At 39.4% G+C, this 141,906-nt stretch overlaps 8 protein-coding genes and 1 long non-coding RNA gene across 22 annotated transcripts; 3 read left to right on the top strand and 6 right to left on the bottom strand.

Annotated features, from left to right (window-relative positions):
- Positions 1 to 7,826: 7,826 nt before the first annotated feature.
- Positions 7,827 to 9,657, bottom strand: LOC111947321 (uncharacterized). Its single transcript, XR_002873125.2, has 2 exons — positions 8,698 to 9,657; positions 7,827 to 8,547 (listed from the first exon to the last, which is right to left on the bottom strand). It is a non-coding gene; the product is annotated as an uncharacterized LOC111947321 (long non-coding RNA).
- A 20,283-nt stretch (positions 9,658 to 29,940) lies between these two features.
- Positions 29,941 to 36,605, bottom strand: diras1a (DIRAS family, GTP-binding RAS-like 1a). Of its 2 annotated transcripts, none has more exons than XM_004068137.5 (4): positions 36,419 to 36,605; positions 31,609 to 31,784; positions 31,357 to 31,527; positions 29,941 to 30,413 (listed from the first exon to the last, which is right to left on the bottom strand). In XM_004068137.5, the coding sequence occupies exons 2-4, from the start codon at positions 31,744 to 31,746 to the stop codon at positions 30,123 to 30,125; spliced, it is 600 nt and encodes a 199-aa protein (XP_004068185.1). In that variant the 5' UTR covers positions 31,747 to 31,784; positions 36,419 to 36,605; the 3' UTR covers positions 29,941 to 30,122. The 2 variants fall into 2 exon arrangements, with proteins under 2 accessions (XP_004068185.1, XP_004068186.1); XM_004068138.5 differs by lacking the exon at positions 36,419 to 36,605 and adding an exon at positions 33,419 to 33,612.
- Positions 36,606 to 41,606: 5,001 nt separating this feature from the next.
- apc2 (APC regulator of WNT signaling pathway 2) lies at positions 41,607 to 85,150 on the top strand. Of its 2 annotated transcripts, none has more exons than XM_023954406.2 (14): positions 41,607 to 41,865; positions 56,562 to 56,723; positions 58,305 to 58,395; positions 59,457 to 59,817; positions 59,918 to 60,026; positions 60,872 to 60,985; positions 61,088 to 61,162; positions 69,535 to 69,633; positions 70,535 to 70,934; positions 71,923 to 72,021; positions 72,139 to 72,278; positions 73,082 to 73,276; positions 73,443 to 73,657; positions 74,518 to 85,150. In XM_023954406.2, the coding sequence occupies exons 2-14, from the start codon at positions 56,583 to 56,585 to the stop codon at positions 80,048 to 80,050; spliced, it is 7,572 nt and encodes a 2,523-aa protein (XP_023810174.1). In that variant the 5' UTR covers positions 41,607 to 41,865; positions 56,562 to 56,582; the 3' UTR covers positions 80,051 to 85,150. The 2 variants fall into 2 exon arrangements, with proteins under 2 accessions (XP_023810174.1, XP_011472584.1); XM_011474282.4 differs by lacking the exon at positions 41,607 to 41,865 and adding an exon at positions 48,960 to 49,199.
- Positions 61,248 to 67,808, bottom strand: LOC105353977 (uncharacterized). Of its 5 annotated transcripts, none has more exons than XM_078946160.1 (6): positions 67,667 to 67,808; positions 65,418 to 67,396; positions 64,607 to 65,292; positions 63,488 to 63,596; positions 63,320 to 63,375; positions 61,248 to 62,045 (listed from the first exon to the last, which is right to left on the bottom strand). In XM_078946160.1, the coding sequence occupies exons 3-6, from the start codon at positions 65,232 to 65,234 to the stop codon at positions 61,486 to 61,488; spliced, it is 1,353 nt and encodes a 450-aa protein (XP_078802286.1). In that variant the 5' UTR covers positions 65,235 to 65,292; positions 65,418 to 67,396; positions 67,667 to 67,808; the 3' UTR covers positions 61,248 to 61,485. The 5 variants fall into 5 exon arrangements, with proteins under 5 accessions (XP_078802286.1, XP_078802287.1, XP_078802289.1 ...); XM_078946161.1 differs by having other exon boundaries at positions 64,607 to 65,289; positions 67,113 to 67,396; XM_078946163.1 differs by lacking the exon at positions 65,418 to 67,396 and having other exon boundaries at positions 64,607 to 65,289; positions 67,667 to 67,794.
- Positions 84,348 to 87,062, bottom strand: c4h19orf25 (chromosome 4 C19orf25 homolog). Its single transcript, XM_004068136.5, has 3 exons — positions 86,908 to 87,062; positions 86,079 to 86,243; positions 84,348 to 85,967 (listed from the first exon to the last, which is right to left on the bottom strand). Exons 2-3 carry the CDS (start codon positions 86,218 to 86,220, stop codon positions 85,786 to 85,788), a joined length of 324 nt encoding a protein of 107 aa, XP_004068184.1. The 5' UTR covers positions 86,221 to 86,243; positions 86,908 to 87,062; the 3' UTR covers positions 84,348 to 85,785.
- A 1,119-nt stretch (positions 87,063 to 88,181) lies between these two features.
- On the bottom strand, positions 88,182 to 98,887 carry reep6 (receptor accessory protein 6). Of its 4 annotated transcripts, XM_011474278.4 has the most exons (7): positions 98,671 to 98,887; positions 94,324 to 94,417; positions 93,110 to 93,248; positions 90,969 to 91,137; positions 90,741 to 90,886; positions 89,568 to 89,590; positions 88,341 to 88,539 (listed from the first exon to the last, which is right to left on the bottom strand). In XM_011474278.4, the coding sequence occupies exons 1-6, from the start codon at positions 98,801 to 98,803 to the stop codon at positions 89,576 to 89,578; spliced, it is 696 nt and encodes a 231-aa protein (XP_011472580.1). In that variant the 5' UTR covers positions 98,804 to 98,887; the 3' UTR covers positions 88,341 to 88,539; positions 89,568 to 89,575. The 4 variants fall into 4 exon arrangements, with proteins under 4 accessions (XP_004068183.1, XP_011472580.1, XP_078802290.1 ...); XM_004068135.5 differs by lacking the exon at positions 89,568 to 89,590 and having other exon boundaries at positions 88,182 to 88,539; XM_078946164.1 differs by lacking the exons at positions 88,341 to 88,539; positions 89,568 to 89,590 and having other exon boundaries at positions 90,519 to 90,886.
- A 5,172-nt stretch (positions 98,888 to 104,059) lies between these two features.
- On the top strand, positions 104,060 to 105,892 carry LOC101169437 (antiviral innate immune response effector IFIT1). Its single transcript, XM_004068233.4, has 3 exons — positions 104,060 to 104,090; positions 104,201 to 104,234; positions 104,384 to 105,892. Exon 3 carries the CDS (start codon positions 104,404 to 104,406, stop codon positions 105,655 to 105,657), a length of 1,254 nt encoding a protein of 417 aa, XP_004068281.1. The 5' UTR covers positions 104,060 to 104,090; positions 104,201 to 104,234; positions 104,384 to 104,403; the 3' UTR covers positions 105,658 to 105,892.
- A 2,888-nt stretch (positions 105,893 to 108,780) lies between these two features.
- On the bottom strand, positions 108,781 to 112,955 carry gpx7 (glutathione peroxidase 7). The gene is made up of 4 exons (XM_020702558.3): positions 112,841 to 112,955; positions 112,497 to 112,669; positions 110,241 to 110,502; positions 108,781 to 109,189 (listed from the first exon to the last, which is right to left on the bottom strand). Exons 2-4 carry the CDS (start codon positions 112,626 to 112,628, stop codon positions 109,026 to 109,028), a joined length of 558 nt encoding a protein of 185 aa, XP_020558217.1. The 5' UTR covers positions 112,629 to 112,669; positions 112,841 to 112,955; the 3' UTR covers positions 108,781 to 109,025.
- A 599-nt stretch (positions 112,956 to 113,554) lies between these two features.
- Positions 113,555 to 141,583, top strand: tut4 (terminal uridylyl transferase 4). 5 transcript variants are annotated; one of them, XR_002290003.3, is made up of 30 exons: positions 113,555 to 113,736; positions 115,165 to 115,480; positions 116,483 to 116,619; positions 117,535 to 117,651; positions 117,733 to 117,910; positions 118,005 to 118,093; positions 118,170 to 118,221; positions 118,367 to 118,436; positions 119,700 to 119,826; positions 119,957 to 120,076; positions 121,083 to 121,277; positions 121,363 to 121,537; positions 121,618 to 122,051; positions 122,319 to 122,469; positions 123,344 to 123,430; positions 124,642 to 124,745; positions 124,838 to 124,895; positions 124,974 to 125,077; positions 125,158 to 125,247; positions 126,849 to 126,962; positions 133,922 to 133,999; positions 134,676 to 134,853; positions 135,066 to 135,113; positions 136,104 to 136,186; positions 136,276 to 136,391; positions 136,536 to 136,690; positions 136,987 to 137,084; positions 138,410 to 138,547; positions 140,822 to 140,992; positions 141,093 to 141,583. XR_002290003.3 is itself a non-coding variant. In XM_020702556.3 (30 exons), exons 2-30 carry the CDS (start codon positions 115,222 to 115,224, stop codon positions 141,179 to 141,181), a joined length of 4,206 nt encoding a protein of 1,401 aa, XP_020558215.1. In that variant the 5' UTR covers positions 113,555 to 113,736; positions 115,165 to 115,221; the 3' UTR covers positions 141,182 to 141,583. The 5 variants fall into 5 exon arrangements, 2 of the variants coding, with proteins under 2 accessions (XP_020558215.1, XP_020558216.1); XM_020702556.3 differs by having other exon boundaries at positions 138,410 to 138,938; XM_020702557.3 differs by having other exon boundaries at positions 113,614 to 114,157; positions 138,410 to 138,938.
- Positions 141,584 to 141,906: the final 323 nt, after the last annotated feature.

Raw genomic sequence — 141,906 nt, 5'->3', positions numbered from 1 at the left:
AATTTTATTATGGCAAAAATTCATAGTTTTTTATAACAATTTTTGACATTAACATTGAATTAACATTTTCATTGAAATAGATCAATGACAAACTCTTTTTACAACCAGCAAGACAGAAATTTTTATGTACTTACATTTGGGGCTGTTGAGAATAAAGAAAAGGGAAAACCCCTTGTCCTTAGTACTTGACGTAACTTCAACTATAAGTTAGTTGTTTTAGTTTCATGTTGGCAACAATAGCCCTGCAGAAACAGACCTATTAACCATTTAGAACTGCATCAGAAGGACAACATTATTTTTGTTTCCCATATAGGATTAAAATTAACATTTTTGTCTCAAGACACAAACACCCACACTAAAATCGTGTTTATTTCTCTGGATTTGTGAAAAGAAAGCAATGTTTGTGTGCTTGGCAAGGATTGATTGGAACAGAAAAGCTCTGGCAGATCTTTAATAGATTCAGAATGGTTTAGTTTAAATCAGCTTAAACACGTCTTTCACAGTTGTCTTTGAGTGTAGCAAGAGGTTCCTATCTGGTAACTATTCAATCAGACTTATGGAGCGACTCAGGAAAAGCAAGTTAACTACACACCAAAAAAAAAAAAAACATGTTGTTGCTGATCCAATTTTTTGCAATTATATTTTTTCTGTAGTGCAAGTTTTTGAAGTTAGTAGTTGGCAAATCAGATGCCTTAATAAAAGTATGTGGTTCCTGTTGGCCCCTACGTCCAATGCTCGGAACGTTGGATCAACAAATTTTGGACCATTCACTGATTACTGAAGTGGTCTGTCTCCAACATGGCGGTGTTTATATTGCGGCATAATGGTGACTAAATTGACTTTATTTCATTGGAGCAGGGTGTAAGTCATTTTCTATGGATGACATGACACTCGCCCGTCCAGTTCTCGTATACAATCAATGAATTTAAACGCTCAGAAACTTCTTCCTTGTTCTGCAGTCTTTTGGCTTGATTTAGGAATCAAGCAAAGACGGCAAATGTGGCCAAGATGGCAGCAACCACCATGATGAATAACTAACTATAAGTTAGCCCAACACAAGCCGTTGGCTGACATTATCTGTCCCCACATTTAAACAATCTTTGATCAAACTGCTAATTCAGAGAATAAGCGCAACAGGAGCAACAATACGACACCTTAAACTGTGAGAACCTCTCTCCTCTCCGGGGTGACACTCTAAGGTCAGAGGTCGGCCTTAACTACCTGTAAAGTAAACTTTGACACTCAGAGAGACGTCAGCTGTCCGTCAGCAGGGGACACAACTGAACACAGAGTTCCAGTGCTCCAACCAACCTCAGCCGTGTTTTTATTATCCACATTCCTGAGCTGCTCGAGCTGAACTCTGGTTTCAGATATGTTCTGTTTCTCTGGGATCCAGTTCAGCTGACTGTCTTTTTCGCTGGCTGCGGGACGGAAACCCAACAGTTAAAAAAATAATCAAAGATGTGGGAAAAATTGAGAGAGTGTTTGGAACATGCACCTGTTATAGCTGTGGAAAAGTTTTCTGTTTGAATCTGGACACAAATACAGGAACAAGAACGGACATTTCAACCTAAAAGACAAACAAAGTAGATAACAATTTTACAGTGATGCTACCGGAACACGAGAATGAATGGTCGTTTAGATTCATGAAATATGGGAGGAATCTGATAAATTAGTGCAACATGTGAACATTTATTGAGAGAATCGTAGCATGAAGAACATGATAACAAATCAGTTGAATTCTTCATCCTTTGAGCCGCTTTGGAACAATTTCGTCGAGGCCATTGTAAACTTTTGTCCACACCCAGCATTAGATGTTCTTGAACGCCCGTTTAGCCCAGGTTGGTCACATTGGACAAGGAGGGAGCATATTCTTCTTTTTTCCTTTATCTACTGTTTAAAAGTACATGTCCAGTGGCACTTGCTATTTAAAAAAATAATAATTATATAGTTGCACTTGATTAAGTTGCAATTCAGTCAAACACTGCAAGAAAATAACAAAACGTATAGTACTCCAAAAAAAGTTTTTGGTCTGATTTAAAGAAAATCTTTCGTATTTTACTAATTATTACTGTCAAATATAAAAATCTTTCAAAAATAGGAGAACCAGTAATACACATTTCATAAGGAGTCGGGAGAAAGTTCCCATCTGACTGTCTAGGAGTCGTTCGAGACGGGAAAAGGGAATGTCGGATGATTTTTTTCCCTTCTCTTCAGGCCGTACACATTAGCGGTGAGCTGGTGGCAGAGTGGAGCGCTGGGGCAGGCTTCCCAGAAGAGCTGCCCGCTCCACTCACGATCAGGGATCAGGAGCGGGAAAACGGAGCAGAGGGTTCCTTCTGACAGTAATTAAAGCAGCTCTGAAGTTTTGAAAACTGAAAGGACTGCAGGACAGGAGAAAACCGCTGCAGCCTGCAGCAGCAGCCAGGCACAGAGCTGCCCACAAAGACGGAACCTCTGTTCTGCCTGTAATGATGTACAGGGTCAGACTGTATAGGACGAATATTCCTGTAAAACAGGCTCCTAGAAATTACCTAGAATATTTTCAGGGTGCTGACAACATGTCTGATGTCATACTTGCGTGGATCGTGTTAAGATTTATTATAATCCATATTATATGCAGGAAATGCATCAGATTTTGATGTTGGTCAGAGTGACGAAGAAGAAAAGTCACAGATTTATTTATTTTTCTCCTGCTAGGTCATATTTGTTTAGAGTTCAATAAATATTTAGAGGAGACCAAATCGGTTTCTTTTAGATGTCTGAAAAATAGAGCCACAAAGTCTAAATTGTGGATTTGACCTTAGATGCAGAAAAAGGGGTGGTGAGGTTTTATCAGGTGTCTAGAAAGTTTGCAGCTCATTAACAAGAAATTAGGGAGTTCTTTAGCTAATTAAGTTAAATTAAGCTTTGACTCATAGGTGAGTAAACTGGCCATAAACTCTGCTGAAATCCAGTCTGATGATTATTTTACATTTTCAGAGATTATTAAGAAATTGCTTTCAAAGTTCAAAAGAATAAATAAAGTAATTATAATTGATTCTCTTTTAAATATTGTATGGTACTTTGTAGTTTGATTTTTTTTTTTAAATTAAGAACAGACTGCCTTCAGCTCACACTAACATCACTAAAGTAAACACAACCCTCATTCCACCATGTTTTTTTTGACTTCTTATCATTTTTAACATATTGTGAAAAATTTATTTCAGAACGTTTGTCTTTATAATTACTTCAAAACTAGGTTGGTAGAATAAAAGCTGGTCTCCTCAGTCCTTTCAAACCCTTCAGAACTCTCATTCTCAATGAAAAGTCTGTAAATGCTTTTTGAGCTTTTGTGTTAAAACTCTCGCATTCATGCCTAGTTACGCAGTTTTTAAGACCATTTTTAACGCGTTTCTGTTAAACGTGCATTGAAAGTTAAACTAGGTGGAAATTTGACCAATCAGGGATTTGGATTTATTATGGGTAGCTTCGTCATTTCTTTTTGCAGAAGTGTCAACCGTTCGAAAATTGATCATGAAGGAATTCCATGACACCAAGTATTTATATCGGAATGTAGCTGTAAAAGAAAAAGCCTGGAACACGATTTGTGAAATTTGCACCACTTTGACATTTTGCACCAAGCCTCTTCCAACTGTAGGTACATGTGCTTGTATCATATATATGACAGTCCAGTGTGAACACTATATGCTTTAAGGATCTGAAAATATTTCATGTAGATTTTACTTTAATTATCCTACATTAGTGTATTTTTTGCTTTTATGGTATATTTTGTTTGCATTTTTACCCTTTGGCTAATTGAGCTTAATGAAACAAACCACAGCATTTTCTTCCATTTTAATGATAGTCTTTTGATTCTTGTTGCTTTTAGTCTTTTGTGTTTTATGATTTGTTTATTTTTTTAACTAATGTGTACATATGTCTTTAGATAACACGTCTACATGTTGATGAAAGGTGCTCTACTATTCCCATTGAATGATTCAACATGTCCTGTAATGAATGCATAAGTACAAATATGTGTATTAATGGTTAGAACAGAGCGATTATAATAACATCATTTACATGTGTATGTGGTTGTACATATATGGAAATGTATCTTCTTTTACTGTTGAATTCTAAAGTTTTCCAATCAAGTCATGACTAATCATCCTAATTTCGATATATCCAAGTTTACATATACATTTTCCGTTTGTTTGTTTTTTTAGTATATTTATTTTTACATTTGGTTGAAAAAAATACATTAATTCCAAATAAATGGGGTAGAATTATTTTTGTTTAAAAAAAAAAAATTAATGTTTACATGTTATTAATGGTACTTTACCCAATTCGTTTTGAGCATACCAGAATAAACATAACCCAATGTTTTACATTTTTATAATTTCTAAAAGGGTATTTAATGATTCTGAACAAAGTTGATCAGATCTGTTTCTATGTTTAGTGCAGACGTAGAATTCTTGCTTTTGTTTGTTTTGCTCCTCAGTGGAGGTGAAGTCATCTCATCTCTGATTGGTGGAGGCTGACACATTTTCACACTTGACCAGCTGAGAGCAAAACTGAGAAACTCATTCAAAACTTCTTGATTTTTTTTTTTTTTTTATTTTTATTTTGTTTGTTTTTGCTGCAAAGTTTGAGATCAAATTCCTGAATTTGTTTTTGCTTTTTTTGTGTGAAATGAGCAAAGTTACATTTGTGCACAAAGCGCTGCTTGTGCTCGGTAAGTCACTCTGATGAACCCAGCAGGGAACTGGTTCTGGTTCTGGTCTCAGAGCTCTAACCACTGTCGAGCTGATCTTTCATTCCACAAACTTTCCGTACATCCCTCTGCTGCAGAGGGAAAGTTTTAGGCATGGACAAAGAGAAGAGGAATCTTTTTTATTGTGAGGGCCGCTCAGCGTGAGAAGACTTTCGCCGAGTGTTGATTCAAACACCTGAGGTGTGACTGAAGCAGTTCAAAACAGGTCAGCGTGTGTTTGTGTGATTAGACAGGCAAGGAATGAAAACGAGGTGGCGTGACTTCTGACCTCCCTGCTGATGAGGAACAGGACGGGTGCAAAGTTCTCACACTGTCCTTCTGTGGCTTCAAACCCCCAGCCACCCACCCACATATACACACTTGTGACTGTGGTCCCAGGAAGGGAAAAGCCTTGGAAGTTGGATCATTCCAACCCTGCATCCCGTTCATGGATGGTTAAAAATTAAAGTTAGTTGTAGTTCACCAAATAACCACTAGGAGGCTTATTACATAAGTCTGATCCAAAAAACACAGTGGTCTCCAATCTTTTTCTGTCAGTAACTGGGGGTTTAGGACCCAAAGCGCAGGAGAACGGATTGGTAACAGAAACTTAAACATTTAATACAAGAACTGAAACATGACAAAACCCTGGGAGCAACAAAAATGGTGACAAAGCAGAGCAGATGACCTGAAAACCAGAAACTTAAATAGAGTGTTGGAAATGAACTAAAATAAAGACAGCTGTGGCTCATGATTAACCTGAAATTGGTGTGACTGACAGGCCAGCTAAAAACAGGACCAAAACATGACCAAGCTAAACCAAAGAACCTCTCACATCTTCTGGCTACGAACCAGTTTAACCCTAGAACCCTTTCAATGTAAAAAGTTACACCATCACTTTTGCCGGGTAATTTTTACCCAATATAATATACCCAACAATAAGTACTTGTCATAAAAATAGATCAAAACATGACAACACTTTATAAATTAAAATTTTACCTTTTTTTTTCTCAACATAGGAAGTTCCTAAAAAAATACTGAAAAATTAGGAATTTAAGACAAAAAATTCTTTAAAAAAAATTAATGATAAGAAAAACTTGGTCTTTGCTCAAGAAATACAGAGAAAAACAAGGGGTGAACACTGTTTTATGTTATGATTGGCAAACCTTTCTTTTCCCTTTAAGCATCCTCCATGTCGAAAATCCGTCTCGCTTTCATGCAAATACTTTTCCTAGAGACATGTGCACCGTTCTGTCTTTGCTCAATAATCCATGCAACACCAGTTCTTCCAAATTATTGCTAACCCATCTGCTTTGGCCATTCTTGGCATCTGGCAGAGACCGGCCACTATGGGAAGACATAAGGTATGTTATGTTATATTATATTATATTATATTATATTATATTATATTATATTATATTATATTATATTATATTATATTATATTATATTATATTATATTATATTATATTATATTATATTATATTATATTATATTATATTATACTATATTATATTATATTATATTATATTATATTATTTTACATTACATTACATTACATTATATTATATTATATTATATTATATTATATTATATTATATTATTGATAACTAAGTGGTTCTAAGTTTTTTCTTGAACTCCACTTAAGTGAGTTTAATCACCAGCAAAATAAAAAAAATGAAATTAGTCTAATGACTCTGTTTGACTCACATTCTTGTGAATGGGACGTTTTGATTTTTACTTTTTGGCTCTTGTTGATGTTAAATAGTCTTCAATGTATTTTAACCCACCAATGAGATGTGACCACTGGCACATTTTAATGACAAACGAACCGATAATTCAAGCTAAAAGCAAAGTCCTTCCTAGAAAAATGTAAAGTCAAGTTCCATACTACACTCACCTGTGCAGCAGAGGTCATGTCAGCATGCATTTCCTCCCTCCTGAACCTGTAAGGGCGAACAGGTCAGCTTCATCAGCCTGATGGGCCCCCACAGCCCCTCCTCTGAGCTCATTACAGCTTCATCAGAGCTGAACTTCAAGTGGATCTTGACATAATGTCACATTGAGCTGAGAGCACAGTCATTCAGAAAAAGTGACACAAGCAGGTTTTGGGAGGGAATGGTGGAGGAACATGGAACAGTAGCAGCACTGCGGTCCTGCAGGACCGCCATGAAGCAGCAGGCGGCTGAAGGAACACTCTCACACATAAAAACAGGTGTCAAATCCAACAGCTGCAATCAGCGCCTGCACACCCCTACACCAAAAAGCAGTCACCTCTGTTAGCCCCCTACTTGTTTGGGCCTGTTTTCTAATTATCACTTATTTGCTTGAATTTTATAGAAGCATTTGTGTCTCATAATTAAAAATAAAACTCAATATCGTAAATGCTTTTCATTTTCAGAACAAAGGTGCGTTTGTTGACTTAAATGCAATCCCGTCTTTGCATTATCGCTTTAATTACGTCACAGAATGAGCGGTGTTGAAGTAGAAAATGAAAAAGCATTTTGGAGGATTGATTTTTAATTTTGTTTTTGAGTCAATTGATGCAGTTACATTGTGAAAATGAAAAAGCCTTTCTGGTATTGATTTCCATTTTTAATTATGAGGCACAAATGCTTCCTTAGATTTCTGCATCCTTAGAATAAGGTTGCTTTCTCAGTAGGAGAGTCCTATGGACCCAGTTTGAGTCCATCCATCTATTTTCTGTTCCTCTTTGTCCTATGGAACAGGGGTTGCTGGAGCGTTTCCCATCTACTTCAGGATGAAGGCAGGGTACATCCTGAAGCAGGGGTCTGCAACCTTTAACACTAAGAGTCAACTGGAACTGTTTCTCAGACCAAAACCTATTAAGAGTCTATGAAAATGTGTTACTGCTTTGCACTTATTTAATTGTTGCTTTTAAAATATATATGTAAAAATATATTATATAATAATAATGTATAAATAATATTATCCTAAGTTTGATACGTTATTGTATAAATGTATAACTGATGATTGAAAAGTTTTTTGTGTATTATTCTTATTTGATAGCTTGAAATAAACCATTTCAAATCAAATCAAATGTTTCTTTTTTGCCATGAATAAAAACAGAAATATACAGTGAAGAGCATTTTCTTTTAATGTGAATTTAAACTTTTGGACAGAAGTTCAAATGACTTCCTTTCAAAATAAAAGACATGTTTCATAGGATCATCCCACTAAAGGCTATGTGCTCCAATGAAAAGTTATAAACAACATAAGTCAAAAACTTAAGTTTTCCTTTTCCGTACTTACTACTAACCTGAATAAAACAAGACTTTATTGGTTTATGGGTTTATCAAAAAATGTGACAGGGGCAGGTAAATACCTTTTCTTCTTTCTGTTACCCTTTAATTTCCCCTGTATTGGAAATTGTTCAAGATCTTTTGTTTTTGTTTAATTGTGGAAATGAAAAGAAAAATAAAGAAATTATATTATTTTCTGTATCAGAGTGGAACCTCTGTGTTTTTGGTGGATCTTTGTGTGTCTGTCTGTCTCTGATCGTTTTCAGGTGCGGTGCAGGAAAGCTGTGGCTCCCATTGGACCAGAGCTGATGGAGGCAGCCTTTAATAGCACTGGAGGACCTCCAGACCTCCAGAAGGGAGCTCTGCTGCAGCCTGTCTTCAGTTCAGAGCTTCTCCAGTTGACTTTTTTTTTTTTTTTTTTACCTGTGTTGTACAGATTAGAGTGAACTTCGTTTGTAGTGTTCTGTGGGTTGTCTCTCTGAACCGTCTTTGGAGATGGTCTCGGCTTGCTTCCGATCGGGCTGGGCTTTGGTTGGCTCTGAGTTTCCTCAATCTGAATAAATGCCATAACACTACAACAATGAGACACAGCAACTCACTGAAATGTGGTCAGATGAATGCAGGTTCTTAAAAAACATTTATAACATGAAAATGATGCTTCTCACTGTTTTCCCAACAATCTATGTCATAAACACCAGCATACCTTCATACTCGACGTCTCCTCAATCACTGCAGTTGCTAGCATCCTCTGAGTTAAATCACACACCCCCTTATCAGTAAGCACCTTGCAGCATGGCTCCAACGTTCCAAAGTAACAAGTAAAAAGGGTTGTTCCCGACGTTCAAAACTGGAAATCGACATATAAAGTTTTAATAAGTTAGCTGTCCCGATAAGAATTGTAAAGCGCAGCACGTCCGTCTTTCTCTCATTATTTTGACCCACCCTCGTACTTCCTGACCAATGACTGAAGAGATCTTTAGTCACATTGTTTTGTTTACAAGCTTTGGTCCGTAACAGAAAAGTCTGTTTGGTCCCAGTCTGAATACAGACTAACCACAATGTTCGCGACTCGATCTGTAACAAAGGATTAAGTGAAGCAAGTTCAGACCATTTTAATTGAGACTGGAAAAAGTTCCAGTTACAGTCTGAACACGGGGAACTTACAGGTGCAAAACGTCGCTAGAGCGCAAGGCATAGTGACTGGTGGTCCTTTGTAGAAGCGATCAGAGATGTGAGCGGAGCAAACCAAGAAGTGTCTTACAGACTAAAATGATCCATCTTTGCATGCTCAGAGAGGGCCACTCAGCTCTGGCATACAGTTAAGAATGATAAGTGAGACGAGTAGAACCAGTCACTAACCTCATTGCACAGTGATTGATAGTATTCAATGACTGAAGACCAAGTTCAATAATGTCATATTTTATGTCTAATTTAGTTTCCTTCAGTTGAGCTGAGATGAGCATCTCAGCAGATGCGATGAGAATAAAACTTCCAAACTTTGAATTCATTTCTCTTATTTAATCCATTTTTCCTCCTTTTGTTAAGTAACTTTTCTGTCCTCATAGTTTAGTGCAAACATCGTGGTGACCTCGTCCTCCTGATGCTGACGTTGGAGGGATGAACAGGCAGGGAGGAGGGGGACAGCATGAAGTATGGGGGGTCATCGAGGAGGGTGGAGTGTTGGAGTCTAGTGGGGCGCGGAAAGCTGCCCAACTGTTAGGAAATGATTTCAGCTTAAAAACCTCTAAGGGGAAATTTGTTTTGCAGGTTTTTCCTTCCCTCAGTTTTTCAGTTGAGATATTTGAAAGGTTGGTGCATCTTTCAGTTTTCCACTGTTTGGATTGTTTTTCTCCTGAGACAACAAAGTCAGGATCTCCCAGAAACTGAAAAATAAAATATTTCTGAGGTTGGTCACTAGTTTTCTGCAGGTTGTTGGGACTAAAACAGAGCTAGTTTTTAGGATGTTTGGACACATTTTTTGATTGTTTCAGAAATAAAAGCACAAGTATTATATATTCACAAATGTGTGTTTAAATGAAACCAAAACTTGAAATCACTGGCAAACATCTAATTATAAATGACAGTTTTGACTAACAAAATGTGTATTTTACCTAATTGGTAACACTTTATGATAAGGACCCATTTATCAGTGTTAATTAAACGCTTCTTATCACTTGTATGCATTACTAATTGAGATATCAGTAAAGATGTCAGTAAAATTACTTTTTACTCATTTTACACACATGAAGCAACAGAAAAGAAGCCTTTTTGCTCCAGTCAAAAAATCCACATTGTTCCAAATACTGCACTGGTGCACTGAAACCATCATGTGCAAGTGTTGGATTTGAAGCTCAGATGGAGCTGGGAGCAGTAGTGTAGCATTCTTACTCAGTACATTTACATGTACTTTATGTCCCTAACATAAAGTAGTCTAGGTGAACATCAAGTATACTTAGTAAATATTAAAAGTGATCGTATATATTTTTTTTCTTTTTATATACTATATATGGTAAACTTGTTCGAATATAGTCTACAAAAGTATTCAGTTAGTATACTTCATACACTTTGCATACAGTAGATGACCTATGCAGAGGTGGGTAACCCTGGTCCTCAAAAGCCTCAACCCTGTCTGTTTTCCAGCTCTCCTTGGACTGCTTGATGCTGATAACCTAAATCAGGTGTGTTCAGTCAATCAGGATGTGAAATCACTTAAGTCAGCTAATCAACAGCAAGCTGGTGAGGGAGAGCTGGAAAACAGGCAGGGTTGAGGCTCTTCAGGACCAGGTAAATTTACGAGATTTTAAGTCATAAATTTGTGAGAAAAAAACTCGTAAATTTACGAGATTAAAGTCGAAGTGAGCATGTAACAGAGCAGCAGCAAGTGAACGCCGCACAGCAGTAGAGCAGACCGACTAAACTTAGTTGATCAGGTGAGCTGAATGTTTATTGATAACGTTCCAAATGTTTGAAAACTCATTAGTTTGATATACAATTTATTAATGTTTTATTTATTGATGGGTGGTTTCCAGGATCTCTGCAGCCCAATGAAGCCATCGGTATCCCTGCAGCTGTTTACTTGAATCTTGGTCTTTGCTCAAGAAATACAGAGAAAAACAAGGGATGAACACTGTATTATGTTATGATTGGCAAACCTTTCTTTTCCCTTTAAGCAGCGACCTCCATGTCGAAAATCCATCTCGCTTTCATGCAAATACCTTTCCTCCAAAGACTAGATCTCCACGTCTTTGTGATGCTTCCGTCTGAGGAGGAGCACTTTTTGGCATTTTCAATGTTGTAATGCTAATATAACAGACTATTTTCATTCCTCTTTATTGTTTTATGTTGAAACGGGATGTTTCCTCTGGAGGAGGAGATGAATATAACACTGTTTACTTCCGCATTGGTGTTCGGATGACAGGTTCATGACGTAAGGTGACAAACGAACTTCAGGGTGTTTGAATGAAAAGGAGAATAAAGGCTGCAGCGGTCCTCTACACCCAAAGGTGTCTCTGAGCTCCTTATTTCACATGTGAAACTCTGCTTTACCGACACTGAACCCCGGAAAGCCGGCTCCGCTGACAATAATATGATTTTGAGTCGCCAAAAGGTTCAGAATATCTGTTTTTTAAACCTACCCTGAAATAAAGCTTCACAAAAGGCTCCACATATTTCATCTTCTAGTTAAGCTCCGATGAACGGAAAACTTTGGTGTTTCCTCTTTGATCTATGAATTTTCTTGTAAATTTACGAGATTTTAAGTTGTAATTAAAACATTTTTTTTGTAAACTGGCCCTAACACTCTGTCGGAACAGAGTATTAGGGCCACCATAAAGATAAAATAAATACATTTTCAAGAATAAAGTTGAAAAATTATGAGAAAAAGTTGTAATTATACGAGAATAAACCCGTAAAATTGTGAGAATAAAGTTGTACTTTTAAAAACAAAGTCTTTATTTCGACAATTTAGGCTATTTGGTTATGAGCCCCCATCCGCATTGTGTGTCTAAATCCATCATTGCAGCTGTTAATGGTGATCCCATAAAAACAAAAAGACTAAAATTACAATCCTCCCTAAAAAAAGGTAAGCTTTTGGAAAACATTCATGCATTTTTGGTTTGGTTTGAACTAGGATTTAATTTTTTTTTTACAAAAAACAATTAAAGATGGATTTCTACCAAAGGAATCTCAAACTTTTACACAGAAACTGCTGAGTCATCAGAGGAGGGGGCGGAGTTTGATGTTGTCTCAGCCAAGTTAGTCACATGACAGCAATTATATGATGTTCTTGGTAGTTTTTCAAGCTGGTGAAATGAATTATTGTTTCTTTCTGCATTAATGCTCTACTTTAAGTCACCGTTTTTGTGAACATTTGTGGAAAGGGGAGGGGGCAAAATTCCATTCATATGAATGAGTAAAAAACTTTGCAAATTCTTTACATTTCTGCAAAATGCTTCACTTTGCACAAAATCTGACGACTCTTCTTGTTTTTGAATCTTCCTGCATCCGGCTGCATGATCAGCAGGTCTGTTTCTTTGTTTAAGCCGGTTTCCCGTAATTGAATTAGGCCACTGAACTTTCTGTTTCAAGTTGTAGAAATCACAGTTATATGCAAAACTTTAAAGCACTCACATTCCAGAGATCCTTTTAGTCATTTGTCTCGTGGAAGTTGCCTACAGCGAATCCATCTCCAAAAAAACAACACGTACGCACAGGCAGCCAGGGAAAACAACAAGGTGCTACCGAGGCAAACACGTCCTGCATGCCTTGAAATTTTGCTAAATTGAAAATACATTCCTCTGTTGCATATTTTAAGACTTGCAGGAAGTGCTGCATCTTTGCTTTTGGTAAGTCTCCCTACATGAATCATCGCTTTTGGAATTTGACGTTTTAGTTCCACAAAAAATTACTTTTCTGGCCGTTTGATACCTCTCTGATTGATCATCCCAGAATCTTTAACTTTGTGCCAAATAAAGAGAAGCAAAACTTGCACAAATTCTAAATGCAATGTACCTGGGATTTACAAGCTTCACACGTTCTGTCTCCTCCATGCATGCCAGTGAAAGCATCCCCTGACCTCCTGTCAGCAAGTCCTAAAAGCACGTCAGTGTGCAGTAAGCAGCGATCGCAATGTTCACTGATGGAATGAGAAGCATGCATGCACAGAACAGCATGCCCTCCCACCACAGAATTCAAACAATACAGAACACATCCGTTATGAGTCACACGGCTCTCTGCAGCTTTGTGTCCTTACATGGGGACACAACTTCCCATCTGGATCATCTGACAAGAGCAACCTTGTAAAAGGAAGCCACCGGCATACTTGTCCAACCCTTTTGTTGAGTGCTTAAACTTAACAATGCACTTATGTCATCCCACAGAGTCCAGTCTGCACAGTTTCCATTTGCTTATGGTGAGGAATTTTTCCTTGCCATGGCTTCAGCTAGGAAGTCACTCTGAATTATTTTCGGTTTCTCTTCCAATGACACCGTTCCTTTTTAGGGAGCAGCAAAAAGGTATAAACCCTGCATAACTTACTACATACAAGAAGAAAAATGTGGGCCGAGTTGCTCATAATATAATGAAACCAAATATGAATGCCTGCAATGCCACAACATCCAAAGCTCACATGTAATGTTTGATGCCATTTGAACCTGGATCCTCTCAAATTTAGCGCTGTTCTTCATTTCTGGTTAATGTAAATGTTCTTATCCAGGAACGGTATATGCAGTAGATCACAAATATAGCAAATATCCAAGCATTTTGATAGTAAAGCCATAGTTTATCTGTTTACCTTTTGTTTTGTTTTTTTGTAACATAACAAAAACATAACAATAACTCAATTTTTTCAAATTTAATTGCGTTAAAATGCAGTCTATTTTATTAAATAAGGGAGGACTGCAAAAGAGATTTGAAGTCAACAGAAAATCTGCTATTGAATTCCCATGATACTGACTTGTCATGAGCTATTTGGGAATCATATTTACGTGACATGGGAGGTGACCCAGAGAAAAGTAAGTCAAAGGAAGACCCAGTAACTCATACCTTTAAGGGTTTAACCTTCTAAAAGTTCACTCATGATGAATACAATGAAGTTGCTGCTCCTTCATTTTTTAAAGTATTTTTAAAACACCTTGACGGTAAGTGCGTCACAAATAAATGTGTTGATGCATAGAAGTAAATAAATGATTACCTTAACCAAAGTCGTTGGTTCATTTTCATGTCAGTGGAAATTTTGTGATCGTACTGGTCAACCAATGAATACACTTGATTCGGCCACATCATCAGCATCAGTTCAATTTTGTTTATCTTGGAAAATACATTGATACAATGCAGTGTCATACTGATTAGAGATGATAATGCATTTTGAACTCACCTTTAAAAATACACAAAATTCATCCGGGCTGTGGTTTGCGCTCTTGCCTCACACCACGCCTGCGTGGGTTTTCTTCAGGCACTCTGGCCTCCTCCCAACATGCTTCCAAGGTTAACTGATTACTCACAGGTGTGAATGTGTGTGTGTACAGGTGTTTGATTGTGGCCCTATGACTGGCGACCTGCCCAGGGTGCACACAGCCTTCGCCTAACAGTGCTCTGGTTAGGCTCTCGCAGCCCTGTTACCCCGGGAGGGATAAATAAAACAGGTTGAGAAAATGGATGGATTGCCTTACATCTATGTTTGGCATAGAGGGGTTTAGTGAAGGTTTTATCTGTAGGTGGCGCTCTTCTCAGATATCAGAGGTCAAGTCCACACTATTGACTTTATATGAGAACTGGACCGAGTGAGTGTGATGTCACCCATAGAAAATGACACTTCCAACTCCAACCATATGAAGTCAATTCAATTGCTATTTTTTATTGCGATACGGATGTCGCCAAGTTTGAGCCAGACAATGTAAAAAGCATTGATTGGTTCAAGTTGGTCTGAGTTGCCATTTCTATGGCAACCACTCTCAGCAATTAGAAGTGAGCTTGTTGAAAGTCCACACCCGTAGAACATGACACCACCTTCTTTTGATGAGGCATCTGATTGGCCAGTTTATAACTTGAATAACTTAAAGTACAGACAAAATATGAAAAAAATTTAGGATTAGCAAGAACATGTTAAAATAAAGAGGCATTCAAGCAAGAATGGTTATTCTGATAAATATTATCACTGAAACTTAGCTGTTTATTTCTCTATAGAAGTCTATGGGATTTTGGCTTCTTGGACCCAATGGGTACTTCTTGTTTTTTCAAATGTGAGGGGGAGGAGTCACTCAGTCCAGTTGTCACATACCATAAATGGTGCACACTTATTTGAAAAGTATTAATTTTCATCAAAACATAAAGTTTTTTTCTATTTCCCAAACTGTTTTCATCCAAGCACTTGTCAAAATCGGCATAGATGAGACATGAATTGAATTTATTTCCATCCATTCTCAATGTAAATGCAAAAAATCATGCTAACTCTTCATTTATTTCCCTTTTTTCCCTATCTAGAAAATAAATATTTCATTGTACTTGTTGCAATGACAATAAAGGAAATTCCTTTACTAAATAGAAGAATGCAGGCAAAAGTTAGAAAGGAATGAAAATGGAGCCCTGAGTCACGTTGGCTGAGTAATAACTAACACATGCTGGCTAAACCATAGTTGAATAGAAAACCGTCGTCATTGTTTAGTCTCATTATTAACTAGCCAGTTGTCATGGATGCATATTTTCTTTAATCTCCATTATGCCACGGAGGCCACAGTAAGCGACCTGCAAATGTTGACTCCATGCAGGTTGGTCCAGTTCAGACATTTGGCAAACAGGAAGCAGCGAGCTGGAAACAGTGACAGTTTGTTGTGGGCATGGCCTTCATTCCTTAAATTCCTGTTTACTTCACGCTCCCTGATGTTGAACCATCTGATGTCTGTTTGCACAGAGCCTGCTCCCTTGATGACTTCTCCAGGAGAGGTCAACACGTGAAGTCTGTCATATAGACAACATAATCTGCAGAAATTTGAAGCGGCTCAGTAACAAAGACCACTAATACCTGTGATTAAGGAGAGTGATTTAAAGATTATGCAGATGACTAAACTCCTGGTATTGGCTTTGCCCTTTCTTTTTGGTCCAGGCCATGGGGATGAGTAGCTCTGATCTCATCTCATGCACAGACCAGCGTGTCGACTAAACTGCAGTAATCTGAGCTGATAAGTGCTCCTGCACAAAATTAGATTCTCAATAAAATGACCATCAAACTCCATCAGTGGACTTTAGGAGGTTTTTAATCAATTTACAGCATTATGCATAAAACAGGCTGCAGAAACCAGTGATAAACCTAATGATCACTAATGCTTTAGAACCTTATCTGAGTCCAGGGTACAGTTTTTGTGGTGAATGTCTCATTTCAAATGCAAAATGATGAGGATTTTGTGCTGCAGTGACCCAGTGCAGAATCTGCAATGTCATGCTATAGCTTCATCCAAATATTAAGGTTTTTTGCTTGTAAAGAGTGAAATTGGTCTCCATCCACATCAGCTATTCAGTCATAGACTCTGTTTAGGCCTTCACCACTTTTACTAAACTGTGTAACCAGTTTATTCTGCACAATATGTGCATCATGCATCAAATCACCAAAAGATTTGTTTATTTAATTTTGTTGCATGGAAATTTTAAATCTCAAACAGTTAGTGCAAAACAAGCTTTCAAGCTAAGTACATACCGCATGTGTGGGACGTTGAAGAACATGACCAACACAGGTTTTTGAACACGCTTATGGCATGTGGTGATCAAACAGGTCTGTCGCTACCGGATGCTAGTGCATGCACTCACAGTTGAAGATGGTGCAAAATGTAGAAGTGGAGCAAATCTAGTGAATCTTGCCCCTGGCTTGTCTTTCACATGTCTATTCTGAAATATGAAAGACTTGGTGTCCCTTAATTCCGACCAGGAAACCGAAATGATTCATTTTCCCTCCATGATCAATTTTCAAATGGTTAGCATTTTTGTGAATTGAAAATAATGCTACCTATATGTCAATACCAAATCTGAGTAAAAGTATGTATTAAGTCCAAATATTTTAACTTTCAGTTTGCCTTCAATTCCAAAGGTTGCAGTTCCACCAAAGCCCGCAGGCGGCAGAAAGGAGCAATTTTCCACTCACTCACATGTAGAAAAATGTAATTACATACCTATAATAAACATTCACAATAAGCATTCTGGTTTCTGAACCTTTTTTATGCTTATAGCCTCATATATTTAGCTCTTCGGTGGTGTAGTGGTAAACACTCAGGTCTCACAATAGAAAGCCCTGGTTTGAATCCCAGCTGAGTCCATTCTGTGTGAAGTTTGCATGTTCTTTGCATGCATGTGTGGGTTTTCTCCGTCAATCCAAAAACCTACATTAACAGTTAATGATAATTCTAAAAATGTCACTTAAGTGTGAATGTGAGTGTGTGCAGCGCTGAAATGGACAGTCAAACGGTTCAGGGATTACCTAACCAACCAATAGTAGCTGGATAGGCTTTAGAATTCATGTGACCCTAAACCCCTAAAATATTATCGAAAACTGATAAGTGGTTTTATGTATTATTCATGACAACTTCTGGGAGAAAGGTTTTTTCTTTCTTTTTATTGACTTTTATTGTTTATTAGAGATGAAAATTGAACCTATTTAAGGGTGTGGCTTTTGTATTGTATGGACCGTGGACTCTAAAGCTTTAAACAACCAAACTTTTGTTTTTGGAGCAGAGACTGTTGGTCTAGACTAGAGTATGTGTGTCCACAGTCCAAAATACCAATGGCATGACTGGTAGTGAAAGCTTGAACAGCCTAAGTCTTTCATGGCATGGAATTTTGGCAGACTCAATCAGATTGGATGTGGATTGCTGACAAATGTCAGGACTTTGCTTAATTTGGTCAGCTTTTTCAATTGGCACTCTCGTGAGTAAACTAAAGGCTTGTGAGGACCAAACAAGCTGGAAACCTCAAATAGTTATAACAGCTGCTTATTGACCAAAACAAACTGACCAGTAAGTGAAAAAAAAAACAACGAGAGTAAAAAACCTTAAGAATCGTCTCTGTTTTCTATCATCGCAAAATGATCATTTTTGATCCAGCACGGTACCAACAGTCCACGGCCTGGGGGTTGGGGACCCCTACCCTGGAGAAAGACCACAGCTTTGCTTGATAAGTGCCAGCGAGTAGGTTGAAGCAGGTGTATGATGGCGTCTTCAGGCTTTTTTCTAATTTTGCTCGACTCTCATGAATCTCTCCAAATTACCCTGAGATCCTGTGGAGGTTTTTATGGTAACGGAACAAGGTTGGATGTTTGCCAATGGCACCAGAACCATTTTTCTGGGTCAGAATCCTACATAGCCATTTTGCACACACTTCTCAGACTCTGGGGCAAACACCATCTGGACATGGAGCCTCTGTTAAGTTTCTGCAGGTGCCGCTTCATCTGACAGATACAGACTGGCTGGAAGAAGAGGGGAAGGACAACCCAACGTCATTGTGAATGTTGGATCTTATTTATCAATCCTGCTGCATCATTGTTGTATTCATCCCTTTCTTCTCAGCTGATCCGTTATCTAATGTTGATGACTCAGTCCGCTGTCACCATGAAAAGGTCACAGCTGCGCTCTGTGGAAGCATGTGTGAGGGTGTTTGTGCTACGGTTTTAACACTGAACATTAATACAGACTCGGAGGGAGGAATGCGTGGGAATCGCATTGCACAGGAGGAGGAGGATCTGAGCATGACCCACATGTGGGTTGATGTTTTCTCCTCCTGCTATACATATGGACAGAATGAGACACGAAACAGTGTTTATTCTGGTCATCCTGACTTCTTGTACGTGTGGCTGCTGCTTGATGTTGTAAAAATATCTACATTCTGTCCAGTGATGTACTGCAACATTTGAAATTAATTACCTTTAAACTATAGTATAAAGCATTCCCAAAGGCAGTCATTTCTCATTTAACAGTGACCTTAGACTAAAACTACTGGTAAGGCTTGTGGTAAAGACAAAGAATTAACCTAACTTCAGAGCACATGACTCCTGTCATTGCTGCAGCTTTTTTGAATCACATGACATGCTTTTTTTTTCCCACAGCGTCTATGGCGCTGGGCGGTGAACATGCACTGCAGGGCCGGGCGGGTTTTCCCTCAGTGCCATTGTGTGATCCTGCTGCTGCTGAGGTGTTTGCGGTTTTCATGCTGCAACCACAACTCACAATTTCAAAAGTAAAACAAAGACTCCAGAGTTCTCACCTTGCCATTTCTCACACTGCCATTGTCACAAGAAGCACTATCTTTCATGGAGTTATTCTGTTGGCTCTTTAAAGTGTGGCTGATTGTTTAGGTGTAGATGAGCTGCAACCAAATGCTTTAACAGATTTTTTTATTTAAAAAGGATTTTTGAATTTTGAAGGATCTTTTTTTCATAGGGAGAGGGCTGCCACAAAACCATTGACTGTATAATGCTACTGTCACACCGTGCATGTGGCACATGGTCAAGATCGCACTAAACATTTAAGTGTAAGGGTTAATGGCCGACGAAGTATGCATTATCACTTTTTAGCGCACGCCGTGGAGCCTGAACCGTCCGACGCGAGTGCGTTAAAAAGTGACCGGAACTTATTTTTTCACCGTACGGTTATCCTGTGGTATCTCACTTTTTAATGCACACCCAGCAGCCAATCAGAATCGAGTATTCACCCGGACCATGGTAGCGCATGTACCTACGGTAGAAAGACGCTGGATGGGACATGTGAAAACTGTGCATATCTGGTGAATCTTGCTCCAGGCTTTTTCTTTCACAGCTCTATTCCGATGCATAAAATATTTAGTGTCATAGAATTCTGTCTGGGCACAAACTGCAATTGTTAATTTATCCTTGTCAATTTTTGAACAGTTTGCACTTCCGTTAACTAATGGGGAGCCATCCATTGGTCACTACCAGATCTGAGTTTCTGATTGGTCAAAGTGGAACTGGTTTAACTTTCATCGCGCATTCAATCGATGCACTATTGGTGCATAGAGACAACAAACAGTTGTAGAAACCTTGGTAGTAATGCATGAACGTGAGAGTTTTGAATCCGGAAGCCTAAACCGCACATATACTGTAAACACATACTTGTGTTAACATAGATTTTTCATTGGACGCAGTTGCTTGAAGACGCATTGCCAAGGGCCATGTGAATGTAGCTGGGGAGAAGACTGACTGAGTGTGACCTCTCAATAAAAAATTTCTTACTTCTGCTCCAACCAAACTAAGTCACTCGGTTGTTGTTTTTTTCCTATATGGACACCGCCATGTTGGAGCCAGACAACGTCAGTTAGCAGCGATTGATCCAAAAATATCATGAAAAAAATAGAAGAACATGTTGAAAACGGTATCAAAGCAAGAAAGAATACTCTGACCAATATAACAAAGAGTACAGCTGTTTATTTCTTTATACTGTAAAAGTCTACAGGATTTTGGCTTCTTGGAGCCAGCAGGTACTTCCTGTTTGGAATGCGAGATGGGATTGGTCACATATAAAGGCAATGAACAAGACCAGCTGCAAAAAAAAAGTTTTTGTTCATAAGGTTTTATATATTTTATATTTTCTACCCTTTTTCAAGCATTGCTGAGCTTGAGAATTGGACAACATAATAATAGAAAACAGAAGCCTTTACTGAGTCCCACACACTCTCAGTCAATATTGTTAATGAAATCTGCAAAGGAGTAATGATTTCATATAGAAAATGAGAAGTACAGTAGAGTGGAACAGAATAAAAGAATTTGACCAAATTATTCAAAGTTTTACTAAAACATTATAGCAGCATGACAGCTACTTTCTGCTAAGGTAACTGAAGCTGGATCATTTGTCTACATGTCTGGACTTCCTAGAAGTGTTTTTATATGTCTTTGAAGAAAACCCTGACCCCTTTTCTCACTCCTGTGCCAGTATTTGAATCTTAAATCCAACCGTTGCTCAGTCAGTCAGCAGTCAGCTGAGATTCACGGAACTAAATCAGGTTAATAATTTGCCTTATTTTATGTGCTTGTGATTTCTGCACTTTCCTTTTCATTTCACCTCTGGCCTCCTCCCCTCATTCCTCCCTCCTCCCTCAAGAATGTGTGGCAGTCTCAAGGTGATATCTGGTTTAAAAAAAAATATATATATATATATATAACCGAATAAAAATCAGCTTAATAGGAATAAATAGCAGTTCTGCTTCTGGAATGGCATGCTTATGCAGGTGACAGTTACACATTCTGAGGAAAATAGGGCAACAGCATTGTTTATCAGCTGGTGAAGTAAGAGCTGCTTTACAGGAAATCTTAGCAGAGCAGAGGCGAAGGACATGTATGCGTGACAGGGAAATAATAGCTGTTGTGGCAGTTATGTCCGGAAAAGACAAGGAATGACATCAAATCTTTATTTGTTTCTGATGCACAGTGATTCCAACTCAGACATCAATCAAAAAAAAAAAACATGTATACATCACTTGTTATTCTTCCTTATTATTTGAAACGTTTTTATTTTTCCTGCTAAAGTCATTTCCTTTGCAGAAGTTTACTGTTTAGCAAAAAAACTGTTTCTTTTTTCTTGCATTTGAAAAAATCCATCTCTTGTTCTAGCACCTGCAGAAAAGGACAAATTAGACTCTTCATAATCCTCCTGAGCAGCATAAGGACATGATTTTGAAATTACTCTCATGAGTCACTTCTGTTAAAAAGAGCTAATCAGACGAATCAGACTGGAGTCACCATCCTGTTTTGCTGCTAACAGGGCATGAAATGCACAGATGGTCATATACTAATCCTCTAAAATACAGCTGAAAAAGATGCTGAGATGCAGGGTGGCCAAAAAAAATAAAAAAAGAAACAGTAACATGGAGAAGCTTGAGTGTGAGCAGAGACTGCAATGAAGGCCAGGACGTGATTCCCGTAAGGAGAGAAGCAGGACAACAACATGACTCAGCAAACTCAGCTGCACCACAGACAGCCTTACACACACAGTAGACTAGCAAGAGAAAAACAATCCGAATGAACTGGATGTATCAAGCACAAACAACACTGGTGCAAAGTCCAAAAGCGAACAACAACTTGCAACCACTCCAATAAATGTGCAACTTCAAACATAATTTTGATGTATAAGAAATCTTGGCAATACTCTATTAACCCTAAATGACCATTTTTATCATACTTGAAACAAATTTCTGAGGTTATTCTCTCATTTGCATTATACAATATTTCCTTTAAAAAAAACATTTTATACATAAGTTTGTTTTCTGCCCTGTAGTTCATGATTATTCCACTAGGGGCAGTAAAAAGGCTTTTGATGCTCATTTCATAATAGGTCCATTAAATCTCAAAAACACTTTTGGCAGGAAATGTTTGCTAATTTTCAAAATGTTATGGTGACAAAAACTCATCTATTGCTACTTATTCTATTAAATGACTACTTGCTGTATTGAAAGAATGCATAACTTGACAATAATTAATTACTTATAATTAATTTTTTCCTCAACATTCATGTCAATAGTTTTGCATCTTTTGAGCTTGCATCATTGTGAGCAAAAACATACAAAATCACCTAACAGATCTCAATTGATATTATCAATATCTCATAAAAAAAATATTGCAAAATATTTTTGGGGGATTTCATGAAAGATGTTTTCTTTTTTAACATTTAATTCCAAAGATTCTGATTTTTTTGTTCTTTGTCCATTTTTTGATGTAGTGGGTTACAGTTCTGATAAATATTTATGTATATTCAGTAAAATCTCTCTCCGAGTAGTATCTGCAGAAGTACTAAATATACATTCTGTGAGTAAATGTTGAGTCACAGTTCAGAGGACCAGACATGCTTTCATGTTGTTTTAGGAGCAGTGATCTTCACGCTGAGTTGTTAAGACGAAAGGGACCGAGTCGCAGGTTTGCAGACAGTGAGCTGGTCAGTAAAGCAGAGGCATGAGTCAGGACGGTCTGTGTGTGACTCATCATTGTTTTTCACAACAGATTATGTCTGTGAAAGCAGCTCAGTTTGAGGGAAACAGCAGCTCCTGCTGTTTCTCAATGTGAGACCAAGTTGATCTGCTGCTGCCATCTGCTGATCATCTCCTTCAAAAAAACATTTTTACAAAGCTACTGTTTATCCTCTATAGATGCATTGTCCAATTGAAATAATTATTTGTATTTATTTATTTTAGAAATCTTATATTCCTGACAGTTCAAATTACCTTCTTGTCTGCATCTTTGTGGCAAGGACATCCATGAGGACCTGGCTGCAGAATTCAGCTATGTCCAAATTTCCTCCCTACTTCCTACTGAAAAACTATAGTGCAGGACTTCCTAGTGCCCTGGATTTTACAATCAATTTGCACACAATGCTTGCTTTTTTTGTAAACATCAAAAATTATGTTACAGATTTCCTGAAGTAAACCTAGTAAATAAAATAATTTTATGAAGACTAATTATAAATCTTCTGTCCTCTTATGATGAAAACTTTTTAACTTAAAAAACTACATTTTTTATGAAAAATTGTTTAAACGCAATGCATTGTGGTCTATATTTGCCAATCTAGCATTGATGGTTATTTGTAGACTTCTGGGGAATTTCTAGGGCACCTCTCTGAGATGTTTTTAAATGTGTTTGAGGTCTGGTTTTTCCATTTTTTCTTTCTTCACTATGTGTTTTTCCTTGTATTTTTTCTATTTATGTTGTCTTGTTCATCTTTAATGTTTTTTATCACTATTCCTGGTTTGCTCTGCTAAAATGGTTTCTGATGGGAAGTTAAAATTATTCAGCAGATGCGAGGAAAAACAAATGAGTCGTGATCCTGCAGGGAAACTCTAGCTCTCACTTCCCGGAAACAGTGAGGAGGAGGAGATGCTCGTCTTCACCCGGCTCTTCCCGGTAGTCAGACCCCTCACGAGATGCTGCGCACCACTGCTGCGGAGTGAGCTGATTGGCTGTTGCAAAGCCCATATCAGGGTCTAATCCGAACGCAGCTCTGAGGTGTGCGGTAAGGAAACAGAGATGCAGAGGAGGAAGGATTCCCGTAAAAGATGTCAGAGAGGAGGACAGAAAGACTGAATGTTTCTGGACCGTCAGTATGGGTGATGAAAACAGTTTGTTTGTCCTGATAACTGCAGTGTCACTGATCTGCTTGTACTGGCAGATGAATGCATGCTTATGCAAACTGTTGGTCTTTGCTACAAAAGGAAGAAAGTCCTAACAATGTCCACAAACACTACCCGTGTGGATAAAAACTCACTTTTCAACTCTGCAGCTGATAGTGCAGCTTTGGTACATGGCCAGAAATGGGCATGGGCAAGGAGGGGGCAATGGCCCCTAAATGCCACAACACCCACCAACCCCCAAATGTGTTGGCCTGAAAAAATCCACAACTACCTAAAGAAAAAAAAAATTAAATAACTAAAGAGAAAAAAATAAATAAAGCCAGGGTTCAATTACCAGGGTTCACAACAAAGACCCCCACCCAGTGTGGGTCTTTGGGCAGCCCCCCTACGCCACTGCTTGACTATGTAGCTGCAAGTCTGGGTCTCCCTGCGCCGGTCCCCAGCCCAGATAAAATACAAGGTTGTGTCAGCATCTGGCATAAAGATCTCTGCCTGAAGGGATATGCTGAAAGATGAACAGCAACATTGACAGACAGACAGATTTACAAATGGACAGACAGACAGAAAAAGAAAAGACAGAAAAAATAAAAAGCCTCCCAGTTGCTGAGAGCTCCCTGTCTGCATGCTCTCCTGCTAGCTAAAGAAAAAAAATGAAAGTAAAACATAAAAGTAAAAAAAAGAAGTGTTAATAGTGCAGAATCCAGTGACCTGCTTTTGCCTGTCCAGAGTCTGGTAAATGAAGAGGGTAGTGTCAGGAAGAGTTTATCAGGTTTGACATGTGAAATTTAGGAATTATTGATGTTATATAGATCAAATAGTTATTTCCTGTGTTCAGCACTTTGGGTCAACTGCTGTTGTATGAAAGTGCGATATAAATAAAGTTAAGTTGAGGAGGAAAAAAGTTGTTTGTGCAGAACATAGCTTAGTGTCATACTCAAATGTTTGCACCCCGTGTGAATCTGGTCCATGTTTCATTGTGCAATATTGGCATTATTTAGTCACTAAGTACTCACTGCAAAGCTGTGCTTTCCTACCTGAATTCATGCTTGTTTATAGAGAATTTCCGCACTGGAGGCAGCAAAGTTGCATTAAAGCTCCACTCTGATAATTTTTTGATCTATTATTAAAGCATTCCCAAGGGGCATTTAATTATGAATATGCTGTTATTGCCAAAATATAGGAGAAAAAAAATAGTTTTCTAGGACATAGTTTCTGCAGAGTTTTGTAGGCGGGACCGTTGCTGCATAGTAAGCTCCCCCCCACTTTCTTTTTACACTCTCTCCCACTAGTTTACAGCCCCTTACACCCCCAACCTGGAAGTATCGGTCCAACAAAAATGGTGAGCGATGTTGGAGCTTTCCGGCTGTACAGTTTTAGCCAGATGCCAACTCGGGTGAGGAAAACAAAGACGTGCATGGATCTGTTTGTCTGCAAGTGGAGGCATCAGAAAGGAGCAGCATGGGGAGTTTGTGGTGTGCACAGTGTAATTTCTATGTCCCCATTAACCCTTTTCTAATGACATTTTTTTATCTGCTCCCCCTGATTTACAACGATTTGATTAAAGAAATGGTCAGTAAGATAATTTTGAGATTAATTTACTTAACATCCTGATTTACAACACTTTTTCTGTACGGTTTTGACAGGTTCTTCCTATAAAGTCTGTCATTTTTTTCTATTCAAACATTTTCTGAGTTACTCAAAACACAAGGATCCATTAGAAAAAAGAATCAAAGCATGTGAATATCTTTTTTTTTCAAAACACATCGACAAGCCTCATAATATCTTAGTTTGTTTTTCAAAAACAGAGAAACCAAGGCCACTCCCCGGACATGACGGTAATACATGTATGTCAGTTTAAGAGCTTGGGTCACGATTAATAAAATGAAGCATAGGCAATCAAACCTTCAGAAATGGAAGGTGGAGGTTTTATTAGTTTATTTCTTTTTCATTCATTATCTTAGCTGAAAATTAAATGTTTTGAAAAGTTAAATATTTTTTCTCTTTATTTTCTCTTGTTACATTTTTTACAAGGTGTTCAGTCCCAATGTTTAGACTAATATTTGAAAGACCTACAAGACCTACTCAACAAGCTGATTGTGCCTAATCTTCCCCCATATTTGGAGCTTCCTGTGACCTCGGGCTGCGTAGATTGTTCAGGTTTGAACTCAGACATCCTGTCCTCTGCAGTGACTCAATCTGCTGACTTTTCAAACAAACGTACTGTTTTTTTCTGGATATGTTTGAGTTTGGTACTTGGTAACGACAAACAAGAATCAAAGCAAGCAGTTTCCTTTCTGCAGCCAGTGTCAACACAACAGTGACCCCCCGTGAGGAAATGTTTCCCCTGAAGAGTTATGAGATGTAGTTTGGTTTTCTTTACATATTATAAATGCTGCTTTTTTTCTGCCCCCTTTTTATTTTTTAATCTTTTTTGCTGAGTAACAGCAGTTCTCTGGCAGCAATGTGAGCTTTTATCCAGCAGATGGCAGCAAATACATTCCTATTTTAGCAGAGATCAGATTATGGGGATCCAAATTTTCAGTGTAATTGTGTGTGGTCGTGCAACAGCTTGATGACCTGTTCAGGGTGTATCCCCCCCCCCCCCCCCCTCACCCAACACTTAATCGGTTATAGGCTCCAGCAACCCTGTGACGCCAGAAAGGATTCCTAGGGTTTGGAAAATGAATGGATGGATTGTACATTGTTAATAATGTTGGTGGCTATATCCTTAAATCAAATATGACTTTTCTTTAAAATAAAGACATGATGTCATTTGTTAAAAAAAAAAAGTCCAATCATTTAAATTGTAGGGTCATCATTTAAATTGTGGCTTTTTTGGAGGCCAGGGTTTAGTAATATATTTTTGTACTATTAAAATTCCAAAAAAACAGATTTGTCAGGCAAACCCAGCTAAACTAAAATTTCCAGTTAGGTGGAACTGAATTTGCTGGTATGACATAAAATTGGCAGCTGAAATGAAATCCATGCATCTGTTTGGAATAGGAAGAATCTGAAAAACTGTTCAGAGATTCTTTGGTTTAATTCTGTATAATTCAGAAGTAACTAAACCTTTCCTTTTTTTTAAAAAAAAATAGGCCTTTAATTGAAGTACCCCAAATGGGTTTAAATGTTGAAAAGCAAATTATACCTTTTTTAATTATTTTTTATAATCACCATCATCAAAAAATTGTTTTCTACAATCCAAATTAAACTTGAATTTGGAGCCTTCGACTTGACATTCAAAAGAAAAAAAAGAATCCCTAAAATCATTCACCTGTGGTAACATTTAAGTATTTTATGGCCATTAATTAGCATCTTATAAGTCATTTGTGTTCCAACTTAGCGTTTTAGGCATAAATTCGCATTCTGTGGCCACAAAGTAGCATTTTACGTGGAAGAATTAGGATTTTGTCTGAACAATATATTTTGTGGCCACAAATTAGTAGTAGGAAAATAAGATACTAAAATACTAATGTGCGTGCACAAAATGGCACAGAGCAGAGCAGGTCAGAACAGAAGCGGAGCACTTGTTTTCTGTAGACGACCCTGGCTCTCCCTTTGCAAAGGTTTGAAACTTCGTGCAGACTCTTTCTTTTCCCACTGCACATTAGTTTTCTGGTGTCTTTAATAACTGTGCAATGCGCATATGCAATGCGCAAAAGTCTGCAAAATTTGCAATAAATGGTTCCCTTAAATGTGCTAAAACAGTCATATGGCAGCTTGAAGTACTTAACGAATAAAATAAATCCCTTTATGCATTCGATCAATCCGGATGGACTCCTTTATATCATTGAACAATTGAGTGAACCCCTTTTATGTTAATTGTTCGGCTCCTATGTAGTAGAGGGTCATTTGGAGTGCAATTTAAGTTATGTTGACTCTTCTTTAAATTAAGCTGTTGCAGTGAAATGGAAATGATGCATCTATTTGTTTTGCTTTTAGTTCATCTTTCGCAAGTTATATAGTCATTGCCAAATTGATCACTGATATTGCAAATTGCTACTTTCCTCTTATCATGCAAGGGAAGGCTTTACGCGCCCGCAACATGCGCGATTTCAACACTCTCACATTTGGGTGTAACTACAGTTTGCAAGGTTTTAGGTCAGCTTTAGGGTTCGACAAACAAAACACGTGGTCATTGAACGGAAATTGAAATTTGAACTAATGGGTCCCTAACTCGGGACTCGGATTTGGTAGGGATGTGCGGGTGCTGTCCTTTTTAATTCATGGAAGTGCCAACTGTGAATCTATTGATCACGAGGGAGAAATTAATAATTGTAGTTTTTGCCCAGCCAGAACTATATGACACAAAGTCCTTAATTTTGTCAGAATAGAGCTGTGATAGAAGAAGCCTGGAGCACTATTTGCACCGCTTCAACATTTTGCATCAAGCCTCTTCCAAATGTTGGCACACGCGCTGGTGTCTGGTAGCAACAGTCCATTGTTAAAATCTTATGCTATAACCAAGTTTAAGAACCCGCATTAAGCGCAATCTTGAACATGTGACACACACGCCCGGTGTGAACGTAGATTTACGTAGACGTAAATTAGAAAATTTGACTACCACGGTAGTTTGTGTGGGCATCCTACAGTGCATGCGGCATCTGAGTGGTCAGTAAGGAGCCAGTACTCGCACCTCACTAATAACTAGAGTGGTGTAAAAAGCATCAAATGACAACACCACCCATACATCGTAAGTACGTGTAACTTAATATTATCGTTACAAATACTTCACGATACACTTACCACACGTACGAAAATTGGGATGAGCCAAGGGATGAGCCTCTAAGGAAATGCAAGACACACCTGTACTCCACTTACAATATGGCCGCTACTATCAATGACCTTCCACCCGCCCTGATAACCCAAAAACCTATATAGGTCAACTCTGTCTACGGGTGCATGTGACTAAGGTTTAATATAAGCTGAAATTTAAGCTAAAATGGACAACAGTTTTAGAAAACTTTCAGACTAAATTAGATAAAAACAGATGTGATGCTAACATTAATCGCAAATTACTAGTTTTATGGTTCACAGTTTTGACTGTCATTGGTTATCTAGTGATGCTTTAGGTAAAGACTAATTGGGCTAAAAACAGACTGATATGAGGGATATTATCCTACTTTTGAACCTGCTTCCTACAAAAGTCAAACCACGTCTCAAACCAGCCGTTCTGGTTGGGTTTGTCCCTTCAAGTTCCACAAGTAGTGGCTGGATATCAAGTATGAACCAATCATTCCAGACTGTGAAAACACAATGACTTATTCACCTATTTCTAGACAAAAGACAACAAAACTCTGATCAGTGCATTGCATTTAAAGCAACAAGTTGCCATTCAAGTTCTTTACTGGAGCCCTTCTCAGCCCCTGTAGTCTCTAGTGACATCACAGAGCATGAAAGCAAAAAAATGTTGCTTCGATGCGTTTCAGCCCCCAGGTTTGCCAGATGTAAGAAGCTGATGCCAAGGAAAAACCATGTAGCAAGCAAATAAGGCAGGGGTGTCAAAGGCCAACCTCCTGCTGGTTTTTCAGAAATCCTGCCTCATCTGCTGTTGATTACTTGGATCAGGTGTGTTTGGCAAATAAGGAGCTTCAATGGCAGATTGGTTAGAAAATATGCAGGACACTGGCCCTTGAGGCCTGGAGTTTGACACCTGTGCAATAAGGTAACAGTGGTTGAAAATGATTAAGCATAATAATCAAGGCAGATATTATGGAAATATTACACAGAGGATTTTTGGTAAAGCCAAAATGCATGGAATATTTTAGAACAAATTAAACACGCTTCCGTGTTTTTTTTTTAGTTCAGAATGAAGACAAATATAACTAAAACAAACCAGTGGTTTAAGGTGAAGAAGTTATAAACATAGTTTCTTTATTTTTTTGGACCACAAAATGTTCAGGACATGAAGTGAAAACGTTTCCGGTGTTAGTTGAGTTTGTTTATCTGGGCTCCAAAGTTCATTCTTAGTGGAAGTCTCCACTAAATCAGTGCTGCCTCCTCTTCAGTCCAGTGCAGCTCCTTCTACATGACGCTGCACTTCCCCTTCAGCTTGTCTGTTCGTTTCTGCTTCCCCCAGCGTTTGCCGTCAATGCTCAGGCTCATGTCCCTCTTCTTCTCGAGTGCCAGTAGCTCCTGGAACAGTTCCTTCACGTTGAAGTTTGTCTTAGCCGAAGTCTCCATAAAGGCACACTTCCAGGCTGTGGCCTGAGCTTCGCCTTCCTTGCTCTCCACCTCACGCTGGGCTGTTTCGTCACTCTTGTTGCCAACCAGCATGATGGGAATGGACTCTACACTGCCTTTGATGGCCAGAATCTACAGAGATAAAAAAAAGGAAAATTATTGAGTGTGCATGTTAGTATGTCTCCAGAACATCTACAATGCAAGAGTCCCCAAACTACAGTTTTATTTTGGTTTGAATCAGGTGTTGGTTAATTTGCAGCCCTAGCTGAAGCCAGATTAGCAAAACCTCAAAATTTCAACCATCAGTTGGCAGTTTTAGAGGATCGGTGGAGGTGGACCCAAAATTCTGGATACCAGAGTTGGGACGTGAACTAGATGCACATAAACTTAACAGAAGCAACTAAACTTAAACATGTAAATTGAACTTGTAAACTGTAAAATTGTAAATGGAACTTGTAAACTGTAAAATTGTAAATTGAACAATATAAAATCTTGGCAGTGTTTTTTTCCATAACAACCCAATTAGGGGAAACCATTGAACCACAGTGCCTTCTTGGACCAAAGCAGCTCAAAAACCTTCTGTGCGTTATTGTGTAATTGGTCGCAATTACATGGTAGCAATATAGAAAACAGAACCCCACCCACTCTAGACTCCTTATTTTCCATCAATGTTATGTGACTGACTAATCACAGACACACAAAAATGCAATATCCATTGACAAATGGCCGCAGCCATGGAATGAACAGTACAATCTTTCTCTCTGGAAGAGCAGGTGTGTCTTTTTAACCCTTTAACACCAGATATATCTATGGCGACAACTAAATAATACACAGTCTTTGACGTAATGTAACTCGCTGATTCTGAGACAGAGAAAAGCAGATTCTTATGTTGGAATAGCACTGATATGCAACTCATTACTAATATAAAGTGTTGCTTATTGATACAAAGCCAATATGCATCCTTTTCTCCACGACAGAACCAACGGTAATTGCGTCAATGGTTAAAGAGTAGGTCAAAGAATGTCAAACTGAAGCTAAAGCTCTGGTGTTACGGAAACAGCAGGTTAAGACTGACCTGTTGGTAGATGGGTTTGAGCTCCTCTATTGACTGTCGACTGGTGATGGAGTACACCAAGATAAAGGCGTGGCCTTTGGAGATGGACAGACGCTGCATGGCAGGAAACTGGTGGCTTCCTGTTGTGTCTGTGATCTGCAGCGTGCACACGCTCTTATCACAGCTTATCACCTGCAGAGACAACAATTGTGTGATACCGGTCTCCTGCATGCTCCTGACACCAAACAAAGTCGTGCATCAACTGACTCCCACCTGCGTGTAAGTGTCTTCCACCGTGGGGATGTAGGTGTCTCTGAAGGTGCCTTTAACAAACCGGAGAACCAAGGAACTCTTCCCCACCCCACCTGCTCCAAACACCACCACCCTGTAGTCATTACTCTGCTCGGGCATTCTGGGACTTGGAGTCCACCTGGCTCAGTCACTTGAAGCTGTAGATGGAGCAGCAAGAGGACAGACAGGTTATTCACTACCCCCTTTACATGCACACAAAATATTAAGGCATCATTGGATTTCTAGAGTTGTCGGATTCTTTAAGTGACCATGTAAACACAATAGGTTAATGTTTTTAAAGACCAACTCCAATACAAATGGGGTTTTAACAAGTTCTTGTAGCATCTTTTCTCATGATGGAGGACATATCTAAAGAAAATTAAGCATAGAACTGCTTTTCTGAGTATTTCTTTACTCAAAGCGTTGAGAATCAGGAGCAGACAAAAATGCAGTTTAAAAAAGAGTGTATATGTAATGTAGAAAGTACAACACAAGCTCCCTGATCTAAGCTCTGAGCAACGGTGGGACGAAAGGGGGCAGAGTTGCTCCGCTCCAATATTGCAGCCCAAAACTGAGAGGCAAATTTCCAATGAATGTCTGCTACTCTACAGAAACTATGACCTAGAAAACGACATCATGTTTTTGATTAGGGCTAAAAACAGCACAATCATAATTAAAAGACCACTGGGAACACTTTTAGAATAGATTAATAGATGACTAAAACAAAGAACTTTATTGGATATCTAATAATAAGTACCGGTAATCAGATTACCAAGTGTATATTTCTCCCAGAAAAAAACTAAATTTCCCTGCACATCTCCCCCTTATTCGAGTTATTTAATAGTTTTACATTTGGGTATATAAAATGCAGGAAACGGATATCACACGATCAGGATGTGAGACCCAGTGTAGCAGGGTGTATCTAAGGCAACCGCCATGCCTTCCTTGCTAAGTATAAATGGCGAACTGCCGCAGTGTGGTAGTTTTTATGAGGTATTATGGTAATTCAAACATTAACAAAGATAATTCTACAACAATCTCTTTACCACGAACAGAAAGTAACCAGAAGTTTGACACTTGGGTCATTACTAATTACGAATGAGAACAATTTCATTATATTTTTTTAAACTATTGTGTACTACAGCCCATTGTTTTGCTATCGTTTAAGATATTTCACAATTAAAAAAAAAAAAAAAAAAAAAAGCACTAACTTAAACCAAACTGTGGGACTTTATATATAAAGCAAAGAAATGAAGAAGAGGATTCCAGATGTGATTACCAAGAAACTTATTTTTCTCCAGCTTATCCAGCTCTTAATAACATTGGTAGGAACTTCTGAAAACTACTTAGGGTTTTTCCTTTTCATATTTTATGCTGGTTTACTTACTTTTTGCATGTAAGAAAATTGAAGAGGAGGTCTAAAGAGTTCAAAACTATTCAGAAAGAGGTTTTTTTTAAAGTCCTACCTACTCCAATCACCTCTTGTAAAAGTGTTTCCAGTATTCTTTTATCAATGATTATGCCATTGTTAGCCAAAAATATGTAATTCTTGGACATAGTTTGAGCAGAGATGCAGGAGTTCATAAGAAATTTGAGTTTGAGTTGTGGATGGAGCAAGGCCGCCTCCACTTCCCATTACCCATCTGATTACACACTCCCCCGCTAACTTACAGCCTCTCGCACCCCCAACCTAACATTACAGGTGCAACGACAATGGTGAGCAATATTGGAGCTACCCAGCGTATAGTTATGAGCCAGGTGCCAGCTCAGACAAGCAAAATCAAAGACGTACCTGGATCTAGTTCTCTGCTCCTGAATCCCAACAATCTAAATAAGGAAATCCTCAGAAATGCAATTTTAAGCCTATTTTTCTTCATTTGTGTCCTCCATCATGGGAAAAATGCCACAAGAACATGCTAAAAATGCCACGAACATTATTTTCCTCAGTCTTCTCAGCCTTGCGGGTAAAACTGGTCTCTCTTGTTTGTAGTGGAGCTGCGGGTGTCTCTAGTCATACTAACTTCTTCAACTGACGTCATCACCTCCTTATCTGCACCACACACTCACGTCAACAAATCAGTCCCTCGTTAAGCTTTCTCTACAATAAGCACACACCTGCCTCCTGACAGTCCCCACCCCCCCGTGTGTTTGCTGAATAACCACAGCAGTGATACAATGCGATGTCTTTGTGCGTCTGTGTGTGAGCTGTGGGGTCAAATGCGAGGAGGAGCAACGGTGACAGACGGACTGCAGATATTTGTGTACTGAGAGAGTAGCACAAACGACTCATCACCGACAAGGCCGGTTGCCATGGTTACCCCGCCTGCCCACGTCTTCTGGTGTCACTTCCTGTGCGGAGGCAGGCAGCAAGGAAAACACCAGAAACTGAGCGGTCTGCAGAGCTGGACGCACAGATCTAAAATGTTTAAGACCTACTGTTACTACAAACACACACTTAGCTTAGTGTTCAGACACATTTGAACAGCTAGAACTATTTTTGCTTCCACTTCTAGTGATATTCTTGCAAATTGATGACTGAACTGTGATCAGACATGTTTTAAGTCAAAATTGCTTTAATTTCGTTTATTAAACCACCCTTTCACCTAACTTCTCTTGATTTAATTTCAAATGCAGTAATTTATACAGTTTCTAATTTCATTTCTCATAATATTGCTATTAGTGTTATATTTATATTGCTATGCTGTTCAAGTGTGCTTTAAATTATCCCTGAAAACTGTCTTTTTTTAAATGAAATGTAAAAAAAAAATGAAACACAATATGGTAAAGAAAGTTACCATGGGACATCACTGAATCACTTCGTGTCAAATAACTTTTGGTTGAAGTGATGAAGCGGTGTCCCATAGAACATATTTTTTCCAGTTTCAGTAAAAAAAGCAACATTTCAGAAAGCAAAACTAATTTAGAGAAAAACAACATGAAAATTAAAAAAAAGAAACACAATAAGAAAACTGGACTTTAGTTATATTTTCTGTATGAGAATATAACTTCTAGTAACTTTATGCTTAAAACAAAAATAAAGAAAAGGGTTAAACCAGGCTGGAGTTCCCATGAAACCGAATTCTTATTAAAAGCACGAGAAGCATCAAAGGAATGGATTCTCGCTGGGAAACCAAGGCATGGTTCGGATTATAAGGTGTATTGTTGTTGCTTTTTTTAACTAAGACTTTTAATTGTACCCTATAGTGTGGAAAATATGAAGGTCATTCCCAGCTCAAATGATAACACTGTAAAATTGCAGCCACGTGACTGCAGGTTTTAAGAATAAAACATGGGAGTCAGTAAACCATGGAGCTTCATTTACGTCAGGAAAACAAAGACACTAACAGATGTGTTGTACCAGCATTGATCAACCAGACTTGGTTTTGGTTCCCGGCTTTGCCCTGAATGCCAGTGCAATTATTGACAGGATCACTTTTGTTTCAGTCAAAAGCCTCCAATAGACAGACACAAACCCTTTTATTTATTTAACTACGCCCACAACGGTAACACTATTTGTAAATCTGACAATCGCTGCAAAAGCATAAAACTGATCATCCAGATTTTCTCATCTCTGACAGTTACAGGAAACATTGTCGTTATTTATGTCATCTATGTCATCTATGTCCTCACAGCAGGAGTTGGAGCCCAGAATCTTGTTGAATCACTGCTTTGATGGTATCCTTATTATGGTAAAGAGGTACTTAAGTACCTCTTTACCATAATAATGAGGCTTTTGTGTCATGAAAGCATTTATACTACAAAATGAACAGAATAATGGAAAATGTACTTTTTATTAAAGGTGGTCACTTGAAGGAGCATTGCTAAGGGTGGTGTGGACATGGCTTTAGCTACGTAGCTCGAACTAATTATAATATTTTGGGAGATTTGTTACGTTTTTGCTCACAACAATGTTAGTAAAAGAAAAATATTGATGTGAGTATTCAAGAAAAAAAAGCAACTTATTTACCCGCCGTTACAAATTTGATCCACACATTTTTAACATGCTTTCAAAAAGGAATTATCAATACATTCTCCATTCTTTGAATACATCAAGAAGTCATTTATTAAAATGATTAACAACAGAGGAGTTATTCTCAACTTAAAGTTTGGAAAATTAGCTAAACTTTTCTTGCCAAAAGTGTTCTTAAGATTTTAAGGAAGCAGACATTTTGAAAGCCCTTCTACTGCCCCTAGTGGAATGATAATGAACTGCAGGGCAGGAAACACGGACAAAGTATTATATAATGGCTATTTAAGTAAGGTTTTGATCGTCCTAATGAGATACTGGGAATGCATATCAAACATGATATGAAAGAATGGTTGCAACAGCTGGGTCCAGTCTAGTTTTGAATGCGGGACCTTGGGACTGACTGATGGGAGTGAGAGGTGGGACACTTGGCTGACTGCATGAACTAAGGGATGACTACAGCAGAAATATCAGACAGAAGCAGGAATATCGGTGTTGAAATGCTGATATTTCAAACCGCAGTGGCCACGCGCCCGCACGCACGTGCTCACTCATCAGCTGCTTTTTTCTCAATTTCTATCAGCCGAGGCTCCTCTCTCATTACCTCCTCACATTGCGTTAATCTGTGTGACTTGCGCTCAATAGTAAGAGGGATCTCTGGAGCGCGCACAGCTGGGCACGTGCGCGTCTTTCGTCATGTCATAAACGCGCACGAACACTAGTGGCAGCACACCGAAGCAGCGGAGGAACACCCCACTGTCCGGCTGCATATGCGGGTTGGTCTGTGCGTGTCGGCCACCGTGGGTGAGACGTCTGCGGACTCACCTGACTTTGTCTCCGCGGATCCGCTCGGTTCTCCCTGCGCGCGGGCTTTGGTCTGTTCCGGCGGGGCTGTGAGCATCTCAAGTCCTCCACTCTCTGACTCACACCATCCGCATCGTCATCATCATCATCACCATTGTCAGACCTGCTGCTGGTCGGCACAATGCAGCGCTTTTCCTCCTCCTCCTCCTCCTCCTTGCTCCATCACCTCCACGGCTTCGGTGGCAAAAACAAAACTTCCGCTTGGATTTCTTCGTTGGATTTTCACAATAAAAGTTTCTTCTAAATTGCATTTGTACCTCATTGACTTGATATTGTAATTGATCACCTCACACTATTGCTGTCCTGAGATCGCAATATACGTTATAGTGCTGCAGTGTTACGTAACCTTGAAAGTAGAACCAATTCAACTCCAGATCAAGCCAATCAATCCCAATGGAACCATGCAATAATACATCTTCACCTATTACGTCAAAGTGCCAGCAACTCCATGACCTTAAACTTAATTTTAGCTTTAAAATAAATGTTTTGCGTGGTTAGTGCATTACTAAACATAAACTGGGTTAAATACCCACAAAATTGACACATAACATGCTACTGCAACCTGATCCACAATTAACACCTAAACAAAACCAAAACAAGTGAAATTAGAACCGCAAAACAGTTTTAACTTAGACCGTCAAGAAATACATGATGAACAAATAAAATGTTTTGGCTTTTAATTTGAAGAACTCCTCCTGCGGCCAACAGGAATTTACATCCAAAGCAAAGAAAAATATCATTTTTCTTTCACACCTTCACCTCCGTCATTAAGAAACGTCACAAGGAGAAAATAGTACAGGACAAAAATAATCAAGCAGCTTTCAATGCAGCTCACATGACAGAGATGCTTTGGTGTTTGTTATTTTAGTCCAGTTTACCTGCATTTCACATTTGATCATTCACAAATTTGTTACAACACCGACTTGTGTTTTATTTTTAACGAACACACTCCAGGGAAAATCTCTGATTTCATTGCAAGAGTATAGGATTCAAAAAAGAAAAAGAAAAAACAAAAAAAACAAATTAAATAAAAAATGCGTATTGCTTTTGTTGATATTTATTAATTGGGTCTTTTTAGGAATACACTGTCATATTTAAATGGACTTATTAAAACAAACTACCACACATTTGTTTATGTCAGTGTTGTCCCTTTGTCCTGTCTTGCATGTTGCAAGTTTGGAAAGCAATTTGTGTAGACAATATCGCACCCTGGTGGTGACCAAGAAACACTGCAGTTCTTTCTGAGTCATGTTTATTACACAATTGCCGGTATGAAGCCCATTGAGATGATTATTGTTGTAAATACTGGGCTATACAAATAAAATTAAATTGAACTGAATTGAATTGAACTACAGTAGAACACAACAAAAAACAGAAATTAATTAAAAAAGACATCTAAAAAAACGAACAGTATGGAGCTCTGGACATAACATTAATGAAACAATCCTTCAAATTAAGCATTTGTGGCCACAAATAAGTATTTTGCGCGCTCAAACTACAATCTGGTCTTTGATGGTCAAAAATGAGCATTTTATTAGTCATTTTTGCTCCTAAATTTGGCATTTTGTGCACAAAAATAAGAGAAAAATGTGGAAGTTGGACAAGAAAGCGTTACCATAAATATATATATATATATATATATATATATATATATATATATATATATATATATATATATATATATATATATATATATATATATATATATATATATATATATATATATATATATAATTAGTTTTTCAAACAGAACATTTTTGGAGTTTTTGTTTCCAAACTTTGAGATTTGTTCTCGTTTTGGTGCCGATGGGTTGATATCCCTCCGGGAAGACTCAAACTTAACCCTTGTGCTATCCTATGCGGTCAAGATGATCATTGACGTGTTCTCCCTACCATGACAAAGGTGGATAAAGGTGGAGAGGAGTTCATGTAATCCATGGACACCAGTGAAGATCATAAATCATTGAAGAAAAAAGGTTCAGCGCATTGTCTAGTGGGTCTAGATGACCCCACTAGACAAGGGTTGAAGAAATTATGTGTTCTTGCGCTTTGGAATGATCCAAAAACACACATGAGCATCAGAATAGCAACAATTCTTCCAATGCTAAAGTAACTTTGCACATAAACAAAGGTCAATGTTTCTGTAGAGCACCATCTATGGGGAGGCATCTGAAATGCAGGGAAAATGTAACATTACTAAAGATTATATTATTCATTCCAGGTTGGTGGACCGGGTTACATAGTTTAACAGGCCGTATATGACCCCAGGCCGTAGTTTGCTATTGGACAGATAATTTTGATTTCTTCTGAAATGTCAAAGAAATTCAAATTCAACTTTATTTACATTTGCACCTTTCTTGCCAAAAAGCACCTCGAAGTGCTTTGCATATAAAATCTATAACAGTAAAAAATTGTACGTGCTGAAATTGGTCTTATTAGCTCAAAGCGGCCGTGGTGCAGCGGTAGGGCGGTCGACCCATGATCATAAGATTGCAGGTTCGATTCCCGCCTTGCACACCCATGTGTCGAAGTGTCCTTGGGCAAGACACTGAACCCCACCTTGCCTCTGGTGGGAGGTTGGCGCCAGTGTTTGGCAGCGGAGCCGTGTGTGAATGTGTGTGTGCATGGGTGAATGGAACTGTGGCTGTAAAGCGCTTTGGGCCTTCGTAAGAAGGTAGAAAGTATGGCAGGCCATTTTAACATTAAAAGGCTAGACTGGATGTGTGTTGCAGATATCTTTATTTGAGTTTTGCCTAGTCAAAAAGAACATTTCAGATATCCGCAACTACATTCTTCCTATCCGTAATCGTAATTTTAGATATCCTCAAAGATATTATTCCTAGGACAAATGACATCACTTTCACCATTCATTTTTATGGGGTTTACAATTACAGATATCTACAATTCAGTTGCAGATATCCACTTCATGAATTACGGATATCTGTAACTGAATTGTAGATATCTGTAATTCAAGTTTCAGATATCTACAATTTCATTCTTACTAGTCAAAACTCAAGTTAAAGATATCTTTAATTCAAGTCAATTTAAGATATCTACATGTTCCTTTTCAGATATCTTAAATTAAGTTTTGACTAGGCGAAATGACGTTGTAGATATCTGTAACTGGAATTGTGACTAGTCAAAATGACGTTGTAGATATCTCAAACTGGAGTTAGGGATAGTCATAATTTAATTGTAGATATCTATAATCAAGTTACAGATATCTTGAAATGAAATTTGAATAGAGATATCTGAAACTTGAGATATCTGTAATGTTCATTCAGGATAGTCAAAATGTAATTACAGATATCTTGAATTAGAGTTTCGAGTAGGCGAAATGACGTTGCAGATATCTGTATGCAAATTAGGTCCGCATCGCAGAGGAGCAGAGCGTGTTGTTGTAATCATTTAAATTGCACCTGCTAACTTGTAATTAGCACCTATTAGCACCATGTTGCAGCAGTACGACGGGGTTTTAGGACTAGTTTACAAAAAACGTTTTGTTTTCTTTAATTACAACTTTTATCTCGTAAATTTAGGAGATAAAAGTGTTGTGGAGTGTGTGTGTGTGTGTGTGTGTGTGTGTGTGTGCGCGCGCGCATGCGTGCGTGTGTGTGTGCTGAGATGGGGGTGAGTACGGAGCGGAGGTGTGTGCGTTGATACTGTGTGTTCGGAGGACGGAGCACCGTAATAAAGAGAAGGTGTTTCCCCCCCCCCCCCCCAGAATAACTTTTTTGGAGTCGTTCTTAATCCGCACTGGAGGTTTAGGGTTCCGATCAGGAAAGTGAACCCCGAGGAAGAATCGCCTTCGGCGGAGGAAATCTCCCCTGCGCTTCTGACCGCGATCGGAAAGAGAGAAAAGAAAAGAGAAAAACACCAAAGTTTTCCGTTTATCGGAGCCTAGCTTTATTTCCGGATAGCTTTAACCGAAGTGATTCTGAACCTTTTGGCGACTCAAAATCAGATTATTAGTGGAGCCGGCTTTCCGGGGTTCGGTGTCGGTAAAGCGGAGTTTTATCTGTTTAATAAGGAGCTCAGAGACACGTGTGGGTGCAGAGAACCGCTGCAGCCTTTATTCTCATTTTCATTCACATATCCTGAAGTTCATCTGTCACCTTATGTCATGAACCTGTCATCCGAACACCAATGCAGAAGTAAACAGTGTTACATACACCTCTCCTCCAGATGAAACGTCCCGATCCAACATAAAACAATAAAGAGGAATGAAAATAGTCTGTTATGTTAGCATTACAACGTTGAAAATGCCAAAAAGTGCTCCTCCACAGACGGAAGCGTCACAGAAACGTAGAGATCTTGTCTTTAATGGAGAAAGAAAGGATTCAGGTGGACATCTGCAGGGACACTGACGGCTTCGGGCTGCAGAGATCCTGCAAACCACCCATCAATGAATAAAACATGAATAAATCATAAATCAAACTAACGAATTTCCAAACATTTAGAACGTTATCAATAAACATTCAGCTCACCTCTTCAACAAAGTTTAGTCGGTCTGCTGCTGCTGTGTGGCGTTCACCTGCTGCTCTGCATGCTCACTTCCACTTAATATCGTAAATTTAATTTAGGACTTAAAATCTTTTGATTTTACTGTTTTTGGTGGCCCTAAATCTCCGTCGTAGAGCAGCCAGCGGGCGAAACGATTTTTAATCGTCTTTTTAATGCTGCAGCCCGTGCAAGACAGGAGGAGCTAGTGATGACGTTTGAGATATCTTTAACTGTCATTCTGCCTAGGCAAAACTGAATTACAGATATCTACAATTGTCATTTAAGATGTGTGACGAGTTGAATGTCGTTTTCAATGACGTCATTGCAGATATCTGTAATTCAGTTTTGACTAGGCAAAACTGAATTATAGATATCTCTATCGGTCGTTTCGACTAGTCACAATTACGTTACAGATATCTTGAATTACAATTCCAACTATCCAAAATGTAATTACGACTAGTCAGAAATACGTTGCTGATATCTACAATGTTCATTCCGGATAGTCAAACTTAGCCTTTTGATGTTAAAATGGCCTGCCATAAGAAAGCGCTGTATAAGCGCTATATAAGTATACGCCACTTACCATTTACCAAAGATTCTAATTATTGCACCCCCCCCCCCCCCCCCGTCCCCGTCCCACTGGCGCCCCTCCTCCTCCCTCCTCCCTCCCTCCCTCCCTCCTCTCTCCATCAGTGTTCTTCAGCTCTGGGAGCGATGAGATCTTCCTGGGCCGCTCCTGCTTTGTCCGCGCCTTTATCTCTACTTTAGACCGGTTTGGTCTGATACCGAACCGACACCCCTCGATCTGGCGCGGCTTGGTTCGGCGCAGCTCGGTTTTACGCCGTGAAGATAAATAAGAGCAGGTCGGATGCGATCAGGACGATGGGCGCGGACTGAACTGTCAGGTGAGGGTCTGGTCTTAAGGCTGCTGCCTGTGTTTGTGAAACCTTTGAACCCCTATTATTATTAATATTATTATTATTATTATTGTTATTATTATTATTGGCCTTTATATGGGAATTTTAGGGTGTTTTCGTGTTCCTCCATGATGGTTGGAGGATGGATGGAGGAGCTGATGAATCATTGATGCCATTAAAGCAGCAGCAGCAGCAAAAAGGAGGAAAGACATAAAAAGAAACAGAAAATAAGCCCTGAACTGGTTTAGTCGTTCTGATTCAAATCCAGAATCAGATTATTATTATTATTATTGACTAAGCATCTCCAGCCTCCTGGGTCTGTTCCAGCCCTGGCTTCTTTTTCCAGTGTTTTGCATCGCTGTTTGCGGTTTCGTTGTCATCAGTCAGACCACCCTCTACTGTTTGTTCTATAGGAGTAGAAATGTGCTGCAGTCTGAACAGCGACTAAAATCTTTTACTTCCTCTGCACGGTAAAAACAGCACCCTGAAAAATAATGTCATAAGGGGTATTTGAAAAAGCAAAAAAAAAAAATCTGCCAATGAGGTCACTAGGAGATGAGTTCTTTAATTAAGATTATTTTGCCATTAAAAAAACATTCTTGCTAAGATATATGAGACAACAAATCTTTTTAAAAACAAGGGTTTAAATTTAAAATTTCTTAAGACTTAGTTTTTGCCTTGTGGAAATTAAGGCCTTTTAATCAATTCTGCAGTTCAACTGCAGAAACATTCATTTTCTTGTCTTTTTTGTGTTTTGATTATAATTTATTTTTTTATTGCTTGTTTGGTTGTTTATTAGAAATTCCCTTTTCATTATCTTCTCTTTTCTTTTTTTTTAAATACCTGTTCCATGTGTGGTTAACTTTAGGACACCATTATGCAGGATTTTCAACGATTAATCATTTTACATCTAGCTAACCAAAAATGTTAGGAGGAACCTCAATAAACACATTATTATGACCATTGTAATAAAGATATTAAAACATTGAAATTTAATTACGATCTGAAATCTGAAAAGAATTTCCCGTTTTCCTTCATAAATCTCCAAAACGTATATAAAAGCAAATCATTTCATGGTTTTGTTGGCACTCATCAGGTTACCTTTTCAATCATTTTGCACAGTTGCTTATCACATAGAAGATTTGGGCATACTGCCATCTGTAATGACATATCTCAGCAGCCTTATGTTTGGATAATTGCTTAAGTCAATAATTTTTAATGAAAAAAAAACCCACTTTTTTCAAAATGGCGACTTATCAGTTCGTTTTAGCTTCATAGGTCACCGAGCTTGACAAATTTTTTCCCCATGCAGTCTCCAAAAGATGCTTTAAGGAGTTAGGAGGCGATAGATCAAAATCCCTAGGAGGAGTTTAAGAGTGTAAAAGGTATGAAAGCTGATTTAAAAATATATATATATTTCAAGATAGTGGCCTTGCTTGAATGTCGCTCAAACTGTAGTTTTCTTGTGAAAATCACCAAATTGCACACTTTGTCACAACATGGCCGCCAAGCTGTAGGTCCTATGGCCATCCCATAATAACTTTAAAGCTTACTTTGGATGTTCCCGACACGTATGTTTTAGTTTTGTTAGTCGATTCTGAACTGTTTCTTTGAGTCTCATAAGAGCTTTTGGCTCTTGACCCTTGTCAAAAATATTTTACCAGGTACTAGGTGTATGCACATTTTGGTGAGGTTTTGAGCATGTGGTGGGGGCAAAATTGTCACTCAAAGGCGAAGTAAGAAAGAAGAATTGAGAGGCCTGCTGCGGGATTGTTTGTAAAAATAATAATGAAGATGAGCAGAAACGTCTTTGCTGATGATGATAAATAAGTGTAAAGGCTGCTGATGGGGGTGAAGGGTGTGGCCAATTCACCAATTCACACAAAGGAGCCCCGCTCCCTGCACTTGGTGAGCAAGGAGGGATTAGTGACAAGACCAGGGGGCATGCCAGGCCCCACTGCCCCACCCCGAAGAACAAACAAAGAAAATGAAGACAAAAATAAGACAAATGAGATAATGTGACGCATCTACAGTGGCAATATTGTCACGTTGGGTGATGGCGTGTGTCTGCTTGTGTGTGTGTGGGAGGAGACAGTCTGTTCATCTCCATAGTGAGAGACTGCCTGCAGTTTGTGAGTGAACATTGACAACCAGAGACCTGAAGGGTGTATTCAGACTGAGAATGCAATCATATTTTTCCAGTTAGGCTTGATTAAAAAATGCAATAATGAAAGCTTTCCTCAGAAAATGGCTAACAACAACTACAAATCGTTACAGCTGCTAAATATTGTTGTGTTGATGTAACAAATGGCCTTGAAGTGCAGACCTGCAACTCATAGTGGCAGAAAACTAACCTTACATTACAAATTTGATAATTTATGTCTGCTGAGAAATGTTATTTTTGTTTTTTTAGCCAATGTGTAAAAAAAAGCTGTCAATTAGATACCAATGTTGCTCATCTTCTCGAATGACAATGGTTGATTTTGAACATTTCTAACTGACAAATCTAACATAATGTCTGAGTTGTGCCACAAATAAAGTCATGAATAATAAGTTGATCTATTCGTGATGAGCCTGTGCTCACCATTTTGGCTCACATAGCCAGTGAACTATTTTGTTTTTCTCCTGATCCCCAAAGGAGGAAAACAATTTTCTGTTATCTTGAGAAAACAAAAATCATTTTCTTGACATCACGACTATTAACAGATAGTTTTGTCAAATTTAGTCATACTAAAATGTAGACAAACTTTACACCACAGCTGGCAATTACATTCACCGACCACTTTATTAGGCACACCTGTCCAATTGTTTGTTAACACAAATTATTAACCACCCAATCACTGGATTTATGCATTTAGACCTAGTACAGTTCATATCAAGCATTATAATAGGGAAGAAAACTGATATAAGTAAGAGTTGGCATCAGCAACATGAAAGCACAGATCTGTTCTGCCTTGAATCAATGGTTCAGGGTGGTGGTGTAATGGTGTGTATGATATTTTCTTGGCACATTTTGGGCTTGTTGAATCTATCCAACGAGGGATTAAGGCAGTTCTGAAGGCAAAAGGGGGGTCCAACCCGGTACTTGTCCGGTGTACCTAATAGAGTGGACGGCAAGGGTATAAATAATTTAGATATTTAACCTGACCACATAAAATAAATTATCTCAGCAGTTTCGTTATGTATGGATGTAGAAGCAAGTGACCTTGACTCAGATCCATTCTTTTAATGTTGAATTGACACTTGTGTATCAGCAAAACTCCTTTAATGACCTTGACCTTATTGGTAGTGATGGTTTCTATCATTGACTCAGCAACCCTCAGGGACAGAGTTCTTCCTCTGTGAGCTGTAAAAAGGCTGCAGGAGGCAAAGCTGATGTGCTGTTACATAACAGAGAGTTTTTCTGGAACAAGAAACAGTTGATGAAAAACGTGTGCTGACAGATTAGTTGAGTAAGGTCTGCCAGCTCTGACTTATGTGTTGCTGGCTGTTTGGGAAGTTGCAGTTCATGTGCTCAGAAGCCTGCCTTTTACTTGGGGCTGATTCTGTTAAGTGGAAAAAAAAATGTCGTTGGGGGGGTTGACATGTACGGGTACTGCAGTTTTTTGGGTTGTCCAGGCCCGTGGAGGGTAGTATAAAAAAGCGACTGCATCTTAAGAGGAGTGCAGGTGTGTCTTGCAATTCCCTTCAGGCTCATAAGATAACCTCATAAACCTCATAAAAAATTGTCATACGCGGGGTAAATGTATCATGAAGTATTTGTAAGGATAAAGGGATACAGGTGATGTGGTTGTACAGTGGCCTTATGGCAAACTATGGTAAGGTATGTGCACTAGTTCCCTACTTCATCCTTACTTACTCTTAAGTGTTGCTTAAGTGTTCACTATGACATGTAGCCCACTGTATGCATGTTAAAATAATGCACATGAACATTTTTCCCCTACGGGTCATCAAGCGGTCTACAACTTTGACAGTTACTGTGGGCCACCTGCATGCCCCATACACATTTGCTCATTTTTCACCTATATACAGACCTTATATACCCGTAAGGGCAATTGTGACTAAGGCATGGCATTGTGTGCTTCCGGAATCACAATTATCCTAGAATAGGAAATGAAATGTTCTTTTATGTGTCTCTATGCCAACCATTGTTATCACAGCAGCCTCAGAGCTACAAAGAGGCAGCTGTTTACACTGAATGCAAGCAGTTACACTGAATTGGTACTGAATGTGCAGCTAAAGCTGTTCCAGCCTAATCAATCACTTGGACTTCGATCCATCACAACGAGTTTGTGTTTATCCCCATCAGGCTCCATGACGCCACAGAATGTGTCACCTTCATCCTGCTGTTTGTATACCCAAGTTGTTATTATGAGAGGAAGTGGATGATCAATTTTATTGTTAAATAACCTCAGTCCAAATAGTTTTAAGGTGCCAAGAGTTGAAAAATGACTAACATTACTGGAAGGTATAACATGATAAATTGACTACTGATTAAGGTTTATTCATTTAATGTCAAAATTGGCAACTAGTCAAACAAATCTGACTCATGCATAAATGTTAGAAGTGTGGCATGTAAATACAAATTTAAGTAAAGAACAACTATAATGTTTGTTTTGGAAGTCTGTGAAGCATTTGTGCAGTTATAGTTTAGAGGTATTTGATGTCAAAAGTGGTACTAACTTGTGTATTTTACCATATTATCCTGCGTCCACTTAGTTCAAAGTTCACGAATACCTTATAGCAAAAATAGTTTTACTCTGACCTCAACTTTCTTCAAAATGACCATATTGTATATAATATTGTTCGCACTCTAATAAGCCTTAATTTTTTTCAGAGAACGACAGTGCATCTTCTAATCAAGAGTATATATGTATATGGGCATATGGGTTATTCTGGTTGTGCTTACTGATGTTGAAGTGATTTTGAGAGGTACACGGTGCTCTGTCATAACCGCAGTCTTTTTTTATGATTTGCAAACAAGTTTGGGTGTTGTTGTAAATACGCTAACATGGCTTGTAGTGCAGTGTCGGCCTGTTTTATTTTTTTTTTGCATGTTGCAAAAAAGGTTGGAAGTTACAGAGAGATATTGTAAATACACTAATGTGGCTGACATGTAGTGTGTTACAAACTAGTTCTAGAATTACTGTGACTTGTCTGACTTGTCTCGTTTAATGTGCCTTAAAGTTCGGTGCACCTCATCAAAAGTTATATAATAGATCATTCGTTGACAGCGCGCCCTATAGTGCGGAGAATATAGTAAGGTAAGTAGTTTACCGTTTCTGTTTAACCAAGCAAGGAAATTATTTTAGAAATTATTTTAGCCTGATGTGTGGCTGTAGAAACGTGTTAGCCTGATTCAGCGGTCTGTGGGAGGGGCAGAGTCACTGGCTGCAGAATCAGCATTTAAGTTTTAAGATCTCCAAACACTCTATTAAATCATATTTGATATTTAATAGATGTCTCTGTTCATGTTTCACCCAAATAATGTAATGCTGCACATCCCATATCTCTACAAGTCGGTATTGCCTCCTCTTTCTATGTCCAGTAATGCTCTTCATTGGCAGCATGACATAGATTTATTGGGCGGTTGGTTAAGTGCAGGGACACAGGAAATCAGGGTGCACAATGAGCTTCATCCAGTGTGGGTCCTTGGGGAAGACCCTTCACGCAACCGCCTAATTATGTAGACTGCTGGCCCCCAGTCCAGATAAAATACTTTCTGCTAAACCACCTGTGTGAATCAGTGGCGACCCCTGAAGGGATATGCCGAAAGGTGAAGAAGAAGAACATTTTTTATTGTTGTTACCCTTAAAAAAATTTAATTTTAAATGAAAGCACATCTTTAAATTGTATGTCACAGCAGCATGAAGCACTTGTCATGGCGTATCATCTTAGCCCAGTTGTTCTGCTTTCAAAAAGGCTCAGTGACAACTCAAAAGATGTCAAACAAAGTATTACACATTTACGAATCTGACAGACTACACACAGAAACCAGTACAGATATGTAAGTGATATGTAAACAATTTTTTAAAAAAAAGTAAGAAATAAGAAATAAAATGTGTAACATGTAAAAGTTTTCATTTTATGTTTATTAACAGTTATTAACACAAAGGCCTCAAGCAAATTTTCCAAACCTCCCAAACTTTCCAAACTTCTTTTTCGGAAATGTAAATTGGAATACTAACCTATTTAATTGAATTGGAATCAGAAGAACCTCCAATTCAGAGGCTTAAGTGTAAATGTCTGTGTGCCTCAGAACATGACAATTGTCCTCAGAATAAGATTCATTTTCTCTCTATCATTGTATAACGACTTAAACTTCCACCACTGGAACGCTAACAAGAACTAAAATTGCTACACAAAAGCATTGATGTTGATGTGGAAATATTCAAAGAAGGTTGAAAACAGTGTATGTCTTCAGGTACAGCAGAGCATCGGTTCATGTGTTTTAGCCATAGAACCATCAGAATATAAACTCACGGAAAGAAAAAAAATAGGAAAACCTCTGAAGTTTAGTGTTTTTCTAATTATGTTTCTGAATAAACGAAACCAAAAAGGTTCTCATGTAGTCACATTTATTTAGACACATGAGCCAACAGCAGCTATGAAAACCCTTGATATGTTTTACCATGGTCAGTCGCAATCCATCAACTGTTCAGATACAGTCAGCATGTATTTTGTGCCATAAAATTTGTGGTTATGTGGAAGGATTAAACTTGTGGAATTTATGGTCAATGTTTTTAAAGCCCGAGTAGAATGAAAGTCTGCGTAGGATCAATTTATTACGTTTTCAGAGGTGTTTCAATATCAAAAAACTGTGATTTCACAGCCATCTCAGATACAAGACAGAAGCCATTGCAATGGTTTGCCATTTTCAGGGTTGATAGTAGGAGCAAAGAAAATGTAAACAAATTATCTTTTAGTTGTGACCCATTTAACCAATTCGTCGTCATATTTTATGGACAAAGAGTGTCGATCTCACTCTCTGCTTGCTCCACCCCTGAATTCTTCCCATCCTCCATCTGTACATTCCCTTCAAACTGTCTGGTTACCGTGGCAACTACATCCGTAAGGCAAGAAGACAGAAGAAGAGAAGGATGACAAGGGAGGGTGGGAAAATGGCGTCAATCTGCACTCTGCTGGCATGTTCGTGAATCTTCTTCTATTTTTTGGAGCTTTGGTTTACTCTTCATGCTGCCCTGGAGTGAACGAATACGGAAGTAATCTGTAAAAGATGATGTCTGCTGGTGCTTTTGGATAGTCAGCTAAAGCGATTCCGGGGTTCTGGATTCAATCATAACCCAGAGTCTAAATGTTGAGTAAGTAGAATTTTTACTAATTTGAGGATAGTAAAGATGGGATCCATGTAGCTAAAATGCCTTTTAATGTACTTCTGCATGTGGATGGGCTGATTATTTCTGACGGTATTGCAGAGCAGCTGCAGCATGAGGGATGCTTCTGTCATGTCAGCAGATTTCATCTTCATTGTCTTGGCATCCCCCTTTGAAAATTTGTTTTCCTTTTTTCAACTCACTACCTTTTTCTCACATTTTTCTTCTCTCAATTTTGTTGCGATCCTGCTAACTAAGGATCGCAAATGCTCTTTTCCCGACCTTACTTTCAGTTGTGCAGCTCTGAGAAGGTCATGCCTCCACTGTTGGTGCCGTTTTCCCCAAATGGCTTTAATGCTGCCGTTTCTGCTAAAATGAGTGATTGTTTCCCACTGTAGCTTTAAAATAGCAAATTTCTGAACACAGTTTATGTTAAATTGCTTCAAAAAAATCGCATTTACAGTCATTTCCTAACCTTTGTCTTCAAATCTAGGTCACGTGTCTTTTCCACTAATGTAATGTCTTTGTTTATGTGCTCCAGCTGGTTTATGGGGAAGCATGTTTCTCCTCTTTGCAGCAACTGTAGGTTCTGTCTCTGTGTGTAGACAACGTTTTTGAGAGAGATGGAGCAGAAAGAGCCATCCCTTGATGTAAATGTGTCAGCAGGAGGCGGGGAGATGTGGGGCTTGTTGCTACGGCAACAGGGAAAGTCAATATGTCCAAGGTCTTTGATGGGAAAATTAAAGGCACACACACATACACACACCAGCTGGGGCCTGCAGTGACTTCAAACACATTTGAACAGCTTTTATTTGTGAGATGCCTTATCAAAGATTTTAAAAGAAGCTAAAAAAACAAAAAGCTCAAAGAAAACAGACGGGTTTCCAAAAGGAAACATGGAGGCTTGATGGATGCTTATTTGCACATTACAGACAATAAATATGGTGATTTGCTCAAAATTGTATTGTTTCTGTGGCTACAAAAAAAAGCATAAAAATTTAGATTAGATTCTATCGCCTTAGTTAAGGCCAATAGAGAGTTTGTTAATGCAATAATGCCAACATTGTAGCATTAGCATTTTAGGTAAATGGACAGACCATTTTGAAGGTCGTTGTGGTTTCTCTTATTTATATTATAGCTGTGTAAGAATTGAGAAATATTCAAATTTGTGAGTTCCTTTCTTATATTTTTGGCCTCGTCTCATTTTTTTGCATGCTTTTAACTTTTTAATTCAGTTTTACATCAAAGAGATCATTGGTTTCATGCTCCTTCTCTTGGTTTGTCTTACAGTTTTAGGATACTTTAAGATAATGAGAAATTAACCACAAAACCCTACAGAGCATTTTGCTCTATAAAAAATTAAGACCTTCAATGTTCTGTGAGCTGGAAAGATCATTTATCCAACAGTTTAGTAAATTCTGGCCCCTTTCATTTTCGGTTAGATTCTATTGCTTTTTAGTTTTTTAAGTATTGTTTACACCAATGATGCTTTTTTATAAGAATCCTTGATAACCTAGTTACAACACATTAACTCCTATTAGTAAAAGTAATGTGTTAGCCTTTATAGTATATTTAAAGGAAACATTCATTAGCATTTGTAAATGTCTTACTTATGCTTTATAAGAGTTGCCTACTCAATAAAACATTAGTGTCCAATTATAAAGCCTTAATCAGACATTTTTAAGGGATTCATTAGCATTTGTAGACATCCTACTTATGTCTTATAAAGCTGCTTTCACATCAAACGAGTCAACTTGCAACCCGAATTTCAGGCTTCCATACTCAGAACGCTTGTGTTCATGCATCGCTACACAAGTTTCTAAGCCCATTCGTGGGCTCTGTGTACAAAACATTGATTGCGCAGTGGATGGTCAACGGGTTGAATGCTAAAACGTGACAACTCTAAACTGGGACCACTAGGAGACTCTTATTTGGTAGTGACGGGTAGGTTGGATCCTGTACAAAACACAAAAGTGCCATCCGTCGTAAACATTATTTATTGTTCTTTTTCTATATAGTGGAATAAAGCACTAAAAAGGGAAAGCCTCGAAAAAGATTTGCAGTTTGCACCCTTATGACATGTCATAACAAGCCTCATCCCATTGAAGGTGGCAGACAAACACTAAAGAAGAAGAACCCCCCTCCCTGCTGCTGCCTGAGTGTCCGCTGTGAACACCACCAGCTGAATGCAGGTTCATGAAGCTGCGTGTGGCGCATTCTTGCAGCAGAGGAGTTCATATGCTGCTTATTAGGGACACATTAGGGGCACTTGTAAAGCCGTTATTAAACATTTGTAAGAAATTCGTTAGTGTTGGTCGACATCCTAATAGTGTCTTATGTCTTACAGCTGTCTTCTGGATGTTAATCAGTAGCATGGTTAGATGTCTAAAAAATTTCTCACAGCAGACATTATTTAGTATTTGTAAATGTCTTACAAATGGCTTGTAAGTGGCAATAAATTGCTTTTAAATAAAGAATTAAAAGAATAATTGATTTTCCTAATTCACTGCAGCCCCTCTATCTAAATTATGACCAAAGCTTATTTATATGCTTCATATTTTTACTGCTTTGCACTCTTGGCATTCTCTTGATGAGCTTCAAGAGGTAGTCACTTGAAACGGTCTTCCAACAGTTTTGAAGGAGTTCCCTGAGATGCTTAGAACTTGTTGGCCCTTTTGCCTTCACTCTGCGGTCCAGCTCACCCCAAACCATCCTGATTGGGTTCAGGTCCAGTGACTGTGGAGGCCAGGTCATCTGGCCCAGCACCCCATCACTCTCCTTCGTGGTCAAATAGCCCTTACATGGCCTGGAGGTGTGTTTGGGGTCATTGTCCTGTTGAAAAATGAATGATGATCCAACTAAACGCAAACCGGATGGAATAGCATGACGCTGCAAGATGCTGTGGTAGCCATGCTGGTTCAATTTTCAATTTTGAAGACATATATTGCTGTCACCAGCAAAGCACCCCCACACCGTCAAACCTACTCCTCAATGCTTCACATTCATTCATTCATCTTCTTCTGTTTGTCCCTTTCGGGGTCACGGGGCTGCCGGAGCCTATACCGGCCACTTATGGGCGAAGGAAGGGGACACCCTGGACAGGTCGCAAGTCTGTCGCAGGGTCACACTTATCACACACCCATGCACATTCACACCTATGGCCAATTTAGAGTGACCTATGAAGCATGTTTTGGGATGGTGGGAGGAAGCCGGAGTCACCGGAGAGAACCCACGCATACACGGGGAGAACATGCAAAAGGTCCCCCAGCCGGGACTTGAACCAGGGGCCTTCTTGCTGTGAGGCAAAAGTGCTTACCACTGCCCCACCGTGCAGCCCAATACTTCACAGATAATTCAAATTCTAACAATCTATTCAGTAGGACTATCAGCTGTGTATCCACCTGACTTCTGCACAACACAACTGATGGTCCCAACCCCATTTATGAGGCAAGAAATCACACTTATTAAACCTGACAGGGCACACCTGTGAAGTGAAAAACATTTCAGGTGACTACCTCTTGAAGCTCATCAAGAGAATGCCAAGAGTGTGCAAAGCAGTAATCAAAGCAAAAGGTTGCTACTATGAAGAACCTACAATATGGTAAATGGCGTAAACTTATGTAGAGCTTTTCTAGCTACAAGGACAAAGCCCTTTACAGTCACAGACCCATTAACCAAGTCACACACACATTCACACACTGGTGGCGGCTCTGCTGCCAAACACAGGCGCCCGCCTACCACTAGAGGCAAGGTGGGGTTCAGTGTCTTGCCTAAGGACACTTCGATTCATGGGCGTGCAAGGCGGGAATCGAACCTGCAATATTACGATCATGTGTCGACAGCGCAGTTCACCATTGCTAGGATCCACGGGCGTCCAATATGACATAGATTTCAGTTGTTTCACACTTTTTTGTTATGTATACATGTGTTAATATACAGTTTTAATGCCTTCAGTATGACTGTACTTTTTATAGTCATGAAAATAAAGAAAACTCTTTGAATGAGAAGGTGTGCCCAAACATTTGGTCTGTACTATATATATATATATATATATAGAGAGAGAGAGAGAGAGAGAGAGAGAGAGAGAGAGAGAGAGAGATCAACCAGATCATCTGACTGCCTGAGGTCTGACTGCTCATCTCACAGATCATGTCTTTAATGAGTCAATGTGTAAGCTGTGAATTGCTCATTTGCTGGCTAAAAAAAATCTGCTGGTTTTGACAAGTCTGTACTCTGGATCAAATATTTTATCTTCAGTTAAAAAAATATGTTTGATTATTGAATCTTTTCAGATTAGTGCCTCAGGGTGCAGGGTTGTGGCCAGTTAACGGAATTCCCAGCACAGCACACACACATACACAGCAAGTACATCAGGATCCCTGCATTGCTCTGTCCTGAGGGAAGAATCCACACTGCAGTGGAGCTGTTGGCTGATATAGAGTCACACTCGAGACTTTATGACCTGCTGCAGCTTATTTGTAGGGAGTCTGCTGCACCATTCTGAGCAGTGGAACAGATATATTTACTACTTTTATTGGTAGCAAATGTTTGAGATGCGGCTGTATTGCAAGTGTTTTTTTCCCCAGTTTTTTTTCACCAGTTGATTTTTCTGGTGAAGCTGCTGCTGATAAGGAGGTCCTTGTTGAAAAAGTTTTTGCATGTGATGGCAAGGAATTTACAGCTAAACACTGACATGAATGTATGCAACAAGAAAATATTCACAGAACATCAAAAAATGAAGTAAATTGCCAAGTTGCAGTCCCTGCCTGATACAACACATTTTGCAAATTTTGATTCTAGTCATTGCCTAGATCCTGTAAACTAGTTTGGTTTCTGCCATTGAGTGTATAAGAGAATTTTTCTGTAGTCAAAGTTATTCAAGTAATAAACTGGCTAGTCAGACATTTGAAAGGTTTGATTGACAGATTCTCCCAAGCCTACTTTCAAGTGGTAGGGGTGTGGACTTCCAACAGGCTCACTCCTAATTGGTGAGAGTGGTTGCCATAGACATGCTGACTCAGACTGACTCAAAAAAAAAAGCTAACTGAATTGTCTTTATTTGGTTGGAGCCAGAAGTAATTTTATATGGGTGACATCACACTCACTCAGTCGAGTTCCTATATACAGTTAATGGTTTCTGCTGAGCCTACTTTTGGCTCTCCTTAAGTTGGGGCCTCGACCAGCATCTTTTTATGGATCAATCTGTCCTTTCAGATTTTAAAAATCAGACAGTTTCAGCCCAAATTAGGACTTTGAGTTGCACCATAAACTAACATCCATTTCCAATAAAATGATTGTTAATTTGTGATTTTCATTTTATTACTGTTAGAGTTCTTTGGTTTAGTTTGGTTCTGTTTTGGTCATGTTCTTAGTTGCCCTTTGTCAGCCACATCAGTTTCAGGTTAATTATGATGCACAGCTGTCCTCATTTCAGTAAATTTCCCCTCAGTCTATTTAAGTGACTGGTTTTCAGTTCACTCTCTTTGGTGAACTGCTCTGGTATGTCACCGGTTTGTTTTTCCAGGGTTTTGTCATGGTTCAGTTTATGAATTAAATGGTTTAGTTTCTGTCACCAAGCCTGGTCTCTTGTATTTTGGGTCCCACACCATCAGTACCTGACACTAATGGTTGTGTACCAATTAGCTTCAAAAATGAACAATAAACTTTTTTTTTTTTTTTTTTTTTGCTGGCTGTGTGAATATTGCAGAGCCTAACTTAATGTAAATGTACTTGAACATCCACTCCTGCAGTCTAGTAAACATATCGGTTTTTAAATTGTATTGGTTTAGTTTACTAAATGCATAAAATCCCACTTTGATCATTTTTTTTTTATCTATTGTAAAAGCATTCCCAGTAGGTGTTTATTTATGATCGGAATGGATAGGAACAGGGAGCTTGTTGCTGCTAGTAATGGAGAAACCAAAGCTTTCTGAACCAAAAATGAATCAAATTGTTTTGAAATGGTTTAAAGTTGTGAAGCAGTTGACGCACTGAAACTAGTGGCATTTATAGACCAGACTACAATGTTACATCAGAATGGAACAAAAAAGACCAAGTTATCATGAGTCATTATGCGTTTTAAGTTGTGTGACAACAAAACTTTTGATTGCCAAAATCGGTTTCTTTCATAAATAATCACTTAGTTGTCACATAGTGACATAGTCTGTATAAAATATCCTACTTCTTTATATTCTGTATGTCCTCCATCCTCAGACAAATGACACAAGAGCATAAACACACAAATTGCATTTAAAATCATCTCATGTTATTTTGTTTGGACAAACTTGAAGGGTTTGAGAATGTGCACCATGTTCTTAATGACTGTTACCTAGAAGTAAAGAAGATGGTAAAGAAATATTAATTTGTGTTGACTATATTTAGAAAACCTTTTTGCCAAATGACATTGCTCATTGGTTACATTTCTTTGTCTGTGAGGAGCTGACTAAGCTAAAAAGTTTATGTACTAGAGCTTGACCTGAATCCTAAGCTGTGTGTCCACTATCATTTTTTCCTCTGCAGTTCGAGAGCACAACAGCAGGGATGCAGAGGGTCAGCCTCTCATTAAAATTCAGCAATGACATTTACTCTACTCACCCCACAGAGGCTGAGCAGAGCAGAAATCTGACAGCAGCAATTTATTTTGAAAGTGGATTAGATGAGTTTCTTTTCCTCTTGTTGGGGACTTACACAGACAGGATTGTGTGTTTCTGCAGCTTTCATTTTTGCTCTGAAGGTCACTGGCTGAGTCACATGAGCCGAAGTAGGGGCCAAACTGAGCATGTGCAGATGCAAATGAATGACCTGTCACTAAGATATCTGAGATCCAGCAGTTTACTGATATTTTGTGGGCATTATTCTCTGTATCTTTTCCATCCTTTTTTTTTTCCTATTTAGGAAATGTGTCTTTTCCCCATCTTTTTGTTCTGTACGTTGTTTTTTTATATTCTGTGTTCTCATAATATCTTCCTTTATTTTTTAATTTATTTTAGTTAAACTGCTCTTATTAATTGTTTTTAATTTAGACACCCTTTTTTCTGTTTAATCTTGAAATTAGACCTTGTTAAAAAGGGAATAGTCCATCTTTATCATGTTATTTATCTAAAATAAATAGCGTTTTTTTAATCGGTACGTGACAGAAAAGGAGACATCTTCTAAAGGCTGAACTTCCTGGTCAGATGGCTCATGGCTCACCATGTTGGGAAGACATCGTTCCATGTTGGGCTTAATTCTGGAGTCTTCCATTGACTGTTTAAATGCTTCGTTCTGCTTTAGCTGAGTCACTCTGATTTTTTTCTGCTTGCGTCACATTTCTTGAACCGTCCTCCTCCTCCTGTGGGAATTCTCCTCCAGGAGCTGCTGCGCAGTGAGAAGATGGCCAGTGCTGTGGCTTCCTACGACCAGCTGGCCCACCAGGTGGAGGTGCTCCGCAAAGAGAACTCTCACCTGAGGAGGGAGCTGGAGGACAATTCCAACCACCTTTCCAAACTGGAGACAGAGACTTTTGGCATGAAGGTTAGTGTGCAGCTGAACGAAGTGGATAAAAATTCATAGTCAGCAATAGTTTCAATGCACAAATTAAGAGCTGTTTTTGTTTAATTAATGTAATCCTATCAAATCATTTTGGGTCAGGTATGTCCAAAGTCTGGCACGTGGGCCAAATGTGACTCATAGGCTCCTGTCAAGGGGTATTCATGTATTTAAAGGTCATCTAGTCCTGCCATTGTAATGTCACAAAACCTCACGCGAACACAAAAATCCTGAAAGTTATTTTTTATGTTCATAAAATGAAACAGCTCTTTAATTTCATATTTTGTTCACCAAGTAAAGTTAGGTAAAAGTGCACTCCCCTGCCAAGAATTTTACATTCCTTCAATACAGCAAGTAGTCATTTAAAAAAAAATAATAATGATAGATGAGTTATTCCCACCATAAAGTTTTAAAATTAAGCAAAACGTTTTCCCGCCAAAAGTGTTTTTGAGATTTTCCGGAGACAGCCATTGTGAAATGAGCAGGAAAAGTCCTACCGCCCCTAGTGGAATGATAATGAACTGCAGGGCATAAACCGTGGACAAAGATATACAATAGGTCTTTGAGGAAAGTTTGCATCATGCTAAGAAGATAAGGGTCTCAGAAATGCAGGTTTAAAATATGATATGAATGGTATAGTGTTATTCTCAAAGGCAACAAGGTGAGTCCAACTGTCATTAATTCAAGTAAGTGAGCTACAGTAAACCTAAATTTTACAGTTGTGTTTTGTATTTTAGACATAAATGGATTTTTTTCTAACAGAATTAAACCAATTATTTGTTTTCTGCATATTATCTGTACATAATCCTGTAGAGATTGACGATTTAGCGATTTAGTTAAAGAAATGTGAGCTTTAGATGAACTGTGTAGCTTTTACAACTTGCAGCCACTTTTAGGAGCTGATAAGACTCAAGAACTCTGGATGAACCTGCTTAGCTTTCAGAATCATTTATTCCTGTGGCTAAAGGCCATTAAAGGGAAGTAGCACAGCATCACTAACAAGAGGATCCTTGCTTTATTTTTGAAAGATTTTCTCTGTACAATACAGTTAATTTAATGCAAAAATGATTGCTCGTGATCAGTGGCTGAAATGTATTTCTTGCAAATGACAACATAAAGGAGAAGTGATTGCTTCGATAATCAGTTATTTGAAGAATTACTTAAATCCATCAGCATTCAGGACTCCATTAAGCTTGTATTAAAAAAAAACAAAAAAAAAACTTTAAGGTCAAAGCAGAGAACGTGACCAAAAATCCTATCAGGTACTGGAGTATTAATCCACATGTGCCTGCACACGCTTCGTCATGTGCAGGGACGCTGAGCAGATGGATTATCTGTCATAGCTCAACCGGGTTTAGCATCATAATCAGGACACAGACTGAGCAAAAATTGAAGGCTCACATGCAGCTGCAGTTCACATCTGCACGGTTGGCACCAATATAACAAGGACAGTTTCTTTCCTCCAAGGAGGTCAATTTTCTTTTTTTTGTTTTGTCAATACTTTGTTTATTCTCAACTACGTCTATCGTTCATCTTTGCTAAATTTTTTGTTTCGCTTGGATGCAGGAGGTTCTGAAGCAGCTGCAAAGTAAACTGGAGCAGGAAGCAGGAACTCTAGCCTCGTCTGGGAGGAGCGACGTGCTGCACCAACTGAAAGGTCTGATTCCGATTTACTGCTTAATTGAATGCATTTTGGACCATCTGTAGAGAAACTTGCCTTCACGATAGATGGACATTGACAACTGACACACACAGCAACATTTTGACAAGGTTCAAGCCTTTTGAAACTCTTTAAAATGAGTATTTTTGCTGAATCATTTGTGGGTTTTTTCCAAAAAAACATTGTGCTTCGGTGAAGTCTTGTAGCTTGAAAGGCTTCTGCTTGACAGAACTTCATCTTTGGAAACAAACAAAACCAATTACTGGCATTTCATTTGAAGCTTGCTGGACCCCATCATCTAATCAGATTGGTTGCACCCGGCAGCTTCTCCAGCGAAGGAGCCAGTTCAGGCCTATTAGTTTATTTGTCCTGGAATCTATTTAACACAGTCCTGATTAAAAGCAGCTGCTCTGCTCTGTTTGCCAGCACAGTTTTACAGGTTTAATGGCATTAGTAGTTAAATAGAATACATGTGTCCTATTGGGCCTTCCAGTCAACACGTGTTATTAAAATAAGGCCTTAATGAAGCTCTTTATTTGTTGTGCTCAACAACCAATTTCATTTCTAGTATAAACCCCGACCTTTGAAAAAAATGTCCTATCCAATTGGCTTTTCCAATTATTAAAAAGTAAACGAACAGCTTTGTTTGAAGTACAAATTTAAATATTTGTATTTTAAAAAAAATTGATTGGACAACATTTTCTCCTGCAGTCAGGAGGGTAATTGGAAGCTTAAACCTGGTGGGACAGTGGTTGAAGGAAAGACAAAAAGGTGTGAAAAGTTAACATTACTTAAAGATGACTCAAGATACGAAAAAAAAACACACAAAAAAAGTTCTAATCATCACAAAGATTGGGGAACATGAGCACGTTTCTTCATAAACTAAAAAAACCCTGAACAAACTGCCTATCCCATTAGTAGCTGGGATAGGCTCCAGCAACCCCATGACCCTGAAAGGGATTCAGTGGGTTCTGAAGCTGTACAGATAGATGGAACTATTTTAAATGTTACCAATATTTTAAAATGATATATTATGGTTCGTTTCATCCCTTCCTTAGAGTTACACATGGACCTGACCAACTACTACGAACTCAAACACCAACCTCACAACCTGAGACTGCTAACTGCTGGTCTGGGGCGGGTGGGGCTATCAGGGGCGGGGCCTGCTGCAGCTGGAGGTATGGAACTGGGCAATCATCTGGCTCTGCCTCCATCCTCCTCCTCCTCTGTGGCACCAGTTAGCAGGTCCAAGAGTCCACTTAGACCTGCATCACGTCAGAGCATGGTGTCCACTGGGGAGGCGGCCAGCCTCATGCTGCCGCATCACTTTCTGGACGGAGCCCCGCCCAAGACAGCTGTGATCTGTGGAGCAGATGGAAGACTGAGCGATCATCACCTGGAGGAGTTGTACAAAGAAAGGTATAGAATAGGGCAAGTAGGGGTTTGAGGTTTTGTTGATTGTGATGTGGTTTTCGGGATCCTCTGAGGAGGTTAAACAGAGAGCATTAAACATCAACAGGAACCTCTTGCTGGGGGAGATCGACCGGGAGGAGCGTGAGCGCTGCTGGTACTTCAGCCAACTGGAAGCGCTGTCGCAGAAGCTGTCTCAACTGCCACGCATCGACACGGTGAGCTGCACTGCCACTGTTTTGGTGTTTTTAACATGTTCTTGTGGCATCTACATGTATAAACAATTTGTGTCTCAAAATTGCATTTCTGAGTATTTATTTATTCAAATCGTGGTGAATCAGGAGCAGACAAATAAAATGCTGTTTGAAAAAGCTTGTAGGGGCTACGTAGCAGCTACAAAGGAAGCAACAAGCTCCCTGCTCAGCTCCATTCTGATGCATCAACGTGTAATAATGATAATAAATTTTATTTGGAATGCGCTTTACATTTTAGATAAAATCTCAAAGCGCTACAATGGAGGCAGGAATAAAAATGGTTTACAATAATAACAAAGTAAGACAAAAATAAAAACAACAATAATAGTACTAAAAAGCATTATTAAAAAAGGAAAGTTTTTGTGTAGACGATTAGATCTATGTACGTCTTCGTTTTCCTTGTCTAAGCTGGAATCCGGCTCAAAACTGAATGGCTGAATAGCTCTGATACTGCTCAGCATTTTTGTTGCACCAGTAATGCTAAGTTGAAGATGTGAGGGTTTGTAAGCTAGTGAGAGAAAGCGTAAACAAAATGATGATGGTTAGTGGGGGAAAACAGTCCCACTCACAATTCAAAGGCATATTTCTAATCCACTCCCTTTTGCTCTGCAATAACTTTGTCCTAGAAAACAACACAATTTTTTTGGATTTTGGCTAAAAGCGGCATAATCATGCTTGAAAGACCAATGGTGATGCTTTTACAATAGACCAAAAGATGAACGGAGTTGGATTTTAAGACATTTTTAGCTGCACCTCTTTGTCCTTGTAGCAGTGATGCTCTGACCTCTGATCTAAGTTTGCATTTGCAGTTTTCTCTGCAGATGGACTTGATCCGGCAGCAGCTGGAGTTTGAAGTTCAGCAGGTTCGATCCGTAATGGAGGAGCGATTTGGTAGTAGTGATGACATGGTGCAGAGGACTCAGGTGAGACTGTCGTAACCATATGCGAAACACAGGTTTTAGAACACCCGTTTAGCGTGTTCTGGTGAAAACATCATATCACAACAACTAGGTCTTGTGTTGCAGATGCGGGTTGCTCGCCTGGAACAGCTGGAAAAGGAGTTGCAGGAGACTCGAGGGAGTCAGGAGAGCCAGCTTCAGGTCAGAAAAACATTTGCACACAGCATAAACAAAAGGAGTGACGAGTTGTTTTAAAAGATTTTCTTTAAATCAAAGAACACAGAGACAGAAGCTCTTGGGTTTTATTTGGTTCATTAATGATGCTTGTAGCTGCAGAAGCATTAGTTTTACTTGGATACAGAGGTGTCATAACAAAAAAGGTGGAGCTAAGATTAACTGTCAGTTTATGATAGAGACTGCAGAGTTTGGAAAATTCCACGAGTTTACCCAACTTTTTCGGATTTGTCTGAGTAGGAACATTTTTTGTAAAGAGGCATACAAACAAGAAACTGGGGGTCAGGTGGTCACTGCAGCAGTCTCTCCCAGTCCATCTCTACCTGGCACAACGACACAAAACCATCAGAGGACCACACCCAGAATCCCGGGTAAAGAGGCTCAGTAAAAGTAGAAGTGAAGGTGTAGAGGTGGACCATGGCTTCTTGAGAGACAGAGTAGAATGATAAAGATCCGGCAGGCCAATTGAGGTAAATCCCGACCCTGTGGCTAAAAGGATCGGGTGAAGAAGACGCAAACCTCTTCTTGTTGTGGCACGGTGTGTAGTTTCCCTCTGAGCACTCCAGACTCCATGACCACTGGTTGTGTCCCAGCAGACAGCTCGTCCTGTTACTGTTCCTGGAGATTTTATTGTAGGCGACGCCAATGTCAGCACCTCCCTTCCACATCACTTCCCAGTACACCTTGTCCAGCAGTCCCTCCCTGCACAGGACTTGGGGACAGTGTTCAAATCGCTCCGGATGTTCCAGATTGTGGTGGTTTAACCAGACCCGAGTTGCCTTCCTGTTGCGTTCAGTCAGACAGAGTTCTGAATTGGCTGTGTTGGGATCAAGGGTCAAATAGCAGGCAACTGCAAGGAAATAAGATGCTTCAATAAGTAATGCTAATCATTGTTTTCAGTCGCTAAACTAATTCCTTTAAATTACAGTAATCATCTGTAATTTGATAATACATTGTTCACACACCATCTATTAATCTCATATTCAGTTTAATCTAAAATTTGAGCAGTCATAAGCTTTTATTTTTTTATTTATTTATTTATTTTCTACTTGTCCTGTCCAACAGCTGGGCAGGCAGATGAGAGCTGAGGGCCTCTTGTGTTGGACATATTTTACTTTAACAATAGGGGTTATTAATCTTCATACAAACCAGAGGTATGTCTGAATAAACCCCTTTTGTAAATGAGGCCAAACTTTATTAATTTCAACCATGTTTCAAAAATTTTGGGTGTTGGACCGGACGGAAAAGGAAAGAAGGGAAGAAGAGAGAGGGATGTTAGAAGGGGGGGGGGGGGTTAGGAGGGTGATAATAGGAGGGGAGGGGGGATAAGACCATGAAGCAGCATAAAGCAACAAGTTTACTGGTTGTTTATCATTACGGTAAGGTTCACATGTAGTACAAAAAGAGCGGGGCCTGTCCACACACACACTCAAATGTTATCAACACACCTGCTAAGCTTTTAAAGTAATGTAAAGCTCTCTGCAGATGACACTCTGATGCTATGTTCACAATGGGCATGTAACGCGTATTCAAGAACAGGATAAAGGGGCCTTCTTAAACGCACGTTTAGCATATGGTGTTCACAATGGACTGTCGCTACTCGATAATAGCATATGTGCCTGCAGTTGGAAGAGGCTTGGTGCAAAATGTCGAAGCAGCACAAATCTCGTGAATCTTGCTCCAGGCTTTTTCTTTCACAGCTCTATTCCGATATATGCTAGACTTGTTTCTCTCTAATTCCAGCCGGTCACATACGGCAATATGAATTTCTTCTTCATGATCAATTTTCAAATGGTTGACACATCCATGAGTTAAAGGGACACGTCACTACCAAATCTGAGCCCCTGATTAGTTCAACTTGCATTGCACATTCAATGGACGCATGTTTTGTATGTAGAGCCCAAAAACAGTAGTAGAAACTTGTGCAGCAACGTGTGAACACGAGAGTTTTGAACGCTGAAGCCTGAAATAAGCATTTATATAGACTTTTCATTGAAAGTGAACGCTTGACACCAAACACATGTTGACAAGGCTGGTGTGAAAGTAGCTTAACATTTACCAACAATTCAAAGGAATCATTCCAAAGAAAAAATATTTTTTAATTTAAAAAAATTGCATTCTTACAGTTTTTTAGTGACCAAGGATCTTCTGCTGGCTCTGCTGTTTCTTCTGCTTGTTCCCTTCAAAATCACAATAGCATCAGTTCAACGTGATTGTCTTCATTGTCTCCTGCTGAAAGCGTTCTGAAGTCTTATACTTGTCCGTTAGTGTCTTTGAACTGTTTGAACTCACCTCGGATGATGCTGAGAAAAATTTATCAGGCTTAATAATGTGGTCTTGGGGGGCAGAGACTCTAAAGAAGGACTTTCTACAGGTGGGTCATCCTCTTTACCTCCTGAAACTACATAAAAAATCGTTTCAAAGATCTGATCGGCTGTAGAGAAATAAATGTTCAATAAACCACCAGCATAGACTTGAAAAGCAAGACTAAAGGTTTAGTCTAGTGCAAATTGTGTATAGTTAGAATAGTGACAGTAATGCTAAGAAAAGGATTTGATGCTTATTAAAACCATCTAGAGAACAGAGAACATTTTGCCCAAATTGACTTCACTTTCCGTTGATTCTTGATTGACTGAACTAATTAAGTTCCAAATTTAATCAACAAACAACAAAATCTGACCAAATTTCGCCTTTTTCAATGCTTTTAGGTCACACCTAATAAAAGATGCTTTAGTCATATGCACCCATACGGGTGGTTTACCCATACAGGTGCTGCAGGTTTTTGGGTTTTTCAGCTCTGTTGGGGTTTATAGATAGGAGCAGGCGCATCTTAAAGGTTGAGGCTTGTGCCTTGAGGCTTGTGCGGTCACCTCAAGGGACTTTATGAAAATGGAACACAGGATTGTTGTGCGTGTGGTAAGCGTTCCATGAAGTATTTGTAAGGATAATGTAGGGTACATGCACTTATGACATCTATAGGTGATGCTGTCATATGGTGCCATTGCGCCAGACTCCTGTCATTATTTAGGAGCATGCACTGGCTCTTTATTTTTAATTTCCTTATTTCTAACAGACAGGCTGCAAGCACAAGGCGCGCAAGGAGTGCACACTCATCACCTGAACAGAACTAATGGGCTCCTCTTGCAACATTAAGATCACGATCTTAAAAATTTGTGATGCATGCCCCTTACAGCTTTGCCTATTTTTTTGCCCGCATCCATCTGTAAGGGCAATTTTGACTAAGGCATAAGGCAAGACTTGCCGTGACCAAACAGAAAAGATTTGTAACATGTACCTCTACCATGATCCCAAACAACATACCAAAGACAGTACATGACGGTTGGGCACTTCCTAGCAAAGACTAGTTAGCCAGAGTTTATAAGAAGCTGCTGCTTCTGATCGATGCTGTACCTGTATTTAATGCCGTCTCACATTGTTGGGTTCGAATCAAACCTCTGACTGCCACGACTTTCTCCTCCGCACTGCCAGTGTCCAGGTTGCTGTGCTTTGATTGACTCAGCACGTTTTTCGTGTCAGATCCCTCAGCATTGCCTTTGTTCTGCCTACACAAAATCTCTCTGGAATCTTTAGTTTGTTCTTTTATGTCTTTAACATCCTTTGGCTTTTGGGTCTTCTCTAAAAGGTTTTTCTCTCTTCTGAACAAATTATTCAAAGGATTCTCTGCTCTTGAGGAATCAGCTTTCGAAGAATTGTCCTTGTTGCCCCGTTCCTTCGAAAGACCAACTTTAAAAACATTGGAGAGGTCTTCTTTGAGATTGGCCAGTGGGTTATTCGACTTTTCCTGAGACTGTCTCACTCTTGAATTTGCATCTTTGTCCTTGAATACTTTCAAAACTCCTTCTTTAAACTGGGTGAGGTCCTCTTTGAGAAGACTCAGAGGGCTGATCGACCTTTTCTCCGGCTCAATGGGCTTCAGAAAGTCTTTGCCTTTAGGGTGTTTTGCGTCCCAGTCCGCTGTTTTCAGCTCCTCGTCACTCTCCTGATGGTGTCCGTTTGTCGATTGGTCATAAAAGCTCATTTTGTTTATGATGTTAAGATTCCTTTTTTCCAGTCAGATTTCATTAAGTTGAAAACTGCTGAAAAAAATCCCACAAAATTGACATTAGTGGTGGTGCACATTCCGTAATTATACACTCACAATTAAAGATGAAAGCATTGTTAAAGGATTTTCTAGAAAAACCTTTCTCAGTTGGGTTCCTACCTGACTGTAACAGCGTCTGAGTGTTGGTGACACATTGCCACAGTTTTGCATAAAAAGGTAAAAAATCGTCAGATATACCATGCAGGGCTGTTTACAGTGTTCCCTCGTTTATTGTGGGGGTTATATCCTAAAAAAAACACTATAGGTGAAAATTAGGATTAAATAAATGGTTAAAGGCTGTAAAACCCCTCACTTCTTCTTTATACACTTTTCTCAAACAGACATGACCATTTTTCACATTTCTCTCTGTTTTTTTTAACTGTAAAATTTAAAATGTAAGCTTCCTGTATTCTAGAATGAAAACAGGGACCACTGTATACTAAACGTACCAGCTATAAGAGTCTGTATCACCCCATCCACACAATTGTTTTTTTAATGGTAATATTAGCTAATATTACACATTTGGTGTCAATATTATCAGGTATTCTACATTCTTAATTTCCTCTTCAATTTTATTCTTCAAGGAGAAGAATCTGTCAGTGGAAGAAAAGTGAGACGTCTTTTTTTGGAGCTTGCCGACCTTTCAAACTTAACTGGAAAAGATTTGGGGCAAATTCTTTTTCTGAAAGTCTGTTAATAATAAGAAATGTCATTTCAGTGTTTTGCCAGTTAAGGAAAAGACTTAGCTAAATTTACAATGCACCCTTATTTAACACTGAGCTGCTAGGTGAACTTTTCCTCTTTGGACCAATGAAGTTCACTTTAGTGTAAAATATTTACACTTGAGTCCTCCTAAAACAGGTTTCTGCAACCTCTGACACCAAAAGAGGCCAATTGGTGCAGTTTCTTAATGACTAAAACCCATCGTCAGCTGCAAAGTCCTTCCTTACTGTTAAAAAATACACTTTATTTATATTGTTGAAGCCATGAAACCATTCATTTACCAAATGTAGCTTGTAAATATTTACAATTATCAAAAAAATTATATTATATTACTTTTGACAGCAGCACATACAAGTTCCTTTCAAAATAAAATACATTCTGTTTCAAATAAGACCCTCCTGCAGCAGCACATTAACTTGCAAATATACTGTTAGAACTTACCACCGAACAGCAACCAAACATACGATGGGAATTTGAGCTTTACATTTATTCTAATAATAAACCACTCTGACGATAGGGCAAACCTTTTTCCATCATTTTGCTCAGTGAAACGTGTGCATTTTAGAAGAATGATAATGCTTTCAGTGTCACTTGACTAAATAAAAATAATTGACTAAACTTAGCCAACTAACCTACTATTTATTCAGATTGTCTGTATTGTTGTTCAAAGCCAAAAGAGCCACAATAGAGGCATGAAAGAGCCTTGTTAAAATTGTCACTTCTTCCACGTTTTATAAGCATTCTGTCTTTTATTATAAATAAAGTAATATTTATATAAATATAAAAATTTCTCACACAAGTTAATAAACCTAAAACAAATAAAGGTTTCTGGTTTTCTTGATCTTTAGAAAAGCACAAAGATTTTTAGTAAAACAATAAACCAGGCGTGTCAGACTCCAAGCTTTGAGGGCCGGCCTCCTTCTGGTTTTCCAGAAATCCAACCTTATCTGCTTCTGATTACCTGGATCAGGTGTGTTTAGCCAATAAGGAGCTCCAATAGCAGGTTGGTTGGAAAACATGTTGGACACCGGCCGTCAGGTCTGGATTCTGACACCCCTGCTTGAATGAGCGTTTGTTTAAAATGAAGTTGACCTTTAAACTATAAATTCCATGATGAAATCTCGTGAGGCAGGTGTAATGTTTTGTTGCTTGAGGCGTGTCTGCATGGGAGTGCATTCCTTCTTTAGAATGGAAACGTTCCTGATGCACATTTTTTGATAGAGTATGATTTCCGGTTGAAGCAGTGGAGCTCTTCCTCCTGAATTCAGGGATCCCCAGAAAAAACTTCTTCCAATGAATTTCAGTTGTAGATTGTCCGAATGCCGAAGGTTCACTAATTTCTTTTAGAAGGTGGCTGATCAGAAGTCAGATTTCCGCTGCAGATAACATTATTGAACTTTAATATTTAGAGTATATATAAACTTAAAATCTTCCTCCACTTTCTAACAGTTAAACAGCATTTTAATTCAGATTGATCAGCGGTCCAACACTCTAATTCTGCTCTTTCAAAGCTACAAAACAGTGAAAACTATTTGAACTTTAAACAGACAGAACATGTGTGGATCGTAGGCATCTCTGTTCATGTTTAGACTTGTTAGAAGGTAATCTGCTTTCACTAACAGTCGTCAGAGGGGTCAGATACTTACCGCTGCTTCAGTTTCCAGTGTTCTTTATTCTTCCTTTGAAGGCGCGGTCGGAGGACCAAGGGCCAAAGTGTCCGGCAAAAGAAACGTCACTTCAGAAGTCTGTGTCCCTCTGAAACTTTGTGACTCTCAGTTCCACTTGTTCTTGTCAAACCAGTTTGGTTCCATATTTCAGTGTGACAGCAGAGGAAGCACATGTCTGATTCTGGTTTCAGCTTTAAAAACTGTCTTTAGCCTCTAAAAACCTTTGTGCAAGACTCCTTTGCCCAAACCTTGCAGGGAAATCTATTTTTTATTATTTTAATTCTACAATAAATCTCACCCAAACTCAAACTTCATATCATTTAAACATTTAAACTCCAAGCTCATTGTTAAAGCATTTCTGAACAAAGAAAGAAAACATGTTATGTTGTAAATAGTGGGTGGATGTGGCTAAATTAAAGTTGTATATTTAAAGAGTACTAAAAAAAACTCCACTCTGAATTGTTGTCTTCTTTCTCATGTAATTTCAAATCAACTTCCCGCTTATTTAAAACTATTAAACATTCAATAATGTTTGTCCTTTTAAATTATCATTTATTTAGTTAAATGTCTTCTCCAAAAGAGCACAAATTAAAAAAATGATATTTGTCAAGTCTGGGTCTCCTTGGTGCCAGTCCCCCCAAGCCCGGATGAAATGCAGGGTCACCATTTCAAAAATACATTTTCACCATGTACTAGGTATGTGCAAGTTTGAGTGCAAAGGTGCGGTAAGAGAGAAGAATTACGATAACTCTTTGCCACTCCCAGAGCTGTGCTGGAATTGGCTGTTGCCAGGCTGCCGGCGTGGCACGAAGCTCGTGTGTTCAGGATGAAAAGGGCTGACACGCCTGTCTTTTCTCTGCACCCCTTGAGAATAACAAGCATGTAGAATCGGAAGCCAGAAATGATTAATTAGCTCGTTTGAGAGTCAGGTTACTGCTGGAGTGACCACATACCTTATTATTAAGTCCTGTGGAGGAAAGGCAAAATGAACCACACCAATTCATTTCTTTGGCAGACCTTTGTTTTAACACATTTGGAACCCTCCAGACATAAAAAAACTGCAGCACCCCAGCATCAGTCTGTGTTCAGTCTGCTACTCATAGTAAGAAACATAAAAAGTGTTTTTTAAAAATGATATGTCATTTAAAAATTATTTTTTGGTGGTCTTGGATCACTAAACGTAAAATTTTTCATATAAACAAGGAGCTGTGAAATCAAAGCGTCCAAAAACAGCTTTACAGAATCTTTCTGCATGAGAACAGCTGCGTTTTTTAGATTGACGTCGTCCATTTTAAATGAAGCTGCCTTTCGTTTTAATGGAGGACGTTTGGACCAGAGGCTACAGATTCCATCAGTCTAACAAGACGGCAGCAAAAGTTCAGGTTTTCCTTCATTATAGGTGCAGGAAAACAGAAAAAAGAACACAAGCAGCTCTTTGTCTGCGAACGCTCTTTGGCTCGCTTCCTTGTAGATGCATCAGTCTCTGAGGTGTTGCTATGGCAACAAGATGGAGACTGGGGGTGGAAGCTTTGATGCAAGGCTCTGAGGATTTCAGCCTGTGAATTCCAATGAAGTGTGTGTGTTTCTGCATGACGGCATTTTGTTCTGTGGATTGGAGACAGATTTAGACACATTGAGGGTTTGATGGATTTCAGGCTTGTAAGGTTATAAACCACAAACAAACCAGGAAAGCAATTAAAACACTGAAAATAGAAATGACAAAAACCTATATAAGAACATAAAGATTAAGAAGCAGAAAATTTGTCAGTACTCCATCTGAGAGGATTTCAGAGAGTAGAAGTGGGTCAACACCATCACGTTCATGCCTTCTTGTTTCTTGTGTGTAGCTGTCTGGAACTGAGAAGCCCCCTGCTGGAGAACCAGAGAACAGCAGCTCATCCTCAGCTCCAGTTGCTGGAGCAGATGCTGCAGATGGAGGCAGTAAGGTAAACACCGAATGATGTGCAGATAGAAGACAGTCACTCATTCATACATGATTGTTGCTGTATTACTGCCATAAGGACAGCATCCAAAACACATATACCATCTCTCTGAGATATCAAGAAAGATTAAGCCCCCCCCCCCAGAAAAAGGCTTTGCCCCGTCTCTTACCCCCCAATTTTTGAGTCAATATTAGTATCATTCTTGACAAAGATAAAGAAATCTTTAAGACAAGTTTCTTTGAGCATTGCAAAATTAAATGTAATTAAATTAAAGTAAAATGTTCTGCTGAAAAATGTTTGATTGACAGATTCTCCCAAGCTAGCTTTCAAGCGGTAGCGGTGTGGACTTCCAACAAGCTCACTCCGATTCACGAGAGTGGTTGCCATAGTAACAAGGACTCAAACCGATTTGGATCATTCACTGTCGTCATCTAGCTCCAACCTGGCGACATCCGCATATCAAAAATGTTTTGACTGTATTGAATCAATTGTGTTGTGAGCTGGAAGTAAACCATTTCCTACAGGTGGTGCCACACTCATTCAATCCAGTTATCCAGTTTTAGACTGGAAATAAAGTACAATATATATACAGTCAATACAATTAACCCAAGCCATTCAGTCTTCATTTCAACAACTAAATCTTAGAAAAAGACATTTATGACCAAACAAAGTCAAGTTTTGAATGGAAATGACACTATATCAGTTTCAGAGCTGCAAAATGTTCCAGCCACCCAAAATCTCCTCTCTGGGCCAATTCTGGCTTCTAAATGGTTTATATCCATAATATAGTGTCTTACAATTTATAAATAACTGTTGTACTCAGTGAAAAAGAAGAAAATATCATGAAACTTTTAAAGGTAGACAATATTTAGTTTAAGTTTCATTAATAGAGTTTCTGCCCTAGGTGGAGATGGTTTTCTGGCTGCTCTCCATGCTGGCAAACAGAGACAAGGAGGAAATGTCCCGGACCCTGCTGGCTCTTTCCAGCTCCCAGGACAGCTGCATCGCCATGAGAAAATCCGGCTGTGTACCTCTGCTTGTGCAGATTCTGCACGAAGCCCAGGACGGCGCTCCCACGGAGACGCCGGCCGGCTGCAACTCCAGGGGCTGCAGCCGTGAGGCCAAATCGAGAGCTAGCGCTGCCCTCCACAACATCATCTACTCCCAGCAGGACGAAGGCCAAGCCCGCCGAGAGATGCGGGTCCTCCACATGCTGGAGCAGATCCGGACCTACTGTGACAGTGGCTGGGACTGGATTGAGAGCCACGCCTCTACACCATCACAAGGAGGAACCAAAATAACAGGTGAATTAAGCTCTCCTCAATCCCCACATCCTCACAGAATCAAATATATTAAAGGTTATGTTATGTCTGAAAAGGAGAAAAGCTAAATAATACCTGAAACTGGTATTATGATGTTTATATGTGGTAGAGAAAGGACAGTATGCACACTTTTTATAGATTTAAGAACATCTAAATCAGATCAAACTTAATAAAACAAAGAGACACGCAAACAAATAAAAAATAAGGAGCAGGCTGAGGTGTCAAGCTAAGTTCACACTGTCCTCTGCAACCTACGTTTAAGCAGTCACCTTCAATGAAAACAATGTGCATTTTTAAGACCGTGTTCCGGCTTTTTGCACAAAACGTGTGGCTAAATTCATGGAAAAGGCAGCAGTTAAAAAATGTATCGTGGTGGACAAAAGTAATAACTTGTGCATCAAGTCTTGTATATCAGAATAGAGTTGTAAAAGAAAAACCCTGGAGCAAGATTCAAGAGATTAGCATCACTTCAATATTTTACACCAAGCCTCTTCCAATTTTCCTTTAAGGCCGAAGAGGCTTTACAGTCACAGTCTCATTCACCCATGCACACACTCTGCTGACAAATACAGGAATCAAGCCTGCGATCTACCAATCAGCGGTCAACTGCCATGCTTCTGCACCACGGCCTGCCCCCAAAATGACACTAAAACTTGTATAAACTTTTTTATCCTCAAAAAGATTAAAAATACAGTGTCAACTTCTTTATTTGCATTTTTATTGCTTCAAATAAAAAAAATATGTAATAACAGTGTATTTTTTTATTTCTCTGACTTTATGTTTAATCAAAACTGTCTTCTCTAGTTCTAAACAAACATTTCGTTACCATTTTATTTTTATCCTCAACGACAATCTTTTAGTAGTTGAGATTACAATCTTAAATAAGAAAACCTTCTTGCACCAGAATTAAACTATTTTCAGAACCAAAACTTAGTTATTCCCTCTGCTTTGCCACTATTCTGCTGTGCAGATATTCCAGAACCTGTGGATCCCCAGATCTGCCAGGCCATGTGTGCCATCATGAAGCTGTCCTTCGAGGAGGAATATCGTCGAGCCATGAATGAATTGGGTATGTCAGGCCATGCACTACACATCTAAAAATCAAGTACAGAAAACTATTTGCAGATCTTTTTCTGAAGAGTTTTGATCATTTGACTAATTTAAAAAATGAGGAATCTCTTTCTAGGTGGTTTGCAAGTGGTGGCAGATCTGATCCACCTTGACAACGACATGTACGGCATGTTGAATGACCCCATCAACATGGCGCTCCGCAGATATGCGGGCATGGCTCTGACCAATCTCACCTTTGGTGATGTCGTCAACAAGGTGCACTTCATTTTCAGCCTTAGTAAAAAATTTCTTTAATTTTTAAAAAAAAAAGTCTCTTTTTAAACATGCTGACTGATCATCTTGAAGACAAAGATTGAAAATTCCATATTCCATAAGTTCAAAATGTTTGATTGACAGATACTCCCAAGCTAGCTTTCAAATTGTAGGGGTGGGGACGACCAAAAACCTCACTCCTGAATGGCGAGAGCGGTTGACATAAAAACAAGGGCTCAGACCAACTCGGACAGATTCAGTTCAAATAAGTTCGGTGGTGACATGTACTGTAGGTTATGTCCAAATTTCTTCACTACTGACTACTTAGAGCAATAAAAAAAGTGTTCACCATTTTGCTGGGGTGTCCAAAACTTACAATTCCAAAATCCAGCACTGTAGAAATTTCCCAGAAGACTCTGTGGAAAAAACTAGTGTTAATTGATGCTCACTAGACAAATATTTACCTAATTGCACTGTGTTTAACAATTTGTCATTTGAAAACTTGTTTTTTTTTATAAATCATCCAGGTTTCCATCGTCAGAAAACAGTGGATTCGTAAATAGTCTTTGTAAAATATTAATATTTGTTAGGCTTTTACTTTGGTGAATGGGTGACATCATAATTGGCATTAAAAAAAAAAGTAGTGAGAATGCGTTGCATTACATTGAAATCCAGAGCACTAGATCGTCCTGTTCAATATAGTTATTTAGGAGTTGGGGAGTAGTGAGGGAATCTGGACAGAGCCTTAATGTGTGTTTAATGTGGGCCTAAACTCTTAAACTATCATGTTCCTCGTTGTTCTGCAGGCCACCCTGTGTTCTATAAAGAGCTGCCTTCAGGCTCTGGTTGCTCAGCTGGGTTCTGATAGCGAGGAACTACATCAGGTTGTCTCTAGCATCCTAAGGAATCTGTCCTGGAGGGCCGACATCAGCAGCAAGAAAGTCTTGCGGGACATTGGCTGTGTGTCTGCACTCATGACCTGTTCTCTCCAAGCAACCAAGGTGATGACAACATAATGATCAACAGCAAAGATGATCTTTTTAGCTAGCTCTCACATACCTTGGAACTACAACTAAAATGCAGACATTTGAATATTACCAATGAGATTTCAGCTGTAAATTAAAACCATACTTTAGGTGTGTATAAATGCTTTTTTTTGTTCCTCAGGAGTCGACACTGAAGAGTCTTCTAAGCGCTCTGTGGAATCTGTCAGCTCACAGCATCGACAACAAAGTGGCCATCTGTTCGGTCAATGGGGCTCTGGGCTTCCTGGTTAGCACCCTGTCATATCGATGTCAAACTAACTCACTAGCCATCATCGAAAGTGGTGGAGGGATCCTCCGAAATGTGTCAAGTTTGATTGCCACACGGGAAGACTACAGGTGTGTTTGTAAATCCAAAAGACAAACTTCCATCCTGTTTAACCAGGTTTTTGTCATATTTCTAAATCTGACAACACATAATTCTTTTCTGTGGACAAATTCTCTGAGTTCTTATTAAAAATAAGCATATTTTTAAAGTCAGACCTTAAAGTGAATTTTTTATCTCAGATGTGGAGTGAAGTCTTGTGCTCCAATCAAACTAAATGTGATTCGTGATTGGTTGACCTAACACGTCTTCTTAGCCAACCAACAGTCTTTTCAAATAGTTTTTCAATCAGACTATTGATAATCAAAATTTCTCCTAATTTCTGTCATAATTGGTAAGTCATCTTAAAATCCCATCAGTTGTCACACACCTAGGTTTGAAAGAAAGAAATTTAGATCCGAACGAGTCTGATCAGGGCAGAGTATTCCGAACGCCGTGTTTACATGACACATTTTTCTTCCCATCAGGCATTCTTTCCGATTACTTTTGTCCATGTAAACACAGCTAGTAAGTGTCAAACAGGGAGACATTGGGTGACATTTTTAGAGACTTTGGCATGACTCAGCCTGGATTTGAACTCACAGATTTCCAGAATCAGGACAAGCACACTTCCACAAGGCCACGAAGCTGACCTTTTATTGACTTTCATTGACCTGTACAGCTTAACACAGCTTAATATGTCACACTGGAAATTAAGTGCATTTCAATTTGTAACACATATCAGACAATTTGAAAAGAAAAGTAATTGAAGAAAATAATTGGATGTTTAAGAAAATTCAATTTTAAGAAAAAATAACTAATACAAGCAACACTATTTCAACCAAAGGTTCAAACTAATAATTACATTAATTAAATTGTCTTTCTTTTGTTACAGGCAAGTCCTAAGAGACCACAACTGTCTCCAGACACTGTTGCAGCATCTGCGCTCTCACAGTCTGACCATAGTAAGCAATGCCTGTGGTACTCTCTGGAACCTTTCTGCCAGAAGTCCAAAAGACCAAGAGCTGCTGTGGGATTTGGGGGCAGTTGGCATGCTGCGAAACCTTATTCACTCAAAGCACAAGATGATAGCCATGGGCAGCGCTGCAGCTCTACGAAACCTTCTCACCAATCGGCCACTGAAGTACAAGGACACCGCAGTTGTGTCTCCTGGCTCCTGTATGCCCTCGCTCTACATGAGAAAGCAAAAGGCTTTAGAAGCGGAGTTGGATGCCAAACACCTGGCAGAGACATTTAACACCCTTGAGAAACAGAGTCCCAAGCACCTTACCCTTAACAAGCCACTGCGGCACATTGAGAGTCTTGCAAAGGATTATGCGTCTGATTCCGGTTGCTTTGATGATGACGAAGCCCCAAATATCTCTAGCAGTCTGGATACCGGTAGTTTTTCCATGCTGTCTATGTTTCTTTCTAATTCTAATGTCTTGCAAAACCAGTCTCGTAAGAGAGACATTGAACCTGAGCGAGACATTGATGTCCCTCAGATGACTGAGACAAGACTTGTATCTTCCGATGATGTAGTCTCTGCAGCAGCAGAGAAACTAGCAAAGAAAATTACCACCACAGTTGCCAAAATTGATCGGTTGGTGGAGGACATAACTATGCACACATCCTCTGAAGACAGTTTGAGCCTCAGTTCTGAGGACCATCTTGCAGACTGGCCTTATGCGATGGATGAATTGAATGAAGCTCGTGCAAACTCATGTTCGCCTTGCCATCTTTCTGACATAAGTAGTTTGGTTCACAGAGAACGTCTCAGTAGAGCTCATGCTCTCTTACGCCTCAAAACAGCACACACAAGTGTGTCAACAGACAGCCTGAACAGTGGCAGCACTAGTGATGGCTACTGTGGCAGTAAAGACCAAATGCTTGCTGCACCAAGAGCTGAGTTGATAAAACAAAGACCCACTCAACTTGACCTCAAGGTGGGTCATCAAGAATACCTTAATGTGGGTCCATCTGTCCAGAATGAAACCAAACAGGACATTCCAGAAAGAGATTATGTAGACAATAAGGATTTGAGAAATGTAGAGCTCAGCAACACCGAAACTGAAAAGAACCAAGAACCATCGGTACAAACACCTGTCAGTGCATCCACTAAAATGTCCTCTGATGTTAGCATGACATCGATCAAGCTGTCTCCTTCTTACCAACAGGTCCCACTCATTCAAAGTGTGACCAAATTTGGTGTTGCAAAAACTGCTATCAATGTGCAGGCTGCTCAAGCCATGAGGAGGCAAGCATGGGTACCCACTGCAATGACGGGGGGTAGTATTACAAAGTTTTCCCCTTTGACTTCTGCGAAAAGTCCAACCATTGGCACAATGGAGACAGTTCAGAAATACTCTGTGGAGAATACTCCAATCTGTTTCTCTCGCTGTAGCTCACTGTCGTCTCTGTCTTCTGGTGAAGGAGCATTGGATGAGCAAAGTGAAAATGAACTGGAGAGTGACTCTTCGTTAGAGATAATCGAAGTGGAGGATGGAGAAGTGGTGAAGAGAGAGCAGGAAGATGAAACATTAGAGGATCTAAGTGACAGCCAGCTGCTGATGACTGATTCCAAAACCTTGCCCAGCAAAGACACAGATCCCATTGAGATCTACTGCGCAGCTAAAAAAGAAAAGGTGTTCCTAAGGGGGGCCTCTCCAGCAGTGCTTGAAGACAGATCTCCATCTAGCTCCTCTGAGAACTACATCCATGAAACCCCTCTTGTATTAAGTCGCTGTAGCTCCGTTAGTTCATTGGGTAGCTTTGAGTCTCCCTCTATTGCCAGTTCAATCCAAAGCGATCCGTGCAGTGAAATGATTGACGGAACAATAAGCCCTAGTGATCTTCCTGATAGTCCAGGACAAACAATGCCTCCTAGTCGGAGCAAAACTCCTTGCTGTGTTGAGTCAAATGGAACTGAGGCACAGGGCACAGGCATAGCAGGGCAATGGGAAAGCAGTCTGCGAAAGTTCATGGAGATAACAGACTCCAAAGAGAGATTCAACCTTCCACCTGATCTTGACACTATGATCTACTTCACAGTAGAAAAGCCTATCGAGAATTTTTCTTGCGCTTCCAGCTTAAGTGCTCTGCCCCTTCACGAACACTACATACAAAAAGATGTTGAGCTGAAATTAACACCTTTGCTGCAACAAAATGATACAAATCTTGCACATCCTGATGAGGATGAGCAAGGATTTGACAATGGAGAGCGAAACAGTGAAGGAAACTCGGATGACGATATAGAAATCTTAAAAGAGTGCATCAATTCAGCAATGCCCTCTAAGTTTAGAAAAATAAGGCCTTCGCTGATGACCACTGTTCCTCCGCATATACTCAATTCCCAGATCCGAAAGCCGATACATCTCCCTGTTTATATGATGCTTCCGAATGGTAAAACTCAGATGTATCCTGGGAGAAGAATTGTCATACCACAAAAGGACCAAAAATGTGATGATTCGTCCTATACTGATTCTGCAGAGGGTACAGCAGTATACTTTTCCAGCACAACTTCACTAAGTGATGAAACACTTCAGTATCCCATGAGAGAACGAGGGGCTAAAGACTGCACAGCCAAGGGTCTGAGCAAGCAGGATCTGACGGACAATGAGGCAAAAAGAATTGAAGACTTGAGGATCTTCTCGCACTTTCACAAACCCAACAGGGTGAACCACTCACCTGAGAAACAAATGAGTCGGAGAAGCAAACATGTGATTTCCACTCAAAAAATACTAATGCAAAGCAAAGAAGTGGCCGACAGAGTGGCAAGCCAAAAACATCGCGAGCAGTCTCCTATTCAGCAAAAGAGACGACAAGGTCAAGTTCCTATCAGAAAATGTGACCTACCAAACATAAAGCAAAATGGAGCAAGTAGCCCAAATGCAACATCACAAAAAGGGAAAACGATATTTCGACAGATGACAAATTCTTCAGAGGATAGCAACAGTTTCTTTGATGATGAAGAGGTCGTAAAACGAACCAGCAGAAAACAAAGTAGGGAAGCAAGTAGAAATACACTCTCTCGGAGCATGACAAATATAGGCAGGACAGATAATCCCTTAGGAAATCCCAGAGGGTTTCAGAGGATAAAACAAAATCTGATGAGGGATGAATTGCCAGCATGTTACTCACTCAGCTCCTCTCTAAGCTCACTCAGTGATGCTGAATTTGATAATCAAAAATCGAAAGCACAGCAAATAATGTACAAGAACAGACACAACAAAACACTGAACACAACACAACAATCAAAGCCTATGACCATTCTCCATCAATGTGAGGAACAAAGCTCCCCAAGCTCTGTCAGCATGGACTCCGAAGATGACCTTCTTCAGAAATGTATAACCTCTGCCATGCCAAAGCAGAGAAGGAAGGTGGTTTCCAGGAAGAAGAAGGGAGAAAATACTCAAAAACAGAGGGCCTTTGATGGATGGGACTTGGATGAAGATATGGACAGTGACGAAATGGCATGGGATAATGATTCTGACCTCAACAGTGTTGAATGGAGAGCCATTCAGGAAGGTGCTAACTGTGTCGTGACTGGGTTACAGGCATCAAAGTCTCAAGAGCAATCCTCAGAAGAGACTGAGTCTGTTTTATCGTTCATGTCAACGTCTAGCTTCACACCAAAAGAACGAAAGTTTGCTAAGGATAAAAACGCAAATAAACCTCTGGATTTTGCACCGCGCAAGCCAGTTCCAAACCTACCAGTGGTTCTTAGAGGCAGGACGGTGATCTATACACCAAAAAAAGAGACAGCGCCATCACAAAGACCTCCTCCACGAAAAGTGTCTACAAAGACAGATGCTCCAAAGAACCCAAATCTTGCTCAGCATAGATCTAAGAGCCTTCACAGACTAGGCCATCCCCAAGACACTGAGCTGTCTCTTCCAAAGAGGAGCTACACTCCACCTCCAAGGATACCAAAAAGCTCATCCTCTGGGTCTGGGTCATCACAGAGTTCCACGCCATCTAAGCAGTCGCAGAAGAAAATAACATCACCAACTCAGACTAATAAAGCCATTGAGAAAAAGAGTACAACATCACCTAGTGGTTCATCAGTAAGTAGTCCCCCTGAAAGAAAGGGGCGCTCTCCTGTAGTTAACAAAAATGAGAAATCTCCACCACCAAAAACACAGAAGTCACCTGTTCGAATTCCTTTCATGCACACTTCAACCAAACAACCCAGACCACTGTCACCATTGGTGACTAACCATACAGTAAATAGGCAAATTAGTCAGGTCAATGGTAAAAGGATGGCACCGGTAAATAAATTTGACCTAGTTAGGATGACCTCTGTCCATTCAAATGGTAGTGAGTCTGACCGCAGTGGATTCTTGAGACAACTGACTTTCATAAAGGAATCAAAAACTGCGCTAAGGCGGGACAGCTGTCCTCGCAACATGCCAGGATCACAGAATGGGTCGCCTCGTAGAGCAGTTCCTGGAGCTCCAGCCGTCTTCCTTTGCTCGTCACGCTGCCAGGAACTCAAGGCCACAGTGCAAGCCCCAAAAAGAGTGCAAGTAAAAGATCCTCCACAAACATGGCAAGATCAGAAGCCTACTCAAGGCCTTCAGAAGCAGACTTCTACGCTGTCAAGAGCAACATCTAGTGAAAGGGATCTAACAAAGCGGGCAGCCAGGAGAACTAGCTCTGAAAGTCCCTGTAGGATGGCAGAGAGAAATGGGCCTGCCAGAACATCTGGAGGGAAAAAGCAACAAGACAAAGATACATTTAAACGCCATGCCTCATCTCCAAGTATAAACATACTCAGTCGAGTGACCAGCCGTTCTTCTTTGCGCTCATCTTCATCGGATTCCAGTGGAAGAGCAAAGAGCGAAGATGACACAAAGAAGAAAGGGCAGAGATCCATGTCCCGACTTAAGGATCGAGCCACTTGGAAAAGAATTAGAGATGAAGATGTACCCCAGGTCTTGAAAAGTTCTTTGCCAGCAAATGCATTACCTCTGGTGCCTTCTCCTGATGGGGAAAAGCCAAAACCTAAAGGACTCCCAGGAAAATTGCCAACGATTCTACTTGCATCTCGCAAGACGAGTGACGCAATTGTTCAGACGGAAGATCTTTCCAATAAGACCCACTCGAGCACATCTCCGACGGCAGAAACAGTGCCAGGGATGGCAGAAGAAGTAACAAAAATGGCTCTCCTCAGAAAGATTAACACCACTTCTGGGAGTACTCTTCAGGACACAGAGTCTGATGGCTCGCATAGGAGTCACAATACCACAGGAATGGCAGAAAGCCATAATGGTGGAGTTGTCACTTTCCGCCAAGGATCCCCAAGCAAGGCCGCTCGAGTTACACCATTTAACTACATCCCCAGCCCTATTTTTGGCTGCCTCCAAGATCCACAAAGTCAAGCAGCTACAATATGTGAGAAGCCTGAGGTTAAAAAAGAAATGTAGGTCAATTATGGGATTACAAGTTGACACACGAATGACTCCTGAACTCAGATGGACACAATGACCACTTAGTCTTTTACCTCGGGTATTGCCCCTTTCCCTATTAATTTATTGTATTCAAATTGCCCTCTCTGAACAATGGAAGAGAGCTTCCATCTCCAATTCATACCAAGTTGGATATATGCATTTTATTTGAATCAGACAAGAACAGCATCCCAAAAACTGTTTGAGATGCACTGTAGAAAAGACACAAAAAGACATTTCACCCAAAAAGTGCATCTTTTTATACTTGTTTTGTATTAGTTGAATAACCATCGCCTGGTAGAAAAAGTGGTAAAAAAAACACAAAGTAGCAGGTAGGTTTCTTTCTTTTAGCACGAGTTCTCATCACCCTTCTTTACAGAAAAACTGTTTTATGCAAACTTTTGAAGAACTTGATTGGATCCCCCCAAAAAACAGTGGAAACTGTGGCAACAAACTTTATTTTAGTATACAAATTTACAATTCCAATAAGCCTGTTTTTTATATTAAACACATCCAAATGTTGAGTCCTAACTTCAGCAGTTTGATACGGTTTTACAAACATTGTGAGAATTTGAGGATACATGTGTTCCTACAAAAGGTGTTGATGTTTTACTGTCTTGTTACCAAAAGTTAAGTCTAAACTAATTGGGTGGATTGCTAATTTTAGTCCTACATCCAATTATGTGTCAAAAGCGTTGGTAAGGTTTGGGCATTGGTATGTATTTGTTGATAATACCAGGGCAGTTATGAAAAACAAAAAACGAATTATTTCTTCACACATCTGTTAGGACACCAATCCACCCAAAAAGTTTTTTTTGTAAAGTGGGTTTGCACCAAATCATATTACACAATAGTGGTCGGCCTATCGGTTTGAAAGATAAAAAGGGATTTCTCATGTAGAAATTGACTACCAGTAATTGCTTTTCCATTAACATGCAATGCTATCTTGCAATGGAAGTCAAGTTTTTGGAGCCTGGGGATTTTCTGGTGTTAGCATTGTCCACGGGAGACCTAGCATGACACATGCTGCAAGCTCTTACTCACAAAAAAGGTTTTTGGATGCAAAATGAATGTGGTGTCATAATGTGTTTCAGTTTACTTAAAGTGCTCTACAATGGTGGCTCCTAGACTAAGCAGCTGCTAGCTTCTCATTAAAATCTCCCCTTGATTATCCAAACCCAGTGTCTGCACTGCTTTGACTTATGACACTAGTAAAAAGTGTTTTGTTAAAGCCAACTTGAAAAGAAATATCCTATAAAAACACTAAATTTGGCAATTTTAGTAAATAAATACCCTAGCACAGTATTTTAGGGTAGTGGAATTTCATTATATAACCATATTAGTGCAAAAAACCTTTTATTAAAAAAAAGCTTTTAGTTTATATTGCTAGTAAAATCCAAATAACATGTTATGTTTACATAAAATAAATAATGTAAAATTTTATTCACATAGCCCAAACTACCATGAGAGAAAGTATTACGGCAAGCAATGTGAATCTAAAACAAGACAGTAAATCAACACCTTTTTTTTTGACATTTTTGAACTATAAAGCTTCGGATCCCTTAACCTTCAGCATTTTGTGTGTCTCAATCAGTACTGTAAATATCATGCAGGTAAACAGAAGCTTCCTGGTGTGTTACCCCCTGAAAGCATGCTAATATACTCACTGACGGTACACACAACTAAACTCCCATAAACCCTGCGGGGGTCACGGATATTGTTCAGTGGAAATATATCTTCTTAAGACCTTTATTCTTGTGCTGCAAAGACCTGTAAACAAACTGTTATAGATGAACAATGCAACAAATGCCTCTGTTTATGCTTTGACCATATTGTTTGTGTTTGCTGCTAGATTCAGGTACCGTTTACTGTTGAGTTTGTCAAAATGTTCTTAGCAATTAATGGGTTTCGGGTGGACAGATATGCATAACGACAGGAAATATCTTAAAGCTGTGCATTTCATTTGTTATTGAAAGTTGGACTTTTTGTGCTATATTTTGGAATGTCCCCTGAAAACAAACCCCTGGTGATTCTGATGCTTTAGTTTGGCACATTGAGGGTATAAGAGAACTAAACCGAGTAACCCCCTCCAACTTCCCGTTGCAAATAGGAACTCCAAGAAGCCAAATCCCAGACTTCTATCCTAATTTTTTAACGATATTTTTTCTGTAGTGAAAAATTATTAAAATTATAAACTGGCCAATCAGGTGCCTCAATAAAAATATTTGGTGTCAAGTCGAACGTTCGAAACATCTGATTGACAGATTATTCCAAGCTAGATTTCAAGTGGTAGGGGTGTGGACTTCCAACCTGCTCACTGGTTGCCATAGAAATGTCGACTCAGCACAATTCAGACCAATCAATGCTTGGTGACATTGTCCAATTCCAAGACGGTAACGTCCGTATAACGCCAAAAACAGCGACCAAATTGACTTCATTTTGTTGGAGGCGGAAACGAGTCATCTTCTATGGATGACATCACACTCACTGGATCCAGTTCTCCTATACAGTCAATAGTTTGGTAACAAATCTATTTCCTTTCACTGATTATTTCTACAAATGTATACCTGTTAACATGTTTAGAAATTCCATTTCCCCCTCGATACACAGTAGCACATACCCTAACCTGACTGGCTTACTTGCATACATATGGTCTGCACTGTTTGACAACTTTCTAAAAGTACTTCCTAAAGTACTTCCTTAACAACTTTTTAGAAGCAAATTCCATTCTTGGTATTCTGTCTTGCAGGAATGTTTAAAAGTTTTGAACAACAAAAATGAGTTTTTAAAGTTTCCTCAAACTTGGATTAAACCCTTCCCTATAAAGTTTGCATGAATCAGAAAGTGCAAGGTATAAGACTAAATCGTGGCGGATTTGAGACTAAATGAAGAATCTCTTGCTCAACCTGTCTGGGAAAAATTTCGACAGGAGTTTGAATCTTAGTCATGAGATTTCAAGAAATTAATCTTTTATTCCCCCCAGAATTTGCATCTGTAACCAGTCATCAGTCTGGTGAAATGCAATCAAGACTTTATTCTTTTTGCTTTAGCAGCACGTCTAAAGACTCTATTTGACCTAACCTTCTAAACATGTCATCAGTTAAGCAGAATTAACAACTGGGATTATATTTAACCCAAAATGGAATGTCAATGCATAGGAACGGCAAGTCTTAAGAGGTTAAAAAATGTAAATGTTTTTATTCCACTACACTTGTTTATTATCATTATGGCAGTAAAGATGATTCCACAATGCTACTTAGTAGCAATCCAATTGTCAGGCTGATATATACAAAAAACTCAGCAGGTAAAAACTTCTTCCAAAACATGAATCTTCCATTTTGTCTGTTCTATAAATCAGATAAAAAGCTAATAGACTATTGCTATATGTTGCTAGCAGCAGTGAAGGCAAACGGCTAAAAACAGAAGCTTTCTAGTTAACTTTAACCTACAAACCTGCCAGCACACACGGGTTTAAATTAGGTGTAGCGTTCACCTGTTTTACAAACATTTTTACAGCTTGTATTTAGTTGCACCTTAGATCCGTGTCACACAGCCACTACATACCTTTTGAACATTTCCCACATCTGTTAGTCGATGTGCACAGGTTTTCGTTAGGGTTTCCAGCCAATGAGTGTTTATGTGAATTAAATTTTGAACTGTTCAATTGGCTGAGAATTAAGCAGCTCATGCGTACTTTACATAGTTTAGACGCAATCATCCTGTAAATCTTAACGCAATAGTGCACGATTTTTGCATGACTGCATTCGTACATTTGTGGCTTTCCAAGACCGTTCAACGAATGTCCATGTGTGTGTGTAACAAACTTTTTACACATGTGGCATTGATGTAAATGTTTATATCAGGTATACGGCGCACATAAAACGTTAAAATTATGTAATTAACGCACAAATCACTATTCAATTTATGAATGCACACACACACAGCACAATAATCCCACACAGTTCCTACACAACACTGTATTGTGCGGCTTTTACGTTGATTTATGTGTTCTTTGCGTGGTTTATTTGTACTTCTTCCGTGGTTCATTCGTAATACATCTGTGAAAATTTCACGTATAGACCAAAACTTTTCTGACTTATATTCATGTATGACCAATTTTTATCCCTGCAATATGTGCAAAATGTAGGTAGTGGCTGTGTGACACCGCCTTTATATTCAGGCCGGCTTCCAAACGAATAAAACAGTTTTTTTGTTTAATATCTTATGTCCTTTTTGTTAAAGAGAATGAAGGGATGGAGAAAAAAATTGATTAAAATCGGGGGGAAACAGATTTTATTTCTTGGCCATATCGCCCAGCCCTGGTGTGGCGTGGTTCCAACTTCACAAATGAAACACTGTACAACATGTTAATATCTGCTTTACTGTGTGACTTTGAAAGTAGGGCTAGGTTGGGAAGATCAACAAGACGACTAATATTCTCAACTGTATACTATCGGGACATTATCTATTCAGGGGCTGAATAGTTTTCTTGAAGCAACTTGTGGATAAAAAACAAGTCGCTCCTGAATGCATCCGTTTCTAGTCCAACTGTTCTTAGAATCTGACAGTGATGTGCTGCTAAATTCTGTCTTTAAATAAACAAACATTGAAGCATTTCCTATTTAAAGAGGCTGATTTCTCAGACAGTTGTTTGCTTCAAGACAAGTGTGTTACAAATATCTACACTATGAAGGAGACCAGAAGGTAATTGGCATTTTATTGAATACATAAAATCTCTTGTGATCACTTTAAACATTAGATATTTTACATAATGTCTAAAACATCCGTCTGAGCTGTTTCTTCCTCAGCAGATGCAGTAAAATGACTGTAAATGGACAAACGTGAGTAAAAGCAACACTTTAGCAGCTTGAACTTGTCATGACAAATAGATTAACAAACGTCTGCAGCTCTTCACCGCCGCTGTTAACTGCCTCGTTCAAGACAGGACGGGATCAAAGTTTGTAGCCGAGTCAAATTCCCACCTGTAAGTGTACCAGGCCACATTGGTCACTCATTTGAAAAAGACAGGTTGTGTCATTATAAATGCCATCATCTAATAAAAGTGGTGTTTTCTTAAAACCATTGTGTTGGGCTTTTATTTTATCAAACACCCAGGTTACTTTTTTTTTTACACCATTTCTTCTCCAACCCAAACAACTATAAGGTTCTAGAAGGCTTCTGTAAAGGTGTTTCCATGAAAACACAGATTGTTCTACAAAATGTTTTATAAAAACAAATTTTTTCAAAATAAATGAATAAAATATCTACAAATTAATTAGTTCCATTTTTATTTCTTGTCTCTGTTTTAACACGATAGCATTAAAAATCAAAAAGTAGATTCTGTTTTCTTGTGTTCAGAAAAATTACTACAAGTAGATTAAATAAAACAGAAATGAAAACCCTAAACCTTCTGTACATTCACTTGAAAACAATTGTTGAGAACCTGGGTTAATATATTAAAAAAACAAAAAAAAAAAGCTCATATCAGCTTTATGAATATAGCAGCCCAAACAAGTACACACTGACACAGCTGAATTCCTCTGCGACTGGAGAAGGGATGCAGAAAGTCGCGATTCAGCCTAAGGAACATTTCCCTTTTTCCAGTTACTCTTCAAGATTGATTCATTTCTTGAACTGATAATGACTTTCCCATTCCAAACCACTCATTTTCAGCTTGTTGGCACCGCAGTAACAGTTCAGTATTCAGTTCGGGATTATAGAACTTGGCCTTTGACCTCAGCCACCTTGCTGTCCAGCCGCTCCCCTGCCGCCTGCAGCTCCCCCCTCTGCGTCTGGAGCTGACCCTGAGCATGTTTCAGGCTCTCATTGAGCTTCAGATACTGCCGGCACTGCTGGAACCTGAACTCCACCTCGCTGTCTGCAGGCAGGGTCGGATCTAGAGGCCGAAAAGCACACAACAAACATTCACTCAAACATTAAAATCAAAGTCCCATCATTCGCAGGCAAAATAAAGTGGTCAACTTTATTTTGGGGGACAAAGACTCGCCTTCTCCAGTTTTCTCCAAGATGCTGAAGACTGGGTCATTTGGAGCTGCTCTGCTGATGTCCTCCAGGATCTGATCCACACTGGGGGGTTCGGGGCGGGTGGGCAGCACCACCCGTTTTTTGCCTTTCGATCCGAGGTTCATTACAACAAAACTGACTCCAACTTCTGAAATACAAACCAAGATGTTCTGCAAGAAATACCCTCAAAATGTACATTTATACAGAACCTCTGCATTAATCAGAAATTTCTTTTATGATCTGCTTAGTATCAATAAGTCTGTAGATAATTAATTTAAACATGTAGCATTTCTTTATTTGTGCTTATTCTTCTTAAAGAGCTGCAGAGGTACTGGAACTGAGTTTCCCATTGTTGGGATTAATAAAGTTCGTCCATTCATTTATTCATCAGTGTGGAGCCACCAGATAGGTTTTTAGTGATGTGATGAGGCTAAATAGCAGCCAGAAATCGTTCACAGCCGAAACAGTGTTTAAAATTGCAGAAAGAACTGAGAAAGTTCTGCAAGTTTTTGCATATTAAAACTTCGAAAATATTTTTAAGGATTTAATTTCAGATACAGGGAAACCAGCATTAGGCTAATCTGCTGACAAATATAAACAGCGACGAGTAATTAATCTGAAAGACACGTTTAAGAACCACAACGATGAAAAAGTTTCTCAGTCGATATTTTCAAAACATTTACATTTTTAATAAGAAAAGAATGGCGTAAAGTTATACGTTATGCATTTTGTAAGAGGTTTTAGTTGTATCAGAAAAATGGTCTAAAACAAACTCGGGATTAGTTTCAAAAGTAAAGATTTTAAAGCCTTACCGAGACGGATGCAACTGTTGTCAATTTCGGTCCCTCAACTGCATCTTGGGTCTCAAAACTGGCGTGATATGTGCACAAATATCAACAAGAGCCGAACATGAACGCGTCACGTCAACAGTGAGCACCCCCAGCGCATGCGCAGGCTCTCGCAAACTGACATCCGGTGCCAACCATCCTTGAGGTGCATTGTCTCCCCCTTCAGGTTTGGAGTGGCACCTGCACCAAGAACTGAGCTTTTTTGTTATATAAATAAATAAATAAATAAATAAATAAATAAATAAATAAATAAATAAATAAATAAATAAATAAATAAATAAATAAATAAATAAATAAATAAATAAATAATATGATTCATGTTGGTAAATTTAATTGAAATAATAAACAGAAAGATGAAGTCAGTAAGGAAAAGTATTAATGTCACAATAAAGTTCACATAGTTTGTAGTTTATATTTAGTATATTTAGTATATTTCATAAATAATTTGAAATGTAGTTTTAGATTGAAACCTTTTTGCGAAACTTCAAATTTAGCAAGCTAATGTAGCAAACTGGCAAACTACAAAACGATCTGCGGGTGGTGCTAAAGATTACCCCCATAAAAGAAAAAGTCCTGAGGCCAAATAAAAAACAGCAGATAAAGCAATTCTAAGGGTCATTTAATTTTTTATTCATTTAATTCCTCTTTATTATTCATTTAATTCCTCTTCATTTCAAAAAAAGTGAGCAAGTACAAAGACTTTTTTTTAAGTTGCACTTGCGTGAAAATATTGGTGAATAAAAAGTAAACATTTATTTGCTCTGAATCCTGGATTTGAAAAGAAATTAAATAGGCCAGATAAGGTAGACAAATGAAATATTCATCTATCTCCTTGTCCAGCTTTATCCTGTGGTGAGTCATTGAGGGGGCTGGAGCCTATCCCAGCTTCCTTTGGTTTGGGAGGGGGGCAAATAACCTGGAAATGTTGAGGGGTTCATTTAGGCTGCCACACTCAATCCTATGCTCAGAAAAATGCTGCAACTCCACAACAAAAGAAGAAAGCTGGGATTTGAACCAGACACTTTTTGCAGCACAAATAACTACATGCAGAATTTGAATTTCTTCTCAAATCACGTAAGCAAGACAAAAACATCTAGAGATCACACCCACCTTAAAAGTGTGTCGTACTCTGCAATATCTAAAGAAACAAAACATTTCTGAAAAATGTTCGATTTTGACAACATTCTGCAACAAAAACCTGTAAGCAGCAACAAAAACAACACTTCAAAAGGACAGAGTTCACATAGTTTTGTTTTAATCAGAACGTTTTGAATTCTAAGATTGTTTTCATCAAGATGGAACAAGTAAAAATGTAACAACAGAGATTCTCTACATCCTTAAGGTAGATGGTGATCTTTAACAAGTTTCAGGAGCTTCAAATACCAATAATCCTAATAAATAAATATATTAAAAATGAAAAAGACAGAAACAGGAGATCTGACATGCAATTTCTGTATAATACTTGATAGACAATCAACCAGTCTTTGACACTAACGGATTTTCATTTGGGATCCGTCAGAATGAAGAAGAAAATCTTCACTTTTTCATCTCTTGAGCTCCTCATCTTCGGCTACTACTTTCTGATGGACTGGAAAACTGGGGAAAAAAACAAGGACATGGTCTTTTTCTAAACTGGACAGACACGGAAAGCAGAATGAACGGTGGGATTTCTGAACATGTTCAAGGAGACTAAAAAAATAATACCCTAACACAGAAAAGACAGCCTCAGAAGATAGATTTAGTTGGAAACAGACAATGATAAACTGCTTGCTGCTGCAGGGCATTTCAGTACACAATTAATGCACTGAGGAGGTTCTTACCTGGTAATGATTGTGATTTGTATTTTAAATGTACATAATTTATTACGTTTTTTAAAGCTAAACAACTCCAGAATGGTACAGTATACCCTTCTCGGGGGGTTCAGAGCCCAGGCTGTGCTTGGAGGTGAGCCCAACTATATCTAGTCCGTACCTCTCGACCTCCTGCACAAGCTCAGGCTCATTCCCTTCCAAAGAAGTGAGGTTCAAGTCCCAAAAGCTAAGTTCCATTTGGGTTTGGGCTGCCGAGGAACCCACCTTCAACTATCACCCAAACTACATCAGCCCCTTTAGAACTCTCTTACAGGTGGAGGGCCCACGGGAGAGCGATCCAACAATGTTTCTTCAGGTTGGACCCGACCGGGGTTGGAGGGAGGAGTCCAGACCCCAGGCTAGGCTCTAGAGTTTGTCCCCAGTGATGTCCCAATCTGTGTGACACATTTCTCATAAAGGGGGTTCTTTTACTCTTCACATCGAGAGGAGCCAGCTGAGGTGGCTCAGCCATCTGGTCCGGATGCCTCCTGGTTACTTAAGGAAGGAGTCCCTTAAGGCTCTCTGCTGGTTTCCATGTTTTGATTTTGACAGTGGGAGGAGATGAAATGGGGAAAAAGCACCTGAAAGTTGGACTACTTGGAAGAATCCATCACCTGAAAGTCACCTGGCAGTAAAAATACAGGACAGGGAGGGCTGTGGAGGCTTGGCAGGTCAGTTCATGTCACACATCTATGAGGGTGTGGGATTCATGCTAACTCTGCTCACAACAGTTAAAAAAAACTCTACTCTTCCACACAAAACTGGAAGACTTACCACACTTTTTAGCCAAGGAAAGGCTGCAGCAGGTGGCAGTAAAGTTAGTAGATTGTCCTTTTTTCCAAAAACACATCCTGGAAACTGTTTTACAGACCTCATACAGTCTTTAACTTGGCCACAGTTTAAACAGCCCATAATAAAATTGATATACATCAGTTTTAGGTAACATGCTAAACAACATACTGTATATAAAACGTACTGCATGTATAAAAAATAACAGAGAACATCTTCAGAAGCTGGAAATCCCTTTGATTTGTTGATTTGTTTGTGTTTTATGAAGCTCAGTAGGGTTAACTTAGGTTAATTACTTTAAAAGTCTTGTAAATTGTAATCATTAACTGTATATGAGAACTGGACTGAGTGACTCCTCCTCCCTGGTGTTCCAAACAGGAAGTTCCCACTGGATCCAAGAAGTCAAAATCTCATAGACTTCTATAGAGAAATAAACAGCTGTTTATTACTCAATCACTATAATGGTCGGAATAGCTATTCTTGCTCTGCTACCTTTGGAAATCACAAAAGTAGGTAGTGCCAGCTGGTCCCCATGTCCAACGTTAAAATATTTGATTGACAGATTCTGGCAAGTCCACTTTCATGTGGTAGGGGTGTGGACTTCCAATAAGTCCATTCCTGACTGGTGAGATTTGTTGTCATAGAAATTTGGACTCAGACCAATTACTGCTTACTGACATCATCTGGTTCCAACATGGTGGCGTCTGTATTGTAAGAAAATGGCGACTGAATTGACTTAATTTGGTTGGACCTAGAATTAAACTGTTGTTTATGGATGACGTCACACCCACCGGTCCAGTTCTCTTACACAATCTATGGCTGTTCTAGTAAAACCTGTATATGGTCCATTAGCAGACAATTAAGATAATCTGATTTTGATGCAAACATCTGTACGTAATTGGATTATTACTGTCATGATTACTATATTGATCAGTATTTTTTATCTTTTTATTTTTTTGTGTTGCTTTGAGACAACTTTTAAGTTAGATTCAAATGAAAGAAATATACTTATTTTGGCTTTTTGATGTTGTCTTGCATTCTTTTCGTAGCTCTTTAAAGGGATTTTAGTTATGTAGTGACACTTACAATTAAAATAATGAACGCAGCTGGTTTTAGGAGGTCAGGGTGGAAAGGGAGGAGTCGAGGACGAATACTCACTCTTTGTTCCTCCTCCCTCTGTTGCAATGGCACCACTTTAGCCCCTGATGTTTGTGCAGAGGAACTTGGTAAACTTCTGGTGTCTGACTGAGCTACTGTGGCCATCGGCGTCACTAAGGTTTTGTTTTTCACCAAAGTGGACAAAACTGAAGAGGGAAGCGGGAAAAGACATATTATTGAGCAGAAAGGTAATTTGTCTTGAGCTTTTAGGCCTCTGGCGGGTCGTACCTTCCCTGGTGAGGTTTTCAGCGGCACTCATGGCCTTCCCACTGAGATCACTGACCATGTTGTCCACCGTTGCTTCATGGCGGAGGAAGATGGGACGAACTACCTTGTTGTAAATTATCTGCGATCCATTCCATGACATAGGAGCCATACACCACAACAGGAAGAGACACTGTTGAGTAAAGGAGTAACTCAAAATTTGATGTACTCCATTGCACGGCTATAATTCCTTCTTTAGAAGAAGGGCTGTGGTGTAATGCCTTAGTTACATGCACCTGTGAAGGGGTTGACTAGTACGGGGGCTGTGGGGTTTTGGGTTGTTCGAGCCCACAGGGGGTCATGGACAGGGGCAGTTTTAAAGGGACACCAGGCGTGTCTTACACTTTCCTTTTTGGCTCCTGCAGCCATCTTAAGGGAAAATAAAAAAATTGAATTTTCCATCTGGTAAGTCTATCGTCAAGTGTTTGCAAGAATTACGTAAGTTATCCATGAATCAATGGTGTACGGGTGATGCTGTCATGCGGTGCCCTAACAAAGCACTCTAGTCATTAGTGAGGTATTGGCCCCTTACTCACACTAGACGTACAGCGTTTTTTGATTTATAAGTATCTATACAAACGTGGATCAAATATCACGAGCCCTCCTCTGCACGAAAGTGCCTGTAGGGCACCCACACAAACTACACTCTGATTGCCTAATTTCACTGAAAGCACGGGGCGCAGAAAAAACGCGCACTGTGTGCTCAAGGAATGTGTACTGTATGAGTAATATACAGTATCGAATACTAATCATAAATGGGCCCTTAGTGCAGTGCACAGATTTCAGGAGGGGCTTAAAATAGGAAAAATCTGTTCAACGTTCCTGCATCTCACCTATTTCTCCCGCACTCACCCTTATGTGTTGTTTTAGTGTTTGCTACAACCTGTTGCCCGCAGCCTGCCCATAGGGAAAAGCAACATGAACATTTTCTCTCTATAGGCTCATTAAACGGACTGCAATCTTAATTTTTCCTGCGGGACCCCTGTGTGCCCGTGCAAATTTCCCCACTTTTCGCCCACATCCACCCTAAAGGGTAGTTGTGACTAAGGCATTACTGTTCTTTGAGGAAGACTGCAGGTCAGAAGCAGAAACACACATTACTTAATTTTCCATTTGTCTTAAAAAAGTAAACATGTTGTTTTATTGTTTAAAAACCCAGTTTACAAATCGATTCAAATCAAACTTTATTAATAAAATACTTTTTGCACACATGTACCGCAAAGTGTTTTGTATTTGTATAATAAAAAGCTCTGTGAACTACTTAAAAATTAAAGACAGGAACTTTCTGTTATAAAGAAATATATTTTCCTAGAAATTCAGAGAAGGTCCAAATACGTGGCACAAGATTGTAAAACATCCAAGGTTGACGATTGCTGTCTAACAGGGGTCTGCAACACTTAAAGAGCCTTTTGAGTTGATTTTCTACTGACTTAACCCCAGTAGGAGCCACAGTCTTATTTTACCCTCTGGGAAACTAAAACTGAAAGAGAAAACTTTTTTTGTTTTCAAAATATGAAATTGTTTATAACTTTTGACAGAGGTTCACATGACTTCCTTTCAAAATAAATGACACCCTGTAACACACTGGATCATCTCAATGCAACAGCAGATACTGTGATATCAGCAGTGACAAAAAATATGCACACTTTGTTTTACTGTCGTTGGTGCATCTCAGCCAGAAATTTGTAAATCATTTCCAAATAAGCGACTCTTACCTTTTTTTTGGACCAAAAGGCGCACTTAAAATCCTGCAATTTTTTACTGACTGATTTGTAATTGATTAATTTTTGTAAACGTACAATACATGATGGATTGTCAGGGCATTGTGGGTAATGTAATACATACTGTCCTTCAACTGTTTGCGAATGAATGAAATAAAGGTTTACCTATCTGACTGGTTCGTTTTGCTTCATTTACCTTGTAGTCCAAAAAACCTTAAACCTTACTTTTAAAAATCAAAAATATTTTTATTTTTCTTCAGTCAAACAGCTACAGGCGTTGGCAGACCCCTGCTTTAGAACTGCAGAACGTTTGAAACTTGTGAACTGTCATCTGAGTCTTTTCTGAAGATTGTTTTGAACACAAGTTTGTAGAAGACTTCTTACCTTAAAAGCATAGTAAAACGGGAACCAGTACAGAAAAATATCAGAGAAGAACTCGCCCAGGCTGAACACTCCGTACACCACCCAGTATGTCAGCCATTTTGTGTCGTCGTCTTTGCACGGACTTTCAATGGCTTTGATTCTGCAGACAATCAAAAGTGTTGACTTGTGGTTGCCAGAAAATACCTTATATTACTACTCTATGAGTTACAAATAAATAAAATACCAGCCATTTTAGACCCTGTGAGTTTGGTTCTTCAGGGTTAGAAATAAAATGTAACTATTCTCTATAGTATTGTCAAGTAAGCATACTTAATAGTAAGTGGTAAATGGCATATACTTATATAGCGCTTTTTACCTTCTTACGAAGGCCCAAAGCGCTTTACAGTCACAGTCCCATTCACACACACATTGATGGCGGCTCCAATGCTGAACACTGGCAACAACCTCCCACCAGAGGCAAGGTGGGGTTCAGTGTCTTGCCCAAGGACACTTCCACACATGGGCGTGCAAGGCGGGAATCGAACCTGCAATCTTACGATCATTGATCGACCGCCCTTCCACTGCACCATGGCCGCCCCTTAGAGTACTGAGCAATCATTAGTTTGAGAACCCCAAGCTTAGGAGATAATAAATGATGTGTGTTAGAGGGGGAGCTCTGCCTCCCACTCTGATCACCAGCGGGAGCCATTTCTAGAGTTCTATCCACACAACATCTCCCAGCAACCCCAGCACTCACTTCCTGGAGACCACACACCTGACTCTCATTCACTCAATCTGTCTTAACATACTTAAGCACTGTACTCAGCCTCACTCAGTGTGAAGTACTGCTTGTGCCACTCTGCCTGTGTTACTGAGTGTTATAGCTGGAAATGATCTTCTGATTTCCTGGCCCTGTTTGTTCTTTGACTTTGTCTGCCTCCTGCCCAAATTCTCGCCTGGATCCTGGCTACTCCTGTTTCTCCTCATATTCCCCAATGGCAGTTATCAAACTCTGCCTGCCAGACCCTGATTTAGCTGTGTGGACTTTTAGCAGAGCTTATTCACCTGCTGCAATTGGAACCAGCCGTCTGCCTGTTTTGTGACAGAATGGAAGTAGCAGCATAAAAGGGCAAAATAACTAAACAATTAAATGACCTATTGAGCAAAGATGACATTTTACCTGCAGAATTAGTTAGGAAGTTGAATTGCAAAAATAAATAAAGTAAACAACTCACGAATAATAGGCAGGATATGCAAAGCCGATCAGATTGCAAAGAAGTGAGGCCCCATAACCATACACAAGATATAGTCCGGTCAGTGAGACAGCACCTGAGTGGGAAAAACAAAAAATAGGTGTCACATGTCTGATACTTCATTAGCCTCCAATCAGTTTCATTGCTTTTTTTTACATTCAGTTGCTCCAAAATTAGGTCACAACGTACAGTCTAGGTTTGAATAATTTTAGACAAATGTGCGATCAATATTTTGGTTAGTAAACTGGGCTCAGGCTTGAACGTGTGGCAATATATAGAATTTGAACCATGACTCTCTTATGTAGCACCTAAACAGTTCAGATGCTTCACTATTGCAGGGAGAGATGTTTATACGTAAGCACTCTCCGGTTTCTTGAAAACATTAAAGGGACAAACCCAGCCATTATAAAAAAAGACAAAAAACAAAATCGTTATTGATTAAACTTACTAAAAGCAATTCAAGCCCCTGAAAAGGTCAAAGCAATTACGGGAAAACACAAACTTGAAAACAAAATATAAAGATATAGGTAGAAATTTGAAGAGAACTTTGAAGAAAGCATCAAACACACATTCTTGAATATGCTTTTAGCCAATAGTGTTCACACTTGACTAGCAGGTAGGGGCTTTTTCTTCGTCTTTTTCTGCTGTTTACTAGCATATATCAACCACCTACAGTTGGGCAAGGCTTGGTGTTATAGAATTCCGTCCAGGCAGGAACAGCAATCATTAAGTCCTCCTCCAAGATACATTTTCAAACAGATGGCACTTCTGTGAGTTTAAGGGGACACCATCTATACATCACTATAAAATCCGAGTCCCCGATTGGTCAAAGTTCAACCCTGGTTTAACTTTCAACGTTTTTCAATGGCCGTACGTTTTTTACATAGAGCCTGAAAACGGTTGTAAAAACTTGCGTAGCAAAAATAAAAAAATAAAAAATTTCAAAATGCACATTTACTTGTGTTTACATAGACTTTTTATTGGAAATGGTCACTTGAACATGCTTTGCAGAGGGCGATGTGAACATAGCTTTGGAGAGCGCAGAGTAGAAGATGTTGCTTCATCTTTACAGGAAATTTCAGTAAAGATGAACATATTGAGGAGGATGAAGGGTCCAAAGGCTGTTGGCCCTGAAAACTTTCATTCTACTTCCCTCTTATGTTCCCTTTCATGTAAAGTGGTCAGTGGGACCTGCTGCCAGCAGAATGCCTGTAGAAAAAAGATGTGCATGAACATTTCCCCTCCATGGGGTCATCGAGCAGCCTACAACGTTGCTGTTCTGTGTGGGCAATCACCGTGCCCTGGACAGGTTTGTCCATTTTTCACCCGGAGACAGACAGAATCCACTCATAAGGGCAATTTTGACAAAGACATTATGCTGAGCTGCAAAGTACTTTTTAAAAAGTGAAGTTTTTATCCTTTTAACCAACACATTCCTTTAATTTAAAACATCTTTGTAAAGTGGAAAATTGCAAGTTTTGACTTCTAGAGAGCTGAAAGACACTTTAGTGTTCAGAAAAAAAAGCAATTATACTACAAGAACCTTTTTCTTCACTGAACTTTCAGTCTGACAGCAATCTTGAAAATAAGAAAAGACAAGATAATGTTTTCCAAACGGAAACACGGGTAGCTGGTTAGGCAACCTACCTACCTCTGATCAGCTTACACTGCTGCTCAGTCATGGAGGCCGCCCCGCCGTGTTGCCTGTCCCTGTGGATTATCTGATTTAACACCACTGCTTAGAGAGGGAGACGGTGAGCGCCAGGCACCACACTGACATCATGTCCTGCTCACTGTGTCACTGACCCACTGCACCCTCAATACACTGCTGTTACTCGCTCACGAGATGTGTTGAGATCTGACTCAGTGGAATCTTAGGACACAACTTATGTTTAATTAAAGTCTATTTCTTTTGTTGATAAAATATCAAGAAATAACAAAGGCAAGAACTTAAAACCAAGCTTCCAATCCTTAAAAAGGGGTTTAGAAAATTGATGGATGATTGGTTGAAGATAATTGAATCGGTTAGTTCGAAAGGGACCCAAGTCCACAATTTTTCAAAATACAGATATTACATGTTCTATAGACTTCAAAGGAAAAGCTATCTGATTATGTGCAAAAAAGTTCCAAGTCCGTTGTAATGTATTGACAATGCTTTGACATTTAAAATGCGTTTAGTGCAAAATTCCTTGACTTGGGCCTCTCTTGCATGGGTTTTGCTTCATCCCATAGATGGCAGCACTAGTTATCCAATATGGCAGAGCCCCTGTTTAATTCAAGAAGGGCCCAAGTCCAGAGACTTTAGTCTTAATTTCCTCTGAAGTTATAAAAGTGAGGTGCTTCATATTATAGCATTTGTAAGCTATGAACTGGTGCCAAATCTGGGTAAAGTATTAATCATTTGGTGTAGCCTCCCTTTAAGCTATGCGATTAAAATCATTTCCTGGAAAAACAAACCTCTTGGACTTGGGCCCCTTTTGAATGTTATCCTGATCACAGGAAAGATGGAGCCTACCCAGCCAATGAAAGGTGAAGCCTTTTGACCTCCTCTGCATTACCCAGACTTCTGATTGGCACATGGAAACACTGGAGAGTGCCCCCGTCCCATGTGGTTCCCCAAGTTTTAGAACCAGGGAGTCCAACGCAGTCTCCCATTCAAGGACTGGGAACCCTTCCAAATGTTCAAGATCAGTCAAGATTGGTTGCGTCCATCTATGCTTTTTGTTAAAGAAAAAATATGCACATCTTCAAATTGGGATGAAAGGAAATTTATTCTGCCTGCAACAAACCTTATAGCTACAACTGCAATAATGACATAAAGAATTGTGGGTAAGAAAGAGAGCAGACAGAGAAAACCCTGTACCCACGCATACAGGGGGTTGAACCGTAAAGGTGATGGAGGTTTTTAGGTTGTCCGGGCCCGTGGAGAGTTGCAGATAGGAGCAGGGGAGTGCAGATTTTTCACCTCCTCTGAGGGTTGTATGGCCACTTCAAGGGACAGTGTGAAAATGGAACGTACCATTTTTGTGCATGTGGTAAGTGTATCACATCTGAGTTACAGTATACACACTTATGACGAACAGGTAATGCTGGCGTTCAGTGCCCTAGTCATCGGTAAGGTGCACATACTAACTCCATACTGAACCATTTGTGTGCCCAGTTTTCACCTGCCCACCTTTGAGGGCAGTTGTGATCAATACCTAATGAAGGTGAACAAAAAATTACCATTGCATTTGGAACAGTCTCCTGCATGGCAGCATACCTCAATACATGGATCAGGGTCACCCATGTCATCGACAACCCTTCTGGAATAGTACTGGAGATGCTCTGTCTCACATGTTTAAAAATGTATGTGCTCAAAACTTTATTAATAAAGCTGCCATTGGTTACTTACATATTGTTTACAAGAGGCGGAAAAAACATTCAGTGGGATTTTTATCAAAATAGTACATGCCCGAGGGGACAAAGCGCATTGTGATACTGTTGTATCCTAGTCAACTAAATCTATTAGCAGTTTGCTGTCTATTTATGTTTTTTGCTTACCTAAGCCCATAGGATCAAACCAAAACAAAAACATTAAAGAGGCCTAGCATATTTTGCCAATGGAATGTTGCGTTAACTGTTGGGACAACAGTGTCATGATTTGAGTTTGTTGTCTTGTTTTTCGTCCTTGTTCTTGTTCTGTCTGGTTTGTTTCTGTTTCCTGTTTTATTTTGAAAGTTCTCCTGTCTTGTCTGTTTTCTTGAGTTTTACTTCCTTTGGTCCCCATCTGCCCTGATCGTGTTCACCTGTGTCTTGTCTGCCCTGTCTGTACTTAAGTCATGTCTTTGCCTTCCTCCTGTACTGGTTCATTAGTCTTGTCATGGTGTTTCATGTCATGCTGTCTCTTGCCACATTCCACGTTTCATGTTCCTCGCCACGTCAAGTAAGCTTTGTTTGTTCAGAAATCCTGCTCTGCAGCGCTTTGTGTTTGGTTTTTGTTTATTAAATCCATTAGACTCTGATCCTCGTGCCTCCGCCTCTGCTACTGGGTCCTACCGGCTCTCGAGCCACCCCGCACCATGACAAACAGTCCAAAAACACAATTTGAAACCATTTGTCAATGGAATACAGATGCAACTTAGGAGGTCCTGATCAATATGAACAGTTGGTTTTGCATCCTGGTAGCTTTTTTTCACATGAGGATTAACTGAATCCCCATCCGTTTTCCATCAGCTTGCAGCTAGCCAATGCAAGTCTTCTAAATTCAAGAAGAATCAACGTAGAAATATCTGTTGGGGAGTTCGTTTTGAACTGAACAGAGTAAAAACAAGGGGTCACGTTACGTACCCGCGGCAATGAACTTCTTCTTGATCCCCGTCTTTTCCTCTACCTTTCCCAGAAAATCGGTCACCATGTTCTTCTCATTGAGAAACTTTTCGGCCCGTTCTTTGATGGAAGAAAAAATGTCCAGCAAGCCCATGGTGCTCGAAGAGCTGCTAAAGCGCAAAATGGGTCAGGGAAAGGCAGCCTGCAGGGAAGAGGAAGTTATAACCGCCGTTAATCCCCTGACAGCAGCAATCTGCTTTGATGAGGAGGAGGAGGGGGAGGAGCACAGGAGCAGGTGGATAATGATATGGCTGTGACCGTCATGAAACCCAAAAGTCATTTCCAACATATATATGTATATCGGTTTATCTTAACAAAGAGTCATGATCCGCACAACGGTTGTGAATTGGAAGCAGGTCACTGGGGTGTTTAAGAATTTCTTTGAGTTAAGGCCGTGTCACACAGCCATTACGTACATTTTGCGCACATTGTACAGATGAAAATTGGTCATACGTGAATACACGTGGAAAGAGTGAGAATCAGAATTGAACCACTTTGAAACCACAAAAGTACAAATAAATCATGCAAAGAACATGTAAATCAACGAAAAAGGCAAATATGGCCCAAAATCCATGCATTAATTTACTTAATTTGAACGTCATATGTGTGCTCTATACGCAATATAAAAGTTATACTTCAGTGGTACGTACGTAAAAAGTCCATAGACAAAAACTATGCACAATTGCGTAAGATTTACGCTTGAATTGTGTACAAGCCTCGTAAAATACACAAAACCTGCTTAATTTTCATCTAACCAAAAATTCTGATCAGCATAAAACCAAATTCAGGTAAAGGCCAATCGCCCAACATCCTCGACGAACATCTGCGCACAGCGACACATGACAGGAAACACTAGCGAATTACGTATTTCGCGCATTCATCACGAAAGACAGAAATTGAATACATGGAAAATGTGTAAAATGTACATAGTAGCTGTGTGACACGGCCCTTAGGCCCACAACACAGAGAAAGTTCAACAGTGTGTTCCAGTTCCAAGGAACACGCACCTCTTGGTCTGCACCCATATACCCCTCTTCTACTGCAAAAAGCACTCATCTCTGATTACTTACAAGACTCACAATAAGTTAGGAATATTTTTATTTGCATGAGTATTTTTCCTATTTGGCCTGATTTTATTGAAAAGTTCACTTTGATATCACCAATAATAAATGATAAGAAACACTGGCTATGTCTCAATTCCCTCTCTAATACCTAACTACTAAAAACTATATAGTGCGGGACTATGTAGTGCCCTGGATTTTAAGAGTAATTCGTACACCATGCTCACTGCTTTTTTTTGTTTTACAGCAAATATAACATCATGGATTTCACAAAGTAAAAATCTCATCAATATGAGCATTTTGCGACGACCATTCATGAATTCCCTGTGTTCTAAAGATGATAACGTTGATATTTTATTTTAAAAAATACATTTAAATAAATTTTCTTTGTAAAAGTTGTTCAAACGCAGTGTGTTGTGGTTTGCATTCGCCATTCAAGTAAGCATCAATGCACAATGGTATTTCGCAGAGACCTCTGGGAGATTTCTGGGGCACTTGATTTTGGAATTGTAGTTTCGCACAGCACCTCGAAATGGCAAAGCTTGATATCTCAATACCGATAAATTTGCGATTCATTGTGCAGACCTAATGGACACCAACCACTCAGTATAGGTCAAATGTTGTTGATGTCCATTTCTAATGTGGAGCACTTCTGAATATCAAAATTAAGATAATCTTTGTCTTTTGAACAATCCAACCTACTGTCTATGATCTAAAAAAATGTTTCCTTGCTTTCACTAGCTACATACCATAAAAACATTGATTTCTCTGTATTTCAAATACCTCAAATTCCACCTTCTGGAGGACACCTACCAAATACTGCTGCCTCAAACAAGTAAACAAGTTTCAGTTGATATGGGAGGTCTGTTTATGAAGTTGATGATCAAACACAAAGTGATTGAAGCTGTGCATTAGGGTAAGATAAGATAGACATTTTTATTAGCATCATAAGATTTAAAAAAAAATAAAAACAGAAACGAAACTTATGAAACCTACAATGGTGAAACCAGCTTGTTTGTGCCTAGCTCACTGCAGGAGACTTATTACCCTGTTTACTTAAATACTGGTCTGTGGCAAGAAGTCTTGGCAGGAACGAGGAGTTTCTGATAAATGTTTCTGGACTTTGCTCAGTTTTTTGCCTGAATTTAAAAATACTAGATTTTTAGCAACAAAAGTCTTCAACTGACTTTGTCAACTCTAAAAGGAGTTAAAGTCAGTTTTGGGGTCAGCACTAATTGTGTCCATCAATTTTATTTTTATCTTCTCTAAATTTGGCATTTTATTATTTTTCATAGAGAAACATAATTCTACTCATTCAGGTTTTTTGGGGTTATTTGTATATGTTTGAGGTAATTTTTTTAATTATTATGAACATAGTTTGTCACTATAGACATTTCTTTTGACATATCCAGTATATGACAGATACGCATTAGGCACAAAAATTAACACACTCAAATTTCCATTCAGCCAATCACATGACAGCAACTCAATGCATTTTAGGTGTGTAGACATGGTCAAGACCATGTGTTGCAGTTCAAACATCAGAATGGGGAAGAAAGGTGATTTGATGGACTTCAAACGTGGTTGTTGGTTGCCAGACAAGCTAGTCTGAGTATTTCAGAAGCTGCTGATCTGCCGGGATTTTTTACCCTCAACCATTTCTAGGATTTACAGAGAATGGTCCAAAAAAGAGAAATTATCCAGGGACCGGCAGTTCTGTAAGTAAAAATACTTTTTTGAAGCCAGAAGTCAGAGGAGAATGGCCAGACTTGTTCCAGCTGATAGAAAGGCAACAGAAACTCAAATAACTACTGGTTCCAAGCAATGTCTGTAGAAGAGAATCTCTGAACGCAAAACACGTCCAACCAGATGGGCTACAGCAGCAGAAGACAACACCATGTGCCACTCCTGTCACCTAAGAACAGGAAACTGAGGCTATTCACAGATTCACCGAAACTGGACAATGGAAGATTGGGAAAATGTTGTCTGGTCTGATTAGTCTCTTTTTTGCTGCCACAGTCAGATGGCAGGGTCAGAATTTGGTGGTAACTTTTCATAGCACGCTTACTTAGCATGGTAACACCACAGCCTACGTGAGTACTGTTGCTGACCATGTCTACCCCTTTATGACCCCTTGACCTGCCCCCCTGACATTCGACTTGCAGGCCGAATAAATCAGAAGCTGTATAAACCTCAAGAAATCATTTTCATTAAACTAGGGGCAAAAGTTTAGAGTTTAGTGGAACATCAGGGACCTGACCCGCATATGACAGTGGTTCCCAACCTCGCTGCTGCTGGAACAGTTGCTACCAGTCCGCAGAGGAAAAAAAAATATGACTTACATTTTTTCCATTTTATTTAAATTCTGATTCTGAAGGAAGTTTTATTTTGCAAACCCACTGGATTCTCCCGACCACATCCAACTTATTCCTGATGCTTGTCACTCGGTCACCTGTTGAAAAAACATCCGCTACTTTCGCGGCTGTGCCGACCGCTATATTAAAACCCCCAAGTTAACAAAGCTAACTAAAAACAAAAGTATTTGAACAGTTTCTTTTCACAGAAAACAGTCATTGAGGAAACATCTTCAAAATAAAAGAAAGCTCCATTTAACAAACAAATACCAGGAGTCTTTATACTCCAAATATGGCTTTGTTGTGACAGTTGTTCCCACTAACCAACACACTCTGCCTTATATTCAGCAACCGGCTGTCTAATGTTCTGAGGATGCTGCCACTCAAACTGTGAAATTCATGTTTGTTACTGTATTTAAAAAATACCAATTTTAGAGACCTATTTTTTTCCTTTCTTTTCTTTTTTCATTTTTCTCCATTGCACCTTAAAAGCAGTCCAGGCTGAAGTTCCACATTTTTAGCTTCAACGTTATGGGTTGAGGAGAAATCTATATTATATTCTCATGGGTCCTACACAAAATCTGTTGAACAAATAACGTTTAAAGCAGCAGCAGATATTTTAAGGAGGATTAAGATAAACTTTACACTTAAAAGTTAAGGGAAACTGGAGACATAAAAAAAATAAAGAAAACAATCAGTCACCTACATTAGCCATGAAAATATTATAATAAAATAATAAAAAGGATAAAAATAAAGGAGAGAAAAGATTTGCCTTTGAAATTAAGATATTATGAGATCCACGCTCAAGATCTACCACTAACGAGTCATTTGGAACCAGGAATGTTAGTGGTTACTTGGTGAACGGATCTGGCACTAGTAACATTTATTTCCAAATGTCTTCAGAACAGAAACTGAGTCCTGTTTGCATTCTGAAACTTTACAGATAACTCTTTATTTCCCTCAGCTGTGGTTAGGTGGGGCTGCACCTGTGTGTCATTACACTTAGTCAGATGTTCTTTAGATAAGATTCTTGCTTTTATTGTCGTTCGATGAGGAAACTCCCAAACGTGCAATTAAACAGAAAGATAAAGAAATAAAACAAGGAAACTGATGAAACATAAATGCAAAAATAGGAAAAATTGAGGTTAACATCTAAAATAAAAATGCCCAAAACATCTACAAATACTAGAATCATAGAAAAACATTTAAATGCCTCACTCATGAGAACAAAACTTAATAAAAATATCCCAGACACCCCATACTAGCATCTTTTTCCCTTCAGACCTTCTCCATTGATTCCCAACAACAAGATTTGCTGCTTCCTCACCATAAATGTTCCCCAGTAAGGAGAGAGGAGGCCGGCATCAGCAGTCAACCACTATTTCCGTTGTGGCATGAATCTATTGCTGGTTATTTTGACAGACGTCTACGAAGCTCTGCATCCTTCCTCTACCTCATCTCATCATCAGTCAGAGGTTTGACAGGAATCAGAAGTCAGTGTTGTGCCAGATATTTTAGGACCACTTCTCCAAAAGATGATCAATAGTTAACCTTTCTGAGTCTTCATTTTGTTCTTCAGTGAATCAGTTTGCTTTCCCATCGTCCTGCCAAACATTGTCAGCGTTTGGGTTCCCTGTAATGAGCTGTCATGTCACAGTTGTGCCTTTAACTTGTAGTTTTAGCATCAGAAGATGTCTAACTTTCTGATTTTCAAAACATTTTTGACCCACAAAAAATATGAAGCACAGATAATTTACAACCTTCTACAGAAAGTCAGTATTTGCTTGTTCTTTTTTTCCCTTCTTTCGTTTCCAAATAAAAAGAACTCTAATGATGTCAAACCCAGCATTTACTGTCCTGCTATTTACAGTACTGTGAAAGTTAAACATTAAAGGTTTTTATGGCACCCAAAGCAGGGGTTTATAAGGACCAGAATTCAGATGTGTTGGCATGCACGAACGAGGAGGTAAGTCCTTGACTCTACAGAAAACACCTTCTTCTGACAGCCAGTGTTTTGAATGAAGGAGTAATTTGTACAATTAAAGTTCTTTTTCTCATTTCTTTTTTTCGTTTCAGCATCACATTGTGTCCATTGGTCGTGGATTGAACTGTGAGGCACTTCCTCATTAACTATTTTATTTTTTTGACACTCATTGATGTTGTTTTCCTTATGCTTTGCCTTTACGTCTTATGTTTTAAGGTCCTGTGATTTGACTGAAGGCATGTTTGTACTAAAACTTTACTTTGGATTTGTTTCAGTGCTTCTCAGTCTGCCTAAGATGGAGTCCAAACTGGAAGCCCTTGAGTGCCACTTTACTTGGAAGCTGAATCCTATCAAATTCAGGGATGAATTAGAGGATCTTGTCTCCAACAGTACATCCAGCTGGATGGGTCACGTTTACAACTTGCTAGGGTTTGTTTATTACCAGTTGGACTTGAAGGATGAGGCCTTGAGAAACTTCAACGAAGCTAAAGACACCTTCTGCCGGCTCAGAAACAATGATGATGAAGGACCCTGGTTGGTGGTGAACTATGGCAATCTGGCTTGGCTGTACCACAAATTGGGAAAAGAAGCAGAGGCACAGAGGTACTTGTCTAAGATTGATGATCTGATGAGTGAGCACCCCCCGCCAGAGGTCTATGCTGAAAAAGCTTGGAATCTGATGAAGTATGGCAAAACACAAAAGCTGTTGGCAATGTATTACTTCAACAAAGCCATAAAGATGCAGCCTGACAGAGTGGAGTGGCAAACAAGCCGTGTGGTGAACCTTGTAAATATCTCAAAAGACCTCGGAGAAGTTATAAGTGCTGATCTCTGGGAGGAAATCAGAGAGGCCAAAGAGCGGGACCCTGCAAGCGTGTATCTTGCTGCTTATGACTTGATTAGACGAGCTAAGACAGGAGAGGACATTAAAGATGAAGCCCGTAAGCTGGCCAGAACGATTTTTGACAAACCTCTAACCAAATACAGTGGCATTGAGCCATTACAGTCACTCTTCAAAGATCATTTATCCATTGATGACCTCATAAATGTGGCTGAAGAAGCTCTGGAAAGACATCCAGAGGCACGTTTCAATAAAAGATGCACCGCTAACTTTTACAAGACAAAGATCTATCACACAGACAACAATTCCCCTAAAGTGATCAACAGATCAATCAGTCTACACCTGGAGGTGATTCGTTTGTACCCGGAGACCTCATGGAAAAAGGAAATATATCTTGCGGGCATTTATGCAAAGACCAATCAACAGGAAAAAGCTAAGCAGAAATTTGAAGAACTGCTGCAAAAAGCTGCTGATCAGAATCATGAGGGAAAACAGATGCTTTACTATTATTATGCAAGATATTTGTATTTTACTCAAAAAGAAAGAGAAGAATCAACAAGGTACTACATGGAAGCTGCAAGAATACCACACAAGTCCTTCTATCGTGACCAAAGCATCAAAGTGCTGGAGAAGATTCAACACCAAAATAAACACCCGCTGTGTGAAGAAGTAACACGGTTCCTTGCCGAACTGCCAACATTGGACTGAAGTGAAACATCTTCTCATCTTTTCTTTATTGGCTTTCCACGGCATTAATTATATCAAGAAATTTGCAATCAAAAACTGTAAATTTTGACGTTTGCTTTTGGTTCCACTCTTCAAAATTATATATTGTGTCACAACAAAGTTTTCAGATCTGAGGAGTTTTTACTATTTTACTAAGACTTTATTTGTGAAAAGCAAAACAAACATCCTTTAAAAATAAATTTTCATTTTGTGTTTCTGGATGTTTTACCAATAATGAAGATTCTGTGTGACAAAATTTTTGATTTATAAATTTGTTTCTGATTTGTAAAAATCACTGAGAATTCAATTTGGGGTCAGATTATCTGAGCAGAAAGATCATTCATATTTTGTTTTAATGAACCTTGATAATTCATTGTGTATTTCTCTTTAGCATAGAGGAGTATTTTCTGAACGTAGTATTTGTGTGGGACCCATGAAAATGTGATGTAGATTTTCCCTTTAATGTCAATTTTCAGCCGTGACCAACTTTTAAGGTTTGACAGATATTAAATAAAATAAATGATACAACTGTCATAAAACTGTTGATTTCTAAGTATAATATTAAATCCACAGTGAATGCAACTTTTTAATTAGTGTAACATTAAAGAGTCAGTTGCTGCATGTTTGTGCAAAGAGGGTTTGGCATGCTGAAGCAAATGTGAGAAAAAATCCATATTGCAAAGAAGACTCCTGGTTTTGTCAGTAGATAGCAGATTTATTTTTCTTTTAAGTTAAAGGCTCTTCCTCCATTTCATCACTGGGTCCCTTCTCCCCAAAGAAACTTCCCAAGGACTTTTGTTCTTTTTATTAACCTTTGCTAGCTCTGGGCTTTTATTTTAGCTGTTGGAGTGGATTTGGCGATTGAAGTGGATGTATTTTAGACGCGTGACTGAAGCAAATGACTTGACATGCATCGACAGTAATGTTACGTTCAAAGCACCATCAGAAACGTGCGTTTAAGCAACCCCCTTTCAATGAAAAGTCTTTATAAATGCACATATATGCAGTTTTCTGGCTCTACAGACAAGTTTAACCAGGTCAAACTTTGACCAGTCAGCGACTTGGACTTGGTAGTGACATGTGGATGGCACATGGCACATGTCACATGTCACATGCGTGTTATACGTAACTCATAGGTGTTTTTAGCGTTCGTCGATGTGCGCAGATTTCTGTTGAGGGTTCCGCCTGTCAGGTCTTAACGTGAATTCAGTTTTGAGCTGTTCAAACTTTTGGTCGGTTGGGAATTATGCAGTTTACGTGTGTTTTATGTAGTTTATAAACAATTATTATGTAAATCTTACGCAACTGTGCGTGATTTTTGCAACATGCATACGCAAATTTGTGGCTTTTCACGACCATTCCATGTACGTCTAAAAGTCTTTTCACGCATGTTCCACCGATGTCTAACTTTTAGATCGGGTATATGACGCACATATCACGTTCAAACTACATAACTAATGCATGTATCACTAATGAATTGCATTTAAGCAGCATAATCACACAGGGTTCATGTTCTACCTTGATTTACATGTTCTTTACGCCGTTTATTCGTACTTCAGTGGCTAGAGTTCTATAACACCAAGTTTTTAATATTTCAGAATAGAGCTGTGAAAGAAAAAGCCTGGATCAAGATTCATGACATTTGAACCACTTTAACTTTTCGCACCAAGCCGTCATGCGTCCGTGGACAGCAGAAAAAAAAAAGGCGCCCGTACCCACTTGCAGTGTGAACACCATGAGCTAAATGCAAGTTCAAAAACGCAGGCACTGCGTAAGAAGATAAAATGTTTCTTGTAGATTTGACTTGTAAAATAATTCTACAAGTTCTCACGTAAAATCTACAAGCTCGTCAATTTTGTGACACTTTTACCTTCCTATTAGCACATTCTTCAACGCATTCCACATGTTTAGTGTTTCCTGGTTGTAGATGGATGTGGTGGACAGAATCTGGTCATTTTTCCAAAAAAAAACTTCATTCAGAATCAGAAACTAAACACAACAGAAATTATCCAAAATACATTTATTTTGTCTACCAAGCGACAGGCAGTTCACGACCCAGGGGTTGGGGACCACTAATCTAGTACCTTGAGGTGTTGATTTTGAGGGGCATGAATGACCTCACTTGTGATAATCTGCTGATTAAGGGCCCTTGTGATGGTCTTAACCAAGTTGTGGAACTGTTTAAACTGAGCTCCAGTATCAATTTGAAGCAAGTTCCATTAAAAAAACACTTCTGGAGACCTCTTACAATCAGTGACGACTCCAGAAACTGCCTTCACCCGTTAGGTCAAAGTGAAAAGAAGATGCTAAAGACGTGCTTTGCTGCATGTGTTTGGTAGCATCTCTTGGTGGGTGTTTTCATGCAGCACGTGATCTCAAATGACCTGCTTGTGTTTAAAAACTTTGAAAACTCGTCCTTGTCACACACCAGGACTAAAGACAACGGTGACCGCGACACGTCACACCAATAGATCACTCAATGGAAAAAAACTTGTTAAAGTTAAATAAAAAAAAGCAGAACAAATAGTACTAAAAAACATATTTTAGAAGTTAAAATAAAATTCCACAGACCAAATTGTAAAAAAAAGCATTTAAGAAAACACAAGTATGCTAGATTGGACATCTCTGATTGGATGACGACAGCAACATAAGGACGTTTTGCTCCAACTGAGCTAAAGGAAGAACTGAGCAATGAGCAAACTTTTGCAGTGGGTGTGGCCAGACGTTCAAAGAAATATCGTCTGTCGGAAGATATTTTCAGGCCAAATAACTCATATGATACCTACCTTTTCCGGTTTCTTTGAATTATTTTTTAACATTTCTTATTTCTGGACTCCTCTTTTATTTTCCCTTTTTTTACGTTTTTTTTTTTTTTTTTTGGAATTGTGGTTTTTTCATGAATTACATTTTGGTTTTTGGAATTTTGTATTGATTTCTAAAATGCGAAGTTGTTTTTTTATTAATTGCTTTGCTTTTTTAATTGTCGAGTGATTTGTTGATGTGATTTGAACTTCAGGGCCACCGTAAAAAAAACAGATTTGAACCAACTTCAACAAACATCTGAAGTTTTAGTGAAAATAGCTAAGCACCATCTCAAAAACCAAGTCATCACAGTAAAAGTTTATTCAATAACAAACAAAAAAATCAAATCAAAGCATTTGTACTTAGTATATAAAAAAACTCAAGAGTTCTTGATTCAAACGTGACAAACATACGGACACAGTGACGTTTCATTAGTGCATGAAGATGGGATTAACGCTTGTCAGATAAATTCAAGACCTCAACAAGATTTCTACAAATGTGTCGTTTGTTCCTTTGGTTCTCTTTGCTGCAAAGGATCTGGAAGCAACTTAAAGCTCCTCTTTCTTCTTTAGGATTATCTGCCGAACCATTTCAGCTATTTTGGGCCGGATTTCTTTGACGGAAACCTTGGGTCCCCACGCATCCACCACTTTGCCGTTCACGTCAATGAGATACTTCCAGAAGTTCCAGTCGGGCTCTTTTCCGGACGAGTCTGTGAAAATCAAAAGCAAACTTTACAACATCATTCCAAAATCTTCTTTAATCATTTTCTTAAAAGACCCACTCTGATGAAAATTGTGTTTTTGGTGGCTTAAAATTAAATTTCTTAGTATTTCTTTTTTGTTGTGAATCAGGAGCAGATGAATAAATGCAGTTGGAAAAAGCTTATAGTTGTCAAGTAGAAACTATAATCGGCGGTCCTCAAGCTCCCTGCCCTGCTCCATTCTGATGCATCTACTTATAGACGACTAGATCCACGTTTGTCTTTGTTTTCCTCGTCTGAGGAGGCATCTGGTTCTGAACCGTACAGCAGCATCGCTCCAAAATTGCTCACCATTCAAACAGATGGATGATGGGAAGTTGAAAAGGGCTTACTCTGCGTCAACAGTCCCGCCCACAACTCAAAGGCGAATGTCTAATGAGCTCCTGCTGCTCTACAGACACTATGTCCTAGAAAACGACACAGGATAGATAAAAGCTGCATGATCAGAATTAAAAGACCTCTGGGAAACGCCTTAAAATTGATCAAAAATGATCAGATTGAGACTTTAAACTAATTAATTTTAAAAACTGTTGTTTAAAAAACGATTTAAGGACGTTTTTAAACACATTTGCAAAGTGAAAACTGTTTGTTCTATTAACAGCAAAGCTTTAGCTCCAGTGTTGACATTATTTTGACTACTGTAATTATTAAAACAGTTTAAGCAAAGAACGTAATTCCAGCGGATTCTGAAGCGGAGAAAAGCAGCTTTGCGCCGATATGCAATCAACTTAATCAGCTAATAATTAGGAATGCGTTACGTAACAGTTTAAAGCCGATATGAAAAGCAGCTTTTCTCTTCCTCAGAATCCGATGATTCACGTTGATCGCTTTAGCGGTCAAAGTATGTATGTCAAAGTATGGTATGTCAAAGATTGTTTGTTATTTAGGTCTCCCCGCTGACATCTCCTGAGTTAACAGATTCAATTCTGCACAGATTAAAGGGGGTTATCTTTGTGAGCAGTAGACATTTGCAGCTCTTTTGGGGGATCAAAGATCTTACCAGCAAGATACTTGTAGACATTATGGGCTCCTGTTCCAACTACAGCGATTTTGCTGAACAGCGGGAAGGAGACTCCATAGACTCTGCGCACAAAGCTGTCGATTTCCTTGTCGCTGCCCGGCTCCTGCTGCCCGAACTGGTTGCAGGGGAAACCCAGAACATTGAAGTGACTTGAGCCAAAGTCCCGCTGGAGCTGCTGCAGGTCTTTGTAATGTTCTTCGGTGAAGCCACATTCACTGGCTACGTTCACCACCAGCGACACCTGAAGAAACACAAATACAGTGACAACAAGCCGGCAAAAAACATTTCCCCAAATTTGCTTTCATAGATTCACTCTGATGAAGTATGTTTTTGGTGTTGTGGCATTTTCTGAGGATGGAGGACAAAAATTCTGCTCAAAACTACATTTCTAAGTACTTCAACATTCTGAACCAGGAGCAGACAAAAACATGCTGTTGAAAAAAAAGATCGTATTTGTTTTGAGCTCCGTGCTCCGCTCCATTCTGATGCATCCACTTGGAGACAAATAGATCCAAGAACATCTTCATTTTCCTCGTCTGAGCAGGCGTCTTGCTCAAAACCATACAACTGGATAGCTCTAATATTGCTCGCCATTTTTGTTGCACCGCTAATTTTAGGTTGGGGGAGTGAGAGAGAGTAAGCAAATGTTTATATGTTTTTATTTTGGCTAAAAACAGCATAATCATAATTAAAAGACCACTGGAAACACTTTTATAAGAGATCAAAAGATGATCGGAGTGGGTCTTTATATTAATTTTAGAAAGATATGTGTATTATTTTCTTTTTATTTCAATGTTTATTTTAAATGATTGGGTTATACTATAAAGAATAACTTTTATAGTATGAAAAAGGTTCAATAAGTTTTTAGCAATTATGTCCCCCCCCATGAGAGGTCGATGAATTTACCAATTTTCTTGGTTCTGAATAAAAACAATAAATAGAAATGAAAGAATAAATTATCTTCTCTCGTTCAGTCAAATCGGGCGACAGTGGCTGAGGTGGTTGAGCGGGTCGTCCAATGATCGAAGGGTTGGCGGTTCGATCCCCGCTCCCACCAGCCAAAATGCCGTTGTGTGCTTGGGCAAGACACTTCACCCTCCTTGCCTCCAGTGTGGCTCCACTGGTGTGTGAATGCGCATGAATGATCCCGGTGATGGTCAGAGGGGCCGTAGGCGCGAACTGGCAGCCACGCCTCCGTCAGTCTGCCCCAGGCCAGCTGTGGCTACAACAGTAGCTTACCATCACCAAGTATGAATGAGGAGTGAATGAATAATGGACACACTAGCGCTTTGGGTGTCTTGAAAAGCGCAGATAAATCCAATCCATTATTATTATATTATAAATCAAAGTCTATATGATCTTTGATCTACTGCACGCTTTCTTCTGATAGCAGTTTAAAACTAAACGGGAAACATTTAATAATAAAGGCAAAAAAAAATCTTTTCTCTCTCCTTTATTACATCACGTGATACATCACGTGAAACTGTTAGTCATAATGCAAAAGGAATCAATAAAATCTATAGGCTGCAGGTCCCAAACACAAGTGTTAGTGCAGATCAGCACATGCAAGAGCTTCATTCATGCTTTAAAGGGTGCAGTGTGTTCCTCTCGTTTATTTAAACATAAACAAATCATAATGTTTAAAATAAAAATCTATAGTCCTCCCAAAATAAACAAAACAAAGCATCAGATACGATGCTTTCATTGAAACCAAAGTACAAACTGTTGAGCTCTTGTTGTGACTTGAATAACTTAATATTTTGTGTAACTTTCTGCTTTGACTTTTAATCTTCTCATTCTAATTCATTTTGGTTTCGCCCGCCTGTGATGTCATCACTTTTGAGGACGTTCATCCAAAAATGCAGATAGAAAGAATTGCGAAAACAATATTGTAATAATAGGGCTTTAATTTTTCGTGTGCATTTTAATGCATCAGTGAAATGTTGCGTTTGTGGACAGCTTGGATCGTGGTACCTTCACTAGTAGTTCATGGGAGCTGCAGAGCTCCTACAGCTGCAGGCCTCCTGCCACGTAGACTACCGAGAGGAGCCCGAGCGCCCCACAGCATTCAGACAAGTGTTAGTCCCATCTGCAGACAGAAAGTTAAAGCACTCTCTTAAAAGATGCGCTCATGCCGGCATGCAAAAGGAGCGGAAAGGTCCCGCAAAATATATTCCATCCAGGTTCGGCGCAGGAAGAGGTTCTGTTAGTTTTGTTTATTTCATTTGGACTCACCGAACCCCGGTATTTTTCTAGAGACACGAGCTTCCCTCTGCTGTTCACAACTTTGAAGGTGTAAAAGTCCTTTTGTTTGCTTTCAGAGAGACTGAATAGTGTTACAAAAACGGCGAGCGCTGAGCGGAGCATCTTTTCTGCCGAACTGCCAGCTCAGCTGCAAACTTCTGTCACTGTCAAGGTAAAAGTTGTGGCACGTGACTTCCGGAGGAAGGTTGGAAAAATAAAATGAATGCAATTCGTAAACATCCCAATGACTACGTTTCCTTTAAAAAATAGTAGTATCAACAATTTTAAAAAAGAAAAAAGAATATTAAACAAAAAAATTATTCCTTATTACTTACTTTAAAACTGCCAGGTCTGTGGAAAACTTCTGTCACCATCAAGCTACACGCTGTGGCACGTGACTTCCGGGAAAAGGTTGTAAAAATAAAACTATTGCAGTTCCTAAACACTCCAATGACTGCGTTTCCTTCCAATGAATAATAATAATAATAATAATAATAATAATAATAATAATAATAATAATAATAATAATAATAATAATAATAATAATAATAATAAAACAAAGAAATAGAGATAAATAAAAATATATGTATTCTTTGCATGACAGGTTGAAAAATGGAAAAATTCAAACCAATACCATTCGTGGACATTTAGAAAAACTTGAATTTTCCCTTTAAAAGATAGGTTTAAACAAAAAAAAACAACAACAACACAGACCGTAAGTAGGCCTATATAAACTTGAATAATCTAAAATCAACCCTTTAACAGCCTGTACAACCATACAGTCCAGCAGATTAAAAAGCATTTTTGTAAAAACAAAGATTGTGTTTATTTCCCCAAAGCAATAAGCAGCAGGAAAAGTAAAACATGTTTTCAATGATTTTGTCTTAGTTGAGTAGTTAAGTAGGGTTAAATCAATGCTAACTAAGTAACAATTACCTTTAACGATTACCATGCTTTCATTTTTCTTCAGCTAGATAGCTAATGTGGATGGGTGAAAGTAAAAGAACCACCTTATATTAATGGTGGAATTTCCGTGCAGACTTGAACGCAGTACACAATACGCCCTCTTCACCATCATCACTGGCACTCCCACAATGCAGCGGGCGAAATGTATTAACATGGCGTCAGTGGTCGCTGTTTTGACCAGGGCCGTGGGATTTGAACAACATGACGCGGAGCCTCACCATGGAGAGATTTAAACCATAATCCGGAACCCACCTCACACTTCAAAGTGAGTCTGTGCTTGCTTATGAGTGGGGTAGCGTCCGACCACGTCCCTTCGTTTTTGTTTTTTTGTTTTTAATTGCCGTGCGGCAGCGATGTACCCGATCTTTGATGTGTTTTTGTAGCTAGCTCGAGCCTCATCCACCGGCTAGCTAGCTTAAAAACGAACTCTGGGACGTCAGAATCCGCCGGGAACTGAACGTTAACGATTTAAAAAATAAACACTGGCGTTCCTGGGTTTCAAATAAGGCTGTTTATTTTGTTTACATGGGTGCTGGCACTTTCTAAACTAGTCTCACAGTTAGTTAACCGCTCTGTTTTTAAAGTTTAGCTAACGACCAGGCTCGGTGTTGTGCTCCTGCCTGCACCCCAAAACCGACGTGGGACTGCTGTTGAGAATCAGGGATCGATTAACATCGTGAGAGCAGGTGAACGTGAACGCATCAGATGCTTGGGTGCATCTGATCTAGTTACGTTTCCGGAGTCCGGAAAATTAGGTTTCGTTTCACGCTCACGATGAGGGATTGCAGTGTAGTGCTTTCGTTTACTTTGTTTTATGTGTCACTCTTGAACCTTGAGATAAGATAAGAACGGTTATCTGTCATAATGTAATTTTCTCTCAATTTAGTTAGTTTTTATGTCTAGCATAACTTATTTTGAATTAAAAAAAACTTAGATGAAATACAATTTACTGGCAATAGATCTTAAGTTATGATATGAGAAACATTTGCACTGAACTGTGTTCATTGGTATGCTTTGAAATATTTGATCATCTAGATTTGACATTCATCTCGTTTAAAGATGATAAATCTTGTTGTTTTAGCTGTTTTTAACAGCTTGTGGCATTTTTCTGATGATGGCGGAGATGTATAAAGAAATCTAAGCTTGAAAATTGCATTTCTGAGTATTTCTTTATTCAAATCCTTGTGAATTCGTAGCAGACAAAAACTGATATTTGAAAAAGAGTGTATTTTTGATGTAGAAAATATGCTGGGCGGGCCCTGGGCCACAAGCTCTCTCTACTGAGCACTCAGGGATGGGGAGGGGAAGGGTGGCGGGATTGCTCTACTCCAACAGCCCTGCCCACAACTTTGAGGTGAATTTCTGATGAATTACTGCCTCTCTGCAGACACTATGTCCTTAAAAACGACATAGATTTTTTGATTTTGGCTAAAAACGGTATGATTATAATGAAAAGACGACTTGTTTATGACTTTTAAAAATAATTACTGTAATGGTTTTCTTCAAAAGTATTGAATTATTAAAGATTTCTCTCAAATAAATCCAGATCCCAACTAGAATTCTTTGTAATTCCATGAACAGCAATTTGTTTCTTTTTACAAATGTTTAGTCTGATGTTGCCTCCTGCCTTTTTGTCAATCCTGCATCCAAACATGGTTGTTTTTGTTTGTTTGTTTTTTTCCCCTCTGTCCAGACGTCCCTGGTCATCATCATTGACATTTATTCCACGCAGAGCAGCAGCACTGGAGGGATGGATGTGACCTCAAGTCCAGTAAACAAACAGGCTCAGTCTAGAGCAGCCAGGACTTCATCCAATCAGAAGTCCAACAGAGAGACGTTGGTGCAGAAAGACAAGCCTGCGCCGCGCAGCAAAGAAAATCCTGCCACTGCAAGGAACGAACCAAGCCAGGGACCATGCAAGACTTTTCCTGATAAACCGGGGGAGAGGAAGCGAGGGCGATCCTCCAAATTGACCAGACTGAGCGGGAGAACAAGTTCGGGGGAGAGAGGTAAAGGACAAGCGGGGAGCTTTCAACTGGCGAGCAGCAGCTGTCAGATTGTCCTAATGAGCTTAGATGGCTCTCGTTTCCCAACAAATTTGACAAAAATTGATAGATCTCTTGAAACAATGTATCCATTGGTCACATAAATTGTGACTCATGCGGGTGGATACGGGCTGTCTGCAGGCCAAAAATAGTCAAACTTGTGCGAAGCACGCAGTTGGCCTGCACAAAATGTTAGGATTCTAAATCTCTCAGTGAGCCTGCTAAGCGTAAATGTTTGTGCACATCTCTTCTACGGGCATGCTGGCGGTGTGGGGTTTTGGGGGTTTGGCTTAAAACGGGGGATTGAACACAGGGTCGAGGTTTTGTTTTGGTTCAATATATGAATTAAAAAACAACAACAAAAAAGTAAAAGTTCAGAAAAAAATCTTTTTATTTTAATTTCCTAAAAAGTAAAATCTTTAAGTCGCCTCATGCTAAGTCTGGTGTAATAGAATAGAACAATATATAGAAAGTTCTTCTTAAATTTAGCAGAATATTTATTTCAGAGTTTTTCTGTAAATATAATGGTATGTAGTATGGATGCAACAATTCACTTTCCTCACTAGTTGGTTTAATGGTGTAACATACAGTTACGGTCATCTATGGAAGATTGATAATACAGAAACTGGCAATCAACTTATCCAAACATATTTAATCTTGATAAACTATTACCTTGTTGGTGCTAGTAATATCTTAACCCTATTAAAACTTGTTAAATAGGAGTACCACAGGGTTATGTTCTAGAACCCATGCTTTTTTTCTTCTTCATATTGATAAAATAGAAATTGTACCATAAGTGTTTTAAAATGATCCTGCTTTGCCCTTAAATTCCAGCTGTAAAATAAACTTTTCTGAAACAGGGACACATCATATTTTCCTTTTCAGTTACATCTCAGGTTTGTAAGTACGTCGTTCTTGTTTAATAAAAAAACTTACAACACACGTGTCTTTGTTTAAAATTTGCAGCTCCCATGCCTCAGTCCGGAGAGGATGCTGCACAGCGGAGGCCCGCTGTGGAGGAAAGAGACCTCACAGAGCAGCAGCTGGGCCTCCGACAGGCGGAGGAGCGCCTCCTCAGAGACTACATCCACCGTCTAGTCAAAGTAAAGAGCTGCTGAAGTTTCCTGCCACTCCCACATTTACAACCACAGCAGGGATGAACCGAGAAGGAACCTAATTCCAAGTTTGAGAACAAAAATAACAAAAAAAGATCAATTACAGAGATTTCCTCACTATTTACCTCCTGCTCAACAAAGTTAACTAGCGTGAAGAAAAGCCTTTTATGTTTTTTGCTGTAGCAATCCTGTTTGCTGTTTGTTTTCACTTTTTAATAGTTTTTAAATTAAGGTTAGTGCAATAACTGCATTCCAAATAAGGTAATCATTTTCTGAAGATGAAATCCTTGTAAAAAATATACATGTGAAAACATTTACCGACTGATTTATATATTAAGCATCGCAGTGCAAACCAAATGTGTCACCAAAGAGAAAAAAAACACAACTGAGGTAGCTAATTGGTGGATTAGTATCACCAACAACAACATTTATGAAACAAATGCCACAAATCCGCATTAGATTAAAAAAAAAACATCAGTTTGAACAGTGTACTTAAAGACTATAAAAATGTTGTTTTCAACAAGATCTGGTGGCATTTTTATGATGATGAGGACATGGATTAAGAACATTAAATTCAAAATTGCATTCCTGAGTATTTCTTTATTCGAATCGTTGTGAATCAGGAGCAGAGAGAAAATGCCTTTTAATGTGACAGAAAATACACTGGGCGAGCTGCCAGCTCTTGCCTCGAATTGATCGAATATTAAAATGTAATTATATTATTTTTTTTTAACCTTTTTGTCAAAATAGTCTTTTGTTTAAACTGAGCAAAAGGGCTTGATCTTCCCACCTTTGGTATCAAAATAAAAGCTCCCATTTGAATTTTCCATGTTTGTGCTGTCACATGGGGTTTAAAGTGACCAATGGACTCATCTTTTTTTCCTCTGGTTTTTGTTTCCACAGCAGTCCCCGGAGTACCCAAACTATCAGTACTCATGCAAGCTGTGCTCTGTGCACATCGAGAACATCCAGGGTGCACACAAACACATCAAAGAGAAGAGGCACAAGAAGAACATCACAGTGAGTTTCAGCTTGTTGGTGCTTTGTGGGAACGGCAGGGAAGAATCTGGGGTCTAAATGCTTTTGTTGTTGGCATTTCAGGAGAAGCAGGAGGAGAACGAGCTGTGGGCTTTGCCGCCGCCCTCCGCCACCCAGCTGAAGGCCGTGGACGCGGCCGTCAGAGAAGTCGCAGCGCAGCAGGGGATCTCAGAGGAGGACTTTAAAGTTCGGGAGACGGTGGTCACCAGAATGGAGGAGGTCATAAAACGGCACCTTGCAGGTGGTTCCCTACAGCTGTCGTCTCTGTAAACTCAGAAACCTCCCTGGGCTTGCAGCCTGTGTGCTGAATGTGTTGGCTGATGATCTTTTTCCAGCCTGTTCCCTTCGTCTCTACGGTTCCTGTCTCACTCGTTTCGCCTTCAAGTCGAGCGACATCAACATTGATGTCACCTTCCCTTCCACAGTAAGTCTGCGACCTCTGTTTGGTTATGATATTTGTACTGGAAAAAAGGGCTGACGGCCGTATGACTTCTGTTCAGATGACTCAACCTGAAGTCTTGATTAAAGTGCTGGAAATCCTCAAAAACAGCGGTAAGTTTCTCTTAATGTTTTTTTTTTGCTTTTGTCTTGAACTTGCATAAAAGTATCTTATCTAGGTTTTTTTCATAATTTTTGCTGCTTTGTTTCGTGAGTTCAGCCTTTGAGATTTAAATCTGTTGCTTTCCATCTTCTTTAGTTGAATTCTCTGACGTCGAGTCAGATTTTCATGCCAAAGTTCCTGCTGTGTTTTGCCGCGATAAAAGCAGGTGAGCCAGTCTTCTGATTTGTATTTCTGATTTCCTCATTTGTCATCTGGTTTGTGGAAGGCAACATTTTGAGCCTCCGGGGTCTTCTGAATAACGAGCAGAGTTAAATAATGTAAATTTTGATTTCTATGGGACTTAAACATGATTATCCACTGGATTTCTGTTGTTGAACACACAGATTCACCCTCTTGGATCAGAAAAAATGCCTCTTTCACAGTTTTTAAGACATTTGATACACCTTTAATAGTAAAAAGCCAGACTACAAACATATTTAGCGGCACAATTTTGGAGGCCTAGCAATGAAATTATAAAACATTTGGGTTGAAATAATTTTCTTTTTCCAAATCAATTTTATTTTTCCTATAAAAAACATTAAACAGTCTGTTTTGTTCATTTATGCAGCGCTAATGTCTGCTTTCACACTGGGCTCAGACAGGCGCATTCGAGCGACCACTTTCAATGAAAACTTTATTGAAATGCACATGTATGTACATTTGGGGCTTCTGCGTCCAAAATTGTCGCGTTCACCACATGGATTTTTTAAGCTGTATTTAAGGAGCCGTTTCTGGGCTCCATCAACAAAGCCTGCGGCCATTAAATGCGTCTTTAAAGTTAAACCAGTTGAACTTCAGCCAATCACGGGTTTGGGTTTGGCAGTGAAAGGATGTATGCCGTCCTTTTTTTTACTCACAAGTGTTCAACCGTTTGAAAATTCATGATAAAGGACAAAATGAATGATTGCAGTTTGTGCCCGGCTGGAATGCTATGACAACACATCTTCCATATATCGGAACAGAGCTGTGAAAGAAAAAGCCTGGCGCAAAATTCACCAGATTTGAAACGTTTTGTCGCCCCGTACCAACTGTCTTTTATTTATTTGTTTATTTTTACGGCCACACCACCCTGAACACTCCCAATCCGGTCCGCACCAAGCTTCTTCCAACATTAGCTTCATGCGCTATTATCAGATAGCGACAGTCTAGTGTGAACACTGTGTGCTAAAAGCTGAGTGGGGGTTCTTGAACGCACCACACATGCCCAGTGTGTACGTAGCATAACAGCTATCTGCTCAGTGAAAAATAGGATGCTAATTCAGGCTATTTATGATTTTCTTCGTAGGATTGATAGTTGCATTAAAACATTTATTTTGGTAAAGCAGCTGTAGACGCCAAACATGCACATGGAGACAGTGGGGAGAAATGACTCATTGCCACTGGAGTCTGAGTTTTTGACTGTTATTTGGGTGTCTGTTTCTTTGCACAGCGGCCTCCTTTGCAAAGTGAGCGCGGGCAACGACGTTGCTTGTCTCACCACCAATCACTTGGCAGCTTTGGTTAAACTGGAGCCCAGACTGGTTCCTCTGGTGCTCGCTTTCCGCTACTGGGCAAGGGTAAGACTGGGCACAACTGAATAGTTTCTGTGTCTCAAATATCTAAAAACTGCAGATTGAGGATATTTTTAAAACCAAGTTAATTCGATTTGTTGGAGTTTGAATGAGAGGTTCCTGTTGTTCTCCGCAGCTGTGTCACGTCGACTGCCAGGCTGAAGGAGGGATCCCATCATACTCCTTCGCTCTTATGGTCATCTTCTTCCTGCAGCAGAGGAAAGAGCCCATCCTTCCCGTCTACCTGGGCCGCTGGGTGAGTCATATAATGATGTAAAGGATCTTTTTGATATTGGTGGCTAAGTAGTTACTGAAAGTAAGGGTGTGACGATCACCGCATCCCAGCACGTTTTTTTTTTAAAGTTCTGCATATGGTGCGTGATTGAAACTATAATAAACACATTAAACACATTCATCTTTGCTGATAATTAACTTTTTCTGCTAGTCCTGTGTTCAGACTTCAAGGGTTTCTGGGGGAAACCTTCGATTACTGTTCTCCTTCACTCCCTGCACCGTTGCTCTCACACCCTCTACGCTGCACGCAGCTCACTCTACTCACACACACACGCGCCGGTATCAGCAGCACACACACATCCACATTCTACAACAGAAGTTTCCGTCTCGCGAGGAAATACAACAAATTTCCTGCGTTCTAATTATTCATTTCCATTGCATTCTTGAGTGTGCGACACGGCTGCCCGCCGGAGGATTTTGTGTGGGGGGGATTTATTACTGTTCTCCTTCACTCTGTGACATTAAACATGAACGCGCACTGTTAGAGTGGGATGAATATCACTACATGTTTGGTTTGGGAACTATTTTGTGCAGCGCAGGGTTATTATTATGTATAAACAAAGACGGAGCCTCCTGCCCCGCGTTCTTCATGGGTGTCAGGCTTCCGAAAAGGTGACAAAGAGTCTGTAGTCTGTTTATTACTGGGCAATATATAATATTCCGAGAAGATGTCTGGACCAGAGAGCACAGGTGAAGCCTCGCGTGCAGCTCCAGAGCGGTCAGGTGCAGAAGAATCAACACGCACCCCCAACACACGTGTGCGCTCCTTCCTCCTACACACGCAGTGCTGACACACACACACACACACACACACACAGTCATTCTACAACACCTATATAGTTAGTTCATTAGTTAGATAGGTAGTAGTTAGTTGTTACTGTTATTTGTTAATAAAGAATACTGCGTTGTAATTGTATTCATTTGTGACACTGATGTAGCCTTTCAAGAGTTGGATTGTTTTCTTTCAGATCGAAGGCTTCGAGGTGAAACGCGTGGATGAATATCACCTGACTGGAATCGTGCTGGACGTGTTTGTTAAGTGGGAGCACAGGCCTCCCAGCTCCACAGAGGGACGCGGCGAGAACCGGAACGAAGTCAAAGCAGAAGGCAGATCAAAACCAGACCAGAAGAAGCCAGAAGAAGCTCACAAGTCTGAAGGCCTGGTGAGCTCTGCTTCACCACACAGTCTGCAGGATAGGTGCTGATACTGCTAGCTTTGTGGCTAATCTCTGCCGCTTCCTCTTACAGATCCACCTGGCCACCAACACGGGCAAAGGAGTATCACTGGGACAATTGTGGTTGGAGCTTTTTCGCTTCTACACTCTGGAGTTTGCTCTGGAGGAATACATCATCAGCATCCGGCTGAAGGAGCTGCTCTCGAGGGAGGCAAAGAACTGGCCTCGCCGCAGGCTCGCAATTGAAGGTGAGTCACTCTTTTGTTAGAAAAGGTACAGGATTTTGATTCAAAACTCTAAAAGACTATTTGTTTGTTTTTGTCTTTAGATCCTTTTTCCTTGAAGAGAAATGTGGCTCGAAGTTTGAACAGCCAAATGGTGTTTGAGTACATCCAGGAGCGCTTCCGCTCTGCTTACAAATACTTCGCCTGCCCCCAGAAGAGGGGCGCCGCCAGACGCCAAGGGAACAAGAAGGTGGAGGCCGACAGGAGGGAAGAAGAAAGTGTGAGCGCTCAGAGCGGCTCTGATGACGAAGACGGCGCCGAGTCCAAAAGAGATGAGCAGACTGTAGATGCTCGACTCAGAAACATGCTTCTCAGCAAGGAGAGCAAGGCCTCCTCACCTCCTAATGGCCTGCTGGACAGTGATGAAGAAGAGGAGGAGGAGGAGGAGGAGGAGAACAGGGTTCCAGAGACGGACGAGTCGTTTACAGCAGATGATCTGCACTATGTGTTTGATAGAATGATTTTTACAGGAGGGAAGGTAACTGCAACCTCTTTGAAATCTGTCCATTTTATTGTAAATATGAAGGTTTGAGATGTTTGCTCGTGCTTTTGTTTTGAAATACCTAAGTCCGAATGACTACGTTTTACACGATAAAAAGAATCTGATTTCTTTGGTTTGGATGTTCATACGCAGATGGAGTGACTTCCTCTGTTTTTTATCTGGCTGCACTGTTGTCCAAAGGTTTTGGGAGATGATGCTTCTGTAGTTTTTGCTCATTTAACTTGAGGTGTTTGTTCGTTTCAGCCTCCGACTGTGGTGTGCAGCATCTGCAAGCGAGATGGTCACCTGAAGGACGAGTGTCCTGAAGATTTCAAAAAGATCGAGCTGAACCCTCTGCCCCCGATGAACGAGCGCTTCAGGGAGATCCTCGATGGACTCTGCGAGTTCTGCTACTGTATGAGCGCAGCACTGCATCTGCTCTGAGCATTTTCCCCATTTATTCTTAGAATATATTTTATAGGTTGAAATGTCATGTGGACGCCACAAAAAACGTCTATTTATTAGGTTTTGGCTTGTGACTGATTTAGCTCACCTTTTGGCGTCAAGATATTTAGGTCAGCTTTAAAAAAAATGGCTTAGTTTTACGCTTTAAACTAGCTTAGTTCACTTTTTGGCTTTCAGCTTACAGCTTCAAAATAATTTAGCTTAGTTTTTGGTTTCCAAAATATATATATATATATTTTTTTTTTTTTACTTTAAAGTAATTTAGCTTATTCTGTGTTCTAAATAATTTAGCTCATTTTTCGGCATAAAAAAATGTAGCTTAGTTTTTAGCTGTAAACTACTTCAGTTCAGTTTTTTGCTTCAAAATAATTTGGCTTCATTTTTGGCTTCACACTAGTTTAGCGCAGTTTTTGGCTTCAAAAATGTTTGATTCAGTTTTGGCTTTCAACTTATTTAGCCTAAACTTTAGCTTCAGAATAATTTATCTCATTATTATCTCAGTGTAGCTTGGCTCAATTTTTGGTTTTAAACTATCACACCAACATCTAATGAACAATTATCCTCAACAGCTTTTTTACTTTTTACTTAAATATTCGTTTTTAAATTCAGTGGCACCGTTTTGAAATAAATGCTCAACTATTAAGCTTCGTGACTCAAGTTACAGAATACATTCAAAAACTGTTTAAACTAAAGATAAGGTGGTTAAATACGGCATTTGGTTCATGTTTGTGTTGCCTATAAAGTTGAATTTAAGTATTTTCAGCTGCTGTTTCGTATTTCTTTGGAGCTAGTGGGCTTTTCTGTGACCAGACTTGTGTTTGTAGATGAACTGTCACCTTCTCCTGTGGAGCAGCAGAAAAGGGAACAGATCCTCGCCGGCCTGGAAAGATTCATCAGGAAAGAGTTCAATGGTGAGCAGACGGGTCTGCTATCCATGAACACTTCCGGGTATTTGACCTTCAGCAGAAATGAGACAAAATTAGCTTTTTTTAAAAGCACTTATGTTGCATCATAAAGGCATGGCGGGGCATTTAAAAAAAACAATCCGTTTTATTTGTTCCTCACTGAAATATTTAATTGGATAAAATCTCACAACCTTAATACATTAAAACAATAAATAAATGTCCCAGCTTCAATAAAGTGATTAACTTTTTCACATGGACTTTTTATCTTCGGACTTTTTGGCATTCCACAACAAGCAAAGCGTTTACAGATCGATTTGTTGACCATTTTTCAATTTAACTTTCTTTTTAGAAAACCGCACGGTGATGATGTTTTAAGAAAGTTCATAATTCATCTTTCTTACTATTTAGCACAATTTTATTCATTTTTTAATTTCTTTTTTTCCTCTTTAAATTTTGCATCCAAGATAAAAAATTATTACGACTGTAAAAAAAAAATCAGTTTTTCACAAACTGATTCCTTACATTTAAATGGATTTATCCCCTACAGAAAAACTACATAACATTTCTAAAATGACTTCATTTTGTTAGTTACCAAAGTATAAGCAAATGAAAATGTCCTGAAACACTGAAGCTATGTCCACACCGCCCTCGGCGACTTGCGTTTAAGTGACCACTTCTGATGAAAAGTCTATATAAATGCACATGAACACGCATTTCAGACCTCCACATTCAGAAGTCTTACATTCGTTTATAGATATGCAGGTTTCAAGGAGGGTTTTCAGGCTTTACGCACAAAAGTGAACGCTCATTAATAGTTAAATAAGGGTAATAATCTTTGGTCAGGAACTCAGACTTTGTATTGACATATAGATGGAGTTTGAAAATTGATCATGAGATCAGGAGAAATGAATTCAACAGTTTTGATATGTATCTATTCACAAGTGTTCATGGATACCTCAGTTTATCTTTTCAATGCTACAGAGATAAATGTTTTCTCATCTATGGAGGTTTTTGGTGAGATTGGCACAATGCTCGTTTCAATGCTATAAAATGTCTTTTATTGTTGATGTAATTCTTTAAGGGGATGATAGAAATGAACAAATGAAAAAACTTCAATTCCAAAACTTTCAAAATAAAAGGGAAGTTTTTTTCACAAGAAACCTTTGGGATAGAACTATTTCTTCCTTTTCAATGTTTCGTTCCTCCTCTTTCCACAGAAAAAGCTCAGCTTTGTTTGTTCGGCTCTTCAAAAAACGGCTTTGGTTTCCGCGACAGTGACCTGGACATCTGCATGACTCTGGAAGGTCACGACTCTGCTGAGGTAAAAAAGCTCAAATACAACTGTTTTTTGTGTTTTGAAAAAAATGTGTTTTCCTGGTGTTGGATCACCATTGAATTGTATTTTTTTAACAGAAGCTGAACTGTAAAGAAATAATTGAAGGTCTTGCAAAGGTGCTAAAGAAACACACAGGTAACTAAATGACAGTCTTTTCACGACACTGGGATATTTGGAGCAAATAATTCAGTTGGTGTCTTCTTTTTGTCACAGGTTTAAGAAACATCCTGCCTATCACCACAGCTAAAGTGCCTATTGTGAAGTTTGAACACAGGCAAAGTGGTTTGGAAGGAGACATCAGCCTTTATAACACCCTGGTGGGTCCAATCTTCAAACGGGGATTTACAAAATTCTGTTTTGCACTTTTGAAACTAATTTGAAGGGACTGTTTTTGAAGGCTCAACACAACACCAGGATGTTGGCAACATACGCGGCTTTGGATCCACGCGTTCAGTTCCTGGGATACACAATGAAGGTCTTTGCAAAGGTACGTCTGAGAGCAGAGTTTAGATAAAATACTTCTGTATTTTTCCTTTTTAAGTTTTATTTCTGTATTTCTAAGAGATGGTATTACAGGAATTTCTTTTTTTTTACTGAGACATACTGCAAAACATGAAAAAAAAACTTTGAGATTTCAATTTTTGCACTTTAAGGATTAACAATTTTGGAGCCCATAACATAAAAAAGTAGCCTTTAAAGAAAAAAAAGTTTACCACATCTAAAATTGTAAAACTTTCAATTCTAATGAAATACAGTGATTTACAATTTACAAAAAACATTTGAAAAAAAACTTCTGCTACTGTTGTAATCACTAGAAAAAACGTAAGAAATAAACATTTACAAAATGTTTTGACTCTGGGCTGGAAAAAAAATAATTTTGTTATATAAAGATGGTTGTTGCTTACAAAAAAAGACAAATATATTCTTTCTAAAGTATGATTTATTTTTTAAAATATTTTTTTCAATGTTGGTGCAAAGGCAACTAATTTTTGGACAATTATATGATCACAATATGTTTGACAAGTTTTACACAAAAAAATAACATATTTGTTTTCTGTAGCTACACAAAAAGTGAACATGTTGAAGTTTTATTAAGTTTTTCTTTTGTCTTAATCAAAGATGAAGACTTTAACAAAAATGTTTTATTTCTTTATAGATGATTAAATTGTTTTCATTTACTTCAATTGTGTCTGTTTGCCACTTCACCTTAATCCTGTTTCCTAAATGTTATTACTTCTTAAGTTTAACATATAAAATAATCCAGACATTATTAGAAAAGTGTTTCAGTTAGAAAGATGTCTTGGACAAACTCTGGGATGTTTGGCTGTTAATAAACACAAACCTTGAAGGAGAACTAAACTGATCTCATCAAGAAGATTTCAAAACTGTTTGTATGTTCGTTGTGGTTTAACAGGGAAGACTAATTGTACGCTGAGACTCTGTCACTTAAACCAGATGCATCATGGGAGATGTATTGCAGAAACTGCCGCCGAGGGCAGACAGACTCTCTTCTCTGAGCTTCATTGTTTTGTTCACATGTTCCACGGTCTGACACCAGGTCCTGCGGGAACCTACACCACTAAAGAGGAACTTTAGCTGTTATTTTTGTCGGAACTAAGCGACTTTATGAGCAGAATCGGAACAAGGAAGTGAATACTTTAACCACTTCTGATTGGTCAGACTGATGACATATGATTAAGCCTCCAAGAATGATTGGTGGAGACAGTTGAAGGGGCTGGACTTTTCTGAAAACAGAGCTGACGCTGCGCTTAGATCGCAGTCCCGTCATTCTTATCAAAGTGTCTTTAATAGAATCAAATAAACGCAAAGAAAAAAGTATTTTATGATCTTTCATATTCCTAACTACTCAATGTTTTATCAGGGCCTGTTTGGATGAACAAAGAGCTGATATCCTGGAGATGGTAAATGTTTTTAGATCTGTGAAAATGGGTATTTTCCCACAGCACACCTGACCATATCTCACGGCTCACTGGTTGAAAAACACTGGTTTAGGCGATGCCTGCGACCACTTCATTGTTGAAGGGTTCAAATAAACTGGTTACTAACCCTCCCCTGGTGTTTTTGCAGCGCTGCGACATTGGTGATGCTTCCAGAGGAAGCCTGTCCTCCTATGCCTACATCTTGATGGTGCTTTACTTCCTGCAGCAGAGGCAGCCACCAGTTATTCCCGTCCTGCAGGAGGTACTTGTTGCTAATTATTGCAACCACGTTTTATTTTGGTAAAATGATGCTAAGTTTGGAGCTAAAAAGAAAGAGTCCCTAAGAGGAGTTTTATGGTTGTAGTCAAGGAGGAAATGAGGGTGGTTGGTGTAAGCATTTACTATACATGAGAACTGGACTTGGTGACCCCGCCCCCTTTTCATTCCAAACAGGAAGTACCTGTTGGCCCCAAGAAGCCAAAATCCCATAGTCTCCTATTGAGAAACAAACAGCTATTACTTAGTCACTCTACTTTTCAGAATAATCATTCTTGCTCTGATAGCTTTTCTTAACATGCTTCATGCTTTTTTTGTGTAATGCAATTTATTTAAGTTATAAACTGGCAAATCAGGTGCTTTAATAAAAGTATGTGGTCTCATGTCCAACGTTTAAAACATTTGACTTTGATAGACTCCTGATTGACGAGAGTGGTTGCCATAGAAACCACCAATTTGAACCAATCACTGCTTACTCTGGTTCCTACATGGTGGTGTCCGTATTGTGACTTCATTTCATTAAAACCGGAAGGAATTCATTACTATGGGTGACGTCACACTCACTCTGTTCAGTTCTCCTATAAACTCATAAGGCTGTGAGGGAGACGTATGCAGAGGGTGGGGTTAGATGGTAGCATAGTAGATGGTTGGCTGTGGTCACCCCTTAAGGTGGGGGTCGGCATCCCGCGGCCCAGGAGCCGCATGCGCCTCTTTAGCGCTGCCCTAGTGGCTCCCTGGAGCATTTTCAAAAATGTTTGAAAATGTAAAAAGATGGGGGAGAGAAACACAAGACACAAACATTCTTAACGTTTTCCAATGCTGTAAGAATGTGTCGAAAATATATTGTAACGCCCGGCAAGTACGTCACTTGCAGCAGACGATACGGGAGCCGAGCTGTCAGAAATGTTAAGCTGTCAATCAGCTGGCTGCGCTGGAGAACTGTCCGTGTCCAACACACCGCACGCCATCGCGCAGTCTCAGAGAGGAAGAGTCAAAAGGAGAAGCTGGGAGAGCAGCCTCTTTCCGGCCTATCAAGCACATTTATTTTGAAAACGCATCACATTGGCAAGGCAAGGCAAGGCAAGGCAAGTTTATTTGTATAGCACAATTCGTACACAAAGTAATTCAAGGTGCTTCACAAAACAGAAAAATGCATTAAAATCACAATACATCATAGAAATAATCAACGTAAAAGAAAAAGAAAAAAAATTAGAAAATTGATTTAAAAATAAAGGAAGGAAAGGAAAAAAAAGTGCAGATAGGACCTTTCAGTCATATACACGGCTAAACAGAAATGTTTTAAGTCTAGATTTGAACATGAACACAGAAGAGGCCTGTCTTACGACTTCAGGGAGGCTGTTCCAGATTTTAGCTGCAGAATATTGAAACCCTTGTTTAGTTCTGACTCTGGGAATCAACAGGAGGCCGGCCCCTGAGGTCCTCAGAGTACGAGATGGTTCATATGGCACTAACATGTCAGAGATGTACTTTGGTGCTCGGCCATGGAGAGACTTGTACACAAGCAGAGCTGCTTTGAAGTCTATTCTTTGGGGTACAGGGAGCCAGTGCAGAGACCTGAGCACAGGACTAATGTGATCATACTTCCTGGTTCTGGTCAGGACTCGAGCAGCAGCCTTCTGGATGTACTGTAGCTGTTTTACAGCTCGTTTGGAGAGGCTGGTGAGCAGGCCGTTACAGTAGTCTAACCTACTGGAGACAAATGCATGAATAAGTATCTCCAGGTCTGGCTTTGACACTATGTTTTTGATTTTGGCAATGTTTTTCAGATGATAAAATGCCGCTGATGTTACTGACTTGATATGGCTGTTAAAGTTCAGGTCAGAGTCCATGATTACCCCTAGATTTCTGACTTGATTTGAGGGTTTAAGAGACAGAGAATGAAGGTAGCTGCTGAGACTTTCTCTTTGTTTCTGTGGGCCAAAAATAATAACTTCGGTCTTGTTTGAGTTTAGCTGGAGAAAGTTGTTCTGCATCCACGCACTGATCTGTTGGAGGCAGTGGCTGAGTGAATCCACCGGCCCATATTCACCTGTTGTCAGTGACACATAGATCTGAGTATCATCTGCATAGTTGTGATAAGATATGTTATTACTGCGTATTAACTGCCCTAGTGGCAGCATGTAGAGGTTGAACAGAAGGGGTCCCAGGATCGATCCCTGGGGCACACCACAAGTCAAGGCCATGTAGTCTGAAACACAACTCCCAATTTCAACAGAGTAATTCCTGTCTTCTAGATAAGACTTGAGCCAACTTAGGGCAGATCCAGAGATGCCAACCCAGTCTTGGAGTCTGTGCAAAAGGATCCCATGATCAACAGTATCAAAGGCAGCACTCAGGTCTAGCAGGATTAAGACCGAGACTTTGCCATCATCAGTGTTCAGGCGGATGTCGTTGGTTACCTTGATAAGAGCAGTTTCTGTGCTATGATGGGGTCTAAAACCTGACTGGAAAACATCAAATGAATTGTTTAATAAGAGAAAATCAGTGAGCTGTTGGTAGACAACTTTTTCAAGGACTTTTCCTAAAAATGGCAGATTAGAGAAAGGTCTGTAATTATTCAGTACAGTGGGATCAAGACCGCTTTTCTTCAGGAGAGGTTTAATGACTGCAGTTTTTAAGGCCTCTGGGAATATTCCAGATTGAAGAGACATGTTAACTATTTGAGTAATTGATGGCAACACACTGTTCAGGACAGACTTTAGAAATCTAGTGGGTAACACATCAAGGCAGCATGTAGACGAGCTCAGACGGGTGATGGTCTCTTGGACAGTTTGGTCAGTGACAGGTATAAAGTGAGTCAGCTTAGAGTGAGTAGGTGGCTGTTCGATAGTTATGTGTTGTGGAGTTGATGGCTTTTTTAATGCCCTGAACCTTGTCATTAAAAAATACAGCAAACTCATTACATTTGGGTGTGCAAACCAGTTCTATTGGTAGCTGGGTTGGAGGGTTAGTTAATCTGTTTACTGTTGTGAACAGGACACGAGAGTTGCTGCTGCAACTTCCAATGATTTCAGAGAAGTACTTTTCCCTTGTTCTGCATAAGATCTGGTTGTAAGCGTACAACTCCCCCTTATACATTTCATAATGAACCTGGAGTTTTGACTTGCGCCACTTTCGCTCAGCTCTGCGGCACTGTTGTTTCTGTGCCCTGACTAGATCATCGTTCCTCCAGGGAGCTTTCTGTCTATGTTTTCTCAATTTAACCTTCATAAGGGCAATGGCATCCAGAACATTCAAGATACTACAGGGCTCCAGACTGCGAGCAATTGGTCGCATTTTGCGACCAAAATTTGAGAGTGTGCGACTGAATTTTACATCCAGTCGCACATGCGCGACCAGTAAATTTGCCTCCCCCACCCTACGTATTTTTTTATACATTAAACGTGGAAGGGGCACGTCAATGATCAATGAAATAATCTATGAGACGCGAGACGCGAGCGCACACGCACGCAGGCAGACACACACACTCGCGCACATACTCATGAAACGCGAGCACGTACACCTTCGCGTGATACCTGTCTGTGAGGCGGCCACTGCGTGTGAGAAGAATAGGGAAAGCCACTGTGAGTGGCTAAAATGCGTGAAGGGGGAGGGGCCTAGAGATAATCGAGTGCGCGTAAACATCTGTGGGAAGGAAACGGAGACAAATATCATCACAACCTGATATGTGCGTCTGAGCTATGAGCAAGCGAACTATTGATTCGTTCTTCCGACCTGCGGCTAGTGTACCAGTGCCAGAGTGTACAGCAGGGGTCTCAAACTCGCGGCCCGCGGGCTATTTGCGGCCCCCAAGATGATATTTTGCGGTCCCCGCCTTGATATGAAGGTTTAATGTTACTGCAGCCCGCCAGTTTGTATGAATGACACTTTTTCATTGTCGTGCACGGAGCTGACCAACCAATCACAGTGGGGTAAATGACTCTTGGGGGCGTGACAATGACAGGGTTTGAAAGCAGGAAACCCGACAGCCCCCTCCCTCCCCGGACCACATGAAGGAGTTCCTTACTTTCCTTAGAACGTATTTATTTATTCGCTCGTAATTTTCTAAATACATGCAGGCCGTGCTGAACTTTTCTCTGGGTCACACAGACCCGGAGGAAGGTTTAGGTTTTGGTTACGGTTACGGCGGCGCATCAAACGGTTTATGCACGGCCTGTTACGGCAGCTCATCGCTGCCGCGGGAGTCGGGTCAGCTGAGGAGAATAAATGTCCCACACGTACATGCGTGACAGCTAACAGGGCTTGAACTTTAAACACGCTCGAGCAAAAACAACATTAGTTTTAGACGCACTGAAAATACGTGGGGAAAATGCAACGATAGACGTGTTTGAGATGAACCAGCGGCTCGCCTGGATCGTTGGGGACACCGGGCCGGGGGGGGGGGGGGGGGGGGGGGGGCTGTGAGATGAAAGCGAATCTGCAGCAAGACTGAAGGACAACAGGGAATTGGAGTTGTCCTTAACATTCAATTTAGTTTTAATATTCCTCTCCCCCTTAGTATGATCTGTGTTATTCTATATTTTATGATTATTTTAATGTTTTGTGATGTATGTAGCCTTTTTTAATGAATTGGTATTTTTAATTATTTTAATTAATCACTCCACTACAAAAACCATCAGGACACATGTCCCATAATGCATTGTTTTGTAGTCTGTAGGGCAGCTTTCAGTCAGTTCAGTTTCCAGCTGTGTCCGGGTAGGTTTGCCCCTTGCTCCCACCCCTTTCGCGCGATATTTTTGTGATGATTGACAGTTAATATTGGAGCAAAAACAAAAATATATGTCACACACCAGGTGATCTGTGCAGCATTGAGTTCACCTGGGTGATCTCAAACACGCTTATTGTGCATCTTGGCTGTACCTATTTGGTGTCACAAAGATGAATTTCCATCCGTTTTCTTTACTTATTTGTACTGTCATGACAGCGATGGTGCTCTCAGTTTACCTTCTTGTTGCATCTTCAAAAGTGCAGAATGAAATTTGACACTGCATTTGAAACAGCACATTGTAATTTCTGCATCTATTATTAAAGTATTTATTAGTAATACAGAGGAAATTAGTAGATTTGGTTAGAATGTTGATTTACGGTATGCGCCCCTAAATTTTCTGGTTGTGCCCCTAAAATTTTCAGTTAGGGGCCACTGTGCTCCTACTGAAAAAAGTTAGTCTGGAGCCCTGTACTAGAAGTAACAGAATTCAGCATTTCATCAACATTGGCACCAGAGGCGTTTTCAGGGTTTATCATTTCTACAAACTGTGCCCTAGTGCTCTCATTTATTTGTCTCCTTTGGACAACTGCAGGGCCAGGCGGTGGTTTGGGAGCAACAGACAGGTCAAAGAATACACAGAAATGATCAGAGAGGGCGACATCAACCACACTGACATTGTAAATATTAACCCCCTTTGTGATGAGCAGGTCCAGAGTGTGCCCTCTGCTGTGGGTGGGGCAACTTACATGCTGAATTAGATCAAAGGTTTCAAGGACAGCATTGAGCTCTTTTGCATTTTTGTCATTGACATTATCAACATGAACATTAAAATCACCTGTAATAACTAGACCATCAAAGTCTGTGCACACAACTGAGAGCATTTCAGTGAAATCATCAATGAAACTTTGGCTGTGCTGAGGAGGTTTGTACATGACTATGCAGAGTAAGGGAGGAGTTTGTTTTAACTCAATCTTAAAGGACACATACTTAAATGATGAAAACACACCAAATGATAGTCTGCGGGTTGCAATATTATCTCTAAACAGTGCAGAAACGCCTCCACCCTTTTTATTTGCACAGGGTTCATCAACCTCTCTCCCTCTCACACACTCATGGTGCAACATAAAGAAACAATATAACAGGAAGAATAAACTGCCATATGAAAAGAAACATGGGCAAACAGAAACGCTCATGCTCAGCCCTAATTAGACCAGGAGACCGCATCCCACAATCCCCTGCTGCTAACAGACCTAAAATGCACATGACCGCCACTACAATTTTAAATTTCAACTTTTCTGTCAACGAAAATTTGCGTCATAGCCTGCGACACACGTTTGTACCAGTAGTGCTTTTTTTATTTTTATTTATTTTTTTACTTTTAGCGGACCGCTAGGCAGGTGGCTGATGTAAATAGAACCACCGTCAGTTCCATGCATTGCTTGATGAAGTTGAAAGGAAATATTTTGATCTCCTGCTACACAACAAAGTCCGATGGCTGTCCAGGGGTGATGTTTTGCGTCACTTTGTCTGTTTAGAACACGTGAAAACATTCCTGAAAAGCAAAGACCTGAACTACTCGCATCTGGAAGTTGTTGTGGCTCGAAAAGCTGCACTTTTTGGTGGATATGACTGTGACAAGCCAGCTACACGAGCTGAATGAAAGTCTCCAGGCACCGCAAATGCTTGAAGCTGTTCTGTCATTCAAGCGCAAGCTGACTGTCATGGGGCACGCACGTTCCATTTGATTGTTTTTTGTTCGAATCCTCAAAATAAAAATGACATCAAAAATCGGATTTCTTTATTACTTTTTTTTAATTTTATCAAAGGAATGAAACATAATTCATTGATATTGTATTGAAGTTAAACTTGCACAACAGAGCAGTCACGTGACGCGTCGTTCTCCGCAGAATGTACTGCAGGCCAAATAAACATTTGATCATTAATGCTCACTATGTATTTGTAGCAACTTAGTCATCTTGATAGCAGGCTAATATAGATACATATTGCATGTGTTGCCTTCATTATAGGGCTTAAATAGGGCTTTTAATATTTTGCGGCTCCAGACATGTTTCTTTTTTGTTTTTTTCGTCCAATTTGGCTCTTTCAACATTTTGGGTTGCCAACCCCTGCCTTAAGGGATAAGAGGAAGACATGACGCTTGAAGTAGTTCTAAGATTAAAGCCAGAGAAGTCAAGACTACGCTTTTTCCTCTACAGATCTTTGATGGTACGACTGTTCCCCAGAGGATGGTAGATGGCTGGAACGCTTTCTTTTTTGATGACATTGCAGATCTGGTGAGTTTCTCCTTTTGCTTTTCTGATCAATCTAAACGCATCTTTCAGGAGGTTCTTGCTTGTGTCAAACTTGATTATTGAAACCATAAGGAAAATATTTAACCCTTAAATACTTTATATTTGTTGGAAGCTAAAACACTTGGCATACGTTTAGCTAAAAAAAAATCCTATAAGCTTAACAGAATAAGCAGTAAAAATAAGTAGAATTCATTTTTTTATCACAACAGTTTTTAGTTATAGCCTCTTTTTATTCATTAAACAATTTTAGCCATTCTTTTGCAAGTTTTTCTTTTCTGTTTTAATCATACCTATTTAAATTTCCCTAGTTTTTCCATAAATAATCAGTGACGTAGGATTACAGATGTTTTAAGGCTGTAAAACTCCTCACTACACACTTTAGACACTTTTCTAAGACAAATATGAACATTTTCACACTTCCAAAGTTCAAAACATCGTAGAAAAAAAAGTCTGGTATTATAGAATTAAAAACGCTGATCTGATCGTGATTAAATATGTGAGTACATACAGGAGACACGGCACGGAGAAGATTGATTGACAAGGTCAACAGACAATTAGGACATAGAACACAGGGAACTGCATAATCAAAACTATGAGACTCTGAGAACTGTGTTATAGCTAGGGACCACTGTATTAACACCTTTGCATGTTTTTGCAGCGTCAGCGCCTCGCAGGGCGCCAGCCCAACATGGAGTCGGTGGGGGAGTTGTGGCTGGGGCTTCTTCGATTTTACACCGAAGAGTTCGACTTTAAGGAGCACGTTATCAGCATCCGCCAGAGGAAACGCCTCACCACGTTCGAGAAGCAGTGGACGAGCAAATGCATCGCCATCGAAGGTGACCACCTTCATCTGCATCCTATATTGGAACCTTTTTTTCATTAGCGGGAAAAGAGAAGAGGTCCAAAGTTTATTAGGGTTTAGGTTGCTAAACACCACCTGGAAGAAATGTTCTCCCCATCCTTTCTAATTCAAATATTTTCTCATCTGTTCATCAGAGGGTTATCTCTTTTGTGACTATTTCTGCTTACATATACTTTTTTAACCCAGATCCCTTCGACTTGAATCACAATCTTGGTGCTGGAGTTTCCCGCAAAAGTAAGTAAAAAAAATGCTTTTATAGCTGCTTTTTATATTGAACTTGATCATGCAGATTTAGCTTGTGGATTCCCAGTAAGAAACCACGAGAACTGGGCCGAGTGGGTGACAAATGACTTACTTCTGGTTCCAACAAAATGAAATCGGAGCATTCGCCTTTTTTTTTTTTTTTTATTGCTATACGGAGTTCGCCATCTTGGAGCCACAAGATGTCAGTAAGCAGTGATTGATCCGAATAGGTCTTAGTCATCGTTTCTATGGCAACCATTCTCACCAATCAGGGCTGACCTTGTTGGAAGCCCATACCCCTACCACTTGAAAGCAGGCTACATTATTAAGGCATCTGATTGGGCGGTTGATAAGTTGAATACTTTCTACTACAGAAAGAATATGAAAATAAAAATGGAGATCAGCAAAAACATGTATTAAAACCCACTCTGAGGAAAGTTGTGTTTTTTTGTGTTTTCACGTGTTCTGATGATGATGGGGAACAAAATTAAGCTTAAAATTGCATTTCTGAGTATTTCTTCATTAAAATTGTTGTGAATACAAAAAGCAAACTAATTGAAAAAGAGCTTTTTTGTGATGTAGAGAACACGCTGGGCTCCGCTGCATTCTGATCCATCCACTTGTAGACGACCAGGTCCATGTACGTCTTTTTTTTTTCCTCATCAGAGCTGGCATCTGAATCAAAACTGTACGGCTGGATAGCTCCAATATTGCTCGCGTTTTTTTTTTGTTTTTTTTTTAATTGGAGGTGTGAAGGGCTGTAAGCTAGCGGGAGAGTGTAAACAGAGAGCTCTCAATAATCAGGGGGCAGGATGCTCTACATACGGAAGTCTATTGGGTTTTAGCTTCTTGTGGCCTGCAGGTACTTCCTTTTTGGAATGTCGGGGGAGGGGTCACTTAATCCAGTTCTTAAATACAGTCAATGGTTCAGCCTCAAGGAAAATAGAACTTCTAAATCTCTTCCTTCTCTTCCTCCTCCAGTGACGAACTTCATCATGAAGGCCTTTATAAATGGGAGAAAGTTGTTTGGGACGCCCTTTTATCCTCTTCCCGGCACTGAAGTGGTGCGTCGGTCTCCCTCTGCTCACACACACAATGTTTTTTTGTTTTTTTTAATCTGAGCATCTTTAATTAAACATGTGCTGCTCTACAGGACTACTTCTTCGACTCAAAGGTGCTGACAGACGGCGAGCTGGCCCCAAACGACAGGTGCTGCAGGATCTGCGGGAAGATCGGACATTACATGAAGGACTGTCCCAAGAGGCGCAGGTTGTCCCCTCCGCTGCGCCACAAAAGAACAAAATAAACGAGAAGCGATCAAAAGTGCTGCACAATCACCTCTGTGGTGTTTTTTTGACATCAGAATGCTTTTCTGTTTGTCGTTTTTGGACACAACATAACTTTTCCTTCCAGGATGAAGAAGAAAGAAAACGACAAAGATGACGACGTCAAAGAGGAGGAGCGGGAGCCGAAGGACAGGCGCTGTTTTCAGTGTGGGGACCCGGGTCACGTGAGGCGAGACTGTCCCGAGTACCGTCACCTTAAACAAAGGAATCCTGGTGCTCCAGGTATTCATTATAGAAACAACATTTTTTTCTTTTCCTTTTATTTATTACAATAAGGAGACTTTCAGCTTAAACAAAGCTAAAGAACATTGCAGTTAACCAGGAAAGAGCTCGCACACCGGAAGTCTTTTAGGGAGAGAGAAGCTACAGGGAATTCATCCTGTGAAAACCTGTCCGATTTTTAAAATAAACCCCCACATGGAGGAAAACCTGCAATCTCAGTAGCCTTGCTGAGTGGACAGCAGACGAAAAAAAACTGCTCTGTAAACACGGCGTTGACGGTTTTTGTTCCTGCACAGCTCCTCACATGGTACGACCCATGGTGAGCTCCCAGTCCATCCCTGTTCCTCAGGCGGGTGTCGACTGTCCCGGAAGAACCAGACAGCCTTCGGAATGTGTGAGTAAATGACGAATATCTGGTTATGGTGAGGTGGGGGCTGGGGGGTGTGGTCCCAGGGGTATTAGATGGGTTGTAGTTTGCCAAGTCTTGGTGTTTGAAACTTTGAGTCATTTTCTAGCATCTGCTGATTTCCTGGATTGTATGCATAGAAACGGCTTTGAAGATCCAGAGTTTTGTTATTTGGTTCTTCCTGATGTTCTCTATAGAAGACCGGTGAATGGAACTGGCTGGCATTGTTTGTTATTGAATACATTATGGTGATTTAGAAGTTTCCACATAGACCCCTTGCCTGTGACCTTCCAGCGCCTACATAAATGCCCTCTCACCACTTTGGAAGTCATATAGTGGAAGTCTTTTTTTCGTGTCGATCTTTTGTCGTGTTCAGGCGACGTCTACCTTTCATTAGTTCCCTCTGCGTTGCCAGCACGAAAAAATAAAGGTCTGCATGTGTTCCATGATGACATTTAGTGTCCATTTCTCTACACAGAAGTCTGCATCCTCTCAGTCTTTTTCCTGTCAGATGTATCAAAACATCGTGAGCTTGATTCCCAAAATGGCAGACAACAGCGCGTGCGTTATGTCACTGCAAGGTGTTTCTACAGCTAAACCTGCATTCAAGCAACCACTTCCAATAAAGAGTCTACAGAAACGTGTGCTAATGTCTGTGTTAATAAACTCTGGCTTTCACTTTTAGCTTCTTAAGTTTCTGCAACCATTTTTTGACCGTTTTTAAACACGTTTGAAATTTAAACCAGATTGAACTTAAAACAATCAGGGACTCCACTGTGGTAGTGATGTATGGATGGCGTCCCTTTCAATTCACAAAAGTGCCAACTGAAAATTGATCATGGAGGAGAAATTAATAATTACGGTTTGGGATATTGGAATAGAGCTGTGAAAGTTAAAACTGAAACAACATTCATGACATTTGCACCAAACCTCTGCCAACTGTAGGTGGCAGTCATGCGCTAGTAAACAGTAGAAAAAGAAGAAGAAGCAGCAGCAGCCGCCTCCACCTGTTTGTCCAGTGTGAACACCACGGGCTAAATGTGCGTCTAGCGCGTTCTAGAACGTACGTCACATGCTCGATGTGTCCGTAGCTTAGCTCGATGAGATTTAGTGTCCATTTCTCTACACAAGTCACCAATTTTACTGGTGGGATGTATCAAATGTGAGCTTGACTTCCGAAATGACGAACACCACCACGTGTTTGACGTCACTGCAAGGGGCCCAAACGTCTAAAAGAAAAAAAATCATTAAAAATGAGTTGGTAATCATTCTTGCTACATAATCTAAAATACTTTTCTTTTTCTTTTGTGTAGTCTGACAGTCGCCAGACTCCACCTTACTCTCCTCAGCCTGGCTCCGCCCCCCAGAGTTCATCCCAGCTTTCTGGCTCTCCTCAGTCCTCCCACAGCAAGACGAGTGGAGGTCCTCAGAAGCAGCCCGCCCACCCCCAGGTCCCGTTCTCTCTCTTTAGCTTTCCTTCCTCCAGCCCGGGCCAGTATCACCCTGGGGCTCTCACAGCTCTGGGCCTCCTCCCACACCCCCAGCACCAGTCACACCAGTCCCAGGGGCAGCCACACCACCCAGTCCACATCCCCTCCACTTCCTGGCCCATCCACGGCCCGGTCCTCACTTCCTCCTCCCCCACAGTCCCCTCCCCGCCAGGTCTGAAATTTGCCCTGCGCTCAGCCGCCAGGAGTACGGGCTCGGGCGGCAACCCCACTCCCATGAACCTGAACGACCCGAGCATCATCTTCGCCCAGCCGGCGGGGAGGCAGGGGCACTGGCGCAACCACATGGCTCAGCCGGGGTCACTGATGGGGAATGGCACAGTGGGCAAGTCAGGTATTCACTGGGGGAACTCTGGCACCACCTTTATCTTCCTGTGGGGTTCTGTCCACCTCTTTCTGCATCTACTCACCTAAAGAACAACTTCTAACCGCTTTAATGGAGCTCTTCACTGGAGAAGATCAAAGAGAAGTTTACTTTGCAGTTTAACAATTGCTATTTAGGTGTAAAGTTTTTTTTCTTTTTTTTTTAGTTAATGTCAATAACATAAACTAATAAACATTAACTTTAGGTTCAAAATTGGCTTTGATTTGAAAACACGGCGGTTTAAACATGACTTTTTGAAATTTAGTTATTTCTTTAGTAAAATAAATTAGGAAGAAAGTTGCTTTTTAGTTTGAGCTTCATTTAGTTTAATCTGTTGCCACCACTCTGCAGATTATTATTGTAATTACTTTCTTTTTTGCAAAAATCCAAAACCCGCAACAAATATTTAAGAGATAAATGTGACATTAGGCTTATAATAATTTTGTTTTACAGCTTTCAGTGTGAAAAATCCTGTAATCAATTATCATCAAAAAGGAAGGATTTTAACATTCTAAAATATAAAAAATAACTCTGAAAGCTTATTTTAAAGTTACTATTTTAAAATATTGCTTTAAAGTAACTTGAGTTGATAGCACTTTCATTTACATTCTTTTTAAAATTAAAGTTGGGTGTTTGATTTAGTAAAATTCTCCGTGTTGTTATAGATGGATAGATAGATGAATAGATGGAAACTTTGTGTTATGATCCATATTAAATTTTTTTATTTATTATTTTTTATTTTTGAATTCCACCTGTTTATGAAAAGACAGGAAAAGGAGTATAGTTCCTTTTTTTTTTTTTTTTTAAATTAACTTAATTTTATTAAAATAATTAATAAATCCATTGTATTTTTACAAGCGCTGAGCAAATGTATATGTTCTCCAGACATATTTTGGGCCAAATTGCCTTGAGCTTGTGCTTCATATTTCAATATCTTTACTTTTTTTTTTTTTGTTTGTTTTTTTGTTTTGTAAATCCAAGTTTCATGTTACAAGGCTTAAGTGTTAGAAATGACGAACTATTCTTTTCTATTCGTATTCTTATTTGTCATCATATACAAGCTGAATTCCTGTAATAGTCTTGTTGTAAAAAAACTAATATTTTAATGAGACAGTTGCTGTAGAAACCCCAAACAGTTCAGTTCAGACAAAAACAACGTATACTTTCACTTAAATTTAGCAGCTTAAAACCATTTTGTCATTATAATTTTATGTTTCTACAATTAACATCCATAAACAGAAACATGTTTAAAATATAACAAGAATCAGAAGCATTTAAGAGTTTTTTTTTTTTTTTTTTAAGAATTTGAACTTTCTCTATACTGTCTCTGTTCTATTATTCTAAACATAAACTTATTTTGCATTCTATGATGAAAAAATTCTTAAAAATCCATCCCTATATGTTAGACAAACTAAATTTTGATTAAGGCTTGAAGTAATATTTGTACTAATTTTTAAAGGGCAGACATTGGATGTTATTTACCTGATTGGATTTCAATATTTACAACTAATTAATTTGTGTCAATTAAAAATCCTTCTTTGGAAAACAATAACATCATCTACAAACAAAAAATATTGGACCCCAGTATACAGCCTTGTGGAACTCCTCTACTAATTCCATATCCTTTTAATTTAAATTTACAATTGTGTGATCTAAAAGGCATTTTTGACCTAGTTTTTTATTTCCCTTTTTAAAAATGCCATAATGCATAAAGTAAAGTATGTATTTGACTAATAATCGGCAGCTCTTAAAGCTCATTGAAAAAACACTGTGTTTTTGAGGTAATCTATAATTTTTTGTAATAAAATGTTGATTTGAAAGTTTAGAAAAAGGTTTATTTTTTCTATCCATAGAGTCAGGCCACCAGGCCCAGCCTTCAAACGTGAGTCAAGGCTCCCGCTTGTGGGACCACAACAAAGGTCCCCAGTACACCCTGCCTCCGTCCTGGACCTACGGGATGCCGCAGAACTTCATCCAACCGGGGAACGCAGGATTCCAGCCTGGAAAACCCTTCATAGCTCAAGGTCAGCCATTAGGATTCCTCATTAAAATAAACTGCAGTAAAAGCAGCTTTTTCAGGTTTTTCTCACTAATATTTGTTGTTTTTGTTTGTTTCTTTTAAAGGTTCTGTGGTGCATCCAAACCCCAACTTCCCTTTGGTCCCCCACGTCCGCCATCAAGTCAATTTGAACTTTATTCAGCAGAAGAAATGAACTCTCCCCTTTTTAATCAGTCAGTAACACAGTCGATCAAATCACTACTCACTTGAAAATTTTTTAAAAGGAATTTTATCTTTTTTGTACAGTTTTTATTTTTGTCTCATTTATTTTGATTTGTGATACAAATGTCAAATATTTTAATACCCCCGTTTTTGAGGGGGTCCCTCCCCACAAAAAAAGTTTTTATTTTATGTGTATAGTAAGAAAAAAAAAAGGTAAACCTTTATTTTTATTAGCTGTATTCATACTTTGCTTGCTTCAAGATGAAGGCTTCAAATAGATGAACAACCTGATGTGATATTCTGATTATGTAGTGCCAACAGCAGAGAAAGACAGAAAAAAAGGGACAAAATTGTTACAGTGGAAAAAAAGCAATAAAAATAAAGAAAAAACAAATGCGTTGGAATGCTTTTTTTATGTTTAATTGGAGTAAAATAGAATATTAGTTCTTCCCATTTTAGTACTAATTTTTAAATTAAATATAGAGCAACCACAGATTGATTCACAACTGAAGAAAGATTTTTAAAATGTAAGGGTTCACTTTTTTTTTTAAATTAATAAATTGTTTGTTTGAGAAGTACTATCAGAACTGGCCACTAGGTGTCACTAGGTGTATCTATCGATGCTTTGTCTTGTAACCCCCAACCTGTTTCATTCCCCGAACCGGCTTAATGTTACAGTATTTTCACGGACAGATTTCAGTAAAAATAATGTTTTCA

The sequence above is a fragment of the Oryzias latipes genome, chromosome 4, assembly GCF_053564925.1.
Source record: "Oryzias latipes strain Hd-rR chromosome 4, Olatipes_Hd-rR_3.1".
Taxonomy (NCBI): Eukaryota; Metazoa; Chordata; class Actinopteri; order Beloniformes; family Adrianichthyidae; genus Oryzias; species Oryzias latipes.
This window is presented reverse-complemented; position numbering and strand designations above follow the sequence as displayed.

Bases quoted from the DNA above. Each gene is read 5' to 3' on its own strand.
- tut4 (XM_020702556.3), top strand. From the start codon at position 115,222: ATGGATGTGACCTCAAGTCCAGTAAACAAACAGGCTCAGTCTAGAGCA. The intron at 124,746-124,837 runs GTAAAAAAGCTC...TTTTTTTAACAG, and splicing joins AAGGTCACGACTCTGCTGAG to AAGCTGAACTGTAAAGAAAT. The intron at 136,392-136,535 runs GTTGTCCCCTCC...TTTTCCTTCCAG, and splicing joins GACTGTCCCAAGAGGCGCAG to GATGAAGAAGAAAGAAAACG.
- reep6 (XM_078946164.1), bottom strand. From the start codon at position 98,803: ATGGGCTTGCTGGACATTTTTTCTTCCATCAAAGAACGGGCCGAAAAG. The intron at 91,138-93,109 runs GTAAGAAGTCTT...TTTACTCAACAG, and splicing joins CGTTTTACTATGCTTTTAAG to TGTCTCTTCCTGTTGTGGTG. The intron at 90,887-90,968 runs GTACGACCCGCC...TTCCCTCTTCAG, and splicing joins TGAAAACCTCACCAGGGAAG to TTTTGTCCACTTTGGTGAAA.
- LOC105353977 (XM_078946160.1), bottom strand. From the start codon at position 65,234: ATGAGCTTTTATGACCAATCGACAAACGGACACCATCAGGAGAGTGAC. The intron at 63,376-63,487 runs GTGAGTTCAAAC...GTGATTTTGAAG, and splicing joins TTTTCTCAGCATCATCCGAG to GGAACAAGCAGAAGAAACAG. The intron at 62,046-63,319 runs GTAAGAATGCAA...ATTTCCTTGCAG, and splicing joins TCCTTGGTCACTAAAAAACT to TTGCCTGCTATTTGACCCTT.
- apc2 (XM_023954406.2), top strand. From the start codon at position 56,583: ATGGCCAGTGCTGTGGCTTCCTACGACCAGCTGGCCCACCAGGTGGAG. The intron at 59,818-59,917 runs GTATAGAATAGG...AAACATCAACAG, and splicing joins GAGGAGTTGTACAAAGAAAG to GAACCTCTTGCTGGGGGAGA. The intron at 73,277-73,442 runs GTGATGACAACA...TTTGTTCCTCAG, and splicing joins GTTCTCTCCAAGCAACCAAG to GAGTCGACACTGAAGAGTCT.
- c4h19orf25 (XM_004068136.5), bottom strand. From the start codon at position 86,220: ATGAACCTCGGATCGAAAGGCAAAAAACGGGTGGTGCTGCCCACCCGC. The intron at 85,968-86,078 runs GCGAGTCTTTGT...TTCGGCCTCTAG, and splicing joins CTTGGAGAAAACTGGAGAAG to ATCCGACCCTGCCTGCAGAC.
- gpx7 (XM_020702558.3), bottom strand. From the start codon at position 112,628: ATGCTCCGCTCAGCGCTCGCCGTTTTTGTAACACTATTCAGTCTCTCT. The intron at 110,503-112,496 runs GTGAGTCCAAAT...GTGTTTCTTCAG, and splicing joins TAGAAAAATACCGGGGTTCG to GTGTCGCTGGTGGTGAACGT. The intron at 109,190-110,240 runs GTAAGATCTTTG...TGATTTTCACAG, and splicing joins TGTCTACAAGTATCTTGCTG to ACTCGTCCGGAAAAGAGCCC.
- LOC101169437 (XM_004068233.4), top strand. From the start codon at position 104,404: ATGGAGTCCAAACTGGAAGCCCTTGAGTGCCACTTTACTTGGAAGCTG.
- diras1a (XM_004068137.5), bottom strand. From the start codon at position 31,746: ATGCCCGAGCAGAGTAATGACTACAGGGTGGTGGTGTTTGGAGCAGGT. The intron at 31,528-31,608 runs GTGGGAGTCAGT...TTGTCTCTGCAG, and splicing joins TGGAAGACACTTACACGCAG to GTGATAAGCTGTGATAAGAG. The intron at 30,414-31,356 runs GTCAGTCTTAAC...TTATCTCTGTAG, and splicing joins TCAAACCCATCTACCAACAG to ATTCTGGCCATCAAAGGCAG.